Source organism: Pantherophis guttatus, chromosome 1 (assembly GCF_059756535.1).
Source record: "Pantherophis guttatus breed Tessera chromosome 1, ASM5975653v1, whole genome shotgun sequence".
Classification (NCBI taxonomy): domain Eukaryota; kingdom Metazoa; phylum Chordata; class Lepidosauria; order Squamata; family Colubridae; genus Pantherophis; species Pantherophis guttatus.
In genome coordinates, this window is record NC_142063.1 from 303559760 (window position 1) to 303693272 (window position 133513).

The 133513-nt window shown below is 36.5% G+C and overlaps 1 protein-coding gene and 1 pseudogene across 1 annotated transcript; one reads left to right on the forward strand and one right to left on the reverse strand.

Moving 5' to 3' along the window:
* Positions 1-16533: 16533 nt before the first annotated feature.
* LRPPRC (leucine rich pentatricopeptide repeat containing) lies at positions 16534-112730 on the reverse strand. The gene is made up of 37 exons (XM_034427671.3): positions 112548-112730; positions 102257-102453; positions 100884-101006; positions 99816-99937; positions 99676-99734; positions 99070-99156; positions 97962-98088; positions 96595-96739; positions 96154-96308; positions 95298-95403; positions 95100-95207; positions 87401-87519; positions 84842-84935; positions 84067-84136; positions 79917-79944; positions 76858-76906; positions 75701-75807; positions 75412-75489; positions 74332-74442; positions 72981-73111; positions 70752-70837; positions 69131-69338; positions 56023-56147; positions 55523-55629; positions 50969-51037; positions 47648-47738; positions 44481-44623; positions 44248-44362; positions 39028-39148; positions 35607-35695; positions 30961-31165; positions 28499-28629; positions 26347-26462; positions 22742-22816; positions 22114-22198; positions 19683-19825; positions 16534-18154 (listed from the first exon to the last, which is right to left on the reverse strand). The coding sequence occupies exons 1-37, from the start codon at positions 112685-112687 to the stop codon at positions 18086-18088; spliced, it is 4134 nt and encodes a 1377-aa protein (XP_034283562.2). The 5' UTR covers positions 112688-112730; the 3' UTR covers positions 16534-18085.
* On the forward strand, positions 90600-91237 carry LOC117672125 (cleavage and polyadenylation specificity factor subunit 5 pseudogene; annotated as a pseudogene).
* Positions 112731-133513: the final 20783 nt, after the last annotated feature.

A 133513-nucleotide genomic window follows, 5' to 3' on the forward strand; every position in this document is an offset into this window, starting at 1 on the left:
TTTGTTCTGTCCACATTTTGTCCTCGTCTTTTTATTTACTTTCTTAAAATTCATTGTGAGTAAAACCTAATTTCTGAACATCTTCCCATCTGACCCCATCCCATTAATTTAATTTGACTGTGTTATTCTTACATAAACATAGGCTTAGTTCATAAAATAAGCCAAAACTTGCCTGTTTTGTAGCAATTGTATCTGGCTGGATTTGAACAACACACTAAACTAGTGCTTATAAATTGCAAATATAGGTGCACACACAATACACTAAGCCAAAATTAAATCAACCAACCAGTTGGCATTGCTTGACATTTTCTGAACACTATTAAAAAGGAACCCCAATGCAATGGGATGATGGATTGGAAACATACAGAGAGGAAGGTCCATATTGTGTTGATGATGTATGAACATGCAGATTGGCATTGGTGCATCAGGCATGGAAAAGACATTGCTTATCCAGAAGACATTATTCCTGCAAATAAAAAACTGAATTTGTTTGGAATGCTGCAGGGATAATCAGAAGCAGTAGTTATGGTAGCAGCAGCAGCATTTTCATTTATTATTGGCTTCTAAAAAAGCAAAGTACAATCATAGACAACTTACGTTAAGTAATGTCATGCCTAAAAGCACCAATGAGTTCTTAGAAGTCACCTTTGACATCAAGCAGCTAAAACAGATTCTAATCTATTTTACAATTGTTCTGCTAAAAAATAAATAAACAGGAAGCTGATATGCTCTAACATAATTTCCAAGAAAGTGTCCCAAAGCTCTTAAGCATAGTTTAAACCAGGGGTCTCCAACCTTGGCAATTTTAAGACTTGTGGACTTCAACTCCCAGAGTTCCTCAGCCAGAAAGCTGAGTTGAAGTCCACAAGTCTTAAAGTTGCCAAGGTTGGAGACCCCAGGTTTAAACAACGGAGAGGATGGAATGCTGTCAGCCCAGGGTTTTGTGTGTTTTTTTTTAACAGTGTTTCCACCTGACTGGGAAAAAAAGGTAAAAATAAGAGGAAGTGGTAGAAAGTTTCCTAGAAGTTGCTCTTGTGTGCGTGCTTGTGCGTGCGCGCACAGAAAGCAAGTTCATCAGTTTTGTCTTGTGGTAAATTGGTATTTTCTCCTTAGCCATTTGTCAACCTTGTCCCCTCAAGACGCTTTAGAAATTTTCAGAAAGCTTGCTTCCTATGGAACGAAAGCAAAACCCCCTGTAGATACAGACTTACTTACTGTATAGTTAGAGCGGGTATATTTAATATAAAGATAATAGAGCTATAGACAAAAATATTAAAAAGTGAACTAGTATTTCAATAATTTTTAAATTACCCAACTTTCTCTTTAAAAAGATGAAAATGAAAAGAGATAGGCCTAGACATTTTCATTCTCATGTGGCATCATTAAATTGTCTAGATGGTGGCCTCTCTCTGATTCTTAATTATTCCTTTTTATTGTATTTAAGACTTTTTTAAAAAAAAAAAAGATTTTTTTTTCTCTTTTGCATAATGTTCTGTTATGATTAGGATCTCTTTTCTAATTTGCTAGTTTCCAGATTATATTGGCAAGTCAGTTCTTCTTTTCCTTTTTTTCTTTTTTTTTTAAAAAAACCCTCTATTTTTAAGGATTAAATTCTAGGCTGACTGTCTGTTGTGAATGCAAGGTGATGGGGTTCTTTTCGCACCCTTTTTTTTTTAGAAAAAAGGGGGAGCAAATAGAAAGGAAGAGAGATAATTGGGGAAATCTCACACCACATAGAAAATTCTGAATTTAGAGGACGAAAGATGTAAAAATGCCCCCTTTTTCTCCCCCTTTAGTTTTTCCTTTTGTGAAGTGAATCAAGACTTGACATTGCTTAAACAAGGTTTTTAATATTTTAAAATTCCACCCTCTAAGTGTTCTGCTAAAGGGACTAAGCAGGATGAGTGCTCAGAAGTGGTGTTATGACAAGAGGAGATCCCCGTACAATGGAATTTGGGGGAGAGCAAGGCTACAACAGCTATTTTGGCATTTGAAAGCCGAAAAGTCTTGCAGAAAGCAAGTGTGCACATGCTGTCGAGTTAAGGAACATCTGTCAGATCTTACTTTTATCTCCCTGCCCATCCTGATGTGCACAAAAGACACATAGATTCTCTTTTATCAGTTAAGAATTAGGGATGTGCAGCCACACCGTGGTCAATCGGTAAAACTAAGACTCATTATCATATAACTAATAATGCAACAATGTTCATTAACTTTCCTGTATGTTGAATTGCATCCTGGGATATCCACAGGGGGTGGGATGAAAAAGGTCAAGATGCCAGCTGCAGCTGGGCAAAATCTCCCCTTTTTTCATGCAATGGAAGCAAACATGTGCATGTTAAAAGGGGGGGTTTAACTAATCAAGTGATTGCAGTTACCATTTTCACTCTTTTGATACACGCCTACCACAGATGCCCCTAACTACAATGTCCAAAATTCTCATACAGGTTAATCTTTAACAATACTGGCTGACTGTAGCAGCTGCCCCCACCCCTTTTCTTCTCAATGTTTCTTATGGTGTACTTTTCTTTCTCTCAGTCTTCTGAAATCAAACAGTTAAAAAAAAGAGCATTTGAGAAACTCAAAATACTGGAACTTTAGCTGATTAGATTAATTGCCACAAATGAAAAATATGTATTTATTTATTTAGTGTATAGCAGTGGTGGGATTCTACTGGTTCGGACCAGTTCGGGTGAACCGTTAGCTCTGACTTTCAGCCGTGAGAGAACCAGTTTGCTCCGATTTTGGAGTGGGCCCGCCTGCCCCTGCGTTATACTCACCTATATTTCTGTTTCCCAAGCCTAGCTGATCGGCGTGGCAGAGTGGATTGCCACGCCTCAGCTGTTTACTTTGCCAGCAGCAATGCAGAAGGTGAATTTTTTCCAAACTGTGCATGTGTGCACAGTGTGTGTCTGGCACATGCAGCACGCGTCTGTCGCACTCACTTAGCAAACTGGTTGTTAAACCGGTAGGATCCCACCCCTGGTATATGGCATATCATACATGGACTAGCAATATAAATTAACATTTGAACTAGATTAGTAGAACCCAATAAAATATAAATGTCAAAAAGATCTATATTCAAATATAGTCTAGGGCCTAGGCCATCTAATCATTGAAATGCTGCATTGTTTATTTTAAAAAGAAAATCAGATACTGGACCAGTATATACTTTCAGTTTACAGTCAGTCACAATGTGATCTACAGTTTGACATGTAAAATAATAAATTTATCATTCCAAATAGTAAACCAAAAAGTGTAGAAGAGGCTCCTTCCATGCATGGGATGATTGGCAATGCCCAATGGCATGAAAATAGCAGGAACAGGAACAAAAAATAAATAAATAAATAAAAAGTGTGATGAAACAAAACAAAAAAAACTTGTCAATGCAAACTGTGGGAAATGAATATGCTCATTTGGGAGTATATAGTTTTTTCTTCCTTAGTTGAAATAAATCTGTGCAACAGACTTCCAGAAGAGTGCTAAACCCCTAGACCATTGTGCTAGAGCATTTGAGAATAGTCTGTGCTCTTTTAAAAGAAGACTAAACCCAGGTGTCTAAGGATGCCACATAATATGTGAATAGCATTATGCCTTTTGTTCTGTACCACTTCAAAACATAATAGATTTCTGCTGAATATCAGAAAATTTACAGCTCTATTGTGAGAATAATCATACACGGAACTAATTTGTTCTCCTTTGTTGGTTGTGACCAAGAGGAAGCTGAGCTGGTCAATGATCTGGACAGGATGTTTGAATTTGGATTATAATTCTGAACCAGGTATGAGACTCAGGCTTAAGTGGTGACTTCCAGTGTTATGAATCTATTAAAAAAAAAGAGAGATTACTGATTTGCATTAACTCAACATAAATTAATGTTCACAGCAGATAATCTTCAGAATGTACTTCTCACTATAGTGGAGAAATCTGAGATTGGGTAAAATTTGTTTCTACTAACTAGAAAAGCAACCTCAGGGACATAGAACTATTTCTGACTCTCTTCTGGAAAATAGGCTTAAACGACAGACTCCTTCACGGAAAAGATGGTTCTTAAGCAGCCATTCAGGTGTAGATATTGATCACAGAAAGTATCAGGAAACTCATGTCTCATGAGATGGCCACAATTTCATGAAATGGAAACAAGACCAAAAAGAATCTGAGAAGAACAAAACAGAATTCTAAAGAAAGAACACGAATAACCAAGGGAAAAGACACAGCTAAAGAGAAGAAGGCTATATTAAAAGAAAGAATCATAATTCGAACAGGAGTTAGGAGGAAGGAGCAGAAAAAAATCATTAGTAATCAAAAGAGATTCAAAAAGATAAGCTTAAGAAAGAAACTTATTTACAATTTGATGTAGAAAATATGAAATCCAGAAAGTGTTTATTTTAAGTTTAGTTTTAAGATTATTTTAAGACAGACATATATGAAATTAGAGTATGCAGGCAGATTTAAGTGAATAGATTATTTTTATGTGAAAAAGTAATGTAATGTTATATAAATCAGATTTTATATTTTCTAGTCCAATATGATTTGATCTTTAGTCAGAGCAGTCTTTGCTAAATTGTTCTTTAAACATGTTGGAACTTCAATTTACATAGTTTCCTGAACACATGATGGATATTGTAATCCCACACATCTGATGCACCATTTCGGGGAAGAAGAATCCAGTGCTTCTGAAAGGGTCCATAGATGTGGGTGAGAGATAGCTGATGATTTCAGGGTCGTTTGCAAAGGGGTGCCATATTATTGTGAGTTGGAACACTGTCATCTGAGATTCAGACCAATAGAGTTGATTAAATTTGAGGAAAGCCTAAGGCTGAATTTGCTCTTTGCTTAATAGGAAATAAATGAAGAATGGCTTCTGTCATAAATCATGTGGTAGCTATATCATCTACCGTATAAGGGTCTCATTAACTGGATCAGTTTCACCCTGTGAAATAAGTCTATATTGCCACAACTCCTCTAAGACGAGGTACCGTATTAGGATCAAGATTTCTACCTGTTTGGGGCTAAATTTTAGTACCTATTGTTAAAATTACACACATAACATCTGCTTGTTTTGATGCAGGCATGAGTGAATCCTTGGTACCTTCAACAAAGACTTTTAAAAGAGCCAGAAGTGATCTCAGCATGTGACTTGGACTTTTGCTGTTATAAGAGAAGTTGGTATTTGTTGGTGAGAATATTATAGTATTATCAGTCAGGGAAGGAAGGAAAGAAGTCTTCAGTAGGTGGTAAAAAAAGGATTTCATAGTTTATTTGGCTGATACAATAAAGAAAAAAAATCAGGAATTCTTATCTCTTAATCTAGACAGAATAATTTATTAGATTTTGAGACAGTTCTTTTTTAAATTCCAGGGTGGGTGATAAGCAATAAACTTGCCTGCACTCCTCTGACATGTGGATTGGGGGGAAAAAAACCGTGAACCAAAAATGAACAACAACAGTTCACGGAGTGTTAACAACTATTAATTAAGGAGACAACATTTAAATGGAAGGTTGAGATATTTTTAAAAAGCCATTTAACCCTTTCTAGAATTTGCTCTCATAGGCAACTGAGGAAAAGAAGTATGCTCTTATTATAGAGCCATTAAATACAGCCATTTGAGCAGGGGCTACTTTGAAATGGCTGCTTGGCTTGGTATTTGAACACAGAGTGCTTGTGACAACAAGGAAAAGCTGTTCATTTAGGCTGATTTTTTTCTCCTAAAGTCAAAATTCGCAACAAGGGGCATCTGAATTTCAAGTAATTTGGTTCATAGATGGCATGAAAAAATTCTATTTCTCAGCATTACAAGAATTAGATGTTAATAAAGTGGTGTCCACCATTGTTGCCTGAACTTGATAGGCGAACACCAGATGGAGGGCACTAGAATGAGGAATATTTTCCTTAAATATTCTTGGACAGGGACTTTGTCAGGAGCTGAATGTGGAAAATAGGCATAAATAAGAGCCTTGGTAGTGCAGCGGACTAAAGTGCTGTTAAGTAGCACTTAGCTGCCAGCTGTCTGCAATTACTGTGAGTTCAAATCTCACCAGGCTCAAGGTTGACTCAGCCTTCCATCCTTCCAAGGTAGGTAAAATGAGAACCCGGATTGTGGGGGCAATAAGCTGACTTTGTATAAAAAAGAACACCGCTTAGGGGGGCCCGAAAGCCCTACTAAGCAGGTATATACAAAAGTATGAAGGCTATCCATTTATTTTGCTGTGCCCTCAAGACCCTGCTGTTCCGCCAGACCAGGCTATCAATGTAATGATTTTAAATTGGGTGTTTTAAATTTTTGGGGTTTTAAATCTGAACTGAAATTATTTAATAATTTTAATTATTTTTAATTGATGTCTGTCTTTGTGCTTTTAATAGGCTGTACACCACCTGAGTCCTTCGGGAGAAGGGCGGTATAGAAATAAAATTATTTATTTATTTATTTATTTATTGCTTAACGCATTGTAAGCTGCCCTGAGTCTCCGGAGAAGGGCGGCATATAAATTGAACCAATAAATAAATAAATAAATAAATAAATAAATAAATAAATAAATAAATATTCCACTGAACTTTCTGCTCACAGCCTTACTGAAAAGAGGATAAATGGGAGGAACCTGTGCAGAAACCCTTCCCCACCCCAGATTTCCAGAACAGAATGTAGTGAGGACTGACATAGTTCATACACTTGCCAATCATTCATGATGCAGTTCAGAAACACTCTACCACTGCTGCTCCACATTTTTCTCAAAAGCTTTCAGCATGATGTGGCCTACATGCTTGTGAGCCTGGAGCATACAGAAAACACTTTCAACCAATTATTTCTTGCAATTTGTCCATCTGAGCTAGTTTACAGCTGAGTGTATAGTGTAGAGAATATCAGCCAATTAAAAGCAAGAGTGTTTTGTGTGTGCGATATGAAGAAAGATTATTTACAAAATTAAAAGATACAGAAAAATAAACAAGAATATAGAAAAAAAAAGAGATAAAAAGAAAAATAGGAAAGAGAAGAAAATGTGAACAGTAAACATCAAGAAAAGGGGGGGAAATGAAATATTTAAAGAAGTGACTTCCGCGCTTCTTTGTAGCAGTTACAAGGTTAATACTGCTTTCACCCTCCCAAATTACATAACCATATCTAGATTTCATCTGTTTATTTTTATTCGTTTTCAGCAGAAAGCCCATAAAGGGTTTCCAGTCTTTTATACAAATAGCTATTGCTCCTTCCCTGATTAAGCAACTCAATTTAGCTATTTCTACAAGTTCTGCTACAGCAATTGAAAGTTTTCAGTTACCGTAGCTGAGCTATCTTATGAATGTGGGAAGGTCCTGGAAGGGGGACATGGAAACAAATTCTGTAAGACTAGCATGCCAACATAGTTGCTATTGCTGTTCAAATAACAAGGTTTATGGCAAGATGAAACAAGTTTCACTGTGATGGTAAATAGGATTTGAGACAGGGCATATGGGAAGCTGTCTCCACTGGAAGAGCAAATACCCTTACATGCAAGATGAGCTCAGTTAGATAACTAGAATCTATTCATTTTCCAGGATCAATGCAAATTTGTTTTGCATTCACAAATATGGCGAGGAACTGGAAAGTTGAAAAGTTTCATAGATGAAACTACAGCCAAGTAGAGCTTAGGGTTGACCTCACGCTCAAGTGAATGAAAATGGCAGGCTGGCTTAAGTGACTCTAAGATAAAATATTTACACAACCTGTGGAACTATAGCAGCAGAAACTTTCAAAAACGAATGTAGATATTAGATATAACATTGAATCCTTCAGGTATTATTAAACCATAATTCTTCAGCATTCACCCATGCTGTTTGGTTGTTGCTAGAGATTGTAGAAGGACCAGAGTGAATGTAGGGAGGGGGAATCAAAATAATCATGCCCATGAGATTAAATTCCCACCCCTTTTAAATGTCATGCTGCCTAATGCGTCACAACAGTGTCCTGCTGTATTGTTTCATCGTGACAAGGGAGAGGGTGTCATCCTAGGAAGGATGAATGAAGAACCTTGCAGTTATTCGCCAAGAATATATATTTCCATTTGGACCCCTGAAGGCACAAAGGTCATTCTAGATGCCCAACTAAAACAAGCAGGCTCCTATTTTAGGTAGTAGCGATATAGAAAGATGCTGAAGGCAGATTATCACTCTAGTGACAATGGCAAAGGCATCCTTTTGTATTGTGCTGAAAAGGCAGTGTATTTTACTTAGAATCTAAGGTAGTAAATGTAAAATGATTGAAATATAGTGCCAGATGATGGTTCTTAAAGTTGGATGACACTCAATATGCCACTAAGGAAGTGTTACGGATCTTTTAGGATGTCTAGTTACTGCCTTTGCCAAGCAGGAAAATAAAATCTGAAATCGCAAAGATAGACTTACAGTGGAAGCATGACTTCCAAGAAGCATGAATATGAAAAAAATCATCACAAATGAAAGATCAAATGAATCAACTACAAACTGACATCTAAGGCCTCAGCAAATTGAGATGGACTACAACTGGACTCTTAATCAGAGTGCACTTAATTGGACATTTATTATTCAGGACATGAAAATTAAAGGACTGGTGCTGTTTTCCTAATTAGGAATTATATAGCAATTTTATATTCCATGCAGCAAAACAGAGGAGGAGAGTTTTATGGCCATGTTCAACCTGAATATAAAACAAAACGCAAGCAAGATGTGCTACTTGTGGTTGGAGACTGGAATGCCAAAGTTGGAAATATGAAAGAAGAAACTACTGTTGGCACCATGGCCTAGGAAACTGAAATGAAGCAGGGGAACCACAGTTCAATCTCTGTCAATCCAATTATTTCTTCTTTGCTAACACATAGACATCATCAGATGGAGTACACAGAAGTCAAATTGATTATATTATTTGTAGAAGGATGTAAGAGCTCAGTTATAACAACAAAGATGTAACCAAGAGGGCTAACTGAGGAACAGAACACAAGTTCCAAGTTCAGCTAATCTGGAAGAAAGAACCGATTTTTAGCATATGATCTTGAAACTATACCCACCATTTTCAAAGAGAGCATCAAGAATCGCTTTCAAACTTCATTAGTCATGCCATACAGTAAAAGAAGAGATATTTGGTATCCATTCTCTTAATATTTTTATCACCTTTTCTCTCTTTTCCATGAGCTATGTTTTCTCTGTAGGCAGTGGAATATATGAAGTGGATTATTTTAAAACTTCTGGGGAACCTGAAAAAACCATCCTCTTATTTCACTAGATTAAATTAAACTGAATATTAAACAACAATAATCATCACAGCAGCCTGATGCCAGAAGAACCCAAAGGCAGAACTATGTTTCTCACCAAATAATACTTTGTCGCTAAATAAACCTAAAGCTGCTGCAACCATTTGTGTGATAGGAACAATGCAAAATTGCTATTTTTGTTTTTTGGATTCCTAAAAACACAATCCCAGAAAGTGGCTTGTTGCTGTACTTGACCTACGACAGCATTTTGCAAGAGTAAAACCTAACACTTGGGATGCCATTAATTTCATTTTGACTGCATTGACCACCATTTTAAAACTCCATTTCTCTGCATTCTAAATAATAATAACAACAATAAATTACTGCTAGTAATTGTTTACAGTGATTATTTGGCTAAGTATTATCTGTATTCAGAAAAGCAATTTTCTTTCTTTTTCATCTTCTGGTTGCAGTGGGTCTTAATACATTCAACTATTTAGAATGTATCTCTGATTTGTTCCTTTTCAAAAAGAATAAAGAGGAGGATTTGTCTATTTAGCTTTGTGTATTTTATGGAGAACATCAGTATTCCATATAATAAAAAAGTACATTATAGCTGCTTTATAATATATTCAAACCCAGAAGCTTGACACTGAACACATTCATGTGTATAAATAATAATAAACCCATAAATTACCACAATTTTCTGCCCCTCCTGCATTTAATGGTACAACACACTTTTCCAAAGTAGTTTTCACTTGCTCCATTTAGATAAATTTATAATGTTATTAGCATGGCTTAGAAAAGTTATTCATACAAATACAACACACACAGACACACAGAGGATATTCTTGGACATGCAAGATAGTATTTTACTGGAAAACAAGAATTCTATCTTTAAATGCCAAATGAATTTTATTATTTTACTTACGTGTTGATATGACATTCAACTCAAATTATGTGACTCTGAGTCACATACAAAAGACACGCCCCCTCCAATTAAAATAAATAAGTTAAAACTTTGATATTGTTTTTGGACCCAACCAAAGGTTCTCTATTCAGTCTGTAATTAATTCTTTATTGCCTCCTCTTGATTTGAAATCCTGTTATATGGTACAATTACCTGTTTTCCCCATTTGAATTTTCATCAGTCTAATTCTAGAATGGGGAAATATGGAAGGTCTTTGACAATGTGTCAGAAATTATTCATTATTAACCCATTAAATTTCATCTATCTTCTGCATGTCCTTTTTTCACTCAGTAAACCATATATGTGATTTCTTTTTAAAAAATCTATTTTTACATGAAATACTTCATTGGCATACAAGACTACTGGTTCATTTCAAACCCACATTGTTGGTTCAGTTCTCAGCCTTGAATGGTTTGGGTTGCTGGCATGAAAAATAAAGTATTGGTGCGTTAAGTGGGGTGGATTGGGGAACTAGAAAAGTCAAAGTAGTTGTCTCAATTACATGATCACTGCTGCCAACTTGATTTTTTTGACTTCACTTGAAAAATGTGCCCTTTAGAAACACTTGATTTGGAAATGTATGAGTTTTTATGTATTAGATAAAAAAATTATTGAACTTTTTAGCTATTATGTCTGGATATAATTCAATCACATTTTGTACCCTACTAAGCAGAACTATTATACTGTGACTGCAGATCTCAAAACCAACTGAAATTGGATATGGTTTTTTGTATTTATACTTAGAGTCAAATAAAAAGTTAGTGTTCTGACCCAGCTCTCCAAACATGACAAACCTTCTGAAGTTAACTCAGATTCCTTTATTAGAAGTGTCAGCAGCCCCGGCAAAAAGTTTCTCAACGCAGGCTAACAAGTCTGTCTGGCCAGAAGATGAATAGTTGTCTGCCACATCTATTCATCTCCGTCCCCTGCCTTTTATCCCCAGAGCTAGGGTGGGGCTTTGCTAGCAGCGGTAGCTCTTCCTTCCCCAGGATCGGCCCATAGCTTTCCACTGCTCTCCTGTCCTCTGCCTTCTGTGCATCTGTGCATCAGGCACTGGACCTAACTGTTCCTCCTCTTCGTCATCAGCCACCTCTGGACCTGGGGGTTGTTGATTCTCCATCTGAGGGCTGACAGATGGCCCAGGCTCCCCCTCTGTCTCTCTCTCTCTGCCAGCTCCATTCCCTCTTCCCCCTTGGAGCTCTCAGGTTGCCTTGATGCTGACTCCAACTCCCACACTTCCTCCTCCTCTGATTGGGCTGCTGGAGGGACTGGTGACCAATAGGCCACAAGTTAGGATGAACTCATCTCTGCTGCATTTACAAATTTGCTGAATACTGGCCATCGCTTGTGCTTTCCATCCTTTTTGCTGGGGAGGAGGACATATATTTATTATAATAAATATGTATTAAAATCAAGCAAACTAGAAAGCCATTTGGCAAGGAACTTTTAAAACACTTTCAGTATTTTTTTTGTGCTCAGAAATATTTTTTTTACAACCAATTCTATTTCAAAGATACTAAATGACATAATAAAACCAAGGGAGGTTCTTATAGTATTTTGTTTGCAAACCTGAATCTGTTACTAGTGACTAATGCTGGCTTTTCTTTAATTCTAGTGTCTATGGAGATTCTCAATCATCCAGGTCATGGTTGACCCAAAGGTGCTTTTCAAAAGACAACTGGACTTCCTTGGTTTTTTTCCTTTGAAAACATTTGGTTTCTAATCTAAGAAGCTTCTTCAGTTTTGACCGACTGATGGGGAATGGAAGGAATCCTGCAAGGGATATGAATCGTTCCATTCCCCACCATTCAGTTAGAACTGAAGAAGCTTCTTGGATGAGAAGCGAAACATTTTCAAAGAAAAAACCCCAAGAAAGTCTAGTTGTCTTTTGAAAAGCACTTTTGGGACTTTAATTTTAATATTACAGGGGACAATGATATAAAGTGCAAGGAAATCAGGTCTTAGATGGCTGGAACTGAGCATATTAATATGGAGAAAGGGTGATTATGATGCAATGTGATTCTTTAACTCTATGAACTATTCAGGGATAAAATAAATTGGTTTTACAACATAGGCCAAATGACCTCTTCATTTACTTTATGATTATTTGTTACTGAAAGACATTCTTCTTCCCCTTGACAGATCAACTCTGTGTGATAGCAAAACTATCAAACCAAAAAACTATTGAGAATAACTGCATTTTGCTCTTTTACAGACATTTGTCATCTTGATTTTTAGCTGTTCAAGGTGGAATGCAGGGCCTTCATGTTTTTGTCTTTGTTATTTAAAACATTCACAAGTTCTCTATTTTCATAGTTTAATATACTTTGGTTTCTGTAACACACTTTGCTCCTCTGTGCATAGAACAGAACTTCTAAAGGACATGTAGGAGTAAGAGTTATAGTCTACTGAATGGATTGCCGAAAGGATTCAATTACAGAAATGTTTTTTTTTCTGGAGTAGTTCCCCAAAAAAGGGAGAAATGCCTTTCATTACAAAATAACATTAAACACCTAAATAAACTTCTCTGCAAAACAAAACACTCAAACATGGAGCCATGTGTCATTATCTTAATATATATAAGCACTAGAGAAAAATAATTATAGTGCTAATTAGCAAAACCTGTTGTGTTGTGCTTTATTATACAGCTCTTTCTTGTTTGCCTGAAAATTTAAGCATAGAAATGGGAGTAATTTAATCACATCATTCTATTATCAGTGTGGAGAGCCAATTTGAGCTAGAAACCAAGAGACTGAGTTCTAGTGTCACCTTTGGCGTGAAAGCTGGCTGCGTGACTTTGGGCCAGTCACTCTCTCAGCTCACATCAGGCTTGCGTGACAACCCAGTTACTCAATTCCTGTTGCAACCAATGGATCAACATTTGGCTGATCTGAAAAAAACAGACGCTGCACTTGCAAGAAATATACTAGGAAGAAAAAAATAAATGTTATCAGGGTTGATGAGATTCGAACACCCTATGGAGAATGAGGGATGAACTCTGACATCTATAATAGAGGAAAGAGTACCCTATGCAGTGTTAATAATTATGTAAACAAACTATGGTTTCAGGAAGCAACTTTATTTATTCTCATATTCTGGCCCAAGATCTTCTATACAATTCTACTTCCAAGATTAGTTTGTTGCAAAAATGAAGGAATTTGTATTTCTTGGTTCTGTGTGGAAGTTTATACAAGTTGCTTTTCGGGAAAAATAGAAATGAAACCCTAGAAAGTTGCTATAGATCAGTGATGGCTAACCTTTTTGCCATCGCGTGCCAAGAAGGGGGGCATGGGGGAGTTCGCACTTGCGCGCGTGCCCACACCCATAATTCTACATGCCTCACCCTGTGCATGCGCATCCAACTCGCCCTCCCCCCCGCTCCTGGCACGCAATGGCTCGATAGGCCCATTTTTCTTTGTCACCTGGCTCCAGATCCTCTCTATGCATCTGGGGAGGGTGAAAACAGCCTTCCCCACCCCCTCCAGGCCCTCCTGAGGCAGGAAACAGCCTGTTTCCCTACTTCTGGTGGGCCCAAAAGGCCTGAAAATCAGGTGGCCAGCATGTACATATGCGCCAGAGCTGAGCTGGCGTGCCCGATATGGCTACACGTGCCACCTGTGGCACATGTGCCATAGGTTCGCCATCATGGCTATAGATCATGTTGCTTAGATTTACAGTGTATTATTCAATGCTATTACTGCCAATTTCCCCCCCACCCAGTTTTTAATTTTTAAAAAATTTTTTACAAACATATCAACGCGTGAATAGTGTGGCACCTGGGTGTCATACATTCTAATACAAATAAAACTAGTAGAATTAATCAGTTATTACATTCAATCCATTTATATATTTCTAATAATAATACACATTTATATTAAGTTAGTCTGTCATTATTCAATTATTCCATGTTTTCTTGTTATTGCTTTCATCATATAAGTGTATACACTAATATTCCCCCTTCCCCTATTTCTATCTCTTATTCTAACTTCTAGTCATCACACCTATCTAAAAAAAGAGAAAAAGAAAAGCAAATCAGAACAGCAAAAGAGAAATAATCTATCCATCATCTCTTGCCCGCTTCAATACTTTAATTGCTATGTTTTTTTGGCTTGCCTCCGGTATTCCTCTTTTGGATCTTTATCATTGTCTGCATCTGCTTCTTGGCTGTTTAATCCTTTCTCCATGATGTCCTTTATTTTGAAAAAGTAATCCCATCTCCTTCAAAGTTCCACTCATTTCTTCCTTATAAAGCATTTTATTTTGTTTTAAAAAAATAATGTTTGTCCATCAGTCCAAGAACTATTTATTCAATCCTTAAATTGTCCTTCAAGGAGTGCACTAATCACAGTTCTTTATATCCCATAGGTAAACAATCAGTTCCATTTAAATAGTCCCAGAGGTTATCAAAAGCCTCTTTGCGTCCCCTTTACAGGTTCAATCTTCTAGCATAACATTCAGGGGTCTCTTTAATTAAATAGCTTTCTTATTTTCATATTTGAGTCTCCAGTAGTCATGGGGTAGTTAGGAATAATCCAGTAAATATTTTCACAGTCCTTCATATAAGTATTCCCAGACTTGTAATTTTTCCTTTCGTCAGCAGGTGGCACACTCAACTTAAATTTCTGTATTGCTACTAGTCAATTGTCATTTTAGTTGTAAATCAATTATAAAAGCAGAATAAGTTTTGTAAGTAAATGATTCCAGCATTTTAAAATGCCTTCCCAGTATGTCTTCCCAGTTTAAGAGTCCAATTTTCTGTATATTTCAAATTTTATTATTTTTCTCTCTTGTGCCTTTCTCTTTCAGTCTGGTATTTTCTCAGAATGTTTAAATGCCGCTTTAACAAATAATTCTGAGCAAATAGTTTGAAATTATTCCTTGGGGTTAAGTTTAAAATAAAAAGGAATCTTCTCCCCCAGTTCCAGTCACTGTTCATCTACTTCACTCCAGCACCAGTCTTCGTTGTTATTTGGCTGTCCCAGGTGTGTGGCAGCCATCTTTAGGCTGCCTCTTCTTCTTGCCGTGGCTAAGAGGGAAAAAGAACCCTGGGTCAGACAGGAGAGGTGCAACACTCTGCGACCTCACAGGGCGCCCCTCTTTGCTTTACTGCCTCTACTGCCGCTTTGGCTCCTCTCGGAGCCCACAAACAGAGAGAACTCAGCACAGGGAACATGGAGTCCTGTTCCCTGTGTCTGATATCGCTGCAACGTCAACTGGAAGTCTCTATTTAAGTTTATACAAGTTGCTTTTCAGGAAAAACAGAAATGAAACCCTAGAAAGTTGCTATAGATCATGTTGCTTAGATTTACAGTGTATCATTCAATGCTATTACTGCAAATTTCAATGTCAAGGAACTAGACTTTTCTACTTATTTAAGAAAGACTCTGCTTGTTACTTTCCCGTATCTTCTGAATGATCAGACTGCCAGAGTGCTGGATTAGATTACCTTAATCCATCTGGGTTGTTCTTTGATCTGGGCCTGAAACTGAGGAAAGAACAGCAGTGACCCTAGCATATGGTATGTGTGCTATGCATTTTGTTTATGCCTTATTGTCTCTCAATGTCTTTCCCAGCACTGTGTGTGCATGAAAATCAACAAGATGATAAATGAGGCATTAAAGCAATATCACTTAGATTTATATACCGCTTCATAGTGCTTTATAGCCCTTTCTAAGCAGTTTACAGAGTCAGCATCCAGGTCCTCATTTTACCGGCCTTGGAAGGATGGAAGGCTGAGTCAACCTTGAGCCTGGTGAGATTCAATCTGCCAAACTGCTGGCAGCCGGTGATCAGCAGAAGTAGCTTGCAATACTGCACTCTAACCACTGCGCCACTACAGCTCTTATACTGCAAGCCCCAGCCCCTTTGAATGAGCATGCAACATTGATGAAAATAGAAAAGGGTGGGGCTTGTATTATAATGCTCTATTTGGTACATTGGTGATTTTGAGTCATTCCCACCTGCTGGGGAAGAAAGATACACAGAACAGCAAAAGAAAAACCAAATGCATCGCCCCATCTCTCCACCAATCGGGAGCTTTCACATATTCTCTAAAATGTATGAAGAAAGTTCTTGGCTGAACTTCAAGGGAAGGTTGTTTAAAAATGTTCCAAAGTTTCCATATGACAAATACTTTCAACATTTTAAGCATACTCACGACAATGTGCCATTAATGTGCTCTCTAATAACAAACTATACTGAAAAAAAAAACAGTACAGAAAAATACTCCAGGTTGTGAGTATAAAAAAGTTAACAATGGAAATCTATGGCACTGGTACCACTAATGAAAAATGTACTATATCTACATTTCTTAGATAAAGCAGTAATTTGTCCAAACTTTGACAAATAATGGAAACATTGGCTTAATTATTTCTGATTATTTATTTGATTTGTATAACTGCCCATCTCACAATTTTCTGTACCCGTAAAAATAATTACAGAGCTTTGCATTCGTACAGTGACCATTAATGAAATTTGCAGATTTTCTAAAAAGGAACTAACATTTTCAAGGAAATATATACAATATAATACTGGTGAGGATAAGGATTATCTATGGTTTTGGAGTCTGAGCGAATTCTGAACTTTGAAAGAGCTACAGAAATCTGAAATTTAATTGCTGTAGTTGAATCTGGTATCAGAAGTATCCTTATTTTACCCCATTTACATGTGAGAAAAGATTGGAAACTCAATCAAAAACAATTAGAAAAAATGAAGAGTTTTTAGGGATCAGAAGGTTTTTCGAAAAATTACAACTCTTTCTGTTGGCTGACTATAGCTGTTTGTCACCCGTTATAGCTATTGTCTTAGTTTTTTGTGCTAGTTTCCCCTTACTTATAATCCAATCACTCGGTTTTAAAAAACAAAAAAAAAACAAATCTTGAATACATGCACAACTTTATTCTTTGAAGCCAGAATTTTACTGGAATAGATGTGCTGAGGGTAGGTAGCAAAATGAATGCAGACCAGAAGAAATGAAGAAACAGTGATATACCGTATTTTTCGGAGTATAAGACGCACCTTAGTATTTGAGGAGGAAAATAAGAAAAAAAAATCTGCCTCTGCCTACTAGCATCCATCAGTATTCATCTGGCTTGGGTCCTGTCAGTGTGTGAGAGAGAGTTGAGGGCTGTTTGGAAACTGAAACAGTATTTGCTGTGTGAGCAACAAGGAAGGAGACAGCAAGGAGCCTGGGCAATGGAAATCTGTGGTTTAGGTATGCAGCTCTGAGTCTGTGCTAAAGCTGCAAACTAGTATGCTGCTCAAAACTGAAACTGAAATTCCTCTCCTCTGCTTGTGTTTTGCTTGGAAAACCTGCTTTTGGTATTGTATATTTTATTTCATGTGTTATATTATATATAAAGAGAAGTTATTGAATCCTGCTAAATCAATTACTTGTGTGTGCTTTCTGGATGTGATTGCTGCTGCAAACTCTGAGTCCTTGCAGCAAATAGCAAATAGCCAGGTCAGCTTCAGCACATTATTGCAGCCTGATTCAGCACAAGCAACTGATTGGCGGGTGGATCGGCCTTCCGGAATACCCCCAATCAGCTGTTCCAGGCTGCAGGGATTGCCAAAGACCATCACCGCCTCAGTGTCTTGTGTTTATGGCTACATTCAGTGTATAAGATGCACCCAAATTTTCACCCTCTTTTTGGAGGGGGGGGGGAAGTGTGTCTTATACTCCGAAAAATACAGCATATAGTTCACATGTAACTCTTTTATATATATTTTTGTAAGCAGCAAAAGCAACCTTCAGGGTAAAACTAGTGTAAATCTGTAATGGTATAGAAGTCAGTTACATTACACAAAAAGTCCTATTTTTTCACCTTTATTTTCTGACAATAACACAGAATTTAAAACAGGCCCTTTTACAATAATCACAGTATTTCTAACAGAAGCTAATATATAAACAAGTTAATCATCATCGGATGAATGTGACTCCTTTTCACTCCTTAACTTCTCTGCGTAGAATGTGAAGCTTTCCTACAGTAAAAAAAAAAAAAAGCAAGAAACAAAAAGAAAGCAAGAAACTGAAGTGAGAACACAAATAAGCCATATTTTAACATATATACCAAGCAATTTCTGTATCAGAGCCTCAGATTTTTCTCTGTAACAGAATATTTGATATATCTATTCTAACGGCAATGATATTAAAAATATAAGGATATTTTTAATGGGGAAGTATTGTTATTTTGTTATAAATTACAACCATTTGTTCAGCAATATTCAAAGTTATGACAAAACTGAAAAAAGTGACTTAGGACCAGTCTTAAACTTACGACTGTCGCAGTGTCCCGTGGTCATATGATCAAAATTTGGGTGCTTGGCAACCTGCATGTACTTACAATGGCTGCAGGGTCATGTGATCACCATTTGTGACCTTCCTAGCTGATTTCTAACAAGCATAGTCAATGGGGGTAAACTGAATTTGCTTAATGACCATGTGATTCACTTAATAACTGCAGTGATTCCCTTAACAAGCATGGCAAAAAGGTCATACAAAAGCTCATGGAAAAGATTTATAAAGTACAAGCAGTCCTTGCTTAACAATGATAATTGGGAGCAGAATTTCCACTGCAAAGTGACGTGGCGTTAAGTGTGAAATCACACTTACCGCATTGCTTAGTGATAGCAATGCCACTAAGTAATCCTGGCAGTTCCCATTGCTGTCATTAAGTGAGGAACCACTTTGCAACCTCCTGAATTTCAAAAACATAGTCAACCGGAAAGCTTGCAGACAGTCTCAAGTCACAAGCAGGCCAATGGGGAGTAAGTGCTGTGGCGGCATGGGTGTAGCTAGCCAGGAGTGGCTCTAGCCAGATACAGGAGGATATCCTGGTAACAGTTGCTACACGGTGCAAATGTTGCCAGGCCAGGATGGCCAGTGTGAAAGGATGGACAGGTGGCTGCTGTGGTGTGGGTCATGGGGATTGTGTATTCCATAGCCAGGCTCCTCAGAACAAAAAGTGGAAGGAGTGGGAACAACCTGCCACCTTCCCTGCAGGCTTCCCCACTCACTTTGCTTTTGGGGAAGCCAGCAGGGGAGGGCACAATTGGGGACCATGTGACCATGGGATACTGCAACCACTTGAGGTGTGACATTGGCCACTCTCTGGATGTGCCTGGATCACCATTATGTGACTGTGGAATGGTGGGAATTTCAAGTAGTGGTTGTAAGCAATACTTTGTAACTGAACGAACGTTTGTTAATTGAGAACTTTATGTAGTAATCAGTTACAATATACATTAGATCTTATTCTACACTAAAGCATGCAGTAATCATTTAAAGATAAAATATTCTGCAGATGCATGGTAAATCCACACCTGAGCTTGAATCTTTGGCTTAAAAATACAGATCCCCAAAATTTCAGTTCTCCCACTAATGAGATATCACACTGGAGTAAAACAATAAGTGTTCTCTGAGAAACTTTAATCTGAGCAAAATTGAACATGTTTTATTAAAATTTACAAGCACATAGATTTCCCCTCATGAAAATCACTAAGCACTCACAGGAGGTTCAGTGAAAGGAACAGGTTGTCCGAATTCTTTCAGAAGGACTGCCAAACGTTTCAAACACAGGTCATTTAAGTGAATATTTTTTGCTTTCATTTCTTCATACAGAGCTTTACATGAAACTACATCCTTTTCCAAGTCTAAAAAAGAAAAATAAACCAAATAATTTGTAAGTATTTAAAATTATCTTTGTATTCTGTCTGTCTATCTAGTCAGCATGCTTTGTGTTCAGAAATATCTAGCTGCACACTTCACAAAGTCAAGATGTGGTTTGAAAGTATCCAACAGACTCAATTTGTTGCTCTACAGCAGGGATGTCAAAATGGCGGCCTGTGGGAAGGATACTTCACGTGCAGGCCACGCCTGTCCCAGCTCCGCGAAGGGAAAAAATGTTGTGAAACACCACGTGATGGCAACACAACACTGCGAGTTTGACTGTGCTCTACAATAAACCTACTCATCCCAGTGAAAGAATACTGGATTGTAGTGGGGCTACAAGCAAGAATTGATTAATTGGTGTGATTAAACAAAGCTTTGAAAAGCTGATTTAGCAAAATCTCTATTTTTGGAATGGAACTACTCTGTTTCCCCTTAAATAAGACACCCCCTTAATATAAGACCAATCGGGCTTTTGAGCGCATGCACTAAAATAAGACCCCCCCTTGAAAATAAGCCCTCCCCGAAAATATTTAAATGCATGCACAGCCGGTCCCTGCCATTTCCTCTGGTTTCCTCCATGCACCCCAAAATAATAAGACCTCCCTGAAAATAAGGCCAAGTGCTTATTTCGGGGTTCAAAAAAAATATAAGACAGGGTCTTATTTTCAGGGAAACACAGTACTAAGAGGTAAATCAAGTCCCTTGTTCTTATAGTTATTGATCTCAGCTGCAGTAAAGCTTCTACAGAATATGAAACACAAGCCAATCAGAAAAGTGTCAGTGGTACTAAGTGCTACTGCATTCTTTTAAATAGTGATAAGATCGGAGTTTGCTAGGAGATGAAGACATTTACAACCCTGGTTAATGATTCCCATTCAAAAAGTAATAAAATTCCTAAAGAAGGTTTTCTGCTTTGATCATAAATAGCAGAGGTTGCTTTTACACCGAAGCTGTCATCCTCAACCAATTGAGCCCTTACCATACATAGGCTCTACGGAAGTGTCTTTGCAACTCTGACCTCCAACATAACCCTACTAACTCCGATGTTTTCCTACAGAGCTTGTGCAGCAAAACATTTACTGTTGTTTCTTTGCTTCTTCATGCAATAAGTGACAGAAACACTAAACAGTGTTTTGGGAAATTATGCTGAACTGATTTGATTTTCATTTAACTTGTGGTATCTGCTTTTCCAACAGGGAGTTATTCAACTAAAAAGCTTCTATTCCATGGAGGTGTATGCCTCAGATCCCTCCATTTGCTAAGAAGAAACTCCCCACTCACAGCTGCAAGTGTAGAAGTGTTGCTTTCTAACTGTGGGAGGCTTCAGAATCTGCAGAAAGTGATGGTTTAATAAAGGTATAATAGAAATTGTTAACTTCCCATTCCTTTAAAATGGAAGTATCTATTGTATGAAAGAATAGTGAGATTATGTTTAATGGACCGCATAACTGAGACATTTTCTTAGTAATTCTTTATTCTTGGAAGACTAACAATATAAAGAGCTTCTCCTACCTCACCGCCCACCTACACATATGCATCGAGAACAGGACTGCAGAGAATTAGTCTCGATGAAAAAAAAGAATGACTATCTATTGGTTTGCTTCCTTTGCAGGATGTCTGATTTGTATAACTCACTCCCTGGGGAGTTTAAGTAACCCTGATCTACCTCCAAATGCAGTGGGTTTCAGCTCCTGTGACTCCCATCCACATTTCTGTTTCATGAGGAGGTGCTACATTTTTAAAAATGCCAAAATATCATAACATCCAATCCCAAATGTGCTTTTTCAAGAGGCAACTGGGCTTTCTGGTTTTTCTTTGAAGATGTTTCCCTTCTCATCCAAGAAGCTCTCTCAAGAAAGAGACGCGAAAGAGCCTTGGTGGCGCAGCAGACTTAAGTGCTATTAAGTAGCACCAGCTGCCTGCAATTACTGCAAGTTCAAATCTCATCAGGCTCAAGGTTGACTCAGCCTTCCATCCTTTCGAGGTAGGTAAAATGAGGACCCGGATTGTGGGGGCAATAAGCTTTGTATAAAAAAGAGCACCGCTTAGGGGAGGCCGAAAGCCCTACTAAGCAGGTATATACAAAAGTATGAAGGCTATTGCTTAACGCACTGTAAGCAGCCCTGAATCTCCGGAGAAAGGGCGGCATATAAATCGAACCAACCAACAAATAAACAAACAAACAAACAAACAAAATGCAGATATGTAAATTAAATTAAAATGCAGATATGTACACAAAATGTGAAAAAAACTAAACATTAAATCTTACAGTAGCTTTTCAGGAGGTAGTGGAACAATTGGTCTTGATCTTTGAAATCAGGTATCAGGTCCCGTAAAGTCCTGATCTTTTTGCTCTAGAAAAATCACAGGCATAGAATATTAGTGAAATATCTTTCATAAAGATTTAGGGCTAAAGAAAAACAAAAGTGCTACAGTTTGAATCCAGAGATGCTTTCAGCAGAAAAAGCACAATGTGGACAGCTTATTAGAGAAACCAAAGGGCAAAAATATAGGAAACTACCTTGTATCATTATTATAGTTTATTATAAGAAGTTCTCCAGGGTTTCCCACAAATTTTTCCAAAATCTATTTTAGGGATTTAATCTGGGGCACTCTGCCTACAATTTGTGTGCTTTATCCTAAACTACAGTGATTCAAGTTGTAAATCATGCATGTTTAGTCACTTTAGAATCAAAAGAAGGTAAGATGTTCACTGTTTATATTAAATTGGACTATCTCCCTTTTTCTTTTCTCTTCTCGGATTGAGAAAGTTCAATCTTAACATCCCTGTGAGAATGTTCAACAATGCAAATGCTGACATCAGAACACAATTAAGTAAAGATGCTAGAAAGAATATGCTAATTACATTCAATTTTTTTTAAAAAAAGTTTATATACCTGTCCTTTGGTCCTGGATTTCTGTATAATAAAAGCTATGATATAACTCTTTTGTTCACTTATTGCTTTGTTTCTCTTGAAAGAAAAGGGGGGGGGGAGAGAAAAAGAAAGAAAATTAAATGAGCAAAGTAACTGTAATATCTTGATAAATAAAACACACCTTTCAATTAGAAAAGTTCACAATAGCCAATAATATATTATTACTAAAGGCCTTAATGGTCAACCAGTTATTAAAAACCTGGAGAAAGAAACATAGATGGGAGTCTAAGACCTATTTCTTCTTCTTTTTCTGGCAAACGCTATTCTTGGCATTATAAACATTATGTTTGCTGCAAAGGGAGAAGAAAATGAAGAAATGGCTTAACAACCCACAGGAAAGAGATTTAGGACTGTAAAAGAAAGAAAGGGGGGAAGACTATTCTTCTCCAATTATTCTGCCAAGCATTCACAAGTGAGGCAGGGATCATAAGGTTAATTATACATTTAATAAGGTGTCAGAGAGATAACTGCTCGTTTCTTTATAAAAATTAAAATGTACAAAGCAAGTTCTCTTTAAAGTATAATTACCTACACTTACACATACAAAAGGACTGATTTCAATCTCTCTATTTTATAAAAGGCTTTCTCTGCAACAGACAGCCACTGCTCAAGAGACAAAAGTTAAACTCAAAGTTTTTTTTTTGACAGACCCGAAAAATCAAGTGTCTGTCCCATCTCAGAAATTCTATGGAAGGAAAGAAAAGAAAAACAGCAAAGCAGACAATAAAACTAAAACATTGTCTGATTTGCTGCTTTTTAAATTTCTCTCTTGTTTTTTGAAAACTTGAAAAATATACATTGACTTCTCCTCCCGCCTCCAACCCATCAATGTTAAAACCTCTATTCCCCTTTGTTTAGAAGTAGAAATATAAGCAAATCCTATAGATCAGGGGTGAGCAAACTTTTAGCAGCTGAGGTGATTTAAAAAGAAAAAGATTTTAAACATTTGAGGAAGCAGAGCAACATGGTGTTGAAGTACCCTTTAGCTTTCTTTCTGAACCCTTTAATCCTAGTCTGGGTCTGTGTGTGTTTAAGAGAGAAATGACTCAAAACAGATGTGCTGTAAGATAGTTCACAAACCTTTTTATAGTTCATTTTTAAGTTTAAAAAAAAGCTACAAACATGTTTATTTACTGCTGAATTTAATCAGCATAATTTGAGGAGGCTTCAGTAGACACAAAATGGAACTGAGATATAACAGATTACTGTGAAGACACATTAATTCAACAAACTATTAGCAGCAGAGCTGTCCTAATAGGCTGTTGCATGAACTCAGATAATTTTGTGGTAAACGTTAAAATAGGAAAACATTTTTTTTCTTTGTTTTTTGCTCCAAACCTGTAAAGGCCAGAGAAAATGTGTTTTTGAATTTTGCTGTATTTTGTTACCACGATTTAGCAGCGTTAGTAGTATGCGCTCTTCGATTCATGGATTGCTATCCCTCTTCTGCATCATTCATTCACAGATTTATTATCACAACTTAGGATATGAAAATATTTCATGAAAGGCATCTTAAAATAAATAGCATGCAATAGCAAAATGCTATTTCTAATTCTAATTCCATGCCTTAATTAAATAGTGCATTGTGTATTGAAATAAATGGGTCATCTTCCTTGAGAGATAGTCACAAAATACGATCCTAAATCCTTGTGAGTTTATTTGTGAGTATCAGCCTTAATAGTATCTGTACATGATTCTGGACCACAATAGAATTATGATCTGTGCACCAACTGAGAGAGAAAAATATGTAGTCTTTATGGCATTTCTAACAAGCAATATTTTTTTAAAAAAAATCCTTTAAAATATATGTAGGATCCACCATAATTTGGGGCAATGCCAGTGATATTTTTAACTTGAAACTAAAGTTAATGACAGAGGCATATTGCAAACCATTTTAAAAAGTCATTATAGCTTTTATAACTGTCAGTGCTAAGAGATGAGAAACTTAAGACACTGTTCAACACATTGTTCAAAATTCCCATGGAATTGTTTAAAACTAATGGAATTAGTTACAGAAGATCTATATTAATACCATCTCTTAGTGTATTTTTCACTAATTTGGACAATATTTATTGCTGTCTTCAGAGGACTCACACTTCATCCTTTAAGAATATGAACTAAAGAGCTGCGTTAAAGCAAAGGAGACAAAAAATAACCAGGTTCTATGGCATTCAATTTCCAGCCCACCATAACATGAACAATATGTTTCTGAAGAACAAAAAGAGGACAAAGAAAAAAACTAATAAATGATGCCTCAGTCTTAGCATTTGGGATTTTGAGACAGAGAGGCCAAGACAGGTTGCTTGGTTCTTCCTTCCTTTCGATCTTAACACAGTAAAGAGGTCCCTTGACAATCTTAAGAATCGTAAACCAGATATTTTGCTTTGGTAAATCCGATCAGTGATGCCCTATTACGGTAATTTTGCGCAAAGCTGTATATACAGAGAGCCATTAGGCATATTCTTAGTACCAGTAAGATAATGTAACACGCTGAAATATTTGAATTAATTTTAAATGAAACTAAAAATATTTTACATGTATATTTATAAAAAACCAAAACAAAAAACCCAGTTCTAATTTTATGACATAAAAATGTGTCTTCTAAAATATATCAGTGATACAAAGTATATGCAGCTAACTATTCAATCGTCTTCAAAAAAACCAAGAAATGTTTTAAGAACATCACTCCGAATCTGCTCACTGATTTTCCATGTACAAATCCATATTGTTTCTTGAGCAGAAATTAAACAAAATTTAACATTCTAGATAAGCTATTCATAATGATAATGAGGTCCATTGAAAGCCAACAGAACTCTTCAACTACTAGATGATGACCAAACCCTAAAGTTCTTTTAATTTTATAAGCAACAGACAAAAGCCTTCCTTTTACCACACAGTCCTATTACCTAATCTCCCCAGATGCCGCAAAACATTCTGATTAGAAGAGGAGGTGTTTTTCTTTCAATGTCCTCTTTAAAGTATTTAGCAGCTAAGCAAGAACAAGCAGTGGGTTTTTTTTATCAGATACTGGAAGCAGGCTTCTGTTTGACAGAGGGAGCTTATACGAAGCCCACAATTTGCTGGATCATTGTGGTTGTCTGACTGCCACCTGCTGGGAAAGTCAGCCTGCTGAAGCCTGTTTGTGTACATTCCCAGTGCCAGCTCTTATCACTCAGTTTGTTCTGCATTTTTCTCAGCTCTATATTTAGCCCTGTTAAAGTAGCGCAAACATGGTCATCCTATTCCCCGAAGACTGCCAATTCTAAAAGGGAGAGAATATGGTTCACTGCATTTGTCAGTTAACATGCCAGATTAATTGCTTTTTTTTTTTTAAAAAAAAAAACCTCCTTTCAACACTTCAGCAATTGAAAAGCTAAGGAAACCACTGTTTGAAAAATAAAACCCCATTTTTGCTTGAAAGTAGTTGGATAATGGTAAACCATGTTCACTGTCTGAATGTTTAATGTTAATTTTCCATTAAGCATAGACAAAAAATCCTTTATCAAAAAAATACAACCTAAACACACCCGTTTAGATTCATATTTGATTCTGGCATATTCTTTTACCTGTAGAAGAAGCTCAGCATCATTCATGTTTTCTTGTTCTATGTACTGAAGGAAAAGGTTTGTAACAGGCTTATAAATTCCAAACTGATTTGCCAATCTTTCAGCCATGGCACTCACTGTAAAACAAATAAAGAAATATGCATAAATATGGGGGAAAATAAGGCTTATTAACATAAGGCTTTGTAAGAGAAATCACTGAAGCTGGGAAAGAAAAGGCAGTATTTCAAAATTGCTAAAACTGCAAATGGATTTCGCAATGCAGGGGTAACCCATAGGAAATGGTAAAAATGTCAACATCTGCATCACATATTAGAGAAAACTTTGATTGGACCAACCTGACTTTTTATCATCTAAAAAAAGGGAAAAAGAAGTTATTCCTTCAGTTTTGAAATGTGAGAAGAAGTGGTTCAAATAACTCAGACACATCATCTTAATAAATTCAATGGTAATTAAGGATGGGCTGTTTGCTTATCCAGTTTTCAAGTTTCTGTATCCTAACCCCTAATTTTCTAATATTAAACCCATTAAATGAAGCTGTATGTTGATATTGCTTTTTTGATTATATTTTGTAAGAGGGCTGACAAGGTTATGTATAAGCATTTTAAAAATGCAGGCCCTTCAAATTCGGGTGTTTCAGCCACCTTAATTTACTTTATGTTTCACAGTTCACTGTTGGGCAACTCTGGATGGCTTATACCATAAAACAGCAATAAAGCAATTAGAAGATTAAAATTAAAAGATTAAAAAGTAACAAAACAAGCTAAAAAAGAATTAATTTATAAACAGGGTACAGGCTTCCAATTGTAATATTTTTAATGGCGGTTTATCAATTTTTGCTACTTTTTAATTCATAGCATATTTTATTGTTTTAAACTTTTTATGTTATAAACCACATTGTAAAAATATGCTATAAATTAAAAAGTGGTGATTACACCCTTCAACTTGAACTGATGATCAGTTTAACTGTGCTTTTAAAAACTTTTTATATTCAAATAGTTCCATTTGATTTTTTATTTTTGTCTATTGGCTGCCTTGAGTACTCTTCAGATTGAAAGGTTGAAGCAAAAACAGAAGTAATGAATAAATGAACATCTATTATCAATAAAGAATTAAAACTACCAGCACCACAATCCTACACTATTACCGGTAGGATTATATATTTCATTCTGCCTCCGTTGTGGGCAGAGAGATCTCATCTCAGAATTCTATTTCCCAGCTATCATAGAAATCACCTGGGATTCTTCTCCCCCAATGTCAAAAAGCCTCTTGCTGTCCAACCCTGCTCTGGAAAACATGCAGCCCAGCATTTACCGTATTTTTCGGACTATAAGACACATCGGAGTATAAGACGTACCAAGATTTCGAAGAGGAAAACAAGAAAAAAAATAGTTTTTGGCCTCCACGCGTCCGGGTCTTGCCCTCCCTGACCCCCAGAAGCACTCTGCAGGTCTTCCAAACCCTCTGCGTGTCCTATTTTTGCGAAAAATGGGATGCGCAGAGGGTTTGGGAGGCCTGCAGAGTACTCTGGGGGCTGGGGACGGCAATGTGTGACGCGTGGGGGGTTTGAGAGGCCAAAAACAGGGCCATTTTTGGCCTCCAAACCCCCCTGCGCCCCGTTTTTGCCCTCCCCAGCCCCCAGGAGCATTCTGCAGGCCTCCCAAATCCTCTGCGCATCCCATTTTTTGCAAAAATGGGCCTGTTTTTGGCAAAAACAGGATGCGCGGTGCAGGGTTTCAGGAGGCCAAAAATGGTTGTATTTGGTGTATAAGACGCACCAACAATTCCACCCTCTTTTAAAGGGGGGGGGAAGTGTGTCTCATACTCCGAAGAGTATGGTAGTAAAGGTGATCACCTAGTCAATGTTTTTCAAACTTGGCAACTCTAGGATGCATGGACTTCAACCCCTAGAATTCCCTAGCTCCGAAGTCCAAACATTTTAAAGTTGTCAAGTTTGAAATATATTCATGTAGGCTGTTTGTGGCAGGTAAGATTTCATTATAAGTGATGTTACTTTTGAAATTAACACAAAATGAGCTATATAAGGCTTAAAAATGCTGCTTGCTTCAAGAACTGACCAAGTAGGAAAGATTTACAGAAGCAGCTACTGAAGTTTTTTGTAAACCAGTGGATTTTTTTTGCTACACTAACTTACGTTTTTCCAAAGCTGTTTCTTCTTTGTCTTCTATCACTTTTTTGAATACAAAGGATAAGTTAGCCTCTTCAGTCAGTTGTCTAGAAATGAATTTCTCCTCAATGTATTCTGTGGCAGCATCGCAGTTATTGCTGGTGAAAGTAAAAAGCTGCATTAGCTAAGTTGCTAACGTTAGAGTTCATATGCCAATAAAGCAAGACCATGAATGTTTTATTCTATTACTACATTAATATTACACAGAATAGCAATGTTAAAAGTACTTATCAATCCACTCATGCAGATACTGTTATAACACAAAGTGAAACACATTTATGGCCGAGTGCATAACATCAGCACTAATGCCATTTCCTTCATAAATGAACTATAACCTTTTATATTGTTGAATAACATTACTTTTTTGGTAACAGAACAAAATAACACATGGGTTAGTTGTCTTTGAAATATGGGGAAGTAAAAATTAAAAAAATATCCCCAGGAAACAAAAATTACAGGAAAAAACAGCATGTTTATAATTATTAAATACTTCTTGACTTTTCCATAGTTACCTTTTTGGATGTAGACACAACTATATTAAATGTGATATGCTCACCAGTGTCTGTAACAACCAGGCTGATATCAAAATGAAGATACCTGTGTCATGATATCATTGCAGAAAGGATAGAATTTATGTCACAATATCTGACACAACTATGTTGGCCTCATCATTTGCATCATAATGAATATATGAAATTTGCACCTTCGTGTCCTTCTATGCCTACTCATGGATAGGCTTAATGGTTTTTTTTACGTATTCTTTTACTTTCTAGTGTAATAGAAATGGCAATATATGATGAAAGTACTGTAGCCATAAAAAATAAACACAACTTATTGTGCCTTTGATTTTAAAGAGCTGGAGACAGCTGACATGATGTCTGAATTGATAAAAACGGACTACAGCAAATAAATAAGATAACTGGACTATAAAATGGCAAAAAGTTTGTACTGATTGTTTGTTACCATGTTCTTCTACCTGACACAACCTTATATGTGTACCTTGGACTTTTCTTGATGTTAAACTGATGTTTAAAAGAAAAGATTGGTCCTTTAAGCATTTCCAAAAGACTACCTAGTTTTTTAAACTGCTTTTCATGAAGGATTTTGGATACTATGGTATTAAGAATTTGTAAAACTTATTTCTCCTTAGAAGGATGGAGGAAACTGTCGTGCGACCACACTCTCAACAATCTTCGCCACAAAGTGAAGGTTGGAGACAGGACGATAGTTGGCTAATACTGCCGGGTCCAGGGAAGGCTTCTTGAGGAGAGGCCTCACCACCGCCTCTTTCAAGGCCATGGGGAAGTAACCCTCACTCAACGAAGCGTTAATAATTCCCTGGAGCCAGCCTCGTGTAACCTCCCGGGAAGCCAGTACTAACCAGGAGGGACACGGATCCAGTAAACATGTGGCCGCACTAAGTCTCCCCAGAATCCTGTCCACGTCATCAGGGGTCACAGAGTCAAACTCTTCCCAGATAACGTTCTCAAGACTATTCCTCACCACCCTGCCCAAATCTACCCAGTCAGAGTCCAAATCCCCCTGGATCTGAGTGATTTTGTCATACAGATATTGTCGAAATCCTCGGCCCTGCCTTCCAAGGGGTCCTCCCGTGCTCCCGCGTGGAGCAGGGAACGGGTCACCCTGAACAGGGCGGCCGGACGATTCTCTGATGACGCAATAAGAGCGGAAAAGTAATTAAACTATGCCGCTTTTATCGCCACTAAGTAGGTCTTAATATGTGACCTTACCAGTGTTCCGTCAGATTCAGTGAGAAATACAGGTACTCACAATCTTTAGGCTAATCTTTCATTATTCTGCATTATAACAGGTGTGCAAAGCAATTTTAACACACCTGTACAACTTACTGCTATAAACAGGTATGCACTATGCTGTGAATTACAGTATTAGCAAGAGTTAGTTTACGTCAACGTTTCATTCAGGTAGACAGAATTTTATAAACATGTATGTGTTTGATATGAGAGTCAGTTTAGTGTAGCGGTTGTCAGGCTAGAACCTGGGAGACCAAGAATTCTACTCCTGCATGAAGACAGTTGGGTGACCTTGGGCCAGTCACTTTCACTCAGTCCTAGGAAAGATGCAATGGCAAACCACTTCTAAGAAAACTTGCCAAGAAAACTGCAAGGACTTGTTCAGGCAGTCTTACAAGAATTGGACACAATTAAAGGGGGGGGGGGAGTTTGATATCATTAGCCTATTGGAAAAGTTCACTTATCCAATAACCTGCATTTTTTGCATTTTATTAAACAGATTCCATCATTCATTGTTTCTAGGCAAGAATCTTCAATGGCAGCCAATTCAAGTATTTAACTATTACGAAGAAAAGATTATTGATAAGACAACAAGATCACCGTGACACTACTTCCCTACTAGTACAAAGAAGTGGTACCAATTATCGAATTACCTACTTTTTGATGTGAGCCAACGCAGTGTTGTTGATGAAAAGCATTTTTGGTACTTTAAGAATCCCATGGAGGGGTTCTATTAATTTTTCAATTTCCCTTATACTCTCTTCATCTCCCTTCTGAGCGAATGCCTGAACAAGACGAATAATTGCTAGTTGACTGGGTATCCTACCATTTTTAAGAAGTGCATCAAGGGAGGACATTGCTTCTGTTGAACAGATTAAAAAAGAAACGTTATTCAAAACATTAGATCTTGATATTACATTGCATATTCATAAATCTAATTAATGAGAGAAGGAAAAATCTTACCAATTCTTTTGTTCAACCCACCATAGTTTTTTTAGACTGTTTACCGAAAGCAATTATATGTTGTTATGTATATCTTGCATGTAAGATTTTGATGTCCACATTTCCAAGACTACTTTCTTATCACTAAATAGTTAACAGTCACTATAAGCCATCATGCATATTAGATAGGAAAAGTACCGTTTCCATACCCTACCTCCTCAAGCACCATTTTTCTAGATTTGTGAAGCTTTTTTTTAATGGGGTTTTTTTAACCACCAAGATGTATTTATATCCTGCACTAGCATCTTGGAGGGGTTCAACAATAAAAAGTGGTGGGTTCACTGTTAAGTATACAGTTAGCTCACAATCAGTAGTGGTCACCTACAATAACTTTCAGTCCAACATTTGATATTAGCTATTGAAAATGGCAACATGAAAAATAAAATCATCACTTTATTATGTATTCTACCGAATTTTTCATGATGAAAGTCTCCACCATATATCAAAACACCCTAATCTGTTTTGCTTAGTCTTAAGTGTAGGTCCTGTAGCTAACAGTAACAGTAGAAAACTTAAAACTCTGCCAACTTTCCTTCCAAAATTTTTTGGGAAAAGGCGTATGGAACACATTTATAGCTAATCATATTATAGTTAAGCTGCATTCTTATCTTACAATAATAGACATAGAAAATTTAATGTGATATCTAAACAGGAAAACAGAAACATTCTGTGGTGATAGAGAGCATCATATGGTAAAGGAAAACACAACCCAACAGTTTGACTTCAGGTGAGTGGATCCTTGGTGCCTGGCCATGCCTCCATCCTCATCAATAATGAACAGGTACAGCAGCTATTTTATTAGAGCACCCAGAACATTTTTTCAAAATACTAAATGTTCCCACTGACCACAATTACTTACCTATCCTAAATAATTAACAGTGAAAATTAAACTTCTGATGCTCTGTCCCCCACAAGCCACACTGATATAGGTAAAAGGAATTGGTTCATGTATGTGTGTATGTACGTATACACACAGAAACACATATGGATACCAAGAATGAAAAGGTAATATTAGAACATGATAATTAGATGAAGAGCAACATGTATTTATTTTACTATCTTGTGTGTGTGTGTGTGTGTGTGTGTGTGTATGTATGTATGTATGTATATGTATATGTATATGTGTATGTGTGTGTGTGTATGTATATCTATAAGTGTGCATGTGTACATACATATACATATCATCATTTTAGCCATTGTCTTATCCATTGCAGGATAAAGGCCTCTTCCGCATGTTTCCAACCAATACGGTTTTAAGCTTTCTTTTGCAATTGGGTCTGCAAAACTTGCTGATGTTGTCAATCCATCTTGTTTAAGTCTTTTTTGTAGACAATTTTTATCAAGTGGAATTCATTCTATGATTGCCTTCGTCCACCTGCCATTAGTTCTTCTTGCTATGTGACCAGCCCATTTCCATTTCCGTTCTATTTAATGATATTGTATATATATATATATCTCCAGAATCTCAAGACTAACATTTTTCCAATAAATCTTTGATTTATTGGAGTTGGGATAAGGAGGATCAGTTCCCATTTAAATCAATGTCTATTAAATCAAACTGAAGTAATGTAACATTATATAACTGATGTTTTTATACTAACTTGTATCATTTTGTAAAAACATAGATTATATAATTAGAGAAAAGATGTAAAAAATTGTTTAGGCTGCTTCAGATAAATAATTGGAGATGAAATCTTTAAAAAGAATTGTTGCATCTAAAGATCACTAAATGGAGATCCAGAAAAATCAAGGTTTCACTATAAAAATGTGACTATTTTCTTAATGACTATAATTTAGACTCGGTTTATTAAGATCTGATGTGTATGTATAATTGACCAAGGTCATAATTCTCCCTATTTTAGTTACAATGGCTATATATTAATTTTCATGTTAAAAATTCTGATTATTACTTATTAAAATCCCATGGAAGCAATAAAAACAATCAATACAAAATGAACATATTGCACCACTATTGTATGAAATTAACTCAAGGCCAAACACCTGCTGAGGCAGCAATTCTCTGGCTAGGTTTTGAAAGATCTATAAATTAGAGGCCATCTCCAGGAGAGAGTGCTCCATAAAATGGAGGCCTGTTGCTGGACCCATGCCAGTAAATCCTCTAAGGATGGGGACCTGCAACAGGCTCTCTTTTAGGGGAATGAAGGGGTCAGAGTCAGTTTCAGCAAGGTGTTGCCTGACATATTCTCACACTGCACCGTAAAGAGCTTTAGAAATAGTAACTAGTACTTTGATTTGGGCCTAGAAGACAATTTTGAAACCACTGCAGTGACTGTACAATTAGTGTTTTTTTTGCCCGGCACAAATAATCCATCCAATTTTAAGGCTACTACAATGTGGAGCCCCACATTGTAGTAGGCTATCTGGGAATGATCAAGGCATGAATTACCTTCAGTGGAGCATCCTTAGCCTAGGTAGATCATATCAGCACATCGAATTAAGTATTTTTAAAATACAGATTCCACTGGACTTCCAATTTCAGTTCTATAGTTTTTATACAAGCTTCCCTGCTCTGCTCTAAAGAATAAAAAATTGGCTAGATAAGTAAAGCACAGCACAGAGAAACAGGATTAATGCACTCAGTACTGAGAAAATGATCTCAAGGTTTGCAAGTGTTTCATTAGCCATTGCTGAGGGCAAGCCAGGAGGTATCCAGCAAGAGAAAGGGAAAGGGAAAGGGAAAGGGAAAGGGAAAGGGAAGCAGACACATCTGTAGAAATCAGAGGTCAAATATAAGCAAAGAAGTTCAAGTTCAATAGTTTGAAGCAGGAAGTCTCTGCCAATCTGTCTGCAATCTTTTACTGCTTCCTTTAGTTGCTGTCCAAGAGAAAGCCAAAAAAGCAAATTATGGGAGAACAGCAAGATGCCTTGTTATGCTTTAGAAATTTTGCTTAAGTACTGGTCTCAAGGGAAGGTAGAGAGGAGAAGCTATTCTCCCAGTGACTCTTCTCAATACTTTGAGATTCAGGATATCATGTCTGGCATTATAGGGTCATGGCAGCTGATTGATGGGCAATTATTTCTGATGAAAGGATTCCCTGGGGATAATCACTTGGGAACCACATGGAGCTTAAGCAGAACTTAAGTAGGACCAAAGCAAAATATGGACAGGCCACCCACAGCTTTTCTTACATTTTTTTCATCTCCTGATAATCTTTGTTTCTGTGCTGTTTCAGACACCTTCACTTCTTCCCACACCATAGACCACTAAAGGACAGGCACTTCTTATCAGAGTTCTGAACTTGTACAGTTTAAAGGACTCTTTTAATTAAGCCAAGAACTGTATAATGTTATCCAACTCCGATATATTTAAACTAAGTTATATTCTTCAGAGAATTCATGAAACTAAATGATTTAGCAATAGTCCTGCTACCTTAAAGAAGGTTATTTGCTAAACTAGGACTAAAAATGAAATAAAATATGGAAACGATGCATTTAATCATATGATGGAAAACACAAAAGACATTTTCATCAGCAATCCGTAACAACTGTGGTATAAAATTGTAATTTGTGAAAGTTCAGTGATCCCAAACCTGACTGGCCTTCTTGCTATGTGAAAACCAGTAGATTCTGAGGGAAGATGTTCAAGATGAATCTAAACTAGATTCAAATAAATGAATATAGAATAACAGTAAAATTGTCCACCACTGCATTCACAAGCATTTACACTGTTTAGCCGAAACTGCTGTTACCATGCAAAGTAAAGTTTACAAAAAGCACAAAAGGACAATGTATGTTTTATTACTGCTGGCATTGAGAACTATTAAAAGTATTCGATTAAGTTTTTAAAAAATAAGTACTATAAACATTTAGTGCACAGCCACTCACATTTAACACTCAATTTAACTCACTTGATATCTGGTGCTACAAACACATTGTGCAGGAAGAAACTGCTGGGAATTGTTTCAGATGCTCTAAGGTATGTTAATTTCCAAAGCAAAATGAATTGTGCTGTGAATTTTAACGCATTTGAAAGCCTGTACTTTTTCTCGTTCTGGAACACAAATTTTGCATGTCTGAAGAGCTGTGATTCATCTTAAGAAAACCCATCTTGTGTTAAATGGAACGGAAACTGGACTAAGTGGTCAAATGACAAGTACATTCATATTCAAGCTGTATTATAAATGCATGTACAGTAATTTACGTCTCTCAGCTACCACAAAAGGCGCTTGATAAGCAGGTAATTTGCTAAATGGACTCCTTTATCCAAGTATTCGAAGGGCGTTACAAGAAAAATCTGCAGAGGCATTAATGTGACGTAAAGGTCAAGCATTGTGACATACCTTTCAAATAATCCCGCCTAACTTGCGTTAAGATGAGGAGGCTGCTGGCAGCATCGTTCAGCACGAAGCCCTTGATGTGGTTCTCAGCGCTAAAAGAAGCAGACATTTAGAAAGGAATTACTGACATGCTTCTGATACGATAATAAATGGTTGAGCACCAAGGTGAAATTATAAAAACTACTGTTCGTATGTTAAAAATATTGCTGCAAAATATCGACCTGGAGACAGCTTTTGTGTTATCCTGTCAATGGTTATAGAAGGATAATTTTTTTGTGCATTCTGACAGATGACAAAGTTGGAAATGAGCAACAAAAGAAACAAAGTACAAGATTTTTTTAAACAATCGGTTCAGATTCTTGAATGCTGACATATTACATGACGAAAATAACTGCATGCCCACTATTGTTCTGCTGTATCCTAAGCGGGATACTTTGTTCTTCTTTTTAAAACAGTCACCATAATTATAAAATGTAAAACCATTCTTCCTGCATTGAGCACAGTATATTTTAAATACAAATCAAAGGGATATTATGAACCAGTTCTGTATAATTTGGTTGATTTAATTTTCAAATTTTTGTCATCTAGACATATGCAGAATTAAAAAAAACTTTATATATTACTCTGCGGTCCTATAACTAAATTGCATCATTCATTAATTCTGTAATTTAAAAGGCAAAAACAAAATAAAAATGAACAACTTCACTTACCAGAAACTGCAAGAAATTAGCTTTACTAATATTTAAATCCTTTTGGGGGGGAAAAAAACTTTGAACAAGCTGATCAGAAAACCTTTTTCTATTTTAATGTCCATGGCTTTAAATGGTCCCCACATAATTAAATATAGACTTTACTCTTAAAATTCCCCCTGAGAGGAGTAAATACAAGGCTGACATTTGCTGTATCAACAATCAGATTAAACCACAGGGATCATCTTGTGAGAAACAACAGAAGAGCCCACCTTTCTGAATTCATGAACTAAGCGGATTAGGAAATAAACAGAGTCATTGCTAAATTATTCTCCCCAATCTCAAGAAAATCCTCCGCTAAATTCATAATATGACCTTCCTCTCAGTCACTTTCAGCTTCTGGGCCCTCAGGATTTCCTTACTCTTCCAAACCAATCCGCTTAATCTCTGCCTAAGCCCTCATTGCTCTTTTTTTTCTTTTGCCCCATCTGTCAAAACCTGTAAGTCAAAAACTCATGCACAGAACTGTAAATGACATATTACAAAGGATTTACTTTCCCCAATCTTCCAATCTTTAGTGCAATTAAATAAGTGTTGCTGTTATTGCAGACCTAATCCCTTATTTCAAAACTTCTACATTTCTATTTTAGAACTATAGTTAAATTTCATCAAGATCTTTGGGGTGACAATAATAATAATAAAATATTTTTCTATAAAGGCACTAGCATTCAGTATTTCCAATTTATCTATCAGAAATTATTGATTTTTAAAAAATATCTACCCATACAGGTAGGAAAAAGAAAATAATGACTTATTTCTTCCTTACGTAAGGTAGGCAGAACTCTCTTCCAAAATAACCTGATCTTGGAATGTTATTTTCCCCAATATACAATCTTATTGTATTTCACTTTGATTACCAAATTATTATTATTTTTTATTTTATGTTTTGTCTCTGCTGGTAATAGACTATGTAAAGTATATTGTGTTCTGATAGATTAGCCTGCTTAAATTTTCACCAAAAGTGTTAACCTTTGCCAATGTGATGAAAAGCTATTTCTCTATAATTTATTAAATATTCAACAGTCCTAGTGATTTATATTTGCAATTTACCAAGCAATCCTGAAAATTCTTTGTTTTGACACCTAACATATGTATATCGTATCAAAATTAATGTAAAATGTAGCAAGATGAGCAGGTTTTATACAAGAGTCTCTCATTACATAATATATATTTGTTTAAGAGAATCTCTTTGTTTCTCTGTTTTTTATTTACTGGATTAGTATCTATACTGCAATCCATTTTGGAGGCAATGATTTAGCCTCCAAAATGATTCAGCTGAGCATTAGATATATAAATCAAGTATACTGACTCTCTCTCTAGAATATCAGTGAAGAGAACATGGATGGTTTTTATTTTGTTATTTTTCATAACCCAATTTTTTTTTTTACTTGCATGTTTAAAATAATAGCAAGAGGAAAGAATATGTTCGCCATCCTGAGTTATTTATACAAATAATAAAGGCAGGATATAAATAAATGAATAAAGATAATAATAACAAAGACTAAACATAGTTTTGTTGGATTTGAGTCACAATGCTAAATTATGCTAAAGGAGAATTAGCTAAAGTACAAGAGAAAGATTCCATGCATTTGGGAAGGGCAACTGGAAAGGACTGTAGAGCTGAAGCATGATGAATCTTCTGTTATTTACTAGTAACCATTTAATTCCTAGTTATGCAACATGTCCAAGCAGAGCGAAATACAGGTAAGATTTTAGGGTTAAATACTGAAGTTAAAATTTACTTTATCATTTTATTTTATATAATTTCAGTATAATCTTAATTAGTTCACAATTTAAATCTTGCTTTAATTGTTTTCTGTTCACGTTCATCTTTATTTCTAGCAGGTTATTTTCTGAAAGTCAGTCAACTTGTTGGTAAGTTTGTGTTTCTGTATATTAACTACTTAAGATAAATCTCTATTTTTTTGAACATATAAAAATCTCAGGTTATTTTCTAGTAGCTATTTAATTCTATTATTGTTGTTTTTGTTATTATAAATTTAGTCTAATAAACTGCCCTTTCAACAGTCTTCTAATTTAAAACTTTTCTGTCATTCTTGGTTACAATGTAAGCTAATTGTAAAGATAATTCATTCCTCTAACAGTCTCAATATTTATAGCTGATACCCACCATTGTTATTTCTATAGTGTGATGGATCAGATTACAGTTGGATGTGATGGCCACTGACAATCTTCTGTATGTTAATCTCTCTTTTTCACTATCGATATAAAATTAATCCATACTCTAATAAGTTTATTTCAAGAAAGTTCTTTTAAGAGATTCAAGCAACTGAATAAATGTGTGGCATAGTTGCATATTCAGATCTCTACTCCACACTGGGGATTTTATGCATGAACCAAAGCTGTCTGATGCACTAAACGATGTTTATTCCTATTCATATGATTCTTTCAAGAGAATATTTGCAATATTTGTTCTCTGGTTTGGTGTTTTGATAATGTCTGCATTGTTAAATTGTTAAGTGTACCAAATGTGTGACTCAGTCATGATGGACTATTGACAAAGATGACTTCAGAATATCAACTTTGATTCAACGATGGAAAGTGTAGTACATTACATTGACATTGTCCTTAAAAAAACAGGCAAGGTATGAAATGATGTATACGCAAAATTACCCATACCTGCTAAAGAGAGATGCATACATAAAATGACTTACATCGTTTTAACTTCCATTGCTTCTGTAAGAGAACCATGGCTGAGCAATGCTTTGATAAGATTGTTGTAACAACCGACATTAAGTACAACGTCCTTTGCCATTAGAAAAAGTTTGTATGCCTCTGCAAAAGAATTAAAAAAATAATAAATATGTCAGTGTTTATTGAAATGGCACAGTAAAATTTCCATCTGTTTCTCTGCTTCTTTCTGAGCTCAAAGCTACATTTAAGAGCTGTTTTAGTGTCCAATAAAAATCTCATTTCTATTGAACTTTCAGCAACTTAAGTTTGTCTTCATATTAAAAGGGGGGAGGAGGAATTACTGCCACCAATGAGAAACAAGTTATGTCTTAGCCAGTCACAAAACAGCCCTTTTCAAAAACACTGTCAAATCACTGCAATGCTACTCATTTAAGAATACTTTATATTCAATTTTAAGATAATTCCTAATTCTTGTGGTTAATATTTATCCCAGAAGTCTTTTGGAAATGTTAGCAGTATTTCTACTTTTGAGAGACGGAATTATTTGCTTACAACAAGGTTTACACAGAAACATACCATTTATAAGTATATTACAACAGCATTTATCTGACTGATTAATGGTTTTATTTCACACATTCACAATAATTGACAGTCAAAAGACATTATTAAGAAGAGGAAGCTAAGGAGGAAAAGGGAAGTATTCTTTTCAATCATTTACTTTTCTGAACAAGATTAAGATGTGAATGTCCCACCAAAACATTAATCTGCTTTAAAAATACATGTTACATATCTGGAAATACCCACTATTCAACAGTTTACATTAGAAAGTCATTTCAATCCTTAGAATAAAATATTATACATGAAAGAGCTTATATATGCCGTGGAATTTTGCTTATGTCTGAAAATATATCCAGAAAACTGAATGAAGAATAAGTGAGACAGAATTTGAAAAATTACACTATATATACTGACTAAATAGATGCAAATCTTATATTATGTTATTCTTAAAGGTAAAAAAGATATCATGAAATTCGGTGAATGTTGCAGTGATTAAGAATATGTTCATAATATTTTGCATTGAAACAAGAGTGTGTAACAATTTACACACCGCTTTAGATCAATATTCATTAATTTTGTTCTTTGTTATGTTTACAATGATTTTAGTATCTAGATTACTGTAGCTAAAATACCAAGTATTACATGTTAAAGCTAGGTTATTGCATTCAATGAAATGAAACACATACACACAAAACATACAATTGTAGGACAGTACTACAAGATAAGTCTTGATAGCTTTACTTAAGAAAATAGTATTATTTGATCACTGATAGTCAAGATTAAATTAAAAACATGAACCCAACAAGTTGAAGAATATCTGTTGCAGGCTAGCTGGCCCGTTTCCTGGAATTAATCAATCAAAATAGAACTGGAAGGGACCTTGGAGGTCTTCTAATCAAAACCCCCTGCTCAAGCAGGAGACCCTATACCAGTGATGACTAACCTTTTTGCCATCGCATGCCAAAAGCGGGGGGAGTGCGGGGCGGTCACATGCGTGTGTGCCCACACCCATAATTCTATGTGCCCTGCCCCATTGCTCATGCACGCGTGAAACACCCCCCCCCCCGTGTGCTCCTCCCGCTTTTGGCATGTGATGGCACGGTGGACCCGGTAGACTCATTTTTCACCCTCCCCAGGCTCCAGAGGCTTTCTAGGAGTCTGGGAAAGGTGAAAACAGCTCCCCCCCCGAAGGCCCTTCAGAGGCCAGAAACAGCCCATTTGCTGACTTCCGGTGGGCCCAGAAGGCTTGAAAATCAGCTGGCCAGCGCATGCATGCGTGCTGGAGCTGAGCTAGGGCAACGCTCGCGTGCCGACCAATATGGCTCCATGTGCCACCTATGGCACGTGTGCCATAGGTTCGCCATCACGGCCCTATACCATTTCAGACAACTGACTATCCAGTCTCTTAAAAACCTCCAGTGATTAAGCACCCACAACTTCTGAAGGCAAGTTGTTCCACTGGTTAACTGTCCTCAGTGTTAGGAAGGTTCTCCTCAATTACAGGTTGCTTCTCTCCTTGATTAGTTTCCATCCATTGTATCTTGTCCTACCCTCTGGTGGTTTGGAAAATAAGTTTACCCCCTCCTGTTTGTGGCAACCTCTCAAATACTGTCCCAAAGGCAACTGGACTTTTTGGTTTTTCTTTGAAGACATTTTGCTTCTCATCCAAAAAGTTTCTTCAGCTCTGTCTGAATGGTGGGGAATGGAAGGATTTATATTGCTTGCAGACAGCTGGTCATTTGCATTCTTTTAAGATTTAAAAAAACAACAAAAAATGGCTGTGTTTAATGACTTTCTAAAAGAATGCAAATGAACAGCTGAAAAAAAGCACCCTTGCGACAATCCTGATCTTGATGACTGAGAATCGCCATAGACTTTCAAATACTGGAATACTGCTATCATGTGTGTCCCCCCTCCCCCCACAGTCCTTCTTTTCAATAGATTAGCCACACCAAATCCTGCAACCGGTCTTCATATGTTTTAGTCTCCAGGCCTTTAATCATCTTAGTTGCTCTTCTTTGCACTTTTTCCAAAGTCTCAACATCTTTTTTGTAATGTAGTGTGACCAAAACTGGATGCAGTATTCCAGGTGTGGATACTTAATATCTCATTAGCAACAACATAATTACTCTAGTATTAAAAAAAAAAGCCTAGCCAATTATACTGAGTAAGAGGAAATGGGTCTAATATGCCAATTCCACTCCAAGCATTCCTCCTTCCAAAGAACACTTTAGAAATTAGGAATAAATATATGTGACTAAACTATGTTAAATTGGCTGCAGGTATAGATAGGCCCTGAGACATTTCTCTCCCTCTTGATACTCAATAAAAGTAGCTGAAGGGTAGCTGGCTGTTCTGTCTCCATTGCAGAAAATGATCTTTCATGATAAGACCAACATATTGCTTTCCTACAACAGAGTCAAATCATTTTATAGTGGAACAAACAAACTGTTTGTGAGGGCTTATCTTTTATTAAAGGAGCTTAATTGTATAGGACTGTGATGGCGAACCTATGGCACACGTGCCATATCAGTGGACACGGAAGCATTGTCCTAGCTCAGCTCCAGCACGCATGTGCACACCGGCCAGCTGATTTTCAAGCTTTCCAGGCCCACCAGAAGTCAGGAAACATGCTGTTTCTGGCCTCCAGAGGCTTTCTGGGAGCCTGGGGAGGGTGAAAACGGCCTTCCCCACCCCTTGGAGGCCATCTGGAGGCCAGAAACGCCCCATTTGCCGACTTCTGGTGGGACTGGAAGGCCTGTTTTTTGCTCTCTCCAGGCTCCAAAGCTTTTCTAGGAGGCTGGGGAGGGCAAAAACGGCCTTTCCCATCCCCAGAGGCCCTCGGGAGACCGGAAACAGACTGGGACCGGAAGTTGGGAAATGGGCCGTTTCCAGCTTCCAGAGGGCCTCCGGGTGGGGGTGGGGGGGCAAGGCTGTTTTTGCTGTCCCCAGGCTCCAAGAGTCTCTGGAGCCTGGGGAGGGCAAAAACTGGGCCTACTGTGCCATCATGTGCCAAAAGCGGGGAGGAGCACAGGGGGGCGTGTGCGCATGCGTGAGGCACATTGCATTATGGGTGTGAGCGCGCACAAGTGGCATGCGGAGCCATATCAGTGGACACACAAACGTTGCCCTAGCTCAGCTCCGGAATGTATATGCGTACTGGCCAGCTGATTTTTGGATCTTCCGGGCCCACCAGAAGTTGGGAAAAGCCTGGAGAGGGCGAAAAACGGGCCTACAAGGCCCACTGTGCCATCATGTGCCAAAAGCGGGGGGAGCACAGGGGGGGTGCATGCACATGGCACACTGCATTATGGGCATGGGCACGTGTGCGACTCCCCTGCGCAACTCTCGCTTTTGGCACACGATGGGAAAAAGGTTAGCCATCACTGGTATAGGAACTACTTTGTGCAGCACTCTCTGTATATCTCTGACTAAAGTGGATAGGTTAAGTTGGTGGTATTTAATAAAGGAGATCATGATTATGTGACAACTCAATAAATAGCTCATACTCTTGTTTCATACAAGATTTCATCCACCTGGAAAGGGAAGTATATTTATTTATTTATTTATTTATTTATTTTATTTGTTTCAATTTGTATACCGCCCTTCTCCAATAGGACTCAGGGCGGTGAACAGCCAAAATAAAAACAGGACATACAAAATTTAAAAGCAGTTTAAAATAATTAAATATTTTTGGCCGCAATTTAAAACAAACCCAATTTAAAATCAATTAAAATATCCGTTGGAGAGAGAAGGAATGGATTCTTTCCCATGATAATGAATATATGTAGATTGTCATGTGATTCTAAAGACCTTTCAAATTTAGGTAACTAAGGCTAAGGCACCCATTTTTGGTCCTCCTCTTTGCTGGGTGGGGAAAAACAATGTTCACTCTTGCTGGAGCTGCTGGGGCTTGTTCAGAAGTCTCTCTTCTCCCAGCATGTTTTGAATAGTAGGAACTAGAATTGTAAGAACTAAAGGAATGACAGAAATAACTTGAAGTCCTACTATCCTTACTTTCATAACTTTTGTTGGATAGGGATATAGTTTTTCTTTTCTTAAATCTCTAGGGCTTCTCCAAACAATTTTCCATTCTTGAATGGGCCCAAAGCAGACAGAATCTCTGTACCAGTTCTTCAGCCATAACTGCCCTCTGGTGGCCATAGTAGATGGCATTCATCTAGCTCAAAATTCTAGGCTATTTCGGGTAATGTCTGCCCAGAAAAGATCCATCATGGCCAATTAACTCATATCCCTTCCAAATTCCTTATGCTTAGGGGCAATGAATTAACTGTTTTGTCTACAGGAAACAGACTCCAGAAAAGACAGATATAGCAAGAGAAACTATAGCCTCACAATCTCTATTCTAGAGTATTTCTATCCTGTTATGCTCTTGTTCTGGGGTGGCATTTTTCCCATCTTAATATACTATCATCTCAGTATACTGTAACAAGATACTGGTATCTTGTCAGATTTTGTAATCAAAATAGAAACAAAATTAGAACAGTAATCAAGTCTTATAAAAATGTGGTACAGTAGATTCAGGTAACACATATATGTAAATATTCTGGCACTAAAGTTTTCAGTTGCAGTTACATTGTATGTTCATAGAACATCAACTGTGACTATACAGAAAAAGTTAATATCTTCAACAAGGATTTAAGAAGCCAAAACTGATTTACCTTTGGGGTTACCATTTTTACAAAATTGGTCTATTTTTTCATTAACTTGATATATTTGCTGAGGAAGTGGTGACAAGCCAACAGCTGCAGAATCATCATCGCTTTCATACCAATTCTTAAAAAGAAACAAATGTGTCTTTATTTTTCTAAATACATAATACCCACTTATTATCTAATTAAAAATAATTATTCTAATGTAGCTATTTCATCATAAAACACTGAATCTAATTTACCTCAGGTACAGTAAATGGAATTTTCTGATTATTAGCTTTAAAAATATGTCCTAGCAAATGTAAAGTTCTTGAACGGGGAACAATGTTTTCTTCCTGCATTTTAGTCCAAACAGATTCAGCCTTTTCCAAATCATTATTTTTCCCTGAAAGAAGAAAAGAGAAAACAATTACACATATGTACTGTTGATAAATGTATTTTAACATATTGCCACAAAAAACAAAGATTTCAAGTTTCAAATATTTTAGCAAAATCTCCATTAAAACTAGTAAGCTAAAATAAAAAGTACTTTTTTTCCTTACTGCTTCACATTTTATGAAACAATAATGGGAACACCGCTGTTTACCAAGGGAAAGAAGATTTTATTTCAAAAACTTGTTTCAACTCTATTTATATTTACTTTGGAAATTTGACTATCCATAACAGTAAGAATTAAAAGTCAGATCATGTTGTATTAAGTGAAACTTCATTAATATTCTGTTCTGGTTATATCATTTGGAGATGCTGTTTTGTTAAATTAATTTAAGCTCTTTGCTGGATCCAAAAGATCCTTCTATGAGTGGAAACAAAACAATTGTTGTTGATGTTGAATAAGTGCTTAAGCAAAGTTTGACAAAGTGTCATAATTGATAAGTTTGTTTGTACTTTTATGTACTCACTCCTGCAAAGGGATGTGTTCCTCCTCTAGGATCACAAAAGAAATGCAGTTGTTTTGTTCTTTTTTATTATTATTATTATTCATACAACACTAAGTATATAAAATACCCTTCTTAAACTACCAGCATAAATCCTAAATACAGTTGGCAGACAAGGATGCTCCTGGATCTATTTTCTTTCATTTCTATGACGAAGGATTATAATTAATTACCAAATATAAAGCATTAAGGAACACGTTAATATTATCTTCTAAGAAAAAAACTGTTCTTTTCATTTGAATAGAGAAATTGTTTGTGCCTTTTATTTTTGCTGACTGGAGAAGTTTTTCATAAAATTTATATTTCTCCCTGATAGGCATATTGTCAGTATAAGGGAGGAAATTCCTATTGGGAAGAAGAGAACAACCTCTTACTGGGGGGGAAATATGCTTTGAAGCCCAATGCTATGTTTCTTTATTTAAATTGAAATTCTGACCCCTTTTTGCTTATTTTCTGCTGAATAGTAAGCCAATAGTAAACCATCTAAAGCAGAGCTGTGGAGGGAGAAGTGGGTTAATCTGCTGCAGCAAAAAAGTCGATTTACAAGGGTAACTGACCTATGCAAACAGGAGAGAGTCCTGGCAATGAAAGAAAAGCTTTCAGCATTCATATTTAAGTTCTAATAAGAAGCTTTTCCCATCTGACATTGAAGTAATGGGTAAAGGTATCAATCTGTATCAGTACAATAACAGACATCCAAAGGTTCAAACTTTTTCCATCCCTCGCCATTCCACAATTTACTTTGGAAAATTGTTTTTAAAAAATAAAATATAAATATTTTCTGGGCCATTTTTCCTGTGACCTGGGAGCCAATTAGCAGACACCATGGCCACTAGTCAATTTCTGAGTTTCCCAGTCAATTTTGTGATCCAAAATGCAGGCCACTCAAAATTTTCAGGGGGGGGGATGCATAAATTGGCCCATGTATGGAACAGCTGATTTTGATGATTTGGTCCAGACACTGAATGAAATGGGGTTGTTTTGTTGCAGATGACTGGACATTTGCTGTTTCATGAAGACTGAGAGAAGATGCAGGTGGGATACATACCACTGCAAGGTGGCAGAAGCAGCCAAGGGAAAACAAAGAAGGAAGTGTGTGTGTTGGGGGGGGGGTTTGGATATGCCACTATTCTAATGTGAAGTGGGGATGGGGGTGATATGTCTCAGCCTTGCCTTACATGTCCTGTCAAATCTTCTGGAATTTGTTTTGTCCAAATCACCCAAACAGCCAAAATGTTCAGGGTTCTGTTTCGGCTAAACTATAGCTTCTCTGAAAAGGTTCAGTAGAACTTCTAAAAAAATAATTTGCTTTGGGTTTTAACCAGAACACATTTTCACCTTTGTGACTACCCCTAGTTTTAATAGAATTTCCAATGTGAGGCTATACTGCTCCAGCTTTGAACAGTAACATACACATTCTTAAAAGCATATATATAAAAGCTGTAAAGCTGTTTGACAGTACAAATACATATGAACTTCTGATTTTTTCTCAAAATAATAATTTCAGCTATTTAACATGTCTGCCAAATTTAAATCTCCATGAGTTGAATGTGCTATGAGGCTCTCAATTTTATAGCATTTTCCTCTAAAGCTTAACAAGTTGCCTACGTAATGGTAAAATTATGAAAGGCTTGGAAGAATGCAAGTGTATTTGGCTATCTTCTATTGAAAGCAATTATGTACAAAGCAAAGAGGAACATTTTTTCAAATTCTTTTGCAGACAGCAAAACAAGACAGTTCAAAGTAAAGGGAGAAATTACACAGACACTTGTTGAATTTCTGAAACATGGTTTAGTACTACAGAATGATGGGAAATGGCAACTTTCTTTAAAAAACTCCTCAAGAGATAAATACCACCTATGCAGAAGAAAATAGGTAGTTTACAAAAACCTTCAATTATCATTCAACCAAAGTAAGCCAACTGTAGAATGTTTCCCTATTCAAGTTAATACTTTAGAACTGAAAGAAAGAAACCAACTGGTAAATTGGAATGCAGCCCAAACATACTGAATATTTCACCCATGGACAAGTTGTTGAATTGAATGCAAAAATGCCACATAATTTTTCTTGTGATGTTTTTTTAAAATAGAATATATGAGCATTGGTCAGCAAGAAGGAAAAGTAGTGTTATGCCAAGATATTTAAACCAGAACCTGCAACAGAATCTGGGGGTGGTGGGGGGTGTCTTTTCCAGTTAAGAACTGGTAGGAAATACTTATTCCTGAGATTTGAAACCTTTCAGAACATGCAATATTGGATGACATTAATATTTAATCTTGTCTGGTATATGGAAGTTCTATGCACCTAACCTCCTTGGTAGTTTCTACATTTTATTTTTAATTAGCTGATTGTAAGGATACATATCTATTTTTTCATGCTACTACACAGTTGCATTAGCTTTTTGGGGAATTCTTAGCAATTACGACAGATAAGTCTAGCCTATGAAACAAAATAAAACTGGTCACTTTACTTACGGCATAATAATAACAGAGAATAATACATCTGATCTCTATCACAATCAAAGAGGTTTTGAGTCAGTGTTACCATGGCTTCCAGGCTCTCACCCTTTAAAATAAAAATAGAATATATATATTATAATATTCATATTTTTTTCTGTTTACACTGGGCAATTATACAACTTTCCATATGATCTATGTTGACAAAGGTGTGAAGGCCTGATTAATAGGAAAGTAACATTGAATGAATCACATATTTTCAAAACATGGACCAATGATTTAGTAATAATTTTCATAATCTATGAATTCTTAGAATATGTGTAAACAAAAAGAACTATAAAAATATTCAAAACATGTACAGATATTTCAAACATCTTATTACATAAATATATCTAACACAGCAATTTCCATATATTTGCATTAATAGTATTCATATATTTGCCCCTCAAATATTCTCTTTTAGTATGAAACCACTTTCATTTGCCTTTTGGTCTAACATGCCAGCAACCTCTTCAATGTCTAAATATATATGTAGGTTTATCTGGAAAGCTATTCGCCTTGTTGATAGCACTTTTTAAAAATATGGATAGCATAATGTTTGAGTTCTTAAACTTATCAGTACTATAGTTCACACAGCCTATAGTGCCCATTTTTTCCTCACTTCTACACATTGTGAGGTATAAGAAAAAGCACTTTATTGGGCTTTTTTGAAAGATACAAGAGGCATCACTTGTGGCTATTCTTGTTATCTATCAGAGGAATCAACCAGGGGCAAAGAATTTGAAGGAAGAAAGGAGAAGCAAGCTGCTTCCCAAAAACTGAATCATGTAAACTCTCCAAAAGGATAAAGGGAGATAAGTGTGCTTCTCTTTGGCTGGGGTTTTGCAGCAGGGATACTAATAGGTCATTAACTGTATGAACTAACAGGTTTTTGCAAAAATGGAAAGAGAGGAGAGTGATCAGAGCAGTTGTATGTCCTAAAGGACTGTCCATTGAGTTTTGGGGATGAAAGGATAATTATCCTATTATAATCTCTCGATAGTCCAATATCAAGAGCTTCTAATTACTCAGCAAGAATTATTGAATGATTGCTTCCTGCAAAATAAGCAACAATTGCAAGAGGATTTATTCTAGGTTTATTCCAGCCAATCTCCAGATTCGAGTTTCTCCGAATGAGCTAACAAGTTTTTCTGGGGAGTTTAAGTGATAGTCCCAGCACATTTTCTCTTAAGGCAAGAATTTGTATTTGATTAAAATGAAAGCCTGACAGGAGAATAGGAAGAATACAAGTTCTATTATTAGTAGTTCCCTTAAAGATGAAAAGAGCCAGTTTGGTGTAGTGGTTCAGGCATCATGCTAGAAACTGGAAAAAAGTGAGTTCTACTCCCACTTTAGGTATAAAGCTTGCTGGATGAACTTACACTAGTCACATTCTTTCAGCTATCAGAAAGAGAAAATACAAACCACACTTCTGGAAAATCTTGCCAAGAAAACTGTAGGGACTTGTCCATACAGTCTCTGAGAATCAAACATGATTGAACAGAAGAGGAAAAAAATGGAAAAAATTAAACAAATGAAGATGAATAGAGAAAACCTATAATGGTGACAATGTTTCTAACATGTTTATTTTCCTGCCTGAAAATAACGTATGAATATTTGAGAAACATTGAAGGGAAAAAAATGGAGCTTCAGCTAACAAGAATGAAATTTTTTGAGAAGCTCTTCTAACAAAAACTAACTGCGGAAGTAATTCTCTATCAATAACACAAGTCTAACTGGAAGATAGCAATAGAAGAGCATAACACCTACTGGGAAGAAACCCAGAAAATAGTAAGCACTACTGGAATTCATAAATAGTTTTCAGATTTACAGGTGAATAAAGTTCTGAGTGCTCAAAAGAAGAAAAAGAAACAATGCATAAAAGAACAAGATGGCAGATCCTTAAAGGACACAATGGATGCAACTTGAAGACCAAAAGAAAAGTCATGGTAGCTGGTGATTAACTATTGCAAGGAACTGAAATAAGCATATACTGACAGGACTCACTGGCTTTCGAAGTGTCCTGACTGCTAGAAACAAGGATCAGGGATGTGACCAAAAAATATCAGTATCTTATCATGTACACTGATAGTTAATCATATTGGAACAAATGATGCTGCCTAAGGACTTAATAATTTTGCAACTAAGTTCAAGATATAGATAATTTAGGTGGTGTTTCTATTTATCCTACAAGTACTTGACCATTCCACGTTAAGCATTGCAGATGCAACAACTATCAATGGAGACTGAGTGGAGCAAGTGGCCAGTTTTAAGTTCATGGGTGTTATCATAAAAGAGGACCTGACCTGGGGCGCTGACATTGCAGCACTGGTCAAAAGGGCCCAGCAGAGATTATACTACTTGAGATTTCTCAGGAAACAACTGAATGAAAAACTGCTGGTGACCTTCTATTGCTGCACTATAGAGAATATCTTAACTTACTGCACCTGTGTATGGTTTGCTAATTGCACAGTGACAGATAGGTCAGCGCTCCAGAAGGTTAACATCATTGCCCCAGAGGATCATTGGTTGCCCTTTCTCCTCCTTGGAAGAACTTTATAGCTCCTGCTGCCTTAGGAAAGTTCAAAACTAAGATCCATCTCATCCAAAGCACCCTTTTTCTGAACTATTGCCATCTGGCAGATGGTACAGGACAATAAAAACAAGGACAAATGGGCTGAAAAACAGCTTCTATCCCAGAGCAGTAACTATGTTAAATTCTACTGTATAGTGCAATATTAATGCAGTATCAGAGTTTTCAATTCAATTGTGTAGAATGTGAAAAATATGTTGGTTTTTTTTTTTATAGTTTTCTTACGTATGATGTACATTGAAGATGGCATTTAATTTCGTTGTAAGGGGTGCAATGACAATAAAGTAAAGTTAAACTTAAACTTCTATGGGATTCTTGCACTCAGCAGGAAATTAGACATGGTGGACTAAATTTCCTTCTCCAATTTCATTATTCTGAACTAGCTATTGACCAGAAACAGTCACAATTCATGTAAAGGATGAGAAGAATGGGGGAAAATAAAGATTAAAGATTATCTATAGCAACATCTCTCAATCCTGACAACTTTAAGACGTGTGGACCTCAACTCCCAGAATTCTCCACACATTATAATACTGTATAATACAGAGCAATTATAATACTGCCATCTTTAAACTGGATTAAATACTATTCAGAGATCACTGCAGAAAGCAATCTATTTGTCCTTGGATACGAATGATTTGATAGTAATGTGATAGAATTCTACTGAATCAATAATATACACGAACCAAAATTAATAGTATACATACATTATTATTTGCAATACATTTGTTTGCAAACCATTCCATTCTTTCTGATTTTGCTCTTAGGCCAGGTGTCTGTAAAAGAAGATTTCAAAATCAGTAAGTACTTGTTTTCAAAGGATAACTTCTTCAAAACAAATTATTAACCTGAATTTGTAATTTGGTTCCCTAAAAGGCAAATGCCAATTGAACCCGCACTGAGCTCTATAGTAAAAAATTCTTACTTATCCTAAAATAGCAAAAACAAAATTTATTTTTTAGAATAAAGTTTATGATATCAATAGAATTATGTTTTTAACATGACATTCCAAGGTAGAATATATATATAAATACTATACTTTCAAGTGCTTGAAAGACATTCTGTCTTGAAGAATAAATAGACTTTTTGTACCTATTGTTTATGTCTTAGTCTACTGATGCTGATTACTTTAATTGCTATTACAGACTTTAATTTTGTATAGACCTATTTATCGATAAGATTCACTTAAAATAAGATAATTTGTTAGAACACAAAACTCACTTTATAACTGTCTTGCTTAGCAACAGAAATTTTCGGCTGAATTGTGGTCATAAATTCAGGACTACCTATATAGGCAAAGTGGGCTGAAACATTTTTTTAAATCTTGGGAAACAAGGTAATATTTGGAAGTGGCTCAGGCAGATGCCTCTGATTCACTGGATATAAAAAGGAGATTTGGGTATAGGGAGTATATAATAAAGGAGGGATATAAATAAATAAAATAAAAATATTGTATTTTGACAATGCAAGTCAGGCATCTAGAATTCTCCAATGCAACTCCAAACTTTTTTTCCTGCACAATTGCCTTCCTGACAGTCACTTCACAATAATCACTGACAATGAAAAGATATATAGGTTTAAGTAACCATCCTATTCTTATTATAGCAGAAATATATATATTTCAAAGATTTCCTTTAGTACCCTACTAGCCAGTAGCCCATGTTATTACTGGGTGCTTTTAATTTAATTTAATTTAATTTAATTTAATTTAATTTAATTTAATTTAATTTAATTTAATTTAATTTAATTTAATTTAATTTAATTTAATTAATTTAATTTAATTTAATTTAACGCATTTCTATGCCGCCCAACTCCCAAGGGACTCTGTAAGCATGAGGAATATTCTGCAGCCAACTGCTTCAGAATACTCTGTAAACCCATCTGTTACTGCTAAATTCCTATTCTACTAAGTAATATTATTTGTGTATGATATTTAACATCTAATAGGTAAAAAATTGAATAATGTAAGTAGCCAAACTTCTAAAACAATGCCATAGTAACAGTGAAACAGTAAAATTTTGGAAAGATAATTTTCTTCTCATATATTCAAAAGAGAATAAAATATGATTATCAGACAAATACAATCAACAAAAAATCTTTACATATTATTTTATAGTTCACTTTATACTTGCAAGCAGTACAAGAAAAAGAGCTTGTTCAATCATCACTTTTATTTCATACTGAATCAATTTGGTGAGAATATACAAGGCAAAATAACCAAGCAAGAACTATAAAATTAATATTTTACACACTATGCCCATCGACATTATACAGAAGTACTGTATCACTTGAAATTGCAGATAATCCCCTTTGTGATATGGCAAAAATCAGATTCAGCTTTCACCTCCAACTTTCAATATTACTTATGCTCCAAATGCCAATTATCTAAACAGCTTTAAAAGCTGAAAAAGTGTATGTAGCAAATCCTTTTCTCTTAAGAAATTATTCTGCACCAATCACTGAATTTATACTATGGATGTTCTTGCATTTCATTTTGAAATGGAGAAGTGTTTTCACATATACCGTGTTCTCAATTATTAAAAAAACATCTAGGTCAGATTAACTAAATCTCTTGGACTGCCACAGTAGTCTGTACTGGCAGTTTATCTCTAACCATCCTACTGCATTGTCAAAAATGAGTTTAACATTTCAATTTAACATTTATCTATACTTTATTGTGGATTATAATTATGTATTCCATTTTAATAAATTTTGTGTTTTTAAAGTTGTTAATCACTCCAATAGAAATTATAAAGCTAAATATAATTGTATAGCGTTTCCTTCTCACCTATAGTTTTACTTTTTAGTCATTTGTTGCAATTTTCAGACATATTTATTTTCTAATGGGTCAAAAGTATATTTTTCTGTATTATGTCACATTTACGTCTCTGCTATTGTGTTAATCTCTGCCAACCTACCTATAGATGCTTTTATAATTACTAAGGGAGCATCTACTTTATTGCTGTTGTATATTTTATAAGAGAAACTGACAAAAAGAGAGAATAAGCATTTTAATTATTTTATCGAAAGAGCAACATATTCACTGGCATGTCATTTGTTTGTTTGTTTATTATATTTATATGACACGGTGGCTCAGACACTGAGCTTGTTGATCGAAAGGTCAGCAGTTCAATGGTTCAAATCCCTAGTGCTGCGTAACGGGGTGACCTCCCGTTACTTGTCCCAACTTCTGCCAACCTAGCAGTTCAAAAGCACGTAAAAAATGCCAGTAGAAAAATAGGGACCACCTTCGGTGGGAAGGTAACAGTGTTCCGTGCGCCTTTGACATTTAGTCATGCTGGCAACATGACCACAGAGATATCTTCGTGATCCCATTGCAAACCGGTAGTAAAGGTAAGTAGAACCCACCCCTGATATGAGGGCAAGTATATGTTTCATTGCTGCTTCTTAGCTTCTTAGCTTCTGTTAATCAAAATAATATATAACTATCAAGGTTAGAGAAGTAAAATTTTAAAACCCAGGAAAAATGATCTTTCATTTTGTCCCTATCATAAATTGAGAGAAGGGAAATAATCCCCTTACCTATCTTAAAAGATAGATTAAATTTTCATCAATCCTTTAATTTGTAACTTTTTTGACAATTCAAAACTAAACTTGTCAATCAGATAGTGTAGCTGGGTAAAATTAACATTAATTTAGATAAATTCATGAGTTCTTTCTGTGCAATTATTTACAAACCACATTATAATTAAAAATATTCCTTGGAGGTTTTTTCCTGTTTGAAGCAAAATTAAATTTCACATTTTCCAAAGATTAATGTCTCACCTGTGCTCTCACTAATGTGCAAGTAGTAAATGAATATTGAGTTGAAGGCAAGGAAAAATGCAATTGATTTGGCCCATTTCAAGAAGTAAAATTTCAATGAAAACTAGATAAATATACTAGTTCTACATAGATCTGGACACATTATCACAGCATAGCAAAACTCTATCCAATGTTTTACTTCAATATACACTTTCCCCAACAGGATATTGCTCTGGGTCACCTCCATCCTTCTAGAACTTACAAAGGATTGCCATCACCTAAATATGTCTTTCATACTCAAGACAATTTTATTCTCAGTCTTTTAAATACTCAATTCAAATGAAAGCCTCAAAGTCTATAAAGTAGCATAAAACTGCCCCCCCCCCCAAAAGTTCTTGTGCTAATAGGAATGAGGTGCTGTTTCAATGTGATTGCTCCTTTTTTGGTTGCTACTATGGTTGCACAAAGTTCCAAGCAGAACAGGGACATGCTGTTCATTATAGCTTGTGGGCCTGGGAGTAAAATGATAGTCCTTTTGCCTGCTTGTCATACTGTAGCAGCCACTACCTAAATGTCACCTTTGCCTGTATGCCTTTGCTCAGGGATGTTCAACCTTGGCAATTTTAAGATTAGACTATGCTGACTAGGGAATTGAAGTCCACAAATCTTAAAGTTGACAAAGTGAACAATTGCCTTTGCTTATCATGTTTCTTCCTACACCCCTTTTCTCACTCTTAGTATTTACTTTTTTAAGCTAAGGGCCCAGGTGGGATGAGACTGCCTGTGGACATCGGCATGTTCTCAAAAATGCCAGGGTTGGCTCAATTATCAAAGGGATCTGCCATATCTGCTTGGAGGCTTCTGGATAAAGTTGTAAGTGAAGGCTTGACAGAAGTGGGAAATGTTTCTCCCTTGGCTACATCTACTTTTCCCAAATGCAGAGACAGTAACTCCAAATTCAGTCCCTCACACCTTCCACTCTCTATAAGCTTCTTACTATAGTAAGAGAAAAAGAAGTGCTAAATGAAAGATCAGGCTACAGCAGACACTGCTGTTTGGCTGATTAACTCTTAGACAAGCATTACAAATAAATCTAAGTATAGTCTGCAGCAAATTAAATTCCAGTGCTTTAAACAACAAAGAATTTGTTAGAAAAGAGGATTAGCAACTTTACACCCAGGAATGCTGGTTTAATTTGCTTCACAATATAAGATTTATATGCAAATATTATGTGGATATTTAATAGGAAATTTGACAAAATTAAAAAAAAAACAATTTGAATATACAGGAGATTATTTCATTTCTAAACATAATTATACATATTTTAAAAACCTGCCCAAGATCTCCCTTGGCTTTCTACCACTCATATGTGATTAGATTTGAGCTCTATTTAATGTTAATTACAACAACACTAATTAATGGCTAAAAAATTTAAATATATTCCAATTAACACTAAATAGCTATAAGAGATTAGGCTACTTTAGATATACTCTCACCTCAATGATCTTCTTGGCTTCTTTGTATTTGCCAGTTGCCAGAAAGGCAAAGAAGAGATCAAACATCATTCCCATCTGTTTTTTCTCTTCGGTGAGAAAGTCAAAAACTGTAAGATTTATTTAAAAGACCCATTAGGCTAATGTTAACAAGGAACATTAAAGAAATAAAGTAAGTTATATGGTCAGTTGTAATTTTTTGTTCAATGTCATTTACAGATCTCTTATATTGGTGAAATAAAACAATCATCTCTAGAAAATCACAAAATTAAGCTATGTCTAAATGGTCACCATCCAATTCAAAATTACATATATCAATTATTTTACAACAAAGAAAAGCTATGTAACATGTAGCACAGCTATGATAACTTGTTTAAAAATACTGTGTCCTATTATTATAGAATATTATTTGAACCTCCTTATTTGAACAAACCTTTCCAACAGTTTATTTGGTAAAAAAAAATTGCACCCTGAAACAACAGGAGAAAACAGAAGCGACTAACCTTTCTTCACTGTTTCGGTGTCTCCCTTCTCTATTAATCCACATAAGATTTCATGAAGTCTAGGCAGCCCACCATACTTCCTATAGCAATCAAATAACACTTCCACCGCTGTTAATAAGTCATCCCTTAAATAAAATCCAGCAAAAGATTTTGCAGGAAGAAAAAAAAATAAAACACCTTAAAATAATAATTTGAATATCACAATGTAATTCATAGAGTAATATTTAAAAAATTTAAATATTTAAAATATTTAAAAATGCATATTACAAAATTTTCTTTCTTTTTTTTCTCATTCTATCTCCTGTAATGCACCTATTTTACAGTTCTGGTCATTTATATAGTGTAGTTAACTAATTACAACTTAATTTTATTCATTCATTTACAAATTATAAATTTAAAAGATAACTTAAGCATTTTAACCAATTAATATACTAAAGAAATATAATCTGGTAGTTCTACCATACAAAAATATTAACATTCAGTTAGTAACTATGAATCTGAATCTTTTTTTTTTTTTTTGCTTTAATTTGTATGCTGCCCTTCTCCGGAGACTCAGGACAGCTTACAATGCGTTAAGCAATAGCCTTCCTACTTTTGTATATTTATACAAAGTCATCTTATTGCCCCCACAATCTGGGTCCTCATTTTACCTACCTTTGAAAGGATGGAAGGCTGAGTCAACCTTGAGCCTGGTGAGATTTGAACTTGCAGTAATTGCAAGCAGCAGATGTTAATAACAGTGCTTTAGTCCACTGTACTATCAGGCTCTTAACTAAGCAGCATAATATAATGAGCTGACATAGCCATGAATCCTAATATGTATGTGCCCATCATAAAAACATCATTGGTCTAGTTTACAATTCCATTCGTTAGTAAGCGTATGATGGTGGTAGTGTGGTCATATATTTAGCAGATTAATTCAAAATTTTAGTGAAAATTAATAGACATGTTAGACACATCTTCAAAACTAACTTCTAACAGTTAATTACTGATATTTGTTGTATTAGATAATTATACAGAAAATGTTGAGAGATTGAAAATTCAGCATGTCATATTTATGAAACAAGATTGTTACATAACTTCAGAGGCAAAATTTTTGAAAGAAAATTATTCATTTAAACTCTTCCCATGAATTATTGTTTTTAAAAGGTTGCTACAATTTTCTAAAGATTGATGCAAATTTAATTATTAATTACAAATGTAGGCAACATAATGATATTACTCCAGTCCGGATAAAATTGTAAATAGCCTGGCTTGTTGGATCTTTACCTTATCCCCTTTTACTGAGCCCTGTTTACAGAACATCTTCTGGCACCCCACAGAGTCATTTGAATTATTGTCATTTGGGGTGAAGACTAAATTACAGGTTAATTTCAAAACTGCAAGAGGATGATACAAACTAGATTACTGTCATACAAAAGAAATGCTATGGTAGCTACCACACATGGATATAAAGCTTAATATAATCAGTGTTTTCTTCTGCTCTGGATAAAAGTTCAGTTAATACACATAGAAACAGCTTGGAAACTCTTCTCCCCGATTTTCTTTAGGGTACAATTTTATATGTTCAAGTTTTCTCTATTTATTTCAGCTTTTGATAGTGACTATAGTGACTCTGGAAAGAGCAATAGTATTAATCTCAGCTGCTTTCCCACAGTATTAAATTCATTGTTTATATCAAAGTTATCAATAAATGAATAATTGGAATGCCCACCAACCAGATACAATCCTAATGTACACAGTATTCGAATATAGAGTTCTGAAGAAATCTAGCCTATGTTTGTAAACTAAGAAATGAGGTAAAAGGGTTAAAACTAATACTTAGAAGAGTAATGGGAATGTATGCACCTATAAAAGTTAGATTTTTAAACTGTCATCTTGACTTAACATCTGGAGAGTACTAGAATGACATCTTGATATTCAGTTTCATGATTGCCAGATGAGTTCTCCAACCACATTTATAAAATTAATCACACCTACAGCAGAAAGCTCTGGAATTAAAGTGCTATGCATGCTAAGAAACTTTCTTACCCACCAATGTCCAGATTTCCCCAAGCAAGAGCTGCCGAGAAAATACCCTTACAGAACCTGATGCAACATCAGAAACTTCTCAATATGAGAGAACTGGTAATTTGGTTCTTTTTTAAAAAAAAAACACAGCAGCAGCAATCAGTTATTCACAATGAGGTATGTTCACTGAATCACTCTGAGCCCAAGCCAAGATTTTTAATAAGCCACTGCAAAAATTAAATAGAACTATAAGAACCCAGCCTCAACCAAAGTCGAGCTCTACTGTTATGCAACTGCCTTTTTAAAGAACACCTTTCAAAACCAGACTTGTCAAATCAACTACCCCTCTGACCTTTTTTATATATAATTTTTATAAAAGAGAATTGGAAAAGAAAAAAATACGAATTTTGACAGAAAAAGGGAAGTAAACAAAAAAGTAACAAGTGAAATGAGTGCAAAGAAAGAAAAGAAAAAAGGCTTCAGATATTCTTAAAAGTGGTTATAAATATATTTTGCCCTCTTTTTCCAAAGTTACAGCATAACTTCCTTCTTTCCATAGTTTACCCTTTCTAAAGATCAAACACATAAACCACAAGTTCATTTTTAATCACTGATAAATGTAGTTATTGTCCTTCTCTAATTATGCAAGTCAATTTTGACACATCTGCTAATTGTCATCTTTACCATCTATTCCTCCATTGTGGGTATAGAAACAGTCTTCCATAACTCTTTTCTAATTGTCTATCCATTATTCCAAACAAGAAAAGTTATGGTTTCAATTGAATATTCATCTTAAAACTCTTTGTATCATTGTATTTGAACCCAAAATTTTCTGGATTTTTTGCAAGTTCACCTGGCATGATAAAATGACCCTTCATGTTTTCACATATTTAAATTTGCAGTACCTTTATACACTCTAGACAATTTTTCTGATACGCTATTTTATCAAGCACCTCTTTTAAATAACAGCGTAGTGTAAATTTCAATTCTTTCACATTTTCCCATTGTTCAAGCAATATATTATGTGTAAAGTCCTTATTCTATTTTATCATTCTCTTTCAGTTATCTATTTTAAGTGTTTCTTTTAATTCTGCATATGAAAACTACTGAAAACTAAACCTCTCTGCAGTCAAATTCTCTTGATTTCATCTTATATTCTCCAGAGCCATGTACAGCTCTTTATATGTTAACCGTTTCTCTTACACTACTGTTTCTTTTCTTTAAAATTCTTCTGGTGCTGAGATCCATACAGATATTTTAGATACATTTGGATTTATATCTATTCCATATGCTCAATTTGGCAATTTAATACAGCAATTTTTAAAACTTATATTAACTTTAACTTTAATGTACTATAGAGATCCAAACTTCAGGTTAGAACTCTTCAAGTTCTAAGATTCTCTTATTTCTTAGCTGCATCCACTTATTCAACCAAACCAAGCTGCAGGCTGCAAAATACAATTTCCAATCAGGCAGTCCTAGTCCTCCTTATCTCTTTGTATCTTGCAAAAAAAAATATAAATTTAATCTTTAGAATCCCTTGGTGATCTCCCAGCTTTGGTTGTTTTCTTGAGACATTTCATTCTGCCATTGTTAAAATGGTACATTTTTTCTTATAAAAATAGCTAGTTTAAAGAAAAACACCATTTTAATCATAAAAATTTAACCTAACAATGTCAGCTGTACTTTTCCCAATCTTAGCATATTTGTAACTTCATGTTTTAATTGTTCTGATATACAATTCATATTAGTCAACCAAATATTTCACTTTTGTCTCCATCTTAAAACCATTTTTAAGAGTTTTTGCTCTTCCAGCCATGTTTTTATTAATATCTTCATTTTCTCATTATTAATTTTAAATCGAGATAGCACACTAAAAGTGTTTAATTTTTAAATTAATATTTCTATTTCTTCCAAAGGACTTTCCAGATTTTCACCAAATATTGCCCATAATTTATACTTTTCTTTTTTAATCCACTCTAGCAATCCTTTTGCCTTGTCTTATTGTTCTGTTCAATACTTTCAGAACTAATATGAATAATATGAATAATATCAACCTCATCTGTATTTCACAAATGTATGTCAATTCTCTGTTTACATTTATCTGCTTTCTGTGAAATATAAATTGATTTTGCCCATTTAATAAAATTCTCACCAAAGTCTGTATCTTCCAAAATTTTAAACAAGAAAGTCTAGTTCAAATTGGCAGAGGCCTTTTCTGCATTTAGAAAGATCAGTGAAGCTTGTTTTTCTTATGCTGTTCTAAGTATTCCAAAATATATTTCTATTATCTCTCAATCTCTCTTTAGTAAAAATTGAAGCAACTCATACTCCTTAGCTGGGACTCGATCTGCGAAACTGCTTAACAACTTGAGTGTGTAAAGATTGCAGCTGTTGAACAAGGCAGTCATGTGATGTCTCTTTTAACTTCTTCAGTAATTGAGATTCTGATCCCAATTATGGCCGTTAAGTGAGGACTACTGTAATGTTTTATTAGTATATTTCAATCCAGCTACCTCATAGCTTTCCGTTCAATAAAATAGAGTTCATTTTTGAAAAAAAAAAATTGTAACAATTATTCCTGAAAGAAGCTAGAAATCCATTGTTCCAGGCACTTTCCCTCTTTTAGCCTATTCTATGGCTTCACAAACTTCCTTGTTGCAATAGGTCATTCATTATTAGTTTCTATTTTTCCGTAATCTTCACTAAATTTTATTTCTTGAGCCATTACTAGGTGTGACAGCTTTTTTATACTAACTGCTAGGTAACTTAAATGGGAGGATGTTACTGAACTTTTATTGTTCTTCTTAAGTATGGGATTTCCACTTATAGGTGGCTAACCTTTCTGAAGAGAATGCCAGATTACACAATTGTTAGATCTGATTTAGTATAGCTCTTCCTAGCACCATAGATTTTCCAATGGTGAAATTTTAATACAGATCAAATTACTTGAACATTTTGTTCCATGACTATAATCTTACAACTGTTCGTAATATTGTTTATGCAAAAGTCGGAACATTTTGCTATTCAGATATACTGCTGCATTTTTAAACAAAGCTGTTTCATTGTTACTTTCATACCTGCCAGTTTATATATTTCAGTCCCAGCAGTACAGTGTCATAACTGTTTTGAGAACTCTATTCTACAATATGATATTCTGCCTAGATAAACATGCAGTCTACATATGCTCTATTTGATTAGGAATTAATCTCTCATTCATACACTTAATTGAAAATTGAATTAACTTGTGATTAAGCAAATGTTATTTTGCAACTCACATGGCTGAATCTTAACAGGAAATAACATAATTATGAAATTAATTCATTTAATTGTAAACATTTTCAAAAATCACAACATTAAAAGTTATCTGTACAAATTAGAAACCATTTATTCGTGAATTACAGCTACATGCATAATTCTTTTTTTTACCTCTTCTAGTTTTAATTTATAACAAATATTAATACTAAAATATTGTCACTTTCAGCTTCATAGTAAGTATATATGTACAAACCAAGGAGCTTGCTTGATAAAAAAAATTAAGAAGCTAAATATTGATTTTAATTGGAATAAAGTGTTTTAATGTTCTGCATAGCATATTAGTGAAGTGGCAATTTACCTAAGGGTTTTACTAATTGGAATGCTCTCAAACCAGAAATCACTAGAGAGAAAGGAAGGAAAAGAGGGGGAAAAAGGACTCTGGGGGAAAAAAAACAGAATGATAAAAACAAACCCTTCTGCAAATCTAAAGCAGAAGTTCGTATGGAAGGAAATCAATTCAAGAAGGTACAATCAGATTTAAAAAAATATTCTGTTAAGAGAACAGGGCTCTTAAAAGAGCTAAACGTCCCCCCTCCCCCTTGTTCATCAGCTTTAAGGAGGAATCTTCAAGGAGACTCATGTTGCAATTACAACTAATCCTCCCCAAAAAATTAACTGTGTTGAAGGCTTTGTAATTTCCCTAGGTACAATTTAGCTGTCACTTACTTTAAAATTTACTCAAACATGAATTCCGAACAGCACTAACTTCACATGTCAAGTGCTTTCCAGCCAATTGAGTCTAAACTGGAAGTCAGTGTTAAACAACTGAATGATTAGACAAGATAGCTCATTTCCCTACTCTTTTGTTCAGAATAAAATGCCACATTTACATTATCAGGCTCAACAGGATTTTCTGACAGAGGGAGAAAAAAAGCCCCAGCGAACACTGTCCGTACTAAATGCATGAAGCCTGTCATTTACCAATCAGCCTTCAAAAAGTAATAGCAATGAATGTAACTTAATTACGACCCAATGATCCTTGACGAAAAATCATCTTATCACTGTTCTGTTCTCCTAGGGCAAATGAACTACTTTTGTCCTTTGGCACTAAGGATGTAAAATTCTTAATTGCAATAATGGAGTAAGAGAAGACAAACCCTTCGTTCACTTTTTTTTAATTGTGTTGGTGAGAAGAAAACAATCCATAAATAATGCAAACATTTGAAATAAATGTAACATAAGCTGATAAGGGTGGTGTATGTATAGATTTCTCCATAAATCAGTAGTTTGGAGGAGTGGAGGAATTACTTTAAAAATAATACTAGAAAGTTTAGGCCAGGATTATTAATCAATTTCTTATTCTCAGTTCAAATCTGTTTCAAAAAGAAACTGCTACAGGCATTGTTCAAGCATAAATTATTCCATAACTTACTGGAGTGGCCAAAATAATTTAACTATGACTGGGAGACAGCTGTAGTCTCCCAGTCATAGAAAATGTTCCATAAGAAAAGCTGAACTGAAATTAGTAATGTCATTTCAAGACTATTTTCTCTACTGAAACACATATACCCATACCGTTTTGTCAATGTCTACAGAGCAGTTCATTGATGCATTTATACTGCCTTCTCTCTCTGGTTTCATTTGCCTTCAGTGTTACTGTCATGTAGCCAAATCTGACTGGCTATTTAGCATCACAATGACATCTTATTCACAATATCACTGCCTGGTTTGGATCACTCCCATGATTGAAGCGGGAAATAGAATTTTACTTTCAGATTGGCTTTATACATGTAGTCTTTGAGTTACAAGCACAATTAGGACAAAACTTTTGGTTGCTAAGAAATGGGGTTGTAAAGTGAAATATCATGTGACTGCATCACTTAGCAACCCCAATTCCAGCAATCCCATTTGCCGTCATTAAGCAAATTTTACCAGCTGTTAGCCAATCCTAGGCATTCCAGGATGGTCCCTCCCAACCTTCTTTTGGCAAAGTAAGGTGCCTCCAACTTCTCCTACCTGTCTATCTCCCCTTCCTCCATCTCTGTCCTTTTGATGACCTTGCACTCTGTGGCTCCAGGTTTCTTGCCATTCACCAGGAAGTAGCAGCCACCCTAGCTCACTGATCACCCTATATTCTGAGACACCTGCTGTTCTGCTTTCTGGTGCCCCAATCCATTTTTGCCATCTTCTTGCTGCCACTATGGATGAGGCACATACCTATTCTGACCTAGGCTCTCTTAAAAAGCAAGAAGCAGAGTCTTGGTCCCAGCAAAACCTCTTTTATTTACACGCCTATGAATTACTTTCATTCAGTCAGCAAGGCCTGTCCAAACAGTCTTTCAGAGGAGTATTTATCAATACACCTTATCTCACTTGGCAAGCTGCCATGTAACTTGTTTCCAAACACAGTAGAAGGCAAAACTTGGCACAGAGTCTCTCAGTCACGGAATGAACGAATTGTTTCCTGCAAAAGCCCACTCCCCATTCGCTCCTCTTTTGTTTCCTATGGGAGGGACTAATCACCTCCAAGGTGTGGCTTTACTCCCAAGTTGACCCTGCTTTCTGAGTTGTTCTTGTCTTCTGGCAGCTCTGTGCATGCGCAGACTGGGAATGGGCTCCACCTGTTCCTCTGCCTCGCTGCTGTCTAGCTCCCTCTCTGCCTCCAACGCAGAGCTTTCCCCAGCCCTCAGGACTGGCCAAGTCCCTCCCCAACCTGAGAGACACTGTCTGTCTCTGCTGCCAGCTTTGCTGGCCGCCGGCAGGCCACAACAACACTCAGCCTAGCTGATGGGGCAGGGCTGGGCTTTGTGTTGCACTATGGCTAGGGGGCTGCTTTTTACAATCCCAGCAGCAGTGCACCAAAGTGCCCCTTTGTGCTGTGCTCTTCAGCTGGGCTGAGTCTGATGTTGCACAGTGAGGGGGAAAAAAGACTAAAGCAGGGCCCTGAGCTGCAATACATCAAAACAACTCTTTGCAAAGAGTTCCTGCACAGGGCTGGGACTGGATTTGTGCTGGAAAAAAAAAAAGGGGGGGGGAGTATAAAGTAGCCAAGGGGTGGCAGGTGCAGGATGGTAGATCCTCTTGGGTGGCAGAGCACACAATGGCAGAAGGCCAAAAGGACAGACAGAGACATATTGGGGAACTGCGGTGCCCCTGTGGTCATACGTATGTGACCAAATTCTGATCACATTACTGTGGGGCCACTGCAAAGGAAGTAACTTTGAGCCCCTTCATTCAGTGCTTCAAATAGTGACTTCAAACAGTCACTAATGAGTGGTCATAGGTTGGAGGCTACCTGTATGTTCCCTAAGTAGCATCATCATGTCAAGAAACCTTATGGGCTTATTAGCTTTGATAAAAATTATTGTAAGAGCTCAGAAAAAATACTATAAATATATCCAGTCAAAGGGGGGAAAAGCAGTAAGAAAGTTCACAATTTTTTGTGAATGCTAAATAAAATAAAAATGTTATCTATCATTTGTAAAAGAATGACAGTTTAGAAATATATTTAAATAGCAAAATAATGCTGAGTGTCAGATGATCTGACTGAATAAAAATGTTATTTCTGGCTCCAAATCCACCCACCCCACTTTTGCTAAAAGGGAGCTTTCACAGGACTGCCACAAACCTGTTTGGATATCATCAACCTTGTTCCAGAAAATATAGGCAGAGAAAGTAGCACTTTTTAAACATCTGGTCAGAAGGTGATCTAATAAGCTTGTGTTAAGCTTGAATAACACATTTTAAAAGTTTTGCCATGTCTCTGTGATAAACCAAATTATTGCAAAGCTATATGGGAAAGACCTTTGGAGACAATGGGGACTGTCTAAGAAATAATCAGGTAAGGAATAGTATAGCCTGGAACTGCAAAATTGGCAGGGAAGAGGCTCACAAGGGATTGCCCTTAGTTTTTCAGGCTGTAAAGACGACGGCAGGAAAATTGCACTTTCAGACTTTCAAGATTCTGTTAATATAGCTATATGATAAAGTAGAATTAGCCTATCTGGTCATGTTTTGTATCTGGTCTAGCTAGTAATTATACACACTACCACAGAGTAGCATGAGCCAATAAGAAGCTGCCCCATTTATCTGGCATCCTGACAAAACTGAATGCAGATACCTTATATGACATGTACGACTAATAAAATGATCTTGGCACACATTCAGAGAGGCAGTTTATATTCGAAAAAATAGAGGGGGGGTGTCAGTTGATATGTTCCCCTTGATAGAACCTCTGCCTCTGGATTTTACACCAGTTTAAGAGTAGGAATGAGAACCAATTTGCCATAGTGCTTAAGGCACAGACTAGAAATTGAGAGCATGTGAGTTCTAGTCCTGACTTCAGCATGAAGCTAGATGGATGACTTTGGGCCAAACACTCTCACTTAACCCTAGGAAGGAAGCAATAGCAACCATTCCAAAAAACAGATTTTACCCCATCACAACTTCATTCAGGTTCATAGGAACGATAAAATTTACTGTAAAAATGAATAATAATCTGGCACCTATGCGGCATACTTTCCAACTGCATTCTAGAATATGGTAGATCTGAACTTATCATGGTGAAACACAGGAAGATAAAATTCTTCATACAAAATGTATGGTCATAATTTCTACTAGTTGTTTGTTAGTAATATAAAAATTAGATTTTTCAAGATTAGACTTTTACATATAAAAAATTAAGATAACCTGAGAGCATTTAAAAATGATATTTTTTTTCCAGGGCATTATCCCACCCTCCCACTATGCAAAAGCTCCATTTGCAGAAGTGAAAATCATCTCATTTCTCCATCAACTCCTCAGTACACATTGTGATAACACAGCTATCACATTCAAAAGCTTGGGAAAAGATTGTGAAAGATTTTTGAATATTTACATGTAAAAACTAGAGTAATAGTTATCATCTGACTTATTCTCTATCTCACCTGCATATGAACAAAATATTCAGGACAAACAAATACTTACATATAAATTTAGCGAAGCCTGTAAATATTATAGTCAACTTGAAATAGCAATAAGCGGCTTGTTCTTAATATTACCATTTCTTATGTCTGGAGCATTCTAACACCCCCAATGGTATGACAATCAAAACCACAGTTTTGAAGAATGGAGCTCCGAGTTTAAAAGAATTTAATATCTTTAAGTCTCTCGGCCCCAACTATTTTGCAGGGTTACTGCTGAGGGGAGAAAATGAAAAGGGAACCCAGGCAAGATACTCTGAGGAAAGGCAGGACGTAATTCTAACAAATAACATTATTAAACCAACAACAAGCTCAATGTTGACCTGAGAAGAGAAACAGAATACAAATACATTCAACTTGTCATAAAATACTCTTGACCAGTGAGTCAAGAAAAAAAGGGATGTATTAGGAATGAAAACAAAAATTATTTACAAACTAATACCTTATATTTGAAAGATTAACTGTTTGTAATGTATGGACTGCACTGTCCTGTGAATTATATTTTATGATTTTAATTATTTAATTTGTTTTTAAATGTGTTAGCTGCCCAAAGTCACACATGTGAGATGATGAATAGCTGTATAAATTGAAGGAATGAATAAATAACTATTGCAGCTTGACCAATACTGTTTCTAGTGCAATGGCCTCATATAAACATGGAAATTAAGAAAATATTGAAGATGATTTAATACACATATGAAGTGTGTTAATACACACAAAGAGATGCAGTTTTAGATTAAGTATGATTCTCAGACTTCCATACTGTCTCCAACGATAAGGATTGTGTACTGACTTTGCTGCTGATGCCAACCTCTTAAATCAGTACGTGTTTGTTGGTGAGAATTAAAAATGGAATATTCCACCAGAGCTGCTTTACAACTGTTTATCAACCATCCTGACATTGCACAAAGGATAACTGAACAGATGTTGATGTCAGTCTTTGAGACTGGAGAGGAAGCTAATAGAAAGCAATCATTATGCTCCAGGATATACAACAGAGACTGATGGCTGCATCCCTGCATGTGTGACAAAAAAAAATATCTGTCTAGAATACATTCCAAGTTGTATCCTCTTGTAATTGCTTGGCTTGGCATGCTACTCTACGATTAGTCCCTGAACTGTCAGTGTCACTTGTATTTTGGTCTTAGAAAAGGCTTGGTCATAGACATTTTTTTTTCTTTTCGATCCTCCAAAATAAGAGATTGAATTGAACTGAATAGAATAACCTTTATTGTCATTTTCCTGTATACACAATGGCACACATTAAAATGAAATTACGATGCACTGCCCTTGAAAGAGAAAAAAAAAAGATTCACTACATGCCCCACCATTTCAATGTAACTTTCCAGAATTTATGGAATAGACTCCATGAACTGATGAAAGCAGAACGTATCTATAAGCTCATGAGAAGGGTCTGTTGAAAGCTATTGGTACACCAAGAACTGTAAATCTGCTCTGAGAAGGAATAAAGGGAATATCCAAATAAGAGAAGCTTCCACTAATTGTCCCAAACAGCAACTCTGAAGGATTTCTGCATATCTGTTTGGTAAATGAAGATAGGAGAACATTGTAATTAAAGTGCATTTTGTGCTTGACAAGTTAATGCGGGGAAGCGTTCGGAATGTTGGCACTCTACCCTCGAAAAGCTGCCAGGTCACAACACCTTGTGCAGTGATTCAAAAGGAAACTTTACTTCACTTTCTAAAATGCCCCTATAATAGTTTATAGTCCTACCATTAGTCTAATCCTATTTACAGATCCAAATTAGGGCATTCGTCGGAGCCCTCACAACACTGTTTACCTATAATAGGAATAAGGTGCCCAGTTCTGCCACATACTATGTGGCAGATTGGGGTCCCCAAATAGGTCGCTGCTGGTCCATGGCCTGTTTGGAATTGGGCCACACAAGTGGTGGGCCAGGGCGCGCATGCGGCCCTTGCGTGTGTGGCTGCCCGGTGGGCACTTGCACATGGGCCAGATGCTCAAGCAAGTTGAGCTTTGTGTGTGTGCTGGCCCGCCACTTGCGCAGCCCAATTCCACTCCTACAACCCAGCCGGGCCACCAAGCCGCAAAGATTGGGGATCGCTGCTATAAACCACTCTGGAAATAGGAAAAAAACAGCCTTGAAGAAGGCAATGGAAAACCAGCGAAGCCAAGGAAACTAAATAGATATATCAGGGGTGTCAAACTCGCATTGTCAGGGCGTCGTCATGTGACACATCACGGTTTTTTTCCCCTTTGCTAAACCAGGTGTGCGAGTGGCCAGCACATGATGCATCCAGCACGTGGGCTGCAAGTTTAACACCCCTAAGATATATCTATGTTAGTCATCAGGAAGTAAGCTTAACCCAAACCCAACTTTACTAGCTTTTGGAGATAGAGTGGTGGGAATATCAATAATTCTTAGAGGATGTAGTGACCTAAAACATCTTTTGTTTCTTTGGCCTAATCTTTCCCCTTTTTCTTTTTAATATGAAAATTTTAATCTGTTTTTAAATGATTGGGGTGTTTTAAATCTGTCTGGGCCAAATTGTTTAATTCGGTTTTATTCTGTTTTTAAATTTTGTATTTATGTATTTTATCGTTTGGCTGTTCACCGCCCTGAATCCTTCAGGAGTAGGGCGGTATATAAATCAAATAAAGATAAAGATTATTAGTTTCACAAAATGAAAGAAATACTGCAAACAAAAAAAACATGATGGTCATGATGACATAACAACAACAATAAAGTAGTTAATTATTGGATTTAATGAGGTTCTCTAAGTATAGGCTCGCAGAACTGCAGTATACAGAAAGCATGTAAAGAGTGTGCGTAAAATGTAAACATGAAAGTAAGTATCTTTGCTTTTTTAGTTAACTGCAGGTGTCAACCAACTTACCTCTTCAAGTGAACAGTAACAAGGGGAGAACACAATTTTACAGAAGACTGTGGTAACAGCAGGTCTACCATAGCCTCATGCAGCTGATTCACCTTTTCAACTTCACCTTTGAAGGCTACATTATTAAGGATATGGAAACATTGTGTGACAGCTGAATCTTTAATACAGACATTCTTCTCTTTCATCTCCTTTAAAATGTTAATAGCATCTACAATAAACCACAGCACACAAAAAAAAAGCCTTAGGTAATTTTATATACAGGGAAAAAAAACAAACTGCTATTAAAACAGCCTTTCAAAAACCAGCAGGAATGTAAATTCTGGTGTATAATGCCAATTTCAAGTTAATTACTACTTGCATTTCTAAACGAGACTACAATTATGAATCCACAAAGCATGGTTTTATCATTTTGCTGCAACTTTGACTACAAATTACAGATGGGAACTGTGAGCCCACTCTGCACCACATAACCCTGTAGAGTCTGCCCTATAGCAACAAGATCCTACTAAATGGATGCTTTTATCGTTTGGTGCTAACATCTGTTAAATCACACCATTGTTTCTTCAGCAGATGGCTTGTCACGAGGCCAAATAATAAAGATGTGTTTACACTGTATATAGAGCCAGACTAATGGTCTGATACCGATAGGGCCTGTTTGCTGTGTCGATACTAATTAGCCAAGGAGAGCCAATGAAAGCTTTCTAAGAGATTGCATGTTAAAACATTAGGTTCATTAATCTTCATTAGAAAGGCAGAAACAAACATTTTCATATATGGAATAAGACCATTTTTGTAATGTTCTTAATTACTGCACAAGCAAAATGTTTTGACTACTTTACATAAAAGCATCTATTGAAATATTTCCTGCAGCATGCTATGGGCTTTTGAAAGCTTGACATAATAGCACCTTTTAATTGTATAGGTATCTGATCTAAACATCAACTCCTTTTATGAAAATAATCACTCTAAAACACATACAAACACATACAATATGTATATTATACACACACACACACACACACACACACACACATCCTTTACCCTTTTAAATAAAGAAATTTAATATAAATCATCTAACAGAATATCATATTCAAATTCACTAGTCAATGTCAGATTTTCTTCTAATTAACTATGCCAATAACTTACAGTTTACAAGTCCTGTAACACACAATTTTAAGACCTAATCCTGTATTTCTTTAAAAAAATCATTTTTTCTCCAAGAGTGCTTAGACACTTTTCAAAGAGGTTATGTTTACAGGCTTTACACTCAGGCTTCACACCTTCTTAAGGAAAAACAAGGCCATTAGTCAAGGCACATACACAATTTGTGCCATAAGTCATGATCTTCAAACTCAATCCTAACAGCAGTGCTAATAAAAACTAGCTGCAGAAATGCAAAAAGCACTGAGCTGTGCAAATGTAAATGACAAGCTTGCCAGTCCATTAAAACTAATGGCCTACATCGTCCAAGTATCTCTGGTTGAATTCACATGCAAATTTGGATGTAAAATGTTCAAGCACTTTGTAGGGCATGATATACCATTAATATTTTTATTCTGGTGGAGAGATATCTGTATTATATAACAGTAATATACATTGAAAGAAAGCATGCATTGCTTACCATCCAGTCTTTCATGTTTCATCAAAATCTTAATCAATTCTAGGTAAGTATTTAATTCAAGAACATCAGATGAATCTTTACGGCAACTAAAATATATAAAAAGAAATAAATCAATTCTTACATCATATTGGAATACAATAATCTCAACGCACAAGCTGATGCATGTTCACCTAGAAATAGTACATGGAATGAAACTAGTCCCAATAACTGGATAAAATGATAATATTATTGCTGAAACATTAAGATACTGACAGAAGCACATTTGTTTGAAGACATCAAATTAAATCCAGCTGCATTAATAGAGGGCTTGATGAATGTAAAAAGAAACAAAGTATTGGAAAGACTAAAGGGCAGTGCCTTTGTTTTTAATCTCTGTTTTAAAGAAAATACTGTATATCGCAAGACTTATGTAAAAATATGTACAAAAAGAGAAACCTAAGATATATTATCAAGCAATACTGCTAATAGGATATATCAAGGCTAACATGAACTAAGATCCCGTTGACATCAAATGGACATCAAATGTCCATTATATTTATAATTGCACTAGGACCCAAGTATAACTAAGCTTATGCTGAATTTAATGACACTTATGTCATTGGCCTTGCCACTGCTGAGTGATATGGTTGTAAAACATGGTGTCATGTAATTGCATTGCTTAGTGATGACCATCCCAGCAGTCCTAGGTGTTGTTATAGTCCCAAGAAGTATAGGTCATTAAGCAGGAAGGTATGTGAGTCCCAGGTAAAGAGTGCATGGGTAACATTGGGGCCTGGTGCAGGGTACATGCTAGTTGGGGGAGGCTGGGGAAGTGGGGTGCTTCAGCACCATGTGAGCAGAGGGAGACTGTGGAATGCAGAGCGTAAGATCTAATGAGCACAGGAAAGCTGGGAAAGACTTATTGAAGTGAGCTGCAACCTTCCCTGCTGGCTTCCCATTCTCTTTGTTTGTGGGGAAACTGGTAGGGAAGTTTACAAATTGTGATCTGTAAGGACTTTCATTTGTTTGCAAATTCTGCAAAGGGTGAACGGACTGAGCAAATGCACTTTATAGATCATCTAAACTGGAGAAAGCACTGTTTACCATGGAGATTAAAGAGATGTGCTCAAATTTCAACTACATTTGATGGATGTGTCAGTGTTAGAAACATTACAAGAAATATTTATGTGTGTATGAGACTTTGCATTGTCTTGAAATACTGATATAAAAATAGTGACAAATATTTGATACAAAAATACTCTATGTGGCTCCTCTTCAGCTGTTAGTCAGCAACAGAAAGTTTACTAGACAGCAATAGAAGAAGACAACAAACAATTCCACCAGTCTTTCTTACCCCTTCTATGAATATCTACAACTGGATATAATGGAAGAACTACTATTTATCCGTTGAAGGTCGGGTTTTTTTTCTTCACCCTTCCCCAATCTTTCTACTTTTTGGGTCAACTACTTTTAGTTAATATGTTTATGGATATGGAATGTTTTTCACTGAATATATGTAACCCACCAAAAAGTATTTTTGGTTCAAAAACGGAAACAAATATCTTAAAATCAATAAATTATTTTAGAAAGTTCAGATGTATAACAGTTTTGAGTTGTTAATAAAGTTGCATATGCTGAATCACAAACTTTTAATGCCAAAATAACTAAGGGAAAATCTTAAAACTATTTCAGTTTATTATACTTATTTGTTTTAATTTAAAACAAGTATCTCAAGAGTACAATTTTTAAAAAAAATTAAAGAGAAAATTAAGTGCTGAAAAGCACTTTGCTTCTTTTCAAATCAGTTACAGAATTACAAGTTTTAGCTGGGAGCTAATTTTCACAATCAAGTTGTTGCCTTTTGAAAAACAAAAAGCATAATAACTGAAGATAATTATTAAAATAATACCACTTACAAGAATTGCAGCAATCCATACTGTAGATGTATTACTAATCAGAATCTAAAGCTAGATACCAAGATAGATTCTAAGACTTCTTCAGAAATAGATTAGAGAAATATAATACAGAGTAATATGAGCCTAAAACACTAACAAAAGTGCTGGCACAAAAGCGATTGTGTAATCATGACAGCTTACACAATCAATTTTGAATTTCAACAGAAAATATTTTGTGTGGGATAAGCTAATTAAAAATGTATGGGGGAGGTGATAATATTCAACCTACTTAATTCAATAAGGACTGTATATCAGCATAAATCTCTGTGACATCTTTCAGTGCCAGTGTACTTACAATTCTTCTTTCAGGTTCATTGCTTCCTCTACATTATCATTTTGACAGCAAAGGCGTATTAAGGCTCCATAGCCCACAACATTCATGTCGAATTCATATTTGGCTTTTATTTCAAGAGCTTTCTGCATATTCTAGAAGGAACATTAAGCAAAAGATACAAAGTAGAAAAAGAAAATCAACATGACATTTTATATCATACTAGGAAATTACATTTATTTATATATGCTTACACATTGCACTGCTTCTTAGCAATTCGTATGCTTTACATTTATGTGCAAATGATTTTTTTATAAATTAGTAAATAGTTTAAATATGTTCATTATAAACTTTTATCCTGTTGCAATATATGCTTTCACTGATTTCTGAAGTATGCATATCATTAATTATATCACATTGAACTTCATGGCAAAACATTTTCACATTTTATATCTTCAGCTAATATATCACAATCACTTAAATATATCAATGAGCAGAGAACATGTTAAATTGATTAATTAAAAAGAAGACAAAGCTGTTCATAATTCAATTTTCTGGCATGATATAAATTTAAAATTCTCATATATTGCTATATTTTTAAAAATAAAATATAGTTTAATTCACTATGAAATCAGACATTGCATCAGTGCCATGTAAAACAAAATTCAGGGCCCATGTATAGGAACTCGGAGCAAGATGAAGTTCTATACAAAAATATGAATTAAAGTTGGATGCCTGCTAATGAAGACAAGAGCCTCTGCATCTCAGAAAGCTTTTCTTCAAGGGAAAAAAAATGGAATTTCAGTCCCCACATTAACTACCTTTTAATATTTGACTTGCAAATTATTATACATGTATCAGTTGCTTGACAATCTAGTTGTAAGAGACCAGAGCGGTGGCTTGAAAGGACACTTGGCATGTATGATAAACCTTTCACAGCTGTTACTATCATTCATTTTGCAGATTACCATTAACAGACTTCCACAATCTCAAAACATGTCATTCACAAGGTAACTAAAAATCAGCATTGAGGGGTTTTTTTCACTAATTTTTTTAATACTTTAGAGTTTCAAGGAGCAAACCTGAAATCTAGAAAATACTAGTTTTCCTTAATCACCTACATGCATTTGCAGTTTGACAAGAAACAAACACATATAATTGTATTTGTTCATTTTGAGCTCTAATGACTTTCATAATCTCTCCTTAAGTCCCCCACCACCACCTATATGAAGTCTCTTGTGGCTAGGATTTGTATTTTACTTAGGTTACTCTGTAAAGTGTCATTTAAACTGATGGTGCTATACATAATTAGAAGTATTTAATTTACTTATCATACTCTGTTAATAATACAATAAACAAATCTGCTGAAAATTACCTTTTCTGAACACAGAGCAACTATAAAGTTCTTTAGAATATCTCCAATGGGTTTGTTTTCAGCTTTAAATTGTTGAAGTTTCTCCTCCAAATTTACTGAATTAATCAAGGACTAAGGTAAAAGGATAGAAAGATATTCAAATGATGTTTTACAATGAAACACATCCCAGCAACAATATGTCTTATTGATATACTTTTATATTTGCAAGGGTTATGTGTAAGGTACAAAGGAAACCCTAATGTTACACTTTTGAAAAATGTATTTCTGTTATCTCAGTTGTGGGCAATGAAGTTGAGTTGTATCAGTCATGTATTTCGCTAGGATTCTTATTGGTCTTAAATAGGCTTCTCCCACTGGAAGCAGGTCCCCCATTCTTCTTTGTTCTCTGTGCGATTCCAATGCAAGTGAGGACAGACTAATTTGTATATTCCGTCATCTTCTGCATCAGCATGGCATAAACATGGCTTGAAATTCTTAACTATAAATAGTTCTATCCTTAAGAGGAAATTAAGTCATAGCAACCAACCATTTAAGGTTTCAAATCAATTTATGGAAGAGTTAGAAATACCAGTTAGAAAGTCCTCAACTAATACATATTTTTACTATTGCTAGGATCAAAACTCTTTTTTTTGTACAATAAAACTTGGAAGCCATGCATTCTTGTTATGTAGCAAAATTATTTAATGCTAACCCATTTAAATAGGTGTGTACATACACTTAACAGCTGCTCATCAGAAGCCAATAAAATTACACTGTAAGATATAATTAATGGCTTGATATATATTTGAATATAAGCATCAATGTGTTTATGATAAATTAAAAAACTCAAGGAATGTGTGGTTTTGTTTTGCTGTTAAGATTGCTATCAACATTTAAGAGTTGCCCTGTCTTATTTGTCTCCTTAAAACTTTAGCATTCTATCTAAAATATGCTTCCTCATTTCAGAAAAGGATTAAATAAAACTAATTTTATACATCAGGCTTATTAATTTTTAAGGTAACTACACACTTGGAATGAATATGATTGTATATATGTATGTTTTATATAATTATACATAAAATAACATTTGCAATTACAGACCTTAATTAAATTGGGAACGTTGTATTCAATCAGCACTTTGCGAATACCTTTGTAGTAGGTAGGAAGAATCGTTATATTCTGTAGGAAGAGGTGGAGAAAATCATGTGAGTTTTAAAAGCACAACCAAACAAAAAAATTTCTGTTACACAAATTTCAGACATAATTTAAATCTCCAACACTTGCATGCCATTGAGAAGTGGTCTGGCTGTACTTAAAAGCTGCAATTTCAAATCTAATAGATACATGTCAGGAAGGATGGGCATTATGTAGCAAAAAAATGAAATAGTACCATCTTCTGCAGCTGATGGAAGTATTGTCTCAACTGCTCCTCCTTGTCCTGTACCTCTGAGTCAGTCATGTTGTCAATCAAGGAATAAAGAAAACGGCCAATATTTTCTGCGAGGTGGGGGTGGGGGGAAGACAAGAGAAAGCATTCCACTAAAATTACTGACACTGTCATGTTATCAAGATTAATTTATAAGAAATCATTTTGGTGTGAGATGTCACCCTGATGAGAGGCTCTGAAATGGCAACAATGATCACTGAGGCATAGAGATTATGTGGTTTGGGAGCACATATCTAACTGGTGAGTGAAAGGAATATTAATTATTTTCAAACCGAATGACAGCTTTTCAGAACAAAATCTTTCTTCAATCTATTTTTCCATGGCTGTGTGACAAAAGCAGCACTGCCCAAGGCCTCTCTCCCACTTTCCTGCCCACCACCCCAAAATAGTTGCCGTAAATATTTTGTCATTTATTCAAAAAGAAATAGAGCTTTTTAAAGCTTCATAGGCACAGCCGCATGTATTTCTTACTATTTCCAGGGTTTTTCTGAAGCTAGTGGATGAATGTAAACACAATAAAGAACATTAAATGATATTTAATCACCAGCTCCAATAATCCTGTGGGGAGCTGCTTATTAGCCAATGAAATTTAAGTTTAACAAAAGATGCTGTATAGGTTAATGGTATTGAAGCACCAGGAAGAATAAATGAGGTTCCAATAAAGAAACTACATAGTGATGCATACTGTATTTTCTTATTATTGAAAATATTTTTGTCACAATGTAACTTTTGTTATTAAAACATTACAAAAAGCTATTAAATTAATAGCTTCTTAAAATATTTGTATTAATGCCCTTCTAAAAAGAATCTTACCTCCATCTGTAAATGCTTGATTACATTATCCCGGTAATCTGTTCATTTTACTTACTATATAAGCATCTCAAGTACATTTTTCATTAAAAAGGAAAAACACTAATAAAATCTCATGGATTCTACAAAATATACTGTGATCATCTGGGTAAAATTTTTACCCAACATGTTTTCAAATTTCACTTTCAAAAAGAAATAATCAATGTTTACGGTTGTAATCCCTCAAACCTATCATTACCCAGAAGAACGGATTTGTGGATAAGTTACAATCATAGAAATTGAAACTCTACCAGTTTCTTGTTCAGCCTTCTGTTCCTCCATATACAACAGTTCCGTTATCTGGTAAGAGAGAATAATCGTACATTGCAGCCAAGAAAAGTAAGCAAGGGCAAATAGTAACTGAAATTGAATTCTACAAATAACAAAGCAGCCCTCTACTAGCCTTATTCTGAGCCACATCACAGCAATTTATTTTTTAAAAAATAAAAGCTTTTAATATTTTTTAAAACATTGCACAACAAAAGATTCATGCATTTTACCATCACGAGCGATCATAAAGAAAAAAAAATCATGAAGCACTAAAACAATATTGTTTAAAGGTTTAAAATTTGGGATCTAAGTAGTTTGCTATCATTATTTACAAATTAATTTTAACAGGAACTTGCACTGTGCATAACAGACTCTATTCCAATTAAGTATTTAATTTAGAAATAGCATAGTATACTTGCTGTAACAGTTAAATAGAATTGGAGGGAGTGAAACAAAAGAACTATTCCTTAATACTTGATGGCTAATAGTAACCAAAGGATCTAGGTAGCGGCTATTTGGGTCAGCTGTTTAACTTCAAAGTTTTTTTCTTAACCTTAATTACCCTTCCTACTATTAAGGGAACAAGATTTTCCACCCTCATTAAAATCCATTTTAATGAACATATTCTGGCAACTCTGACCAAAAAAAGAGATTTCAAGATATTTTACTTGCCTTTACTGACTACTTGCCTTACATACTGTTTATCTCCAGTAGTTAAAATATTGGAATTACTTTAGCTTTTCTGCATAAATCTAATAAATAAGAAAGCTTTTTCCTCACTGCTCATCTCTTTATACATAATTATCAAGGACAATTACACCAATAGAGAGCTATGTTGGCCAAAAAAAAAAAAAAAACCCCACACACCACACAACAACAACCCCTAGTCCTTTTGTATACAGAGCCTTTTAAACCTTTCCAAGTAACAGTTGCCCCAGTCCTTTACTTTTTTAGGGGGAAACTACCAGTGTAAAAGGAATGGGAGGGCATTATGACTGGCCAAATGTCTATTTGTTATAAGGTGTCACACTTCTTACAATAAACAAAAAGAACAAAAGTAGGCACTATAAGCCAAACTAAGTCAGGGAAAGCATAGCTTCTACAATTCCTTCTAGTTCCTTCATCAACACTGGCCATAGAAGGCATAAGCATTTTCTTCTGTTTAGTGAAGTGTGTGTTTGTGTTTGTGAGGTATCATTTTCCCCTCATGTTTATCTGTGTGTGTTTATAGAGGTGAACTGGAAAGCTCAAAGCATCACAGAGGGAGAAGGGAGGAAACTTAGAATGGAACAGCTGCCAACATTTTAAGCAGCTGCCCAACTTCCTTTCCTACTGGGATGCACCACGGATATTTTTTTCATAAAATATTTTTCTCCACAGCCCGTCCAGTTTCAGATGTGCTATCTCTTTTGCCAATTTATCCCATCATAACAAATGTGGTTCAAATTCTTTCAGGTTTTAATAGTAGACAAAACTAATGGGCAGAGACCTGAGTTCCTTTGCATATTTTGTCCCCAATATTTCAGTGGTTTGGAAATCACTGATTTGGAAGAAAAATAAATAAAAAGGGGGAGAGCATTAGAAGTATCAATTAGAATTATTTTACTGCAGAGAAACCACAAAGTTTGAAAAATGTCTTTATCGAAGAGGCTGCTTAATAACATCAAGCAATTTTATTCAAGTAAAAACTTGAATGAATTTAGGTAATACTAAAAACACAATATGTAATTTGAATCTACAGTAAAAGAAATATATTTTATAATGAATATTTTATTATCCTAAATTTGTTACTAAAATATCAAAACAATTATGTCAGGTAAGATGAAGCTACAGCAAGGATAACCATTTGAAAAAACAAAATATGTCCATTTTTGGAAAAGAGAAGGTATAACTCATTAAATCCATGTTTTTAAAAAATCTGGTTTATTTTCATTTATCATTTTTTAAATTTTGTTTCAAAGTCTTATACAAAAGAAAATAAATCCACACCATTACCACCCATGCAGTGACATTTACCATGATGGTGAATGAATGGTACTTGCAACTGGTCATCAAACTTCCAGCCTTAGCAGTGTCCTAATGGTAATTATTGCTGCTTGCCAGCTTCCTACTATCAAAGTCAATGGGGAAGCCGGCAGGAGGTCACAATTGGCATCCATGTGATATCGTGTTTAATGAAGAAGCACATTTCGCTTAATGATGACAACTGGGAGTACCAGAATTTCCATCACTAAGCAGTAAGATTACATGGCATGCTTTATGATTGTGTTGCTTAGTGATAGAATTTCCAGCCCCAATTGCTGACATTAACCAAGAACTACCTGTATTGAAAAAGCCTTTCAAAAATAGCTTTAACATTTTTATTTCCTAATTATTAAAAATGAAGCTACAGAATGTTGATTTAAAAAAAAAATCAGCTATGTTTACAGCTACATTTGTTTGAAGAGAAGCTGCTAGCACACTTACTAGTAGTTACTTTAACTTTAACAGTAGTTATTGTCTTTGGAAAAATATTAATAGGCATTTTTACATTTATAAGGTTTTGTTTTGTAAATCCTTTAAAAAGAAATTTTCCAAAACTTGTTGGGTTTTTATACCATCAAATATTTCCAACTGGTACTTGGAATATCTCTTATAAAGACAAAAACTGCTGCCCCTACCTAAAAGAAAAATGTATCTCCTACCATGAACAATAAAATTAGTGCTTACTTAATAAATGCAATAATAAATGCCATTTCTACATTAATATGAATTCACAGTCACAACATGAGCAATAGATTATAAAACAAAGCCAAGCATTTGAAAGACCAAATACAGACAAGGAAAAAGTATTAATTACATGCTTAATTTTCCCCACTGAGATCAAAAGGAGTTAAAAATATTTAACTTTAGATAACTCATGACAAATTAAAATGCTTCACGTAGGTGTAGTAAAAGATTAGACTTACATCTGAAATAGGAGATCTTTCTATTTATTGTACTGTTCCAATACTGTGTACCCAAAATATCTCCCCATTGCAGCTTAACTGTCTTTACTTACCTTGATCCAAAGATCAACATCAGTACACCTGCAGAGGGCAGCAGAAGATAATAAATTGGAAATTAAAAAAAAAACTATTATTTATTTTGAGTGCTCAATACAACTGAATAGTCACATCATGAGTTCAGAAGATTTGCTTAAGTGAAGAAAGTTAAGAAATAATTGACATATATATTTTAGCATAAGCCTATCTTTGCAAAATGATTTTACTATATTTACAGACGATCACTACCACTGGAGTTTTTGTGATAATGTTCGAATCTATCATCTCATTGCATTTCAAATACATGCAATCTGTGTAATCTTTTACCTATACCACCTACACTGCCTGCTGTATTTAATACATTTTTCCATCACGAAATTGACTTGAAACCACAAACCTCACAGCTTTAAACAACTAGCCTAATCTCCACTATTTATTTTTGTATCACCAACTATTATACTATATGGAATTTTCTTGTAGAACAATGATTGCTTTTTAAAATGAGTAAAGATACTAATCCTATTCAAAGTTATATAACTGGAGCCTTCACCGTGTGAGCAAGCCTCATCCCATAATATCATGAAAATAATAAAACCTATCTCTGGAAACAAAAGCATTCCATGTGCAATTGCACACATGTTGCCTCCTCTGTGATCTAAGTTCCTGATAATATGGTCCTGCCTCTCATACAAGTAAATATGCATACAGTTGTATCCAGGAATGTCTGCAGGATACTGAGCAATGCCACAAAGGGATATAGCTTATTTTAATCCATGAACAGAACCTCTACTTCTTCAAACAGAAGTATCATATTTGACAATTGCTGGATTAGAATATATAATGTAAAATATTTTTATACTCCTCTTTCTCAGATATGCTTTCTAAATGTTTACAACAAATTTATCTGCTTTACCCTAGAAATTGTAATGTCTTGGGCACAAAGCCAGCTTTGTGCAAATCATTTTCTTTCAGAGACTGAACCATATCTGAAACCTTGCCAAGAAAACTGCAGGGACTAGTTCAGGTAGTTGCCACGTTAATGCTTATCTTAATGACTGCAATCCTGGCATTGTTGTTTGTGGTTCTTAAGTGATCCCATGGGTCATTAAGCAGACAGGAAAGCAGTGCAGGGTGCCTCAGGGGGATCTAGGACAACTCACTGCGGCCAACTTGCCATGGCCAACTCACCGCAGGACAAGTGTTACACTAATATCAAAGAAATGGTAGAATAGAATAATTAAAGAAAGGATGCGAAAGGAGGGACAAAATGAAAAGTGAATGACAAAAATTAAAATAATGTTTTAATTATTCTAAATAATTAAACTGAATTGTTGAATTGTCCTGTGGCAACTTGGTCGCAGTGAATTGACCATGGCAAAATGACCATGGCTGAGTTGGTTGTGGCAAGTTGGCTGCAGTGAGTTATCCCATTCCGGCCTCAGGGGAGCAGGGAAAATCCCACTCAGGAGCTGAAAATACACTCTGCCAAAATCCAAGAAATGTTTTTAGCCTCTTGAGTGGAGAGATACTCGCATGTGACCTGTGCCAGGTCACTCTGCTCAGGAAGTGAAAATCCTCCCTGCTGAAATCCAATCAGGATCTTTAGCCTCAGAGCAAAGCAGCACTTTGTGCATGGCCTTTGCCGATCCTCTCAGGGCCTCCCACCCACCCACCCACTTGAAGCATTTTGGGCACCTTATCATATCATGCTGCCTCTCCATTTTCTGCTTTATTTTTAGCTCCCTCTCATTTCTGAGGGTTAGTTGAAAGAGCTGCCTGCGAAAGGATTGCAGCTCCCTTCCATGCATTGAAGGCAACTCCTTTGGTAAGATGCAGGAACCTGTCTTGAGTCCTGCTGAAGGAGTAAATGTCTATGGAAATTCTCAGTCATCCAGGTCATGGTTGTCCCAAAGGTGCCTTTTCAAGAGGCAATTGGACTTTATTGTTTTTCTTTGAAAATGTTTCACTTCTCATCCAAGAAGCCTCTTGGACTGCTGAAGGAGTACAGCTCCCCTCCGTGCACAGACAAGAACTCCCTCAGCAGGGAGCAGGAACAGAGGTGAAACCTTCAGGATTTTAAAGAGTTTAGCTCCCCTCAGCTGGCCATTCTTTCAACCAGATCCCAGAGACGAGAGAGTCTTTTGGCAGCAGCAGCAGCAGCCTGCAAATTTCCATGTCAGCTTCCCCAGAAAGCCAGTGGGCAGAGAAGAATGTAAATGGTGATTACATGATTGTGGGCTACTTGGCAATCAGTTATAAGTGCCAAATACTTCGATTGCAATCACGTAACCAAAAGGTGGTAGTGCTATGTTTTGCAACAGCCAGAAGGGCTTCACAAGCTGTAAAGCACTATAATGAGGCCATCATAATTCCTGATCATCATTAAACAAATGATTATAACTCGAGGACTATCTGTATGAGAATCTTATGGAAAACTATTCATAGTATGGTTTCTGTGTTCTGTGACAAAAGCAGCATATACTTTCAGCATTTCTAGTAAACTATGTGTCTTCTAACTCTGGATTACTTTTACAGGGTAATTTCTACTCTGAACTGACAAGTAATTTATCCTGACACTACAATTTAATAACATAAAAACAGTTCACAGATTTCCTCTATACTAATAATTGTTTATAACTTAGTCTTTCTCCCTGGATAAATGACAATATAATCCTAATCACTTTTACTTCCAATTGGTTCAGATTTTGAAACATCTTGCCAAGAACTAGGATGATTTACCCCTTTAGTGATACACACGTATAGTAAAACAATCTGTTTTGTCTCACCTGTACCTGTTACTGTTTTCCTTGTCTGTCACTGTATCTCTTTTTCAAATAAGGTAATTTTAGTTTTTTCCATCTCCCTACAATTTGCATGTAATTGCCACCCATTTCTTATTTTGCTTGCTCTCTCTACTTTAATGCTGATTATTTTTTGGTTTTCTCTCTCTATAGCCAAATTCTGATTTCCTTCATTTTTTCCTATCTATTATGTCTACACAGTTTACAGTCAGGCCCAAAAAATACTGTGTAACAAAATTGTAACATCTCTCCTATAAGCCAAACATAGTCTCCATTTTTGTCACTTGCTGATTTTTCTTTGAACAGTAATTTCCCTTTTTGTTTTGTCTTGCTGCCACAAATTTGAATTACCACCATTCTTGTCTGATTTCTTTCCATTATAGTTTTATGTTGTGAGCCACCAAGACTGTATAATATTGCGGTAGGGTATAAACATGAAAAAAAAAAATTGTTCACCAAGAGTAAAACTTTAAGCAACCAACGCACTACAAATAAAGGACAAATAAAAAGATGTAGATAGCACCAAGTATCATATAAGCTCAACAGAAAAATTACAACCACTGACAAAATGCATTTACATGAACGTTTCTTTCATATGCATCATTAAGTGAGGATTAATATCAACACAAGATTTTTAGTATTTGAAAGAAAAAAAAAACAGTAAAACTAAAAAGTTCTGAAAAAGAATCCTTATATGTATATATTATATTAGGTTTGAGTAGTCCAATCTCTAATAAAATTAACTATGATTACAAAGTTTTTAAATTCAAATCTGAATTTAGGCATAAATTTATGGGATGGCATTAGGTAAAGCATCTACTGTGTGCTCTAGAATACATACTACTGATTAATCTATCCTAATTGTGACTAGTATTACTGTGATAGTATCTTTGAAGTATAATATGTATATAAAATACTTTGTGAATATTTTATATAAATACTATTTTACTTGATAGTCAATGTGATATTATCAGAGTAGTTTCAGCAATAGAAGCTCATTATGAAATTTGGGATTTGATAATTTAGCTCAGCCACCCCACACAAAGATGCTTCTTATAAGGGGATATTTGGAAGGTGCCATGATCTCCTAGGAAAACTGGAATATAAATCTAAAACAATGAAAGACAAAATAAATAAATTCTGTTTTCAATTTACTGAACCTTAACTTTTCCACTTTTAGAACAGGATATTAAACTTTAACAACACTGAAGCCTAGCCACAAAGAGAGCCCTAAAAGATCCTGCCAGAACAGTGGGATATTATTAGCTACAAATAGCTATTTTAAAAAAGTGCCTTAAATAACAGAAAAAGAAAGTTGGAACTTGGAACCAAAGATATCCAAAATATAAGATTTCATAAGTCATACCTTCTAAATCCAAGGATTATACTGTTCCTGATATGATTCCTGTCCGTTGTCCAGGTGTTTGGAGAAGATACTGCAAGTTAAATTAAATTATTCAGTATGCATTGATTTGTACTTCTCTAAACAACACTGATTCAACAATTGTTATTTTAAAACCAATATGCTATGAAGGAAAACAAAATATTTAATGTTATATACACATACTTGATAGAGCTATTGCTTTATATTTCACTATAAAGACATATTAACCCTGTCTTTCTCCCTGTTTCCTAATCAGTTCCTGTTCATGGCTAAGTTTAAATAAACTTTATTCTTAAATAAATAAAGGATGTGTTCTATAAATTCAGATTTTCCAGTCAAATTAGATATAACTCTTTTCATTTAAGTATAGTTCTCAAAAACAGTGTTAAAGCTTATATTAATTTTATAGCACAGTGAGATTCAAATAGACCATTAAAGGTATATCTATTAAAACTGCTCATAGTAGTTACATAATTTCTGCAATATTTTTTAAGAAGAATATCTTAAGAACAGTAGGTAATGTATCATCTCTTTCTTCTATCAAAAGGATATGGGCTTTTTAAAATGAAACAAAAGGCTAATTTACATATTATACTTGCTTCTAATCATAAACAGAGACATATTAAAATACTACTTCAAATAATCTTAAATAACAAGTATTTTTGTATAAATTATCAACATTTACCATTCTTAGAATTACCTCACACTACTTTTCCAAACAGGCTACTCAGATAATATATAAAACAAGAGCACTTACATAACTGATAAACTTTATCCAGTCTGCCATGTGAAGCTTCATGCCTGATTTCTGCTGCTAAGAATCTATTGGTTTCCAAAGGATTGCCTTTTTCCTATGGAAAGATGGGAATACAGTAGTACCTGGTATATCATCATAGTCAAACTCTCTAAAATACTTCATATTTCAGATCTGGTGTGGGTTTGGCCAACAGCCTTCCAACCTTGACCAAGGCTGTCTTCTGTAATTCAGGGTGTACAACGGCTTACCTTACAGATATTATTAAAGTTCTCAAAAAAAAAAAAAACACTATTTATGCAAAGCATAATTTTAGAATTGTAATTTAAAGACTAAACACACAGAATGTGCACAGTAGACCTTCAAAGCAATCATTTTAAAAGACAGTATCCATTTCAATTTGTTAGAATTGTAAATATAGTGCAAACTCTCCAGCTTTTCATATTAACAATAGTGAGAAATGTTTTGATTGCTGTACAAAAGAGCCAAAGTCCTTTATAAAATTAACTTTATATCTCTGAATGTTTTTAATGTGCTGTGTGCAATATTACATTTGGTAGAAAAGGAGATCTAGCTAAGATAAGCTTTTTTGGAAGGAAGTGTGAAGGATATCCTAGACTAAAATATATGCTTTGTTTATAGACTATCATTTTATGGTAGAGAGAACTCACTTTGCAAGGAATTTAGCTACCGTGTTTCCCTGAAAATAAGACATGTCCTGAAAATAAGGCCAAGCTTTATTTTTGGGGTGGGCCTAAATATACGCCCTCCCCTGAAAATAAGCCCCCCCCCTCTCTCACACACACAAGTCCCTCACCCCACCAGCCCTCCCAAGGTAGCCACATCCCTGCAAACTCCTGCGCCCCCCTGCCCCTTTTGCCGCCCGTGCTTTACTTTTTCCAAAAAGTAAAAGAATATCACAACTCAGTGTGTCTGTATTGACAGTGCTTATTCACAATCATTCTCAGCCGTTTCTCATGTGCACAATCTTGCTACTCAAGGGTTACTCTGCGCATATTCCTTAACAGAAGGGGAACCTCTCTCTGCCGGACTCCCAGCTGTGAGTGAGCAGGCCGCTCGGGCCTCCTACACCCCCAAAATAATAAGACTCCCCCCCGATAATAAGGCCAAGCCCTTATTATTATTTAAATAATTTGCTTTCCTGTTATGTTCAACTTATATAAGATTATAAAATGTTATCTAGTATCTCATCAAGCCATTAAGTGTGATTAAATATTCTTGTTTCCAGTTTTAATATCAAAATTCATGAATGTCTAAATTATGTCAACTGCTGCTTTCATCTCTATATTTTACAAATCAAACAGACTTTCAATAGTATCATGGACAGATTCAGGAAAACACAGGTTATACCAAGCATCTTTTCAGATCACTTTAGTTCTCTATCTCATGAAAGACTTGTACTATCCCCTCATGTAAGATCACTAAAGGAGTGATCTATATATGAGAACAACCATGCAAAGTTTTTCTGTCTTCAGATCACTGGTTTCAAGAAAAAAGAAAGACAAACCCAGTGTGCACTCTGTCTATGTGTGGGACAAGACACCAGCTGGGAGAGGCTAGTGATCATATGAAGGACATGGAATCCTGAACCTCTCCAGCGTGTGTAATTTCAATGGGAACAATGAAAAGTCTTAGGACAAAAGGGTTACGAAGAAACTGAGTTTAGGAAGAGAACCTTATTCATATAAGGTTCAAATATTCAACTAAACCATTAACACTATTTTCCTGCTCTTACAACCTAAAAGCATCATCAGATATTCAGACTGGCAGACTGTTAGCCCAACGCATCTGATCAATAAGACAAAATTCGTATCGATCAAAACAATTCTACTCTGTCCTCCAATCCTAACATGCTGTACTACAGAGCAGCCTGGCTCTCAGTCAGATCTCTCATGATGTATGTTAAACAGTCAAGGGCTTTATCCAGAAATAAATTCTAGACAACAGATGCCTTACTAGTAACTGATGTAGCATTGAAGAAATGCTCCTCTGGAATGGAGGAACCACCACCACAGTAACCTGGATTATTTTTGTTCCAGAAAGAAAGGAAGAAAAGAAGCCAAAAGCAGCCTGTCTTCTTTTCTTTGCAACACCACCATTATCCCTCTGCCAACTTTTACTCTGAGGATGTTTCCCATCCTTCACTGCCCTGATACATCTCTTTGTATCATACCCATATAAAGTATATTTTAGCAAAACAATGTCTGTCCTGATATTCACATGTGCCTCAGATAAATCACAGTGGAGTGTCCTCAGTCCCCAAGCCATTCCTTTGGTGATAATTCCATCACTAGTAACTTGAACTGGCCCAGGACAGCTCTCTTTAAAGCAATAGTTCCAGGCACAACAGTATGCATCATCTCTGTTGATTTTTATCTTAAAATTAACAAAATTACTTTATCTGATATAACAAATATGTATCGTCCTACTACTTGATACTTCCATCATGAATCAAAGTCTTAAACCTCACTTCTATACAGCCCCAGAAATTTCAATGAGTGTTATTAAGTACTAAAGTGCTAAAACAAATGATAAACTTACCTGAATCCTCTGGCGAACAGGGTCAAGGTTATCCAAATTTGTGAAAACATATAATAAATAGGTGTCAATAGTTGGCTCTACCTCCAATTCATCCATAGTTTTGAGGACATTAATTATATCTAAAGAAAAAGAATACAGGTGTTAAACAATAGCTTGCTAATCGCTCAGTTCAGTCTATGAAATAAAGATTACATAATGCTTTATAAGTTTAGATTATTTTATGTTGACAAAATTACATAGAAAGCAGAGATTACATTGGCCTTTGTTTTTCTGTATTCTGTTTTTCTGTATTCTGCTTGATTCTCTTCTAATACAGGTTATTGGATCCTAGGATGTGAATTTTTCTATAAGCAGATTGTCTCATTTCTCATAAAGAAAGTAGAAGACAATTAAAGTTTAAATAGTTGGAAAAGGATTTCATTTCCAATAGCATGCTAAAGATGGCAGCCTTTAGCCAACCATGGCTGATCACAGAAGCTCCACAGGTCAGGCTTGGTAATAAAAGTTTTTTTTAAAAAAATCCTGTGAGGCAATGATAAACCATTTCTATTACACTGCTGAGAAAACTGCATGGATACAATCACTAAGAACCAGGAAGAACCATGATAGGCAAAATCTAAAGTTGCTGGAGTATTTAATTCTCCCACTACGATAAATGTATGTCTTTTTGGAAGATTTTCTTTTGGAAGACTTCCACAGCATCTCCACAGTAAATAATAGTACTACTTTGATTCCTCGCTAATTTTACCAAGAAATTTACTAAGTACTGCCAAGTTCATTAATTTCAATTTCTGACCAGGATTGGACAGTTTAGTTTAGTTTAGTTTAGTTTAGTTTAGTTTAGTTTATTAAATTTTTATACCGCCCTTCTCCCAAAGGGACTCAGGGTGGTGTACAGCCAAGATAAAACCAACAATACAAAAGTTAAAAACAATTTAAAATTATTAAATAGTTTGGCTGATCGTCTAAAATACAGTAACCCATTAAAATAATATTTTAGGCCAGCCCTGCTTGATGGAATAATAGCATTTTAAAGGCGCGGCGGAAGGTACGGAGGTCGGAAATCCGACGAATCTCCGGGGGCAGCTCGTTCCAAAGGGCAGGTGCCCCCACAGAGAAGGCTCTCCCCCTGGGGGTCGCCAGTCGACACTGTCTAACTGATGGCACCCTGAGGAGACCCTCTCTGTGGGAGCGTACTGGTTGGTGGGAGGCTACCGGACGCAGAATGCGGTCTCGTAAATATCCAGGTCCCATGCCATGGGACCTGGATATTCCTTTTTCTTTTCTACTACTATTCCTTTCCTTTCTACTGCTTCTTTCTCTGTCTTTAACCATTCTAATTAATATAACCTCATTTTATATTCTTATCATTACAACAAGCACATTTTAAAGTGAATGCCGGTTTGGTGTACAATAGTGGTTAAAGCATCAGGCTAGAAACCAGGAGACTGTGAGTTCTAGTACCGCCTTAGGCACAAACCCAGTTGAGTGGAAGAAAGAAAACTGCAGGGACTGGCCCACACAGTCACCAGGAATCAACATTGACTCAAAGGCATAAAATAAAAAATAAAATAGAAATAAGAGACTAACATTGCTATAAAAAAGGTTACCACAAAGTGTTCAGAAATTAGGTTTTCTTGAAATGCATACACAGAATTTTATTACATCGAATTGAGTTAATTTGAGATTCATGTCAAAAACTGCACTGGAAGTAGCATTTTTATTTGGTCTAATGGTTAAGGAACCAGGTTTAGAAAGTGGAAGACTGTGACTGTGAGCCATGAAAACCAGTTGAGTGACTTTGGGTCAGTCACTCCCTCTCAGCCCAACCCACCTCACAAGGTTCTTGTGGGGAAAATAGGAAGAGGATGGTGTGTTGGATATGTTTGCACCTTGAGTTATTTGTAAAAATAAAGGTGGATTACAAGTAAATAAATATAAAATAGTAGCATAAACATTATTAGTCCAAGTTTCCTCATGTGTTATTTTTTTTAAAAAAATCTACTTTCCTGAAGTCCTTGTCTAAAACCAGTAGAAACCTGTGAAAAAGTGTCACTTCCATGAATTTTTTATGTAGTGCACCACAGTGCAAATAATTAAATGTGAATTCCTGCTGAGCACTTAAAAGTACATGTAAACAAGTCACAGTAAGTTAAAGCCACACCGTTCATTGAAGTTTGCCTTAAAATAGAAAAGTGATTTGATTTCAGAAGAACTGGAATTTTATTTAGAAATAATTAATTACAAAGTAATTGTCAATAGCTCTGGTAACACTTAAAACTTAAGTTTAGAAGACATGGAAAAATACCATTAACTGAATTTTCATTCATTGTTGCTTCTTCCACAATTAAAAATATTAAACTCATATATGACAACAGTGCATTTACTTTTAAGCAATCACAATGATCAATTATGTTCAGTATATCATAAAGCAAGGATACAAATTATCACCAGCCTGTTTATGAAATATATAAAGTAGGGTATTCAGTGACCATGCAGGAACTTCATACCATGTTTCCCTGAAAATAAGACGCATTAGGGCTTATTTTCCAGTTAGGTTTTATTTTTGGGTACATTATTAAAAATGTATCCGTCTGGCTGGCAATCTTAACTGGCCTTATTTTTAGGGTAGGGCTTACATTACGAGCATCTGGAAAAATCATGCTAGGGCTTATTTTCTGGATGGGTCCTATTTTCGGAGAAACAGAGTAGATGTTCTGTCACATCTAAACCCAGAATCTAATTACTTTAAATTGTCTGAATATGCAGCCATATAATGGACACTCTTAACTCACTGTTTTGCTTTGGGTGCTATGGAATCCTAAAATGTTATTTAGTTTTAATACTTTAATCAGTATTATTAATAATGTTCCTTTCCTTTGTTAATACCACTGAGTCAATGTTGACTTCTGGCAACTGCCTGGATTAGTCCCTGAACTTTTCTTGGCAAGATTTTTAGAACTGGCTTGCAAATGCCTTTTTCCTAAAGCTGAGAGAGAGGAACTGGCCCAAAGTTATTCTGCTAGCTTTGTACCTAAGACAGAACAACAACCCAGCATCTTCTAGCTTTTAGTCTGGTTTCTTACTCATTACACAACACTGTTTCTCTATATTCCTACCATAATCCATTTATTCAATTATAACTCATCTCCAACTTATTAAAAAGGATTTGTTCATTTAGTCACTAAAATTATATTGAATGTCCATCATCTACCCAACTGTGATCAGCTGGCCCCATGGGATCTGTTCAGAAACAGATACATCCAGCAAAGCAAGCCTCTCACCTAGAATGGACCATTAACCTGTACCCATTTGCAATTATACCTTTGGACAAAGGAATCCTGCTATGAGGATAGTTCTGCAGGCACCCAATTCTAATATATGAGGGAAGAATCTGACAAGATTGGAGTAAGGTAAACCAACGAGGGATCCTCATTGTGCACAAATATAGGTTGCCCCGTATGCTGCTGCTGCTGCAATTGGGCAGAACCTTCTTCAAACTGTTAGGTGGTGAACTCAATCCAGATGAGGTAGAAGATCTTAAAAATTTAATGACAAAAAATTTGGGTCTGGATCATTGATGATTGCATTGGTGGCCACATTTTGAACCCCTGCATCACACATGCATTGTAGCTTTTTGGTTACAAAACCAAAAAGAGATCAAGAAGCATTTTTTGGTTCAGCTTCAAAAAAACAAAAGCCTTGTTTGTGATCTGCAAAACTTTCAAGCTAGTAGTTGCTTTTTTATTTGAACTTTATGACAATGCACCAGGCTATAATCCTATCATTTCCAGTCTTCCACAATTTTTGAGCTGGTTCATTTCTATTTACATCTGAATTTCCTGAAGTATGAGTATAAGCCATATCTGTGTGAAAGAGCTTTAAAATGTAGAAGAGAAAACATAAGGATTTTTTATCTCTCTCCATTCATTTTTTCCCCTCCCCAACTTTCTACCTTTTGAACAAGAAAGTGAAATTTGGCTTTTTATATAATGGAATAAAAAATGTAATTGTATTTTAATCATCTATGTCAGGGCATCAAACTCAAAACCCGCGGGCTGGATCCGGCCTGCTGGGTGCTTAAATGTGGCCCGTAGGGCCGCCCTGGAAATAGTGAAGGACGAGCCTGCAGTGCTTCTGCACGCGGCCCTCCTCAGCTCTGTCTTCACTGGCAGAGGGTTGCTGGAAGCCATCACAGCTGAAAATGGAGCTTGCAAGGGCCGCGGGCAGCACTCCCAAACTCCATTTTCACTGGCAGAGGGTTGCAAGAGGCCGTCACAGCTGAAAATGGAGCTCAGGGGCCCGTTTTTGCTGGCAGAGTGCTTGGGCCACCATAGGTGCCCCCAACACAAGTGACGTTGAGCTGGCTATGTCCACCCCACCCGAAGGTCAAACATAATCCTGATGCGGCCCTCAATGAAATTGAGTTTGACATCCCTGATTTATGTTGTGATTGTCAACTAATTTTTTTTCCAAAAAATAACTTCAAACAAAAATGGGACTGATAAATTATAGTGAATAAGATGTATAGTGAAAAGAAAAAAAATCTCTCCCAACTCTATCTGTAATCTTCATTTATTTATATGTATTTACACTTTGTTAAAACTTCACAGTTTAAAATCATTGGATTAGTCCATTGATTAACTGCAGAAACCACATTGTACTCTACTGAAAATAAACATGGATATACTTTTTGAAGGTTTTCATTTCTTAGGTAAACTGGACAGAAAACAGGACTAGTTCTATATAATTTCACTATAATGTAAGGTACATAATTTGACAGAATCATTCAAATCTGAAAGTAGAAATTTCCTGTGTCGCTTTTAACTACTTGAACCATTAGGATAGGTCCTTCCTAAATTTATTTCTCTGATCATTAAGTCACTGGGAGCTTCTGCCTCTCTTGTCTTATTGTTTCAAAGCATCTCTTCCACTCTTTCTGAAAGTCATTCACAAATTCCATTACAATTATATATGATGACAACAGAATTAACTTGTTTTTTTTTATTTTATATATTGCCTTATCCCTCATTCAGTGTCTCAGAAAATACATGCTGATGTTTCCAAATTAGATAACTATTCATTTTTTAATCAAAAGCAAGATAACCAAGTACAATTTAATTGTAGACAGATATATTTGTTATCTTTTAATCATCAGTTACCTAATCTACCAAAGTTTGCACTTTCTCTCTGTTTCTTTCTGTTACTACATCTAGAGGAATCATATTTGTAATTCCTATTTCATAGAAGATCTTTACATATAACTCCAGAACTATCTACAATAGATTAGATGATAATAAAATTACAAAGGTATATCCTGAAAAGTACCATGAACCAAGCTCAACTATATTGCTTAGCTTTTTTTACACCAAAAAAAAAATTCACATGGTAACTATGTCTTTACCCAATGCGTAATTTCTTTATAGACAAAATTTAAGGTAAGATTTATAAATATAATCTTTTAAATTTACATTCCAAAGGTACAATATAAAATATGCTGGTTTATATAATTTAGTCCTGGTTTGAAAACAAAGTCTTAATTTGAAAACAAAGGTTTCTGTTTTTACTGCTGTCTCTTACATATAACTTTCTGCAAATAACAAAGTAGTCTGCAGGGACAGAGATTTTATTTGAAGCCACCCTGATAAAAAAAAAAAGCTGATTATAAGGTATAATGAGAAATCATCAAAAAGTTTGCAGTTGCTTCATTTTAGGATGGCAAAAACAAGGATCAATGTTCTCTAGGGATCCTTAACCTCCCAAAGTTTTAGACTGATGGCTTTAAGGATTGAACATATTTTAATAACTCTTTCAAGGCACAGATGAGAAAACATTAGTTCTTTAAATTATCCAACAAATAGCCTTCAAATCAAATAGCTAAATGGTGTCCTATTCCAATTAAATAATAATACATTTCAAAAGCGTTTTTTAAAATTAAAAGTAGCTTTCCCACCTGTTGACAGAAGGATAGCTTCTTCAATGAATGACAAATTACTTCTGAAAATTTGTGCATCTTAACACTACACATTCAAGAAGAGAATCCAACAGTTCAACTCTGAGCTAAATGTGTATACAACACATACATATACACTCTACTATTGAAACAATGGACTCTAACATGTTGTCATCATAAAGGAATTCTTATTTTGTGGTAAGAGTTCATATAATTCCTCAGTTCAAGTTTATACCACTAGAAAAAAGATAGCACACCATGTTTGAAGAAAGACTGACACAGTGAATTGAATTCTGAATGCAACATTTAGAATTTCATTGATAAGAGAGTCAAGGAGTCATTATCTGAAGAAGCACCTCATGATTTTTAATAATATACATAAAGTTTTTCTACATTTTAATCTTCACAACTGCTTGCCTATTCATCTTCTCATTGCAAGAATCATGAAACCAACACTTACTGTTTCTTTCTTATCAGCAAGAAGCTTTTTTACTGGATGAATATAACTACTTATAGCTAGCCATTCATTAGTTTTGGGATAAAGGTAAGTCAAACTGGAAAGAAATAGGATTAAATAAAACATAGCTAAACTGAAATTTATTGTGGTATGTATAGTTTGGGGATAGTTGGAGGAGATGCAATACACTGCCAACAATTTTGAATTCAAAGTTTGTATTAGGCTATTTTCCCCAGTACTTTTAAGCATTTTCAGGAATGTAAAGAGTTAATAAGAGAATGTTGTTTTATAAAGACTTTTCTAAAAAAGACTGGCACACTTTTATTGCCAGAAACAATTAGGGAATACTTGTTTCAGCATTTAGTCTAAGTTGGAATTTGACTGTATATTTTAAAATAAAATTGCAATATGAACTGCCTGCTAAAAGCTCTTTTTTTTGTTGTTTTTGCATTTTGTTTGTCATCCATGTCACACTAACAACTCTGCATCGCATTCTAAAACACATTATACTGTGAAATAAGATGAAAAAGACAGTTTTTAATTTTCCCAAGGGGAAAGTACTTCTCTTAAAAGCATCTTTTTATCAGTCCATTCTTTCTGAATTACCAATAATGCAAACCAAAGAATTAGATATTGTCCTTTAAAATTTAATATTTGTTCAATTCTTACTCATATCTTATAGACACCCCCATCTGTAACAGGGGAAAATGTTTGCTAAATGCTTAAGCCTACTTAAAAATCCAAAAACTGAGCATTTTAGTCCTTCAATCCTTTAGTCCTTCAATCAATATGCTGTCAGATCATGAGAGTTCATTCAACAATGAAGGTTTTATGCTTTTATTATCGTAACTAAGTTCACATTTATCATTGCAAAGAATGATGAAAACCTCATCTAAAAGATTCATTTCTTTTATATTTAGAGGAAGAATTTGCACAAAGTAACCTGATTTTAAAAGCTTGTCTAGATTTCAGTATTGTCTTTCAAGTTCAGAATATTAAAAGACAGCCAAGAATATTGTGACAAATTGAACCTTGGTTTTAACCAAGCTAAAATAATAATTGCTCTTTGTAAAGTTTCAAATGTGACATTATTAACAATGACAAAATAAAGTAAGAATGAAATAATAACCTTTCAAGGCAATTGTTGTAATATACAGTACACTACTACATCAAAAGACAATAATGTTTTGATAGTTGTACATGTTGCTGAGTTGTTCTCATGTGCAAACATGTTAACATTATTATGTGTTAGTATTAATGATAACCAAAATCTGATTAGAAGTGCTAACCTTCAGGGTTTTTCTTTTCCTGGTGCTGAGCCAGCAATGGCCAAAAATAGTGAGGTTTAAGACATAAGCCTTCTTCTTTTATTACCTTCATTATATCAATAGATAACTCTTAAAAGATCCAGAAAGAGAAAAGTTAACGAGCATGACAACAACATATATACAAAAATTTCAGCAATGCTAAACAGCAAAAAGAAATACCAGTTTTCTTTGCTTCCAATGCAAAGGATAAACTTGACAATAGAGGTGAAGGGTGTAAGTTGCTTGCTTTTAGCTCACTGCAGAAATATTTCAATTTGGCCAAGGGCTGCAAGAAATAAGATTTAAGAATTTAAGCTCACCACTATTCAATAAATCATTCAAAATCATAATGACAATAAAGCACAAAATCTTGAAAAACAGATTTTAAAAAAAACTTTGACTGGGAAACCCATATTACACTTAACAATTATCAGCCAAGCAGTGAAAGACCAGGGAAGAATTCCTTGGGTTTCAATCCAGAATACAGATGAAAATAAAGACTAAGAGACAAGACAATGCAATTCTCTTTCTAAGTTGGAATATAGGAAGAACTTAGTTGGGGAGAGGAAGATAAGAAGTGCATAAGGAAACCCTAACAGATCAGAATAATATGTTTAAGAAATTAAATAAAATAGATCTAAAAATATGCCAGCAGAAATAGCTAGACATATGCAAAGTTTTCTGCCAATTTCACATTATATTAATCCCTGAGAGTTCCACTTACAAATATGAATTTATGAAAGAGGATTGGATATTAGTTAGCTTTCCACAGCACAACCCATTCCACTTACAGTAGAAGGCCCCAAAGATTTTTATAGAAGTCTAGTGGTTGGCAGGGGAAGGAGGGATTGAGAAAGTTAATTCTTGCTTATTCCTAGACACTAAACAACATAGAATCCAACTTTGGATTTGATAATTTGGATTTGGTTAGTTTGAACACATCTTTTAAAACCAATCCACAAAAATCAGCTTGAGAAATTTTGTAAGCAGGAATGCACTTTTAAGCCTGTTTGGTCCACTGTGAGCCTTCACATACCGTTTCCATATTTATACAATGTCGTAAGAAAAAGTTGCACTGGGTATTGTGTTTTTCACAGGTGAGCCCTAATGCCACAAAAACTGAATGCAGAACTTCAAAAGCTGTATCTTCTAAGTTAAATGTTATTAATCTCAGGCAAAGATTCTTTACATCTACAGTTGGAATAAAAATAAAGAGGGAAAGATGTAAGCTGTAAGATATTGACAAAAGTTTATAAACATGCATTTTCTGAAAATCCCAGTAAAAGAATATTTTGATGTGTATTTACACATGTATACTTACACAAGAAATATACTCTACCTACAATTCTGGTTCTATGGCTGCTACATAAATAGGACACATTAACAAATCTCATTTACCTTACATTCCCCGCAACATGTCATTAACAGAATAAAATTAGCCATCTATATCCTGAAATACTTGCAGAAAAACCATTACCTGGTATGCTTTCTTTACTAAACTTTATCTTCTCCAGAATATTTTGTACATACTGAGAATATCCAGCCTTAGCAAGAGTAAAAATGATATCCATAAAATCTCTTTCAGAAAGATAAATTTCAGCCCTTTCAACATTTTTTAGTTCCTATATCAGCAAACAGAAAAATGTTATGTTAGTGTTTATTATAAACATCATAATTGCTGTTCTTTTATTTAGTTTTGTGGGCAAGACAAAAACGAATCTAGCTATCAATTATAAACTTTTGAGAAATGTAGCTGTTAACTTCCCCAGTACTACTTTCAACAATACAGGTATCGTATTATGTGTCCACCAAATAAAAGAACACACTGTTTTCCAGAGAGCAACATCTATAAAAAAAACTCTTCAGATTTATAACATGCCTAGCAAGTAGCAAACACTGATTCAATACTGATATATGGCATTGGCTAATTAGGTAAACAGGTCTTAAGACAATATTTCTTGAGGGATTACCATAAAATTGTCACTGCAGAATTCAAAACATGGCACCGTTTTACAATTATTGTTTTGCTTACTGACAAAATTATTGTAATTATTATTATTATATGTAATAATAATTTTAAGCAAAATTATTGCTTAAGCTGTCATTAACAGCTATAAGTTTAATGAAGTGCTTTAAGTTTGATGATGGCTTCTATCTCACTGTAGACTCTTGCCAATACGCATAGACTGGAAAACAATGGGACTTCATAATAACTGCAAAGGACTAAAATAGAGTAAGTCTTCATACATGCTGAGCTAGCATAGCTCCTATTGAGCTTTTTGTAAATAGTCTTTCTTTTCTTTCTCTGTCGTTATATCATTTCTTTCTGTCAGCTCCATGACTCCCTACTACTTTTGTATATATGAAAGGAAATAGTTTAGGCATGCATAATCAATTATTCCTTTTAAAAAGGGATACTTTTATAGACAATTTTAATTAGGAACATTTTGTTCTTATCCAAGGTCTATCCAAAGCATTGCCTTTATATTTATTTGTTTATATATGCAAAGAGTATCAGCTGCATAAACTTCTTGGATGAAAAAGATGTACAGAATTAGTTTTAGGTGGCTCTGGTAATCTTAAATTGACATAATATGGAGTTGGGCTTTATATAGGATTATTATATTTATTTTTATGTGTGTATTCATACAGTATTCCCTGTATAATCTTCATTTTTTTTTTTTTGAATATCATCTCAAATTCAGGACTATCTTCCTTTCTGGATTAATATGATAGATATATAGTGAGTTATGGAAGAACTGTATTTAAAAAGGTCAGAAGCAAATTATTTTTTAAAAGTGCCCTAAGCTGAGATATAAGTTGTAGCTTTACAAAGGGAATTACCTCTTCAATTTGGTTTATGTTGCCTTTCTCAGCATATGCATTCAAGAGTGCCAAATAAGTGTCCGAACCAGGTTCAATTTTAGTGTCTCTCATGACAGAAAGGATGTTGACTGCATTGTCCATATCTCTGAAATATTATGGAGAAAAATACCATACATAATTACACGTATTTCATGACTGACATTTGTCCTTAGCCCATGAATGAAACCAGAAGTCCAGAATCTAACATTTATTTACATTTAATTAAATGGCTGTGTAAAAGGAAATGAACACAAAATTAAATAGCTGTGGAATGTATTAGAAGAAAAACATCAACTTTTAAAATTCGACTTTTTTTGTATAAAGTGCTCAGGAACTATATTAAAAGATGAAAGCGCTCTACTAAAAAAAAAGATTCACAGTCACAGCAAAAAAAGTATCAGCGTACTGTATACGGGATGTGGATATTTTCAGCAATTTCAGATTTGGACTGATCCAGTAATAAATATTCAAGATCTCTCTGAAAAAAAGACTACTGTATCAGAAAAATCCTTTCCAACAGCCCACTCTATTGGCAGACTCTTAATATATGTCAATTATCTCCTCACACGGCTTGTCTGTGGTTTGGAGTTTTTAAATCTTATCTACTCATATTAAATCTTATCTAACCATATTATTTGTTTAATGACATGCATATGATATTGAACCTTTATGTATATTGAAGTAGTAGATGTTGTTTCAAAATCAGCATTACGGCAGAAAAAGGATCAAAACTCCCCTTCTCAAATTTGCCTGCAACAGCTATTTTCAATTCCAAACCAATTTAAAAAGATGCATTTAATGTAATTTCACACGTGTGAATAGGATGTTTCTTGGAACATAGATCAAGCAAGCTCACACATCTAGAAGACACTCATACAAAAAGATATTGCTTCATATTAATGTGCAGAGCTGCTTCAATTCAGGAAATCCTCATTCATATTAGAATGAGCAGAGATCTCTGAATAAGGTAAGGAAGTTCATTATGAAATAGATTCTATTGTAACTATTCAAACTATTTAAAAATATAATTGGCTAATTAAGATTAAGTTTAGACAATGATTTAAGGAGAATAAGAAACATAAATTACCCAGCTTTTGCATGACCAGTGACAAGGGCGCTGAAAATCAACTCTGTTATTGGGAGATCTTTGCTTTTCATAATATTAAGAATTTTGCTGCAAATGAAAACAAAATCAGATAAATTTTCCCTTGAAAAATAGGAAAAATGTATGTAGAGCTATAGATAACAAATAGAGATAGGAAGACACAGGCAGAGGAATGACATTGGCAGTTGCTTTAGTTAAAAGAATTATGGAACAATATTCTAAAATTTGATTAGCAAAAAGGAACATGTCAATCTATCATTCTGCCTAAGAATCACCATTTTAGCTTCAAAGATATTTTAATTGAAATAGGGAAAATTAGGCATTTTTTAAGAGACACTGTTCAATTTCTGGCTTCCTACTCATATATTAAAATATGGCCTAGTCAGGAAAATAGCAATAGCACTTAGACTTATATACCGATTCACAGAGCTTCACAGCCCTCTCTAAGCGGTTTATGTGAAAGAGTTCTTTGAAATTTCCCCAAGATTTGGAGTAAGTTATACTGAACGCAATTGGAGATACTTCAAAATAAACACATGTAAGATTGTCCCACAAGATTTTCCGCAAGCTATTTGTTTATGTTGTTACCTGGAACCATCAATATCTCCCTTGTTGCAATAAGCAGCAATCAGTCGCTGATATGTGACCTGTAAAACAGAATTAAATGAGAATTGCTATTTATCAAATGGTACAGTAAATTTATGAAAATACCTTTATGAAATACCTACCCGATTAGGCTGGACATTTGCCTCTTCCATTTTTGTTAGGAATTCATCTGGAGAAAAATCATGTTCATTCTGGAGATAAACTTTTAGCAAAGCGTTATAATGGCTGACGTCGAATACAACACCTAAGTAAAAAAATGTAAAAATAAAATAAAATTCAGTACAATAAAAAGTTCATACAATTGTTTGACACAACAGTAATATACAGAAAATGAACTAAAAATCAAGACACATCGGATTTTGGCAGTCCTTGTTGCTCACCCAAGCTTCATCTTAAAATTGGACATTTTTGATACTATTTTCCAATGCAATGATAACCCCTAAAGGAAGAATAGATAGAAGATGCCTTGCTACTATTGCACAAAAATATATACAGCTCTTGATACTATTTGTCATGAATGATGGGAACTAACTCTGGTTGGTAGCAGATCCCAGCTAAAATTTCTCCATTAAGTTGGGGAAGGGTGAGTTACATACTTTAGCACATGGAGTGCTGTACAATAGTTCCTGACATTTGATTTCTTTCAATTCTCGCTTTTTAAGTTTGGAGTAACAACAATTTATGGTTAGCACTGAAGTAACATAGGGAATTTAAGTCATTTAGGCAGGGGGTAAGGGGAAGAAAAAAGATGAACAAGTACATATTTTCCTTCTGTAGCACCAATTCGCGGTTTGGAGCTAAGTCTAAAGTATCCAAATTGATGCTGAACACCATAAGCTGTTATCCAAAACCTTTAAGAAATATTACCAGGCAGTTCAGTTAAGAAACCCAGGTGGAAAACTGCACAGAATTCCATCTAATCACCTGACAAGCAAAACACAAGATCAATAAACTTAGTCTCAAAAGCAATAAACATAAAGCTAAATTAACTGAAGATAAAATAAAAATAGTTTGCTTTTACTATCAATCCCCTAGATGTCAGCATAGCTCTCCAAATATGGAAACTGACCTGAAAAATGTCATAGCAACCGGTATTAAAGAATGGTAATAGATAAAATATTACCAAACCATTTTTTAAATAAAAAACATACATGCTAATCTATATGGTTTATTTTACTTAAATCACATACCAGCCCCTTTCAGTTTTGTCCACATGGTATGAGCAAGTGCTGTTCTTTCAAGTGGAGGTAGCTCAGGCAACAGTGAGCCACAGCTTCTTAACAGCAGCAAGGCCTGGTTACCATTTGGAAATCCTAAATTAGAACAAAATAATTTGGAAATGCAACAACTTTTAACTTTCCATAAATAAGAGGCTTTGAACAGTTTAAACATTCTAGTCTTCTTTGTATCAACAAACAATGAAAAACAAATCAAACTTTACAGAATAAGGAAAATATACAGATACAACCTTAAAGACAGGAAGAATTAGTATACTCATGTATATATGTTATTTGACTAGAGGTACAATGAATTAAAGATATAAATGAACAAGTAGTCCTTGGCACGCAACTATAATGGAGTCTGCCCATTATGATATGTTGTGACGGTTGTAAAATAGGTCAGTCACATGACCAATCTGATTTTATGATGGTTTCTGCAGCATTGGTTAAGCAAACCAATGGAGGCCCAATCGTCGAAATTTCAAAGAACCTAAGCCCTCAATTATAACTTTGAACAGTCACTAAGTGACCAGTCATAACTTGAAGGCTACTTATTTGTTTTCTACACTGTTATGGATATTGCATTATGCATCTAGCTATTATTAAAGACCTTCTTTTAGACTTCTTCAAATTTTCTGGAATCCTGCTGGCCCATTTGGAATCATGAGCAGCTTTTGTGGAGGCCAACACAAAATGGAGCAAGTCAATTTACAAAATGGCTCCATGAAGGAAAAGAAAATACTGAACAAAGAATATTAGGAAAAGCAGGGAATACAAATTACATTTTTTGGAGAAAAAAGAAATCCATTACAAAGTAAAAACATACAAGACCAGAGGAAAACCCATTTTGCCAACTCTTAAGGGGAAATGACATATACAAACTACTCAATGTGTGAAGATTTTAAATAAGATTTTAAACATCTAAATGTTAGTAAACATCAAAATATGAACACTATACAATGGACTCTGAAATTCAAAATAATTTATAGTTATAAAAAAACCACTGTATGGACTTGCAGGTTGAATGGGGGAAAGGGGAAACTGAATTTTCTATTGAAGATATCTAGATAACTAAAACAATAATGGTTTTCCCTGGTTTGATATTTTAGCCTCTTAGCAGAGGAGATATGCAGAAGGGGCTTCTAACTTCTATAAAATCACATTTTATAACATTTTTATACATCATATCTACTGCTCACATATACAGAGTGAAAATTCTGATTGTAGGCCCTCTAAAACAAGATTCCAGAGAAATGAAAATATAAACAATATCAATAATTAATATATTAACATAATATTTATATTAGTGATATTCAATAAGAATTAAGAAGACAACTCTTTACCTGTTTTGCAGGCATCATGAAATATGTCTTCTAACAGGGATTTAGTAATGCACCCATGTCTTCTGATAGAACTGTCCATTTTGTTAAAGGCCCAATCAAAAAATTGTATCTGCTTTTGTTGAATAGGTAACTGCTCTTGAACATCTCTGTTTTCTTGGACTGCAATTGCAAAGAGCCTTGTGGGATACATTAGGAATCTGCAAATCAAAACAAAGTCTATGATATACCACAGTATTTTTCTGTTAAGCAAAAATTATTACAAGCTACTAATTTTGTATCTAAAATGTTAACAGAGCAAAAGAACCTAAAGTTAACACCAGTGCTAGTTATCAAATCAATGGGCATTATCAGTATAACAATATTTCTACATTATACACAGATTAAGGCAGTTTCACAAATTAATGTAATCAAGAGTGTCATGCCAGCAGACGATACTATATCCTTCCACCTTTCATCCTTAACAAGAATTGAAAACCAACAAATCTTTGCAATAAATTCAATTTTTTCTTAACCAAAAGTGATAGCCTCACTAGATTCACATAACATAGTTCACTTGGACTTAGGAAGGCTCAGACTGGCAGAGAATGCGATCCTGTACGTATCTGGATTCATATCCACACACTGCTCCAATGATTAAAACCAACCACTCAGGATGGATGAGAACCACTGCCGCACAATACCCTCCATTCCCAAGTTTTACAGCTATTCTAGAAGGATATCATGGTCAAGAAAGATAATTGAGATTCCACAAGACTAAGAAAGTCAATCTCCCACTATCCCAAACACAAAAGAGTGACCAATGCCATTTTTTTCCTATATCCATGACTGAATTTGAAAGGAACCAGATAAGCTCTCTGAAGTTTTAACCCAACTACTTTCTCAACAATCTTCCTAAAAAAGGAAAGTAAGAGATAGTCCAAGAGTTATCCACAACAACTTGAGGAATGGCTTCTTTGCAGGGAGTGGGGAGGAGGAGTAATATTATACCACTGCCTCTTTCAAGTCAAATGACAAGGCTGCATTTGCTACTCCTTGAACCCAACTTGTCACCTTGCAAGAGAGATTCAGTCCATAGGTGAGGAAGGTAATATTACAGAAAACTGTTCTATATTCTGAGACCCAGGTCCCACAATGAGACTGTGGTAGAAGATGTGGAAAATTAAATATAGTACCTCAATGAACAACAGTGAAAACAAATATTGAGAGCCAGGTAAATATTCAAAATAGGGGACAATCAGTAAAAATTGTAATATGGGGTGCCTTTGAGTCAGTGTTGACTCCTGGTGACTGTTAGATTAGTGTGTTTTCTTGGCAAAGTTTTTCAGAAGTAGTTTGCCATTGTCTGTTTCCTAGGGCTGAAGGTGTGCGACTAACTTAAGGTCACCCAGTGCTGGGTGCCTAAAATGGGACTAGAACACACAATCTCCTCAACTCTAGCTTGATGCCTTAACCCCTGGACCAATTGGCTATCTAAAGCTATAATAAATTTCTGAAACCACCACCATGAAAATAAAGTAAATCAATGGTTTACCTTTTTTCAAAACAATTGCTTAAGATCATAAGAACAGTTATGAGATGATAAAATGTGTGCAAAACAGTTTAAAAGAAGTTTAATTTAGGATGTTAAACATCACAAATTAGAGAGAAAGATCTCTTCTCAATTCAAGGATATTAAGGCTTGGTTCACATAGCACATTAAGCTGTAACATGTTGGTTTACTTTTGGCTTTATGTACTGTGTCCAGCCTGTTTATGGCTTACCGTGTGTACAAATTGTAATAAATTACAATTTATTAAAATTATGCATAAATATGGATTTCTTTGAGCAAGACCTATGTAAATGCAGGCTACATAAAAATAGGAGAATATTGAATTGTAGGCAGAAATCAGAAATTATTCATAATGAATGTCAATAATAAATTATTCATATCAAACAATGGTAACACTTGTGGCAAAACAAAAATATATCTGTACAGAAATAACTTAGAAATTTTCAAAAAATGTTGTCTATGAAAACATAAAAATGTTTGTTGTACTTTATCTTATACTTTTAATGCATAATTGAAGATTCAAGCCATCCTAGTTTTGCAATTATGAAAATGACTACCTAAAATGATTGACTATAGTTCCCCTTTACAACACTATAGCTTTGTAATCATGCTTTGGGAAAAAGGAAGCCCCTATAAAGATAATCCTTGATTATCTTTAATCAAGGATTAAAGTGGTTGGAGGGCCAGTCTCGCTGAATCTGACCGAACACTGGTAAGGTCGCATATTAAGACCTACCTAGTGGCAATAAAGGTGGCAAACTTTAATTACTTTTCCGCTCTTATTGCGTCATCAGAGAATCGTCCGGCCGCCCTGTTCAGGGTGACCTGCTCCCTGCTCCATCCAGGAGTGCGGAAGAACCCCCTGGAAGGCAGGGCCGAGGATTTTGGACAATATCTGTATGACAAAATCGCTCAGATCCGGGGGGATTTGGACTCTGACTGGGTAGATTTGGGCAGGGTGGCGAGGAATAGTCTTGAGAATGTTATCTGGGAAGAGTTTGACTCTGTGACCCCTGATGACGTGGACAGGATTCTGGGGAGACTTAGTGCGGCCACATGTTTACTGGATCCGTGTCTCTCTTGGTTAGTACTGGCTTCCCGGGAGGTTACATGGGGCTGGCTCCAGAGAATTATTAACGCTTCGTTGAGTGAGGGTTACTTCCCCATGGCCTTGAAAGAGGCGGTAGTGAGGCCTCTCCTCAAGAAGCCTTCCCTGGACCCGGCAGTATTAGCCAACTACCGTCCTGTCTCCAACCTCCGCTTTGTGGCGAAGGTTGTCGAGAGTGTGGTCGCGCGACAGTTTCCGCAGTACCTGGAGGAAACGTCTTATCTAGATCCGTTCCAGTCGGGTTTCAGGCCCGGGCACAGCATGGAAACAGCATTGGTCGCGTTAGTCGATGATCTCTGGAGGGCTTGGGACAGGGGTTACTCCTCTGTTCTGGTCCTGTTAGACCTCTCAGCGGCTTTTGATACCATCGACGATGGTATCATGCTGCACCGGTTGGAGATGGGGGGCACCGCACTACGGTGGTTCTCCTCCTTTCTCTCAGACCGGTCGCAGTTCGTGTTGGCAGGGGGGCAGAGATCGACCTCAAGGCCTCTTATATGTGGAGTGCCTCAGGGGTCGGTCCTCTCGCCCCTTCTGTTCAACATTTATGTGAAGCCGCTGGGTGAGATCATCTGTGGCTTTGGGGTGAAGTACCATCAGTACACTGACGACACCCAGCTGTACATCTCCACCCCAGGCCACCCCAACGATGCCCTTGAAGTGATGTCCCGATGCCTGGAAGCTGTGCGGATCTGGATGGGGAGAAACAGGCTCAAGCTCAACCCTTCCAAGACTGAGTGGCTGTGGTTCCCGGCATCCCGATATAGTCAGTTGACTCCATCACTGACTATTGGGGGTGAGTCTTTGGCCCCTTCGGAGAGGACTCGCAATCTGGGAGTCTTCCTGGATACGCAGCTGTCCTTGGAGGAACATCTGACGGCTGTTGCCAGGGGGACTTTTTGTCAGGTTCGCCTGATCCGCCAGTTGCGGCCCTTTCTTGATCGGGATGCCCTGTGCACAGTCACTCATGCCCTCGTCACCTCTCGCCTGGACTACTGCAACACTCTCTACATGGGGCTCCCCTTGAAGGGCACCCGGAGGCTCCAACTGGTCCAGAATGCGGCCACGCGGGTAGTCACGGGAGCTACCTGGCGCTCCCATATAACACCTCTCCTGCGTGAGCTGCACTGGCTCCCAGTGGTCTTCCGGGTGCGCTTCAAGGTGTTGGTTATCACCTTTAAAGCGCTCCATGGCATAGGACCTAGTTATCTTTGAGACCGCCTGCTGCCACCAACGGCCTCCCATCGACCTGTGCGCTCCCATAGAGAGGGCCTCCTCGGGGTGCCATCAGCCAAACAATGCAGGCTGGTGACCCCCAGGGGGAGGGCCTTCTCTCTGGGGGCACCTACCCTCTGGAATCAGCTGCCCCCAGAGATAAAGAGAATCCAAGACCTCGGTGCCTTCCGCCGTGCCCTTAAAACTTTCTTTTTCCAGCAAGCCGGGCTGGCCTAATACTTTTTAAATGTTTTAATTGGTTTGTTACTGTTTTTAATTATGGGGCCAAATTTATATATATCTTTTAATGGTATTTTAATATTTGTACTCTTATGTTTTTATGTGGCTGTACACCGCCCTGAGTCCTTAGGGAGAAGGGCGGTATACAAATTCAAAAATAAAATAAATAAATAAATAAAATAAAATTCATTTAACAAAGGTTCAAAATTATGATAGCCATGGAAAAAGTGACCCCCATAATCACTTGATTGTAATTTGGATGTTTGGCAACTGTTTTACATTTATAACTGGTTGCAATGCCCTGCTGTTACATGATCACAATTTAACCATCAACCATTTTTGCTGATTTCTGGCAAAAAAAATTAATTGGGGAAGCTGGATTTACTTAACAATTGTGTGATATACTTAACGGCTGCAGTAAAAATTGTCATAAAATCAGGTCCAACTCAACTTAGATCTGCAACGACTTACAATGGAAATTCCAGTTCCAATTGTGATTGTAGGTTGAGGATTACCTGTTTTTGGAAATATAAAAATACATGCCTCAACTCTTGTGGTGGAACCATTGGCTGCGGGGGGGGGGGGTTAGAGGGAGTAAAGAGACATTCCAGCTTAAGAGTCTGTTTAGGGGAGGAATCATCTGAGTTCAAACTGTTAGTTCTATATCTGCTGTTTCCCAAGGCAAGGCAGATAGTCATGTAATACAGATGATCAACATGGGTCTATCCACAAGGGGTTCTGATATGTGCACCTGACAATACTGTATGTTCAATTAATTTGAAATTTATAGAATAAAATCATAAAACGTATGAGTTGGGGAAAAAAACCTAATAGATAATGATATATCTTGGGATCAAGAGACAATCAGGAGTCCTGAAGGGAGCATTACTTGCTTTCTGGAATGTAGTTTACAATTTTTCTTCTGCTGGAATGGAGAGAAGGTAAGGAAAGGATTTGTAAAATTCAGATCAAGCAGCTCAATCACTGAAACAAGCCCTGACAGACCTCCAAGAGTTGGAGTTACCTTTTCATCCAGTGATACACAAGAAATGCCCACCTCCTTCGCTGGCCCTCAGCAGAAGCCATTTTTCTTCCTGTTTTATCTACTTCTTTGACAGAGACATAGAGCTCTTCTACATACAATTTAAAAGATATAACCAAAGATATAACCAAAAGTCAAAGAACAGTCAACAACCCAGAGCATACTGAACTAACAATCAATACCAAATAAACAGTATTAGAAAACTAATCAGAAAAGCAATATCACAATCGATGAATTACCAAGGAAGCCAGACCATACCCCAACCAAAAAGCAAACTATTAACAGAAAAAAACAGCAAACTTCATTCTCCTGTAAATTGTTATTACCTCACCTATGAAACATCTGCAAAAAAAAAAAAAAAAAAAATCATTTCAGAGAATACCAAGAGCCTAACAATTTAATTCTGAGCAACATAGTGTATATTCTCTAGTATTTGAGGCAGAAACCATAATCTACTACCCATCAAATATTCTGAACTCCACTAAGTCCCAGTTAGCATATCTATAGTTAGGGATCACAAAAGCTACAGTGCAAAGCTTAGGATGAAAGGTACCGTTACCCCGAAAATAAGACCTCCCTGGATAATAAGCCCAATTGGGCTTTTGAGCACATGTGCTAAAATAAGCCCCCCCTAAAATAAGCTCTCCCCCAAAATAAGCTCTCCCTGAAAATATTTAAACACATGCGCAGCCGGTTCCCGCCATTTCCTCTGGTTAAAGTTAGGTAGACAGAGCTGGAAATCAGGTAAGATAGCAAGAGGAGCCCCGTCTTGCTCCACACACCCCAAAATAATAAAACCTCTTGAAAATAAGGCCTAGTGCTTATTTTGGGGTTCAAAAAATATAAGACAGGGTCTTATTTTTGGGGAAACACGGTAGTTCAGATCAACTCTGAAAAAATTAAGATACTTTATTAGTAATTTATTGTGTGTAATAACTAAACTCACTCAGAAGTACTAATTCTAGCTCTTACCTACTGAACTGATTGATGTAAGAGATACAGTTAGTCCTTGAGCACAATTGAACCCAAAATTTGTTGCTAAACAAGACAGTTAAGTTGGTTCTGCCCATTTGCCATGGTTGTTATGTAAATCACTGCAGGTTAAGTTAGTAACATGGCTGTTAAACGAATCTGACTTCCTCATTGGCCCCAGGATATTGTAGCCATCATAAAGTTTATGTTGCCAAGCATCCGAATTTTGTTCATGTGACCATGGGGATGCTGCAATGGTCATAAGAGTGAAAAATAGTCATAAGACACTTTTTTCAGTGCTGTTGTTAACTTCAAATCGTCACTAAACAAATGGTTACAAGTCAAGGGCTATCTGTACCCTGTCACAGTCAAATAAACTTGAGGAGTCAAATTATCTTACAGAATTGGCTGATAAAGAACAGGTCTAGGGTTTAAGGCACCAGGCTAGAGAACGGGAGACCATGAGTTCAAGAGCTGCCTTAGCCACGAAAGCCAGCTTGGTGGCTTGCATTAAAGATAACCCTCTGGGCACAAGGGCTGTAAGGAACTGTAGGTGTGTGGTTGACTATCAGATGCACCAAGTTGGATGCATGAGAGGCATGTCAACCAAATGATAACATGCCTGCTTGGATGGTCACGGTGGCTTTACCTGTTGCAAGCAGAGAACTAATAGAATATGAGAACAGTCTCAGTCCTTGGATGAGGTGATGATACCAAGAAAAAGAATTTAGAGGTATTGGAGTACCTTTCAGGACAAGACAGATCTGTACAATATACAATGCCTAAAATAAGAGGAAACTAGAATGACGGCAAGTAATATTAAAAAATTTAGTAAACTACCTTTAATCTGATTCCTGAGAAAAGTCAACAAGATGAAAGCTGAGGGAAAAATAATTCCTAGAGGATGATTATATACATCTTAATAACCATTCCAAGGGGGGCAGCAGAGGTACAGGAAATAAATGTAGTTAATCAAGAAACCCATAAGGACACAAAGGTAAAAGTGCATGCCAAAGAAACTCTAGTGCATATCCTTTTATGTAAATGCCAGACCTCTCCAAGACAAAACAGTAGAGTACCTGACTTCAGAAGGAAAAACAGAACATACAGACATTGAAGAAGTCTAATGGCGTGGTATATAACCAATGAAATTATTTCTGCAGGTGATCTCTACAGAAATAATAAGAAAGGTCTACTGGAGAGAATTTGCTCTATATGTCAAAAAGGATGTGGTGCCATAAAGCACAATGTATACCTGGAACTGCAAAGAATTTCCTTTCTGCATAGTAAACACAGCCAGCTAACAGGAATATAATGTATTAACAAAAGGTTAGGAAGAAGACATATTTAAGCAATTGGAACCACATGAATGTTGAAATCAGGTGATAAATGTGGCAAAGTCTATTTCGAGCTGGATTAGTGATTTTCCAATTGCTGGATTACACCTTCATAGGCATCATAGTCAGGGGTGGGTTCTACTTACCTTTACTACTGGTTCACAACGGGGCCGCACACACGTGCTTGTTTCGCTCACGCTTCTGCACATGTGCAGAAGCTTCCTGATGATGTCGGGGTCAGTGGGCGGAGCCTCTCACCAGTTTTACTACCAGTTCGCCGGGGGCAACCCACCACTGATCATAGTCAATAATTACATAATTCAATTTTCTACCGCTGAATTAGACACAGGACTGCATGGTTAAATACCCCCACAAAACACACCATCTTGATGATAAAAAAATACTACCAGTGTAACACTCAAAGCTTTAGTGAGTAAACGATGACTTAAAACTTTTGAAATATTTTAATATTTTTAAATATATTGTGTACAGTCCCAATTACCATCAGTAAACTTACAACCACAATTAAGCCCAAAATTTATGTGGTTAAGTGAGACATTAGTTAAGTGAGTTTTGCCCCATTTTACAACATTTCTTGCCACAGTTGTTAAGCAAATCACTGCAATTGATAAATTAGTAAGATGGTTGTTAAGTGACTCTGGCTTCCCCGTTGACTTTGCTTGTCAGGAGGTTGCAAAAGGTGATCACATGACCCAAGGACACTGCAATGGTCAAAAGTATGAGCCAGTTGCCAAGCATCTGAATTTTGATCATGTGACCATGGGGACGCTACAAAGGTCGTAACTGTGAAAAATGGACATAAATCACTTTTTCAGTGCTGTTGTAACGGTCAATAAATCCACTGTTGTAAGTCGAGGACTACTTGTATTGTTCTGGTCTCTGTAACTCAGAAAGGATATTGTAAAGTTAGCTCTAGGAAATGGCAAGCAGAACAATGTGCTGAGCAGAGCAACCCCGTAATGACGTCAATATTTAAAAAATTAACTTTAGGGAGAAAAAGCAAAAGACAAAATCTCAGTTATAAATTTAAGCAAAATATGGAAAGCACATCCAAAACTCTCCAGACAGATTTCGTCACCCACACTAAACTAAAATGCAACTAGCTGTGTCAATCTAACTAAACAGTTGATTTATAGTTTGGAGCAGTATATCTCACCCTCAACAACTTTAGCAGTGTTGAGTTTAATCCAAATTTTTGCAGAGGTGGAGAAACACTAGTTCAGAGTGTTGCATAAAGAGTTAATTGGATTAATTCAGTAAACCATGGTTCATTTAAACATGGAGTAGGTTATGCAAATACATCTTCCTTTCCATAGTATTAGAATCCAAGGATGCTGGCTATGCTTCAACGGTGGAATGTTCAAGCCAATTTTTTTTCCAGAACACAGAGTTAACGGTAGAAAATCACTGACTGAATCTGTAGCAACGACTACCAGGTTAGGCAGAGGTTGGTTAAAGGGAAAAGAACAGCCAAGTACAGGTAGTCCTCGATTTATAACAGTTCATTTAGTGACCGTTTAAAGTTACAACAGCACTGAAAAAATGTGACTTATGGCCGTTTTTTCAGTTACCACCTTTGCAGCATACCCACGATCATCTGATCGAAATTCAGATGCTGGGCAACTGGTTCATATTTACGACCTTTTCTGGCCCCAGGATCATGCGAGCGTCCCTTTTGCGACCTTCTGACAAGCCAAGTCAATGGGGAAGCCAGATTCGCTTAACTGGGTTACTAATTTATCTATCTTCGAGACCGCCTTCTACCACATAACTCCCAGCGACCGGTAAGATCCCACAGAGTTGGTCTCCCCCCGGTCCCATCAGCTAAACAATGTTGGCTGGTGGACCTGTGGAGGAGGGCCTTCTCTGTGGCTGCCCTGGCTCTCTGGAACCAATTACCTCCTGAAGTCCGGACCACCCCACCCTATTGGCCTTCCGCAAAGCGGTGAAGACCTGGCTCTTCCGGCAGGCCTGGGGCCGTTGATCTCGTTATAATGATCTTGCGAGACCTGGCCACGAATTGGAGTGCATGTGTTTTAACATTTTTAAAGTTTTTAATGTTTTAATGTTTTTCTTTTTAATATTTTTTATGGGATTGTTCGCATTGTTTTATTCTTTGTTGTAAGCCGCCCAGAGTCCCTTGGGAGTTGGGCGGCATAGAAATGCAACAAAATAAATAAAATAAATAAATACTGTAGTGATTCACTTAATAACTGTGGCAAGAAAAGTCATAAAATGGGGCAAAACTCACTTAACAAATGCCTCACTTAGCAATGTAAATGTTGGGCTCAGTTGCGGTCGTAACTGGAGGACTACCTGTCCTCCTTCCTTCCTTCCTTTCTTTCTCTTTCTTCCCTTCCTTTCTTCCTTTTTCATACCCCCAGGGCAGTTTGTCTCTGAAAACCGGCTTTTTGTCGCGTGTTTTATACCCTGCAGCTTCCCACTGGCAGCTAGTGCGGAACTGGTAATAAAAAGCAGGGTGGGCCTTCGGTCTGGTCCTCCAAGCTAACAATTCTAACCCGGAGTTCAGATGGGCATAGCCTGATCCAACCTACTGTCCAGCTATCGACTGGGTTGGATTACAAGCCCCATAATCCACGCCACGGCCGAGGAAGGCTGCAAAAGCGTGCAGCCTCGTGTTGCGGACGGAGAACAGTCTGGGCTGCAGATATTCGGGCGGTGGTCAGAAAGCAGCAAAGGGATACAAACCCCCACCAACCCACCCCAAGCATCTTCACGACCTCCCCCTGCTTGCCTCCACTCCCGGACCCGAGAGGCTGCGTGCTTTCCTCGGGGGAAATACTCACGCTCTGCTGGGGTTGCTGTTAAAGCGTCGGAGGGCAGCCGAGGGCAGCGGTGACGGGACGGGTCCCGGAAGGGCGCATCCCCCTCGCCAGAGCAAGAGACGCGAACGAAGCCACACGGCTGACCGGAGCAACCCCGCCATGGCTACTCACGCACGCTGGTGCAGCCAAAGAACCCAGCGGCCTAAGGGGGAGCACGTGACCGGCAGGAGGAGGTTACATTCCCCGAGAAAGACGAGGGGGGGGTGTCCTGGGAGACACTTTGGCAATTATCCGCTATGCTCGAACCGAGGAATACATTACCGCAAACCCAGATGCTGGAGAAATGGTGTGATTTATCCCGAAGAGTTGGGATTACTTTAAAAACGTATTCGCGTTTCCTTTTCAACCCCAACAAATATAATAGATCCCCTTTTAAAAAAATGGAACAGTCCAATACGGATAGACGTAACTCAAGGGCAAGGACGAAGAGCGGTTTGGGCCATTCCGAATGGAACCCGAAGTTTCAGTCTGCGAATTATTTATTATTGTTCCTGGGAGAGTTACGTTTTCAAAAGGCACCTCAAGACTTGTCTTAAAAATAAAAACCGCGCGGTCCAGAGACGGACCGATTCAAAGAGGTTTTGGAGACTGAGCTATGACTCCAGAGCCCTTTCACTCCGGGAAAGCTATTGGTCGGCCTTATCCTTACTTTCCCTTCTTGCCGGCGAAGACACGTGAAACTTCCCTGCTTGCGCATGCGCTGTAATCATGCCCGCTCTGATTTTATTTTATTTTTTTAAAACTTCCTAGAGCGCGGGAGGAAAGTAACCAGCGAGTTTCTTGGCGGTCGCTGGAAGGCTAGACTCGCCTGTTTGGATTAAGGGATACAGCCGCGCTGCGGTTTAAATCCGAACCTCAGCGAACCTTCCCCAGCTCAATCGGCAGTATAATAAATCTCGCTTTTTTTCTATCCCAATCAGGGGTTTCTTATTTCTATAAGGCAGAGGTCTTCGAACTTGGCAGCTTTAAGACTTGCGGACTTCAACTCCCAGAATTCTCCAGCCAGCATAGCTTCAACTCCAATTCTGGGAGTTGAAGTCCACAAGTCTTAAAGCTGCCGAGTTTGAAGACCTCTGCTATAACGTGACCTTAACAGCAATAAAAAAAGTTTTCAGGATTGAGTTTCCTCGGAGGCAGAAATGGTGTTGCTGATCTTTGGGCATATTTCATCTGGGCATATTTCATCTGGTAGAATAGAATTCTTTTTTTTATTATTTTAATTTTTTATTTTCAATTTACATAACAATAAAACATTTTTTACCAGTATTGTGTCATGTGTCTCTTACAGGTATTTACATTTATTCCTATACATTTTTGTGTTTGTTTGTTTGTTTTTTATTTGATTTATATGCTGCCCTTCTCCGGAGACTCAGGGCGGCTTACAGTGCGTTAAGCAATAGCCTTCATACTTTTGTATATTTTATAAAGTCAGCTTATTGCCCCCACAAACTGGGTCCTCAATTTACCTACCTTAGAAAGGATGGAAGGCTGAGTCAACCTTGAGCCTGGCAAGATTCGAACTTACTTTAATTGCAGACAGCTGGTGTTAAATTACAGTGCCTTTGTCTGCAGAGCTATCCAGGCTCTTTTTCTTTCTTTTCTCTGTTCTAACTAGTTATACCACTTATTCCACACCTCTGCTTCTTCCTTGCCTTTCATTTCTAATATAAGCTTATACATCTCAGCACATTCTAGTATCTTGTATATAATCATCTCATTGGCTGGTATATTTTCTAGTTTCCAACACTGAGCATAGACAATTCTCGCTGCTGTTACTATGTGTAAAATAATGTATTGGAGTTGCTTCTTGATCTTTCGGTTAATCATTCCTAATAAAAATAGTTCAGCTTTAAATTCAATTTGTTCTCCTGTTATCTCAGCCATCTCCTTATCTGTTCCCAATATTTTTTTGCTTTGGAGCATTGCCACCATATGTGATAAAATGTTCCATCCTTGTGTTTGCACTCCCAGCACTCTGGTTTCATATTTGTATACATTTTAGCCAATCTCGCCGGTGTTAAATACCACCTATAAACCATTTGGTACAGATTTTTTTTGTATGCAGTTGACTGTTAATTTATAATTTTTGCTCCATAATTTTTCCCATTCTATATTACATCTATATTTTGTGCTCATGCTATTCTAGAATAGAATAGAATTCTTTATTGGCCAAGTGTGATTGGACACACAAGGAATTTGTCTTGGTGCATTTGCTCTCAGAGTACATAAAAGAAAAGATACATTTGTCAAGAATCATTAGGTAAAACACTTAATGATAGTCATAGGGAACAAATAAGCAATCAAATCATATTAGGAAACAGTAAATATAAATTGTAAGGATACCAGCAACAAGGGTACAGTCATACAGTCATAAATGGAAGGAGATGGGTGGTGGGAATGATGAGAAGATTAATAGTAGTGCAGACTTAGTGAATAGTTTGACAGTGTTGAGGGAATTATTTGTTTAGCAGAGTGATGGCATTTGGAAAAAAGCTGTTCTTGTGTCTAGTTGTTCTGGTGTGTAGTGCTCTATAGCGTCATTTTGAGGGTAGGAGTTGAAACAGTTTATGTCCAGGATGCGAGGGGTCTGTACAGCCCTCTTTTTGACTCGTGCAGTATACAGGTCCTCAATGGAAGGCAGAATGGTAGTGTTATATTTGCCTGTTTGGTGTACCATTAAGGTGCTGGCCTAGAACCAGGAGACTGTGAGTTCTAGTTCAACCTTAAGGCACAAAAGCCAAATGGGATGACTTGACCGGTCACACTCAGCCGATCTCACCTCACAGGGTTGTTGTGAAAAAAATAGGAAGAGGAAGGAGTATTATGTAGCAATAGCACTTAGATTTACAACCTGCCTCATAGTGCTTTTACAACACTCTCTGGGCTGTTTGTAATGTTAGCATATAGCCCCTCAAAATCTAGTTTCTCATTTTGCTGACTTTGGAAGGAAGGAACGCTGAGTGAACCTCGAGCCCCATCAGGATTGAACTCCAGACTGTGAGCAAAGTTAGCCTGTAATACAGGTAGTCCTCGACTTGTGACAGTTCATTTAGTGACCGTTTGAAGTTACAACGGCACTGAAAAAAGTGACTTATGACCATTTTTCACATTTATGACCATTGCAAAATCCCTCTGGTCATATGATTGGATGCTTGAGAACTGGTTCATATTTATGATGGTTGCAATGTCCCGGGGGTCATGTGATCACCTTTTGTGACCACTTAACAATGATGTAACTAATTTAACAGCTGCAGTGATTCACTTAACAAATGTGGCAAGAAAAGTTGTAAAATGGGGTAAAACTCACTTAACAAATTTCTCACTTAGCAACATAAATATTGTGCTCAATTGTGGTGGTAATTCGGGGACTACCTGTACTGCATTCTAAACACTGAGACATTAGGGTTCAAGATGGTCTCAAATTTAAGTTATTTATTAAAATTTATGTATGTATGTTTCATATTTCTTAACTGTCCATCTCCCTCGGAGATTAAAATAATAAAGGTGGCGTAAAAATCAAATAAATTTAACAAAATATTTTTTTCCCCATTTGTTAAAAACTTCTCCCTCTCTAAAACTAAGGTGGCAAACACACTTAATATTCCTGCCGCCAGATGAAATTGATACTGATTCTGAAAATCATTTAAAAAATGGGTGTCAAACTCACCGAATTACATTGATGTCAGGTGATGTATCGTGACTTTTTTGCCTTCGCGGAGCTGGGATGGGTGTGGCCTATGATGCATCTGGCCCGTGGAGCACCAGTTTGACAGCCCTGATGTAGAAGAACTTGATGGGGACGCTGAATCAGAACAAAAAGTTCATGAAACAAGTTCATGAGGAGCCTTGTTAGTACAGTGGTCTAAAGCACCCTGTTATTAAGACCAGCTGCCTGCAATTACTGCAGGTTCAAATCTCGCCAGGCTCAAGGTTGACTCAGCCTTCCATCCTTTCTAAGGTAGGTAAATTGAGGACCCAGTTGTGGGGGCAATAAGCTGACTTTGTATAAATATACAAAAGGATGAAGGCTATTGCTTAGCACATTGTAAGCTGCCCTGAGTCTCCGGAGAAGGGCGGCATATAAATTAAAGCAAAAAAAAAGAAAAAAAAAAGAAAAGAAACTGAGGAAGAGGAGGAAATAATAGCAAATGCTAATTATTTTCTAGGAAAGGCAAAATTATGAACTAATCTTTTAAAAAGAACAGCACACAACCTTTTAAGATATTTTCCAATGGTTACATAAGTGATTCATGTTTGGCAAAAACAGCCGTGTATTGCTGGAAATGTTTATGTCCTGACAAATTAATCTTGATTCTGAAGAAAAAGCCTTCATAATTACATTTTACAATAAAACAAAAGGAGGAGTGGACACTACAGATAAAATGTGCACCATGTATCTTCAATATTTTGGGGACAGTAGAAATTTTTAGTTTTATGCAAATATAATTTTTTCATATAAAGAGGCAAATTAATGTCAAGTAAAGCTTTATCATTATAAATATATATACTGTTCTTTATAATTATCTTTCTCACACAGCACAAAAAGCTGACTTGAAATCTGCTGTAACAGTAACATAGACTATAAATCATGTTGGCTACTGACTAGGAACTCAGTGCAATCTGAAGAGCATCAGGCTGGGAAAAGCTGAACATATACTGTGTATACTGAATCCAAGTCTGGTTGTCAAATAAAGATATTATTAATACTACTTCATAGGATCTATTTCAGTCTTTGATGCAATTAAAAAGATAATGGAATTGCATACATTCAAATGTAATTTCAAAGTAACGTAATATTAATACTAGAAACACTGATAAAATCTTTCTTACATATTATAAGCAAGCCATTCCAGACTTTCATGAAGATTAATACTTAAATCTCTAGAGCAGGTTCCCATCATCATTTGAGATTAGGGAGAGATATTGATCATCATTGATTTTGTCCATGCAAACTGTCCCATCATCCTTGTGCTTTGGGTTTATAATGGAACATGAAACAATTTGTAGCTTATCTTGCAAAATATCAGAACAGAAGAAATTGAGTACTGTATCAGGTTTACTTTGGAAGACAAAATAGAACCTTCCTTCTTTTTAGCTTTTCTGATTAGTTTACATTACATTATATTTAGTTCTTATTTCTTTTTCTTCACTGTTACCTTACTCACTTCATATGTGGCATTGTCTCTGTTCTGGACTCCATCACAGTTATCATTTGGTACCTAAGACTCAGTGGTGGGATCCTACCGGTTTAACAACTGGTTCGTTGAGCGCGCGTGTGCGCTGTTTGCAGAAAATTGAACTTTTGCGTTGCTGAGAACAAGGAAAACAGCCGAGGAGCGGCACTCCACTCTGCCACCCTGATCAGCTGGGCTTCGGAAGCAGAAATATAGGTGAGTATAACACAGGGGCGGGCAGGCGGGCGGTCCCACTTCAAAGAAAGAGCGAACTGGTTCACTTAAGGCCTGAAAGTCGGAGCTAATGGTTTGCCCAAACTGGTTTGAACAGGTAGAATCCCACCACTGCTAAGACCTGTATTGGGATTCTGGCTCCTGCCTTGCTTTCTTTTTTATCTCTATCTGTAATAGAGTTGACATTGAAAGGTCAGAGTTCAGGAAGTTTGCAACCTTACTATGGCACATTGTATTGTTTGGTTGCTGCTTTATGTGATATTAAGCCTATTTAGAACTTTGTTTTGGGCAGTATTTTATGGTAGCTACAAATTAATGCTACAATACTCCAGATGACCACTAGGTGGAAGCAAAGACTTAGATTTTTTTTGTATTTCTTTGTTAATCTCTAATGTTCAGTTTTGTTTTGTTTTCAATCTTTTCAAAAAAGATTTGATAGCCCTAAACTATACTACACTAATGGGCAGAATTTCTGAGAACCCTGTGTCATCTAGGTCCATTTCTTTGTTAAAATAAAATCCCATCTTTTAATCTTATCCTCTGCAACTATATCTTATTTGAAGCTATTGGTTTCAGCTAAGAGAAAAATCGGGATGACTACTAGAAACACGGAGAAGGTTTTACAGCCTAACTGAAGGCTGAATAGAGACACAGTAGCTGAGTGGCTTAATGATGCTTGAGATGGTTTAAACTCCGATGCTTCAAGCCCAAACACTGCATGGCACTTGGCTCAGCTTCTATCCTCCTAAAGCATGTTCTATGCCAAATAGATACCGGTAGATAGCTACCACTTTGGTGGGAAGATGAGCTGGTGCTCTATGCAGGCAGTTAGATTCCTGATGGCTCTGAACCTTACCAGTTGCAGTGCCCATTTGCAAGGCAGCTCCAGAAAGGGAGGGGGCCTTGGGTGATGCTGCAGAAAGACCCACTCGCCTTTCTCTACGGTGCAAAGCTAGCTCAGCTTCCTGTGGCACACCTTGGTAAGTGTGCAAGCATATCCTATAACAGGGCTGGTACAGTGTTGAAATCTAAAATTTGTTACTACCGGTTCTGTGGGCGTGGCTTGGTGGGGGGGTGGTAATGTGACTGGGTGGGCGTGGCCAATTTTTTTTTACTTTTAAAACCATTTTTTAAATGTAAAACCATGTAAAAAAATGCTTTCAAAAGGCTCTGACGATCCCAGCTGAGTTGCCTGATCGTCAGAGGATTTTTAAAAAACCCTCTGCCGATCAGGCAACTCAGCTGGGATCGTCAGAGCTTGGATCGTCAGAGCCATTTAAAAGAAAAAAAACTTTTTTTCTTTTAAATGGCTCTGACGATCCAAGCTGAGTTGCCTGATCGGTAGGCAACTCAGCTGGGATCGTCAGAGCTGGGATCGTCAGAGCTTGGCTCATCAGAGGCATTTAAAAGAAAAAAAGCCTCTGATGATTGCGCGGCTCAGCTGGGCATGGGGGGCGGGGGCAGGGATTTTTGTTACCGGTTCTCCGAACTGCCCGCCGCCATCGCTACCTACTCACCCGAGCCGGTCTGAACCGGGAGCATTTCACCCCTGGGCTGGTACCTTGGCAAGCCAAACTATGACTCTGCAATAGCATTGTGGTCTCCTGGCTACTGTAACAACGCCATACGACCATCATCATCATCATCATCATCATCATCATCATCATCATCATCATTCACCACCAATAGTTCTTAAATCAAAATACATTTTACCTGATTGCCTTATCACAATACATCATAATGGCAGGACAAGAACCATTGAGAGATAACCTTAATTAGCTTGGATGAGAGCATTCTCTGACTTGTTCAATAGGATTTGTGCGTGGGACAAGGAAAAGGTATGCCATGCATATCATGACAACATTATGACATCTATGGCATTTGCACGACAACATCATAGTTACATGTGGCATTTTCTGTAGCTTGTAATAGATGTCTTTGTAGAAAAGTATTTTACACATTGGCTGGTCTCATGTATTGTGTAAAACTACAGCGTCATGAATTGATTTCAACTTAGTGTTTCACATGAATCCAGGCATTGTGGTTTATAAATCGTAATGTATTGCTTTAGGTGAAGTGTGAATCTAGCCTATATTCAACAAACCGTTGTTAAATAAACTGGAACATAGTGCAATGTGTGAACAATGTATTGTGCTGAGAATTTATGTTCTGACATGTTATGCTAAAATAACTAAGAAGGTTTGGGAACGTAGCAGTGACACGACCTTTTCTCATCCCCTCCCCATCTGCCATTAAGCAATATTTTGCCACTGAATAGTGTAGCATCTTTCCAAAGAGAAACCGGGGGCAAAAATGTGGAATGTTCTAAATGGGTGGCCTGCTGCCATTGCTGACACAAGCAACTTAGTTTGTAGCACTTGAAATGTCTAATAAGTTCACTTCTTTAAAAAAGGAAATATCGAAGCTATCCTCACATTTCTCCTCACATTGAGGACAGAAGAGCTGAGTGTTTTTATATATAAAAACACTCATTCAGTACAACTCTGCATTTTCTCTATGTCCTTCCATTTATGAAGAGATATAATTCATTATTAATCACACATCTTTTCCTCTCCCCCCCCCACCCACCTGTCTTTCTTTTAGATCTGAATTATCATTCTTTAGTGCCAATCTCTAGGATGAGTAAATCAGCAAGCAACTGGTCTGAGCTGAATTCTTCTGTGATTCCTGCTGGCACTGTAAAGCTTCCTTTAATTCTCAGGGGGCTCAGAAAGCACTGAGATGGCAGAGATTGTTGTGGCAGAAGCAAATGGAAAATGTCCTGAGATTGAAACACAGACAGATTAACATTACCCTTGTGGATGCTAATGACTTGCACTTTAAAATGCCAGAAGCTCATCCTGTCAGCTAAAACAAAGAAAAAACACATTTTTGAGTTTCCAAAGAACTTAGATCTTTCCAAACTGTCAGGGTGAATTCAGCCATAACGCATTTTTATAGTAGAACAGGGCAGCTCATGCATGCCACTGGGGGAATCATTGCCCAGAATTGCTGTAGGCAGTGTAGGCAGTATAGTTAAATAAAACAGCAGCTGAAAATCATGGAGAAGATAAACTAGTAATGGTGCATCTCATACTTCAATGCAATCAAGGCTAAATAATTTCCAATCAAAAAGGTATAGTTTTCAGATACCAGACAACGCCTTTTGGATTGGTTTTAATCATTATGTAAGCAGACAAATAATTCAGTAAAGAATACCATAATGGATGTGTCTTAAAATGTCAGATTTTTCATAGCAATCAAACCAACAGTCCCTTAGTATCATTGATTTCAATTTATGCTCAGGTATCTGTGTATAGGACTGCCATTTCAATTAATTATTTTTCCCCAACTCTGCACGGCTTTTAAATTTTATGGATTTGGGGTTTTAAATTGGGAAGCTAGTGATTTAATTATTTTTAATTATCTTAACTTTTGTATTTGTATGTTTTTTAATTTTGGCTGTTCACTGCCCTGAGTCCCTTCTAGGAGAAGGGCGGTATACAAATTAAATAAATAAATAAATAAAATAAAATAAATAAATAAACCAGCATCTATAGTGATTTGTAAAATATATATGACATACCAAGTTGTATGAACCCAATCAATTATATTGGTTCTAAAAAGCATGAGTTAATCACACCATGGCTTAGTGCTGTTGAAGCAGCCTTTTTTTCTCCATGTTCCCTGCAGCTTTACTGCATTTAATTTCTTACTTAATGTCTAAGAGTAGAAAGACTGTCACTAACCAGGTTAATAATCACCTTCAATTAGATATAAGAACTGGGTCTGTAGGCAAACAAAGTTTTTAATGCCCCCACCTCCACAAAAATATCTGTATTTTTTTTTTTTAAACTTTTGGATCTCTGTGGTAGCCCAGGTTTATCTACATGAATAGGCTGCCCTGGCTAGAAATTTTAAGTATACTCATTATCAGGTAAGGGAATGTTTTCTAAAGCTGCCAACATCTGATTATTTGTTTAAGGTAATTGCAGGGAACCTTAGAAAATACTATTTTAAACTAGGAAAGTGACTCTGTGTGTTCTCATTACATATTTTCCAACTAGCTGGATCTTGATTCTATAATTTCTCTGTGTGAGTTTTGTATCACAGTTTTGTTTTCATTAATGATTCAAATAAACGCTCAGAATGTTTTTGTTCTGAATACCCCCATGCTTTTTGAAGGTCAAGATGAAATTCAAAGATGAACTACACTATCTTCTCCTCTTTCCAACTTTGCGGAAGTTTGCAAAATGCAGGGACTTACAAGTAAATCCATATTTAGAAGGAAAAAATCCTGCTCTGAAAATTAATGGGAGAAATCACAATGTGCCTCCAGTTCTCTGCCGACAAAAATTAAAATACTTGTATTTCCTGAGTCCTTATCACTGGAAGAATTAGAACTGACATAATGATGTTTCCTTTTATTGGTTCTATGAGAGAATTTAAGCTATTTAAATATTAATAAATATTTTAAGCAAATATTTAGCAAGCATGAGAAGCAAGTAGGTATATAAAAGTAACTTTTATATTGTATTTGTGGTTAGATTCAAGAGGAAGTTGGTCAAAGTAGTTAGAGCTAGTTGAAGCTGTGGTTTGACATTTAACAGATACATTTAGTATGGTAGATACAACATTGAATATTTTAAACTTTGTGTGTGTGTGTGTGTGTGTGTTATAAACAATATACTCTGTTTCCTTTGCATCAGAGTCTTGCCCATGTGTGTTTGACTTGGGTTTGTAAACTGATAGTAAATTTTAGAGATTAAAGTATTTTAGTGTAAGAGTCTCCAACCCCCAGGCCATGGCCCATTACTGGGCTGTGGCCAGTTCGGAAGTGGGTTGTGTGAGCAGTGGGCCAGCGCGCACATGCAGTTTGGCTCACATGCATCGGCCCACCGCTTACATGGGCCAGTTTCCCTCTCCCCCCTCCGCCATAAAGGTTGGGAATTGCTGCTCTGGTATCCTGCTTGAAAGACAAAATGAACCTAATCTTTAAAGAAAACTTGTAAATTGGAAACAGAATGGACATTCAGGAATTCCCTCTTACAGATTTTTCTCGAACAGCTAGGCATGTAAAACTTTGGTAGAAATTTGAACAGTATCTGTGATCCGAATTTTTTTCATTTGGTCCTATGGTGGGAGGTATAGTGACAGTACATCTGAAGAATACTATGTCTGGAGATATCAGGCTTTTGGCAATTCCCCAGCCAACTCCCCAAATGATCTGTTTAACTCCTTGAAATGGGCAGTAATCTCCAGTTCCATATTAACTGTAGCTGAAGGAGGAATCTCTGAGGCTTATTATCATAACTGGAATTTCCTTTGTTCCAACATAGAGAATGAACGTCATGAACAAAAAAGGCCTGTAGCATTTAGTCTGTTCAGGGCTAAATATAATTCCCCTAATTCAATCCTAGGTACATTAACATGGATTTTGAAATCTATAGATGTTTTTTAGATCACTCTCTTATCAACTCCAAGAATCTTTTGCCTTAACTCTATAAATTCCCGTTCCAGTATATATGATATATGATCTCTAGCTTGAGTAGGACTACAAGACCTCCAAGGTCCCTTCCAACTTTGTAAGTCTATATTCTATATCCCACATTTATATTTAGGTCCAGCTTTTGTGTCAGCTTACACTGTGGTTCTCTTTATTTTCCAGTTTGCTTTAGGTCTAGGAACAAAGGGCAGACCTTAGACAGAAGGTAGCAGTTTAGGTATCAGAGCTGACTTCTACTTATAGATTTGACTGCTGTGGGGTTATCCAGTCCATGCTTTTATTGTTGGGATTCTAAGAGAAGGATGAGGATGAGTTATATTCTCACTCTTTCTCTATTCAGTTCTATATCCATTGACTTTCAGTTCTATATCCATTGACTTTCATGGGAGCGGGAAGAGGGTTGGCAAAAAGTATACATAGCTGTGACCATGCAGTTGAAGAAATCCATGTAAAAAGGGGACAGGGATTCAATTGCATAGTTGTGTTCACATATGTATATATGGAAGTAAGTACAACTGTACAGAATCTTAAGCCTAGTTTCCTGTTCTGATTTAGATCAGAAGGCCGTTTGGATAGGAGGAGCTTTTTCTGCGGTCAACACTTTGACAATCAGTTTTATAAAAACTGAGCAGGTCTCTGTACCTAAAGGAACCTGGAATGCATGTGTCAGACCCACCAGCTTCGGCATGGTGCCCTGCTGGTGTTCTGTCATCAGTTGGGGAAGGGAACAAATGGGCAATAAAGCTGTATACCTTTATGGTGGGAAATTGGGAGGCAGGAATTGAAAGTTGAGGAAGAACAGACCTCTTGGAATCTGGCTCGTACTGGCACACCAGCATCTTCAAGGCCACTTGCCCTGAAAGTGAAATTTCACCAGCCCAAACACCTCAGTGTTTCTCATAACAGCATGTTTATCCAATAGGATAAATCACACATAATCCTACTGCATTTTTTTTATTGGATTACACATTTAAACTGCTTTGAAAACTGAGGCACAAATAAAATAACATGCTTTAAAAATTGTATTTGTGGGCAGTCGTGTTCTTATTTTAAGCTAGATAGTCTAAGACAGTGGTCCCAACCTTTCCAACTTTGTGGCCCAGCTGGTGGGGAGTGGAAATATGTTGTGGCCTGTCGGCAGCTGAATCAGATGAGTAAGAGGCGTGGGAGTCAGGGTCAGCATCAAGGCAACCTGAAAGCTCCAAGGGCGAAGAGAGAATGAAGCTGTCAGAGAGAGAGAGACAGAGGCGGAGCCTGACTGTCCATCAGCCCTCAGATGGAGACTCAACAGCCCCAGGTCTGAAGGTGGCTGATGAGGAAGAGGAGGAAAAGCTGGGTCCAGTGCCTGATGCGATGATGCACAGAAGGCAGAGGAGAGGAAACCAGTGGAAATCTGTGGGCCGATCCATGGGACGGAAGAGCCACCACTGCTAATGAAGGTCACCCTAGCTCTGGGAATAAAAGGCAGGGAGGTGGAGATGAATAGATGTGACAGACAACTATTCATCTCCCTGCCGGACAGACTTGTTAGCCTGCTGTAAGAGAGAAAATTTTTGCCAGGGATGCTGGCGATCCTAATAAAGGAATCTACAGAGGGCTTGTCGTGTTTAGGGAGTTGGGTCAGAACAGAATGGTTCCGTGTCTCAGCCCCTCTGGAGCCGCCAGTGCTTCACCGGGCACAAATGAACATGCACACACGAAAAGGAGGATTCGTTCCAAAACCCAGTTTAACGGAGGCAACACAGCAGCGTACAGTAGAGATTGAGCTGCTAAGCAAAACAAAATCAGAGAGGCCCTAGCTCTCCGCCCATACTGTTTTATAGGGCGTGGATACAGTTAACTATCATTAAGCAGGCAATGATTTCTCTCAGCTGTCACAATTAAAGCTGCCGCTTGTTCCGTTCATGCTCGTCGCAGACATAGGACGTCATTCCCCTCCGCACTATTATCTCTTCAGCAGCTGATTTACGTTCCCATTCCAACCTCCTTCTTCTTGCCTTCTGTCCATCACCCACTATTAGTGTACATGGTGTCCTAACGCAACACCCCCCCTCCACCGTGTTTTGTTGCTGGAATCCTTCAGTATTCTCCGGATCCCCTTCATGGTCTTCAATACCATCCATCAAAGTGATGTGTTGTGGAGGGGCTTTTGACACTGTGCAAGCAATAGGTACCCACATGTGCACATGTAAGTCCATATGCATACAAATGGATTATAAACAACCACTGCTCATGCAAATGCCTGCCGCTCGCGCTCATGCCCATCAATTGTGCAAATGATGCTTCATACACAAGCACAAGCCCTGCCCCTTGCTCAAACAGAGCTGTGAATGCGAGTGCCCTCTGCTCAGGCAAATGGAGCTGTGCGTATGAACGCACACTGCTTGCACAAATGGAGCTCCCCACTGCTTGCATGGCCCAGTTCCGAACTGGCTGCAGCGAGCCTTGGCCCAGGGGTTTGGGACTTTTGGTCTAGGTTAAGTTTTAATTTGTTTTATCCATGATTTTATGCACTGTTGAAGAGTTTTTAATTATTGTTTTAATTTGAAAATGGAGAGAAGAATACATTCCATTACCAATGAATTTACAATTTGTTACCCTTTTTCAAGTCTGTCTTTGACTCCATTTAATTTGGGCTGACCATCCAAGACAATTTAGGCTAACACTATAAACTGTTCATATTCGTATGCAGTTGAATATTTTGGATGTTTTCCAAAAGGCCTACTGCTTTTCAGTATTCTAAGAACACTTAAGGTCCCACAATGAGCTATGAGCTAGAAAATGATTACCTCAAGATTTGTGGTAGAATATTATCCATTTATAAGAGCAGAAATGTGATGTGATCACTGAGCATGAGAATGCTGCAAGAACTCTGTGGTCAAAAGTTATTAGACAATTGTTGCTGTCTTTTGGGATGTTGTGTTTTTAATGGTTTCATCTGGCCTCAGACTCTCTCCCATTCAGCTAAGTCATCTTAGCAAAATAATATGAAATTTCCAGTGCAATGGCTACAAAAGCTTGTTTTATTTTTGTTTCAAGGTTCATTTGCAAGCATAATGGACATTCTCTTCCACTTACTCCCCTCCACCATCTCTCCAGTGGAGAGGAAACCTAGGAGGCAAATTGCAACCAAGCTTGCAAGCTTTCTGTGAGTGGCATCTTTGCCAAAGGGGCAAGCAGCTCAGAGCAGCTGCAGGGAGCACACCAGCTTTTTATACTTGCAAATCACATGAATTTACAATTAGTGTGGAAGAGTGCTTTTTTTTCAATATTATACTCTGCGTGAATATGGTTTGCTTGAATAAAAGAAATGAATCACTCAAAGGCTATTCTGTTCCAGAGGATTTTTTTTTAAAAAAAAAAAAACACCACCCTCCATACTTTAGGCAGTAAAATGTTTGTTTTCTGCACATATCATGGCCCAGGAAACGGAAAAGGTTGAAACGATTTTGAAGCCACTATAATGGCTCTGTTGAAATAATAATAAGCATGCCAAGTTGCTTCCAGACAAGATTCTTATAAGCTGTGTCATTGCCCTGCCTTGCTTGTGGAATGCTACAGCAGACCCAGATGTTCAGCTTTTTCTCCAAGCCTCAGTTAAAGTGATTACCCACTTGACCCTGAATCAACAAAGCTCTGTACTCACTGATGATCCCTCTATGGCCTTTATTCTGGCTTGCTTGTCGATGGTGGTGCCTGATTCAGCTTAAGAAGGAATATACTTCTTGAAATCCAAAACAGCCTAGCTTCTTCATGGTTGAAGATTAGATGGCAGTGTCATGACAAATATCCTAATAAAAAAGTTGCCAAGGTCTTGGTGCAGTGGTGGGTTCCTCCCGGTTCGGTCCGGTTCGGCCGAGCTGGTAGCGGTGACGATATGACGTCACCGAACTGGTTCTCCCCCCCCGCCTTCCCACCCACCCACCCACATTATTCTTATCTTTTATTTGGTCCCACCCCCAATCTATTGCTGCCTCCTGAGTCCCAGCTGATGACTAGAGGGAAAAAAACTGTTTAAACTCTTGCCACGGGGCTTCAAAGGGCCGTCCTACAACTGATCAGTGTTAAAAGCAAACAAATGAGTCGGGTCGTAAGTGCGAGGACTGGTCGTAAGTGCGAGGACCTTCCAGAAATGACTCTGACCAGCTATCCACGCCCACCTAGTCACATGACCTTCAAGCCACACCCCACAAAATAAGCCACGCCCACAGAACCGGTAGTAAAAAAATTTAGAACCCACCCCTGTCTTGCTGTAATATGGTTTGATGTAAATAGTGAAAGGTGCATTGTTCCCCTCACTTGGAATACCCTCCCACTAACTCTGTGTTGCCCCCAAAACCATCCAGGAAGAAGAAAGAAATCTGAGGAAAGTCAATATTCTTAATCACTGGAGAGCCTCCATGGAAAGAAAGTCACTTATTCTATATATCTGGGAAAAGGAAAGGAAAATAAAGCTAGGTTACAGATTGAACAGGCCACAAATCTGAAGCAAACACAACAGAATCTTTGATTTACTGTAAAGTAAGCATGGATGGATTTCCTTGTGCTAATCACAAAAGGTTTTCTGGTCAATGTCCTTGTTACAAAATGAATGAAAAAGTAGCACAAAGCCCTCAAGTTTAGTTTTCTTCTCAGCTTACATGGAGTAACCTCCTCTAAACAGCATAGCAGTAGCTTTGCTTGCCAAACTGGAAGTTAAGCCCAGATTCCCACAGTTTCTCTTTTTGTGAACATGCATGAAAATAATTTCTGTGTATATATGTACACAGAGGATCAATTGTTGTGCCTTCTTACAAGAAAGATTACTTATTTATGTATTCACTTTATTCCTGTCGCAATCTCATGACTTGTGTTGATGTGTATGTTATGCAAAGAAATGATTAATATAGCCACAGTGATATTAAAACAAAAATTAAATAAAATTAACATGCATACATACCGTACACAGTGAAAATGTTTTGGAAAGATAGCAAAGTTTTAATGCATAATTATGATTTTAATCAACATAAACGTAATGTAATGCAGTCCACTACCCACTTTAAGACACTGGCCTCTGGCCAGCATTCATAAGCAGAAGCATATGCATGCATGCTATGAGGAAAAAAGCGTCAGGACTAGTTTTAGTTAAAACTGGTAAACCCTAGCAAATGGGGGGGTGGAAATGCCACCATATACAGGGCTTTCGGCCTTGTTTATAATCTTCCATTTAATCTTCCTTTTCCAGGAGAACTGTTTATAATTCAGGGTTGGATAAATATAGCAAAATGATTAAAAACCCTATGGCCAACATATTAATCAAGTTGATTTTTATGATTATGTCACAATCCTTTCAAAAATAACAAGAATGTGCAGACTAGTCGTGATTGTGAAGGAAGAACATTCCAGAAGGAAACCATTGCAACAGGGGAGAGCAAACTTTTAAAAGGGTGGAATTATCTGCTGGGGAGGTTCAGAAGAGTCAAGAAAGTGCCCACAACCATAAAATCAAAGCCCAAAGACCACTCCTTTTTTTAAATATGTCACAATGTCATAGCCATCATTTTATCTTTCTTGTTCCCTTCCTCCAGGATGCCCCTACAAAAGGGTCTTTCCTAAAATAACCAAATAAGTTCCAAAAAAGACCAGCAATTCCTTTATATTTTAAGTGAAAACCACCTGTTAGCGGTGAGAGACTACACATAACATCAAAGTAGACATATTTTAGGCTTACAATACAGTTTTCCTATGTTCATTGACTCAAAATGGTATTTTCATCATGCAATCAGCATAAACTTCAGAAGAATCCTCACACTCTCAATTTCTGTCTTCTGGGTGTTCTGTCTTCCTCTGAGGTTAGCAGGGTGTCAATTTACTTTGCATTATTGTGAAACTATCGTGAAGCTAGATTTTTGTGGTGTTGTTTAAAATGATTTGGCTCCATTTCCCATTTCGGAGGAAATTCTTGCCTCACTGCAGTCCAGTGAGTTTCAGGGCCCGAGAGATTTGTAGTTTGGGGGCTTTATAGTATCCCTTCAGGACATATCAACAAGCAAACATACAAAACATTAACAGCAGTTTTGCCAGTTTTTCTTTTATCTTCCCATCAGAGAGCTTAGTGTGCAAAAGCTGTCTAGCAAGGCTTCCTAGTTGCCCTGCCTTTCCCTTGGGTGGCAGGATTTTTGTGTGCCTGTGAGACTTTTGGGGGTGGGTGGGAAATGTTACAATGCTATCTTGCCTTCCTGCTAAGCAGCACTCTAACCAACTTTTTCCCCTTTGAACATAAACCTTCCTGCTGTATTAATAAACGTATCTGAAAGCCGGTCCAGCTGCAAAAGTAAGGTCAAAGGCATGGTTGTTTGAGAAGCAGAATCTGCAAATATCTTTGAATGTGCAGAATGAGTTGCATGGATATTTGGATCCAGATCGTAAGGTTTTCTTTTGGAAATACCAAGATGTTGAGGCCATTGTATTATTTAGATCAGTGTTTCTCAAACTTGGCAACTTTTAAGATGTGTGGACCTCAATTCCAGAATTCCCCAGTAAGCCGACTTGTATATGGAGCTAGATGCCTTTGTATATGTTTTGTAGACAAATATATAAATATGACTTTTTGTTTAATTTTGAGATCTTGCAGATGCCATCTCAGAATGGGCATGCTGCCTTGATGCCTATATATACCTCCCTGCTAACTCCTGGCTTATGTGATAGTTTGCAGGTTTTGTAGTGGTCCACAAAAAAGAAATGTTTGGAACTGACTATGATTACATCAGCCACAGTAATTGATTGGTCAGTATAAGGCCTCGTTCACTGGCTTCTCTTTACCTTAAGCATTTCAACAATTTTTCATGGTTTGGGCTTGACAGAGACATGAAATAAGATAAGGGACCTTTGGAACTTCTAATTTTGTCAATCTCAGCTTCCAAATCACCCTTATTGTTTCCTAGAACCTCCTAACTATTTAAAAACCTTTGATATTCTTTTTTTCTGCCATTGTCTGGTAGTATAGCAGCTTGTTTAATGATAGCTGTGCATTCTGAATCAACCCCTACTTTAAATGTCAAATTTAACATCAACACCTTGCTGTGGTTTTTTTTGAAAGCAATCTATTTCCAAAGGAAGAATGAATGAAAACTCCCAGAACTTCATAACTGTTTCAATTACCTTTGATAGCTATCTATTACCTGTCTTTGATCTAATGTTTCTTGAATAAGGGTGCAATGAATGTTGTTTCAAATGAATGGTTTGCAATTTCGTTTCAAGTGTTTATTCTATTGTTTTAATATATATTGTTTTTGCAGCCATCTGTTGTAATTGTACATGCATTTGATCTCTACTTGCATCCCATTCCATTTGGAAAGAAACAGCAACACCATGTTGGCAATTTTGCAGTCCTATTTTAAATTGTGAGTTCTAACACATTTTATGTGTAACAGAAAATAGTAAGTTGTATATCATTTTAGCATCTCTTTGTCAGTGTAACAGCTTTTTAATGACAGCTGTACATTCTGGAACACCTTAAATGTCACATTTATTCTAAACTTCTGCATTAGCATTGACCTTCTTATAAGATCAACACCTAGTTGTGTTTTGCTTAAAAGCAATCAAGTTTCAAAAGAAACAACGAATGAGTCTCTGTTTCCAGATAGGCCACCTTAGGGCATTCTTTTCATTCTATATAAGCAGCTGTACTTGCTGTGCTGTATCTGATTAAATGCAAGGTTGATGCCAGGTTGATGCAAGGTTAATGCCAAAATCATCCACTGAGAATATACATGACTGCCAATATCAGCTCTGTGCTGAGGGGGAGCATAGATCTGAGAAGCTCAATGAAATTATAGGAAAAAGGATGCAAAATAAAGTAGAAAATAACTTTGTGTCATGTTACAAGTTTTTTTTGACATGTCCATGCCATCAATAACATGGAACAATTTAATCTGAAAGCACACAACAAGAAGCTAAATTTTATACCTATTTCATAAATAAAAGAGGAGGATAAATGAAATTTGGCAAGAAGTAAAATACTTGAGTTTCAGTTAAAATAACTACTGGTAGCTAGTAGCTAGATATTTATCTTACAACAATTCTGTATGCAGCCTGATTCAAACATACCAGTGGTGGGATTCAAATTTTTTTACTACCGGTTCTGTGGGCATGGCATGGCTTGGTGGGCGTGGCTTGGTGGGTGTGGCGTGGGAAGGATACTGTAAAATCTCCAGTCCCTTCCCCACTCCAGGCGAAGGTTACTGAAAAATCCCCATTTCCTCCTGATCAGCTGGGACTCAGGAGGAAATGGGGGCAAGGCCAGTCAGAAGTGGTATTTATCGGTTCTCCGAACTACTCAAAATTTCTGCTACCGGTTCTCCAGAACTGGTCAGAACCTGCTGAATACCACCTCTGAAACATACTATGTATATGTCTGTGTTCTGTTTTATCATGTCCTGGTCAGCTTCATATGACAGCAACTATCCTCTTAGAAAGAAAAGCTACTGCTCATGCTTTAAATCATCCAAAATAGGTATCCTTGTTTTGAATTCAAATAATAAAATATGTGTATGGTGGTTTCTACAAAATAACATTTGTAATCCCTTGAACTATCAATATAGACAATTTATTGTACCAGGGAGGTGAATCTGTCTTTCCATATTGTGTGAAGTCAAAATGTGATTTCTTTGGTGTACTCATATATCATAAATTATAATGCCATTCTTTGCATATTTCATATGCCTCTGTGGCCAAATGCACGTATGTTTGGATTGGCATTTATTTATATATTTACTTAGAAGGGCTATTAACCATCCAAATCCTGAAGAATTTCTACACATATCTTGAAGTTATTCAGTCCAATAGATTAAACTGGGGCTTTTGAAAAATTCATTCCCCAAATATTCCCATTTCTGCCCCATTTCTAGCAGATGGATAGAACTTTTAATAAGATAGTTTCACGCATTTGGAAGACAGAAAATTTAAAATTACTTGTACCTCTCAAACATGTGGAAAACCTTATACTTAAATTATAAAAAATGTAGCGTTCACAAATTATTTAAGGAAAATTAAATTGGTTTCAATCTATAGTAGGGGATTTATTTTTTCTGTGTAAAGGTCTGTGAATAAATCTCACTGAGAAACAGAGCAAAACATTGTAACAAAAGCTGAAGATTCATGATTGTTCTATTGGCTATCTATCTGTTTCTGAACAGAAACTGGATATGCTGATTATAATCTGTAAAATACCGTTTTTTGACAATCTCAAACTTCCCATAGAAGCCTCTCCAGGTATTAAAATTTTCAACAGATGCACAAGTACCTCTGGCGAGAACATTAGACGGCCTTTTGGGAAAATGCTCCTAGGTTTTGGAATTTATTTATGTATTTAATTTGTATTCCGCATTTATTATTTTTACAAATAATTCAAAGCAGCAAACATTGCAATAGCACTTAGACTTATATACTGCTTTATAATATTTTACAGCACTCTCTAAGCAGTTTACAGAGTCAGCATATTGCTGCCAACTATCTGGGTCCTTATTTTACTAATATCAGAAGGATCGAAGTCTGAATGTGAGCAGAGTCAGCCTGAAATACTACATTCTAACCACTGCATTACCATGGCTCTATATATAACACCACCACCCCACACCCAAATATATATCATTTCCAACTTCATAACTTCTATTTTCCCCACATCAACAATCCTGTAAGGTAGAGAGAGTGACTGGCCCAAAGTCACTAGCTGGCTTTCATGGCTAAGGTGGGATTTGAACTGACAGTCAGAATTCAACCTGCTTTTTTATTACTTTTCACCAGTAAGTAATACATTTATGCTGCTTTATAGAATTGATCAACTTGATCATGTTGGGGACACGTTACTTGTTTGTGTTGCCTTATAATGCTTTTATTTTTATGATTGCATTGCTTTATTTTAGCTAATTGCCCCAGAAATGATAAACAATTATCCTATAAATAAATATAAATTTTCACTTAAAATGTTGCATTGCTCCTGATATCTTGTCCTCTATGCAGTAGGGAGATAAACT

Bases quoted from the DNA above. Each gene is read 5' to 3' on its own strand.
- LRPPRC (XM_034427671.3), bottom strand. From the start codon at position 112,687: ATGGCGGGGTTGCTCCGGTCAGCCGTGTGGCTTCGTTCGCGTCTCTTG. The intron at 102,454-112,547 runs GTGAGTATTTCC...TTTGATTTGCAG, and splicing joins AACAGCAACCCCAGCAGAGC to ATTCCTAATGTATCCCACAA. The intron at 99,157-99,675 runs GTAACAACATAA...TTTCATTTGCAG, and splicing joins GGAGATATTGATGGTTCCAG to CAAAATTCTTAATATTATGA.